This window comes from Paramormyrops kingsleyae, chromosome 2 (genome assembly GCF_048594095.1).
Source record: "Paramormyrops kingsleyae isolate MSU_618 chromosome 2, PKINGS_0.4, whole genome shotgun sequence".
Taxonomy (NCBI): domain Eukaryota; kingdom Metazoa; phylum Chordata; class Actinopteri; order Osteoglossiformes; family Mormyridae; genus Paramormyrops; species Paramormyrops kingsleyae.
The window spans coordinates 18,043,012-18,157,716 of NC_132798.1; the positions used below are offsets into that span (position 1 = coordinate 18,043,012).

General features: G+C 47.3%; 2 protein-coding genes and 1 long non-coding RNA gene across 5 annotated transcripts; 1 reads left to right on the plus strand and 2 right to left on the minus strand.

The window, feature by feature from the left end:
- Nucleotides 1–8,762: 8,762 nt before the first annotated feature.
- LOC111858655 (uncharacterized) lies at nucleotides 8,763–18,546 on the minus strand. 3 transcript variants are annotated; one of them, XM_072707187.1, is made up of 5 exons: nucleotides 18,239–18,546; nucleotides 17,312–17,701; nucleotides 12,776–12,833; nucleotides 10,060–10,119; nucleotides 8,763–9,478 (listed from the first exon to the last, which is right to left on the minus strand). In XM_072707187.1, the coding sequence occupies exons 2-5, from the start codon at nucleotides 17,495–17,497 to the stop codon at nucleotides 9,036–9,038; spliced, it is 747 nt and encodes a 248-aa protein (XP_072563288.1). In that variant the 5' UTR covers nucleotides 17,498–17,701; nucleotides 18,239–18,546; the 3' UTR covers nucleotides 8,763–9,035. The 3 variants fall into 3 exon arrangements, with proteins under 3 accessions (XP_072563288.1, XP_072563290.1, XP_072563282.1); XM_072707189.1 differs by having other exon boundaries at nucleotides 17,312–17,460; nucleotides 17,537–18,546; XM_072707181.1 differs by having other exon boundaries at nucleotides 17,312–18,546.
- Nucleotides 18,547–21,971: 3,425 nt separating this feature from the next.
- Nucleotides 21,972–31,387, plus strand: LOC111858656 (uncharacterized). The gene is made up of 4 exons (XR_002841643.2): nucleotides 21,972–22,115; nucleotides 22,411–22,512; nucleotides 22,726–22,783; nucleotides 23,389–31,387. It is a non-coding gene; the product is annotated as an uncharacterized lncRNA (long non-coding RNA).
- Nucleotides 31,388–36,999: 5,612 nt separating this feature from the next.
- Nucleotides 37,000–113,020, minus strand: LOC111858742 (multiple epidermal growth factor-like domains protein 9). Its single transcript, XM_023840767.2, has 6 exons — nucleotides 112,318–113,020; nucleotides 86,228–86,426; nucleotides 62,308–62,447; nucleotides 52,164–52,313; nucleotides 43,019–43,288; nucleotides 37,000–39,462 (listed from the first exon to the last, which is right to left on the minus strand). Exons 1-6 carry the CDS (start codon nucleotides 112,865–112,867, stop codon nucleotides 38,978–38,980), a joined length of 1,794 nt encoding a protein of 597 aa, XP_023696535.2. The 5' UTR covers nucleotides 112,868–113,020; the 3' UTR covers nucleotides 37,000–38,977.
- Between the last annotated feature and the right edge of the window lie 1,685 nt (nucleotides 113,021–114,705).

Below are 114,705 nucleotides of genomic sequence, written 5' to 3' on the forward strand. Positions count from 1 at the left end.
CTTATGCTCATTTACATTTTTACTTATGTGAAGTATACAAAAAGAAAGTGCTTTAAAAAAATAAAGTCAAAATACACTGCATATTTATTATTCTTAATTGCAGTAATTAGTAATTTTAGCACATTATTAATATACAATTTTTTTACAAGGGTTGTTTTGGATTGAAATGTCACCCTCCAAGTTGTGCCTGAGGTATCAACCGCCTTTATTCGATACTAACGAACAGGAGACAGATGCTCCTGCAGTGGACATACTTGTTTGCCCTGCTAGCAGAGTGTTCCTGCCTCAGATATGTTTGTTTACCCCTGCCAGCAGAGCGTTCCTGCTGTGGATATGTTTGTTTGCCCTTGCCAGCAGAGCGTTCCTGCTGTGTGAGCTGAATGTGAACCTTTTCCAGTGCTCAGCCACTGTTCCTGAGCCACTCCTATGTTGCAGTTACATGTCTGACCTCCATCTCCCATGGAAATAGGAGCCTAGGATGTAGTGCAATGGGGTAAGACACACATATATGTGAAATAGGGAGTGCATACTCTAGATTGGAGGAACATGACGCTTTCCAAAGACACTTTCCATATGACACATCTCTTGGTTTAACCAATCATGTGGCTGTTAATTTGTGGATAGCATCTGGACGAGGTCACAGAAGGCTCTCCATTCGTGACTTGTGGTTCTTGATCTTATAGTATTCTGAGGAACCTAAAAATGTGATCACATATTCCATAAGTTGCAAGGCATTAGGCAGACTTGGAATTGGTATAAAGTGGCAAATTTATCACCAGCAACCACAATCATAATGAATTCATTTTAGGGGAGTAGATCTGTTATAAAATCCACTGCTATATGTCACCTGGGTCTGTGTGGATTAGGTAATATGCCTGAAGTGAGTAGGGTGTCATCGACTGGGCACAGGACAGGACAAAATCTACATAACCAACAACCACAAGAATCAACATAACCAACAACCTCCAGAATCAAAACTGAAACATAAATTGTACCCCCCCCACACACACAAACTGTAAATAGCCTTTATTTATTAAACTTTATTTATTATATACTGCACATTCTTTGTCCTGCTGCTGCTATTGTTTGCACACTACTGCTGTGAGAATACAATACATGTCACAATGCTGTATTTATTCAAACTAGTACTGTTGCTGCTTGTGTCGACTGCACTGTATGTTGTCTTGCCCTGTAATATTGTATTGTTGCTCTTGTGCTTCTTGCGCTCTCTTTGATCTCCTTGCACTCTGTATAGTTCTGTCCTACCTGCGTTTGTGTTTGTATTGTTTCTGTTTTTGTTCTTTGTGTTGCACCATAGTCCTCGAGGAGCAATGTTTCATTTCACTGTGTACTGTGTATGACAATAAACCTACTTGACTTGACTTGACATGACCAGAATGGGCCAATAGCTTGGAGATACAAGTTATCCCTGGATGAGCAGCACTTGAGGATGCATGCACCCATAGGACTGTGAAAGGCTGATGTTGAATGTTGTCTGCTATGTAAGTCTTGTTTCTGAGGGATGCCTCTATTCAAGAGGTAGGCAGGGGGGTTTCAGGGACAGCCGGACTGGCAGGGTGTTCAAACTGGTGAGAAAGAGCCTCACTTAAGGTATTCCTGTTTGTAACCTATGATCATTAAATTGCATTTAGTGAAGAACAGGACTAAGCTTGCTGAGGTTCCGTTTTTTGGCTTCTTGAATAGATTAGAGATTCCAGAGATCTGTCAGAACTACGAAAGGATGATTTGCTCCCTCCGGTGAAGGCCTTCATTCTTCAATAACCAACTTACTATCAAGCAGTGCCCTGTTTTCTGTATCATCGATATTTCATGAATGAATGGATGCAACACAGAGGGGCATTCATGAGCCCATACAGCATAACTAAGTACTCACAGTGCCCCCTGGTGGAGATGAGCACAGTTTTCAATTTCTTCTACAAATACGGATATGATTATTTGCAGTGTAGGGGTCTAAATTGGTGAAGATAAAGGGTAATCCACTGGGGAGTTTCTCGCTACTGAAAGGACCAGGGGCTAAGTCAAGTTAACTTGGGGCTTGACTTTTTTTTTTGAAGGAAGATTGGCATTGGGGCTAAAATACTCGGGGCTAACGACGCTCATGATAATCCGAACCTGTACCAAAGCCACAGGGAATAGGGGAAGAAGGTAACAGAACTTAACTGTTATGTAGATCCTGATAACTGATGAATGGCCTCTGACTCTGTATAGACAACAGATAAACCCAACCCCATGGTGGAGAGGTCCCAGGGAGCTGAGACACGTAGGACAGCTCGAACCCAGTATGGCAGAAGGGCAGATGCCTTGGTCTTGCTAAAAAAATCCTTTGGCAGTAGGTACTCTGGGGAACCTGGTCTGTTGACTTAGCATTAGGTATTAAATGTACATCAAACACTGCGCAGGAAAACCTTGGCACTTAATAGAAATCCCATCATACCTGATGGGTAGCAGAGGGTATTACGCCAAAAGGAGCAACCAGAACCCCAGGGCCAGAGGAGACAGAGATGTTCACTGGAGCCCAGAGGGTGTGTCTGGGGTTTGCAGACTGGCATGTATAATCATTGGATCATCTCTTTCAGTTCCTCCTTTTGCTGGCTTTGTTGTGCCTTGAGCTAAGTGTTTATTGTGATCTTCAGCCATATGATACATATGTCATACACTGTGATGAAATTTCCCGAAACCCTCCTGTCCCTCCTTCATGTGGCCCTGATCAGCCATACCTGTGGCTTGTTGCCCCTCCTTCGTCTTTGTATATAAGTCCCTGTTTGTCTCATCATCATCTCCAGTCCGGTCATTAATGTTGTTCCTCTTCATCTGCCCGTGCCCCTACAGTGCCCCTACAGTTAATTCAGTTGAAAACCATTAATAGAAAATACATTACTCTGCAAAAGGTGCTCAAAACATTACTCTCCAATTCACACAGAAGCAGGAGGAAACCAGTATGAAAATCCCACGTGAACACAGGAAGAACTCACAAGCTTCACACACACAGTGGGCCTGGGATTCAGGTCTTGTTTCTGTAGTAGTTACAATTTATTCATGAATGAAGGTGTCAGCTAAATGCATGTTTCACGTTCCATTGATGACAGAATTGATATGGAGGCGTGTGACTGCAGTAGAGTTATAAAATGTGTAAGTGTGAAAAGATATGGCGTAAGCACTGCGCATTCATTGCGGGAAGCCTAAAGCTTTGGGAGGAAAAACTGTCAAATTCAATTAGTCTGCATTTCTATGATTCCACTTGTGTTTAATTTGTTATATACCCCCCTGTCTAGGTCAGGTGACATAGACATGTGAGTCGGAGGGACCTGCAACTGAGTCAAACACAACCGGAAAATGTTTTGTTTTATTGCTTAAAGAACTATGTACAGTGAAGAATGCAAAATTTTATAAAGAGTTTCTGTGTTCGCCAAGATGAGTAGTTTTCCACTAAGGAAAGGAGCATGGGAGGTGTTGAAAAAATAAATGAATAAACTGTTTCCCAAGTCCCCTTGAACTAAATGACCACCGAGTGGATGGCACTAACCCTAACCCTACCCTAAAATATTAAGAAAAAATATAACGCATAACATGCAAGTACAAAACATATTTAATAATGTGCTTAATGTGATTTATAATCTTAAAAAGACACCTAAATTCTGCTTTACATATTAACAGTTCATTTTAAAATGCAAAAATCTACTAGCCTACTAAATGTATATACCAATGCTTATGAGGAATCAATTGTAACGTAGGTTACTAAATATTTTGGCCACATTTATTTTACTGCTCCTATATTTGCCCAGGTGTACATGGTCCAGTTCTGTTAAGGGACTAACATGCGCGAGTTTAGATGGTGCTAGTTAGTGCCCAGGTTCCGTATTCATGTCGTCCCAGGGAAATTATTTTGCCACATAGTCACCAGATGAGAAATGTTTCATCCCCAAATAAAACTATAATTATGGATTAAATGTTGGTATGTTAAAAGATGAGCAGGGGTTTATTGAATGAGGGGAGGATAATGTATTAAATAGTTTATAATAAAATAAAAGGGGTATCCATAGGTTAGATAACAAAAGCTTGTGACCTGTCAAATATAGTGGATTTGAAAATAGAAGATAAGGGCAGCTTTGAAATAAATACACTTATAAGATGACTGTCATTTGTGTTTTATACATTGACACACATCTTTACAATATGATGTTAAGGACAATTTTGACTGACAGTTTTTATATATGTGTGTGTGTGTGTATATATATACACCTTGGGTCCCTCTCTGTAAATGTACACTCTCATGTTAAAAATCTTGGCATCAGCTTTGATTTTTCAGTTTTTTGCTAAACAAATAGGTGCAGTTGTTAGGGGTAACCATCTCCTCCCACCGTATGCAGGCCTGTCAGGCTTCCTGATCTCACGTCCTGCCTGGTTGAAATGCCGCTGCTTGGCCTTTGACAGGCGGCAGGGAAGAGGGATCATATCTCCTCTCTTCTGGCCCCACTGCACTGGATACCTGTTACATTTACTGGCAACCTGTTACGCTGGTTCTGTTACACTGGCTAGGTGTCACGTTTACAGTTTTAAGGTTTCATTATTTCTAAAAGAGACCCCAGTAACACTCTCAGCCATCCTCACCAGACCGGGTGTGGTTCAATAAAAAACAGAACCACAGCCCTTTAAGAAACACTGATGTTTAAAAATAGCTGTGAAATGGTTATGAAATAAATGGTTTGGGGTATTACTACAATCACAGGACCTCTTCTACACACACACCTGCAACCTTATACTAACATGAATCTCTGAGATCATAAAACATCCCAGGGCATCTTTCAAAAGAGTAGGTGTGGTACCCTGATGTCCTGGCTAAATTCGCCCACCGTGGCCCTAATAAATCTGGCCTCCTAATCGCTCCTTATATCTAACTGGTGAATTCTCTCCTGCCCCTTCACCACCTTAGCTGCTGTGTGGTGAGCGTACTGGTGCAGAATGGCTGCCGTCGGGTTATCCTAGTGGGTGCTGCACAGTGGTGGTAGTTGAAGTGTCTCCCCATTGCCTCTGTAAAGTGCTTTGGGTGTTGTGAAAAAGTGCTATATAAATGTAACATTCATTCATTCTTCTTGTCCAGTCACTGTGCAGTGGTGTGGTGTATGAAACATATGGACTCATCAATGTGTAAATGTTAGTACTTCATAATAAACTGGTTAGTAAATACACAAATGCTTCCTCTCAGATGTGTACATGTATATTGATTGGCTGACAGTAAAGATTACTTGAATCATGAATACTAGGCTTGTTTAGGCTCCTTTTCCTTTCCACTACTGCTGCCAAATAAGGGTGGTAATGCAATAAAACACGAGGCTATGGCCAAAAATTCCAGGAATGCTAGACCTTGTCCAATTTTTCTGCAAAGGGAGCATGTTGATGTCAGTGTGTGACTCACTGCACTGCTCCAGGGACTGTCTGACTCTGTTGTCTCAGTTGCATGTTGCTTTGGATAGAAGCTCTGTTAAATAAGTGTACAGTAAGTGTATTACCATAAATAGTCCCAGACTGCTCTCCATAAGACACACATGGGGTTGGGGACTGAGGGCCCACAAACATGTGACTCATCCCTGGAACAGAAGCTGCGATGCCGAGTCACACACATCAGGCGTGAAATCATGCTGAAGGACATTCAGACAAGGGCGTAACTTTGGCTGGAACATTGGGGGGGTCGAGGTCTCCACCCATTACAGGGGAAACATGATTATTGGGGGGGTTATATTGGCTGGATCTGATTATTGAGGGGGTCATGACCCCCCTAACCCCCCTGGAAATTACGCCCGTGCATTCAGAGACACATATTTCACCTTCACCTTCATTCCTCAGAGATGCCCATCATTCCTGTGGCATCGTGGGACTTTCTCCAGCCCAGGTAACATTGTACTCTCTGTTTCTCCTCCTTAATGGATTTGGTTGCTTCGCTTACGATACCAGTCAAATATTTGGACACACCTGCCCATAGAAAGGTTTATTTTTACTATTCTTTACATTTAAGAATAATTATAAAGATATCAAACTATAAAAATAACACATATGGAAATATGCTACAACCGAAAAACTATTAAAGAAAAAAATTAATTTTTTGGGTGCGGCAGCTCTGCAGGTTGACTCAGAAGGTTGAAATCCCTGGATTGGCAGAGTGATCCCACCATTGGGCCCTTGAGTAAGACCCTTAGCCCCAACTGTTCCAGGGGCTGGTTGACCCTACTGTCTCCTCTACGTCAGTTTCATGAGGGACATCCTGGGATACTTTTCTAGTTGTCCTGAAGGAGGTGCCACACATATGCTGAGCTCTCATTGGCCACTTTTCCTTCACCTTTCTGTCAAACTCCTCCAAAACCATTTCTGCTGTGTTTAGGTCAGGTGGCCAGGTCATGTGATACAACACTATTGCTCTCCTTTTTTAGGCAGCTTAGAGTATCCAAACTTTTGTCTGGTGCTGAAGATCAAGATTTATGTTCAGAATAATAAAGAAAAAAAAATGTTGTGGATAGTAACATTAATTTATTTTCATCTTATTTGCTTTTACTTGAAGAGGGCCAGCTGATTTTAATGAACAGGCTACCAGATGCAGCAGCACAGAGCCTGATGGATGCCTAGTGTGTCCAGAGTTTTTGCCACTAACTAGTTCAACCTAATGAATTCTTGCTCCTCTCTCCAGTTAACTTGTGGAGTTTCCTGTCTTACAAAGTGTTGTGTATGACTGAAGCACTCTGAGGCAGCTATGCCCTAAATTGTGCTTTATAAAGATCAGTTGAATGGAATTATTCTTCCTAAATTTTTAGCAGTGGGGAAAATAGAAACAAAAATATTTTATAAATACTCCAAACTATGCCATGACTTTTGCTATACTGTCTGTTTTTGCTTTGTCGAAACAGAAAACTTTGTTGATGTATTATTGGATGTTTTATTAAACTAATTACCACACGTTTAATCAGCTAATGTTTAAAACAAAGAAAAATACAGCAATCCTTCTATAAGGACGATAAAAGTCTTAAATTGGCTATTGTTTCCATTAAAACACTTTCTAATTGAGAGCAGACACACTTGAAAAGCAGGCGTTGGACACTTTAAATGTTGACAGTATTTATTGTATTTATGTAAACACTCTTCACAAACAAGCAATAAAAACCAATAAGCAAAATGGGGAACATTTTTAAATTAGAAATGAAAAATACACAGCAACGTTTCACCATTATTAAGTGCTACAGGTTAGGAAATGGGCTAAGGTTTGTCTGCAGGTACAGTGCTGATTCATATCACCCTACAGGTCAGACTTATGGCTGCTGTAGTTGCTGTACGTGGCCTCATGGTCTGTAGGTACATTTACCTACAGCTATCGGGTACAATTAGCAGATCCTTCAGAGTACAGCTCAAGTGACAAGCAAAGGTACAAATTGGTACCCTTTTTTCTGAGAGTGCAGCGACTAATGCAGACCTGTATGACCTGATGAGCTTCGATATTGACTATGGTCTCTACACATTACGTTTATAAAAGCAAAATCATTTTCTTTGTTATCCTTGGGCCCCCAGAGGTATTTTTTCATCTTAATATAGAGTTTTTGGTTCCTCTCCTCCATTGTCTTTGCCTTTTTACCTTTTCTCTGTATCACGCACAATTGTAAAGCATCCATAAACTAATAATATATTGCCATAAACTCTTAAATTAAAATAAATTAAATTGAACTGAACTTCTCTGGTATCAAGCTTTGAATTGTTTAACAAAGGTTGTTCAGTGTCAGCTTTTCATTTTTAAATTATCGTCATTCATTGTGATTCCATATCCATGAATTTCGTCAAGCTTGTGTGGAAAAACAAGCAGTGACGCTGACCTCGGCAATGTGTCTGCTCCTCAACCACAGTGCTCCGGCAGTCATGGAACTCTGCTTACATTCGTGGCTCAAACACACCCGGGCCTTTCCAATGATACGGCAACCAAATTCATTTTGAAGTGGCAGCAGCAGAAATGCACAAACTCTCAGATGACAGCCTATGAATGTTGGCTGAAAGCTGATTCATGCTGCCAGAAGTGACCAGACCAGTGTGATACACAGGACAGAATTCTATGTGCATGTCAGCGGGTTTTCAGAAGGGGGGCTGGGACGCCTATCCCTAACCCTAACCCTAACCCTATCCCTAACCCTAACCACAGGTCCACCAGCAGTGCTACAGATGGACTGGACTCCTGTTTAAGCTGTTTGACATGCATGTGTCAGGGGCAGCTTTTGTGCGGGGGTTAAATGGTTGCAAGTTAAGCTTCCTGAAAAAATCCATAATTGAGGTTTTCTCAGAAGTTCTAGATGATGTGGGAATACTGAATCAGGCTACCTGAAGGGAAGAGTGGGACATCCAGGGGTTGAATTTAAGAATTTCTGCTACTAAGCCTCTGTGCCTCTGACTGGAAGGTCGCCAGTTTGAACCCAGTCTCGGCAGAATTGTCACGTCTGTGGGCCCTTGAGCAAGGCCTTTAACCCCCAGCTTCATGGGCACTGCTATGGGTGGCTGACTTTGCCACCAAGCTCGTCTTCCCCTACATGTCTGTCTAGGAGAGCAAGTTGGGACTTTTTTATTAGCTAGTGTCCAATTTTTTATTCTTGCTGTTAATCTAATTACTCACAAGCTTAATTTCCTGGGTACCTGGCACCACAGCCTCATGGGTGGAGATTGGGGGGGGCACACTGCACACAACATAACAAACACCCCCCAGAATGCCTGACTGCCCCCCCCCCCCCCCCCCCGCAGTTGTCTCAGTCGAAATTACAATTAATTGCCAAGACCATCCCTGTTATGTTGAATGCTGACGGTTTGTTGGTACCCTATGGGTGCGTGAGGGGGTGTTAGGCATTCTGGGGGGTGTTTGTTACTGTATGTTGTGTGTTAATGTTTGTTCATGTTCTCCTTGCAAAAAAAACTGGTTTTCATTGGATGAGATGCAAAATATGACAATGAAACTTCAAACAGAAATTTCATTCCCATCTCCTTTTCCGGCACAGGATTGGCTAATCTGAGTACTTAACGAGCATGAGGAATGTCGGGGTTGGGCGGTACTCAAAATCCACAGACTCTCTGTCGCTGACTGTGACTGTCAGTTTGTCCTGTGACTGCATCCAGAGCAAGGTAGGCTTACTGAGGACTACGTCTACGCTCCTCTCCGGGTGACCTTTCTGGTGACAGCCCTCACAAGTCCCACAGTGTGTCTTGTAGACCGCAGAGTAGCACTGTTCACCCTCTTTGTAAAAATGGTTGACAGTCAGCATGAGGTCAAGACAGTTTGTGGCTCTGTGGCAGTTGATTTTGTAGGTCACCTGCACAAACAGCAGGTAGAAGCCGGCTGTCTCGGCGATGACGTCCGTGCCGTTCTGACTCAAGGAGACGTTTCTCATATAGTGGTGCCTCTTCTCCCACTGTAGCACTCCACTTCCACTCTCCCCGTTGGGACGTGCTACAACAGGGCAACGAATCACAAATATAAAAGCATGGAACTAGTTGGAATCAAATCATTGACATTTTATCTATTTAGTAGACACTTTTATCCAGAGCAACATTTGTTCTTCAGAAAGCAAGGTCAAAGTGTCCAGGGCAAAAGGCCTTCTTCGAGGGGCTAACAATGAAATAACTTTACCTACCCCGGAATTTAAACCACTGACTTTTCACTCAGACACTGCACCATAAACCACTGAGCCGGACACCAACCCTAGTTAATGGTGCCGTTGTTCATCAGTAGTATGTTTCAACCCATACAAAGTCTTTCATAACATGTGATGGTTGACCTATGATTACTTTACATTTACAGATAATTCCAAGGCTTCCAGGGAAAGATGTGAAGGACCAAAAACTGCAGAGGAAAATCTTAGGGGGAACAAAAAAAAAAACCCAGGGCATTTTTCAGTTCAGCAACATTAAAATAAAATGTTGTTTTCATGTTTGTTTGATTGCAGGTAAAATACCACAAAGCAAAACAGAAAATAACATAGAAGGTTAGCAGAGTCAGAAAGTCCTATTTCCAAATGGGTTTCCTCTTACCAGCAAGGAACACGCAAGCTTTGGATGACAACGTTTGAAACAAGCTGCTTAATGAGGTCTCTGCAAGAGAAAAAGCAGAATGAAACAAAATGAGTGCCATTTTCAGCCGCTTCTGTTTTTTTGTCATCCGAATTATGTAACGCTGCAATACTCAGGTCTGAGGGAGCTGAGACAGCGCCCCAAGCCAGGCAATTAAATCGGAAAGAAAGTAAACTGCGAAAATTAACTATGTAGAACCCAATGTGCTCTGATGAGCCTGGAAAGGCAGTTTGAACCCACGGACACCTTTACACCGGTATAACAGCATCATTTATTTAACAGCTACAGTTTTGTTTACGTTGCAAAGGGCTTCATGTCAGTCATCCTTTAGTTTATTTATAGAACTCTGTCTTTCCTGGAACTTCAAACTCAAACTGAAAGTCAAACCCACAGCACCAGATTGACGCAGAGAACAAAGTAACGCAGACAAACCTCTGCAATACCGGGAAATGCTGATACAAAAATATGACGTGTAGTTTAGTCACAAGATAGCTACATAATCCAGGAGAATGTGGCCCGCCCCACATTCATCCCTCGCCACTCCTATTCTCCTTCAATTTCCACCCCTTCAGCTTCCTCCTGACTTGAATCTTGAGACTGATCCAGTGAAATCGTCCTGTGACCATTGTCCCTGAATGTACAGGAAGCAGGGAAGGCCAGGGATAAATGTTGAATTTTTTTCAACTTCATTTTCATAAAATGTGGAAAAATGTCACAAAAGAAAACATCTTTTCCTTTCAAAGTAAAGTTGCACTAGTGCGTTTAACATCAGCGGTGTTTGAGGTAATCAAAATAACGCAGCGAGATCACCGTGTCCCTTCAAACAGCTGACCCTGTTCAACATCTGTCCTTGGTCTCCCCTACACAACAAAAACCGAAAATCGAAAAACAGAAAGAACTGGGGACGTAACAAGAGAGAAAACAAACAAAAGAAATGTGTCATGTAGCCAGAGCTGTGGGAGCTTTGTGTGTCACTCTCGTTCTCTAGGGCACCATACTGAAGTCTGGAAAAGTGCTGCCTCAGAAGAGCCGTCCCTCAGAGCCTGGGGGTTACAGTCAGGTAACTTTCCCCATGTTTACAGTTTTGAGTGATTCATTTAAGTCAGAAAAGGACACATTCAGCGAATCCCCCATCTTTCCAGTGAAAACATGGGCCCTCTGAGTGGTGACACAGTGGCTCTGTACATACCACTGTTTGTGTGTGTGAATGTTGAATGTTCTCTTGAAGCTGTATGGAATTCCAGTGGGTATTTCAGTTTCATCTCTTGAAAAAAATGTAGGCGGTGAAATGGTATCTCTATACTATGTGTGTTGTGTCTGGCCTGCAGTGGACGGCTGTCCCATCCAGGCTGGTCCTCTGCTTCCTGGAACAGACTTACTTGAAGCTGAAGTTGTTTAGACAAATGTACTAATGAGTATTGTAAGCTAGGGAAGAAAACAACAAAATAAAGGCACCAGAAACTGAATACAAGTCCGTTGTCTAAATGAATGTACTACAACAGTCAGCCAACACAATGACTGGCTTATAGCTGGTGTCACATTCTCTCTGAACCTTCTCTGGCAGCCTGGGAAAGCTCTGCTGGTTATAATGGGCACTGTGTCCAACTTTGCAATGTAACAAATACAGTGCTATAACGATTGACAAAGATTAAGTGGGTCTCCTTCATTTCTTACATGACAACATCTAGAGACAAACCTCAACAGGATTTCCCAACATGACCCTCACCATTGTGAAATACCTAAGTTCTTACCAAATGTAAAAGTTATTTATATATCGGAGTATGTGTACATTTCTAATATATCTTCAATGAACAGCAAGATCCCATGTAAAGTACAGGCACAAATAATAAATAAGGCTGTTCTATGCTCCCTGGAATCTATGAATTGCGTGACATTTATGGAAAATAAGTCGCAACAGAAGAAAAATACCTATATTAGTCATGTGGCAAGCAGCATGGCATTGCTTTGAAAATATTGCTTTGAAAAAATGGTTTGAAATTAATAACAGTGATAGTTGTCATGCTGACTTTTTTCCTCTGTCTGTACCCTGAAGATAGATGAACAGATTTCTTTCGGCGTATTTAAAGAGGAAAATACACGCATTTACGAAGTAAGGCACTTTACCTGTTTCAGTTTGTAAGAATTAATACTCTTTCAGTATTAAAATGTGTTTGAGATAGTGACAATAGATGTCTTTACTATTTGAAGATATAGCCTATTTACTATTTATTATCTAATACAGTTACCGTAGATAAAAATTGCCTGGCACTGACAATAAAAGTCGGAGGGTTCCGCGTGTTTCACTTTCACCAGCCCGATTTCAGATTAGAGGAATTAATAGATTAATCTGTTGATAATATGTGAAGGAAAGTGCCAACATATTTGCACGTGCCTTACCTAAGTCCTTTCAAAGCTGCACATCGTATTTGCATCTGTCAGCTTTAGCTCGAGGCGCGTTGGACGCTGAAGGCGCTTCATTATAACTAAATAAAATTCCTATATAAATATTCAGAGTTGCGGTTTACTGGTACTAGATATATAACCTCGTCAGAAGACATATTTTCTAAAAGAAATGGCTTGCATTTGTCAATATATGCCACGAGTAAATTCCAGTCATGCTTAATGCATTGTACCTGTTATTAAGAGTTTTTTTAAGAAAAGTTAAACGTAGGCCTACCGTTGATATCCTTGATCGCGGGAGGACTCTTGGCGTGGTTGTTTGATTGATTTCCTAGCTGGAAAAATAATGGAAAGGTGAGTGGGAAGTGGGCTTTTCGTTAGGCTTAAAACGGCTAAATAACTTTACAGAAAGATTTATACAGCATTAGACGATGAACTAACAACTATGGGACATTTGGAAATATTTCCTTGGTAAGTCCTAAATGTTTGCATGGAAATCATTCGCTGCAGATTATGCCTGTTAGCCAGGAGCGTTTCTGGCATCCGGCAGCCCAGTGATTCTTCTGCTGTCAGCAGACATGTCAACGTTGCCAACTAATTTAATTAAGACATTTTGGTCTACTTATTTTGTTATCTGTAAATCTATTTTGAAAATTAATTAATGTGAATGTAAAGCAAATGCGACCTAATGACCAGGGACGTGAGGGGGTGGGGCGACAGTGATAAAACGTGACCCCGATCGACAAACCGTGTCCCCTTCTCGTGAAGTTGGTCTGAGCCGCTCTTATACAGTAGCTGTCTGTCTCTTATTGCCGTTGTCAGCTCTTACCACTAGCGGCCCCCACTGTTCGGACCGCACGCCGCTGAAATGAGTAATATGCTGTTAGCATAATGTGCTGTAATTATTCAACTTTTGTGAGGGGGATGGGGTGCGATTTATATTTTAAAAGCGCGGATTCATAATAAAAGATAATTAAGGCGTTTTTTTATTATGCATTTTTTATTGAGAAGGAAGAGGGGTTCTGCCGATATTGGAATGTACGTGTTTCCTCTATTTCTAACGCCTCTGGAATGCACACACTTCTCTAATACGCCAAAGTCACCGTTGGCTTAAATCAACCCACCCTCCCCACCCAAAAAAAAAAAACAGTAACGCAATTTTTCTTTCTGCTATTGTGCCATTTCTTGTCCTAATATCAATGACATACACAATTATTAGTGCACGCAGGCGTTTTACAGAAGAAATTTTAAAAAATGGATTCTCCCCGGTTCTGATTAATGCAGTATTTTGATGCATTCCTGCAGTGTTATATTTATAAAGAACTCCACTTTCTTTCGTGCTACAGTCAAGCACTTGCTACATGGAGGGGAATAATCGATTCTCGAGACATAGATGTCAACCAATCTGGTGTCCCGGCGCCTAGTTCCGTCGCACTTGAGGAGCTGTCTCTTAAGCAACATCTTAAGGGATCGTTCGGAGAATAGTGCACAACTTGAGTAAGCTATTCCATTTAAGTCTCCCTAACACGTTAGGAGACACCGTTATCGGAGAACTCATCAGCCCTGTGCTATTGAGGCGGAAGGATGACGCAGTGGGTAGCGAATGCAAGAACCTCACACCTCCAGGGTCAAACCCCAACCTAGATCTCGGTTTGACAGGTTTGCTTGTTTCACTGTTTCCCTTATGCATTTAAACTTCTTTGGGAGGGCTGTGCTGTGACGGGGGGGGGGGGGGGGGGGGGGGTGGCTAAGTGTTTAGGCACCCTGAGGCCCCTGCACGTGCCAGATTTTCTTTGTCGCTGAGCTTAATAGAATCGATAGTGACCATATTCGATTACATTTTGCAGTGTCAAAAAATCTTAATGTAAAATTTAGGTCTATTTTACATGCAGAATATATCGCAGAATTCCATTACTACATGAATAATAAATATTTTAAATAATCTGCGAATATTTTCCTTCCTGGCGTCAAAACAAATATGAATAATAGTTGCAGCACGGGTGGTGGAGTAGTTAGTACTGTCGCCTCACACCTCTGGGACCTGCGTTCGCGTTTCCGCCAGGGTTCTGTGTGTGTAGATGTTCTCCCTGCGTCGTCGTGGGGCTTCCTCCGGTTACTCTGGTTTCCCCACCCACCCCCAAAACATACTGAGGCTGAGTTACCTAATTGCCCCTAGGTGCGCCTGTTTGCGTGCGCCCTGTGATGGATTGGCGGGCCATCCTGAATTGTTCCATGCCTTGCGCCCGTAGAAAGCGGGACTGGCTTCGGACCCCCCGCGACCCTGACCGGGATAACCGGTTTCAGAAAATGGATGGATAGAGAGTTGCAACGTCAGTTATGAATCAAATAACGGAAATTTATCATAAATTTATCTTCTATCGCGGAAGATGCGTTCCAGACCCATAATCGATAGGTGAAAATCCGCGATATAGAAAGACCATAATTTTTTTTTTATAGTTTAAGCCTTAAAGTACTCCTCCCACGCGCTTTAAACACATGTAAACTTATTAAAACAACACATATCATATGTGGATGTTAGGCTAAGGATATGAGTAACAACAACAACAATAATAATAATAATAATAATAATAATAATAATAATAATAATAATAATAATAATAATATGTAATGTAACGCTTTCCTTCCCGAAGCATATCCAGGCCTTAGGCTCACTACTATCAGAAGGCTAGAAGATGCAGCTTGGGAGCCATTGTAGGGCTTAAAACAAAACGAAAACAATCGGACCGCAAGCAAGGTACTGGATACACAGAGAACTGTGACGCGTCGGGGAAAAATCCGCGAAATAGCCGGGGCGCGATAGCTGAACCGCGATATAGCGGGGGATCACTGTACAAGTTTATTATTTTGGCAATTCATTATTTTCACATTTAAACGTAAGCTTAAGCAAATACGGATTTGTTGGAGCATGGATGACGAACATTTTTTTAACTTTAATTTAGTCTTAGGCCTAATTTTAAAAGCTCACCACTGTCATGGAAAATGCATCAACAATAATTAGAACACGTGTTAGATTTGAGCAGTCCAATGCTGTGGAATGATCTTCCTCCGTCTATGCGTTTTGCAGACTCAGTTAAAAGTCTTAAAGGGCGTCTTAACACTTGCCCTTTTTCCTCAAGCTTTCGGGGAAATGTGATATTGTGAAATCGTGTTTTGTCATGTATTGTTGTCTACTTTCACTTGTGTATCTTCGCGTTGTTGTTTGGTTTTGTATGTTTCTCTGCATCTTAGTTTTGTACAGCGCTTTGTGACTTATTTGTCTTTGGAAGGCGCTTAATAAATAAACTTTACTTATTTGTTATATAACAAAAACTGAGGATTCAGATACTTACTGATCCCCCGTTTTATTCAGAAGCAGCGCACGAAATAAAAACCTAGGCTTTCTACAGTGAGTGAAAGGGTAAGTGTAAATTCTGGATATAATATAATATAATAGTAAAGTAGTAATAGTTGAATTATAACACAAAGCATGAAACTAATAATATACTTTTATTATAAGAATAATTTTATTATAATTTCTAAAACGAGTTACCTGTAAATCGTCCTTTGGGTGCGCTCGAAAACTGAAAGATGATTTTACTACAGATGCAAGAAACAGACAGTGCTGATTTAATCGGGGTATATATGCGCCATGCGGATTTTGACTATATAAAACCAGAACTGAGATGAGGTCACTTGCTTTCCCGCTAATCGTTTTATCAGGGCAATTAAGAGTTGGCTCATGTAGAAAACGTATAGCCAGGGGCGACTCTAGGATTTGACCCTTAGGGGGGCTCAGCCCACAATAAAATTTGCCGAGCCGGGAGGAGGATCTGTAAAATTTGGATGAAAAGTGTAGACAAATTCGGGACAAATCGCTAAATGGTTTTAGAAAAATAATCCTTCAGCAGACTCAGGCAAAATTAAGATCACTGAAGCCCCCAATATGGTCTAATAGGGTCGCCTTTGCTACGAGCCCAGTCTGGATAATGCAAGAACCTATTGACAAACCGTGTCATCGATTCTATAGATAAGGCAAGGACACTCAGATTGACTTTGATTATTAAACTACAACTATAACATAAATTATAATATAAATTAAAGATGTAAAAATTCAGTAACAACCGGTTCTACAACGCAGTTTACCTATGGGCGAAATTGCCTATACTTTATATGAAGCGCTAGGGAACAGTTTAACACATTAAATGGAAACTCACAACTGAACTATGCAATAAGAAAGTACTATTAATGTGCAACTGCAGATCTTCTAATTCAGAAGGTTATGATGGATTTAAATGTCGCCATCGGCAGGGTTATTTTAAAATGAGTAAAACGCGTGTGAAAAAGTTGAGGTGTCACACCGGAAAAAAAAAAGTTTTACGGATTTCACATTTCATTTTTGTTTATAGAGTAATTAACTGATAAGTACGGTCATACTGTACATTGACACAATGGAATTAGGCTAAAGAGACAAAATGGATTCAGTGTTAAATGGAACAATTTATAAGGTGGACATGAACAATTAAACACTAGGCGGTCTAATCGGATTTTCCTGCTTTTTATTTTAAATTGAACCTGCATCATACAATAAACTTATTTTAATAATCGCCCTAGTCGTGTTGTTCTAGCCGATTCTCAGTATTAAACGTCAATTAATTTGCATTATACTTTACGGCAATTTGTTTTATGAATGAGAAACAGGATCGCGGCACGCCGCGTCGAACGAAATCTGTTGAACTCTGGAAATTAATTAATGCAGAGACAAACATTATTTGAATAGATGAAACATTTTATAATGGTCTTAAATGTGACTTACCTGTATTGAGAACGTTATCGTGAACGTAATGAGCACAAAGGACAGCATCCCGGCCATGACCCAGAGAGTCTTACTGCCCCAGTTCACCATGCTCTGCACTAGTCTTGTTCCCTGACACGCGTCTTGAAGTCTTCGCGTTCTGTGATCAACTTCAGATTCATCACATGTATATGTTATCTGTATCATTTCAGCGCACAATACCGGCTACTTTCTTTTCACACGTACCATGTCTTTAACGCCTATTTCGGTCTTTCCCCTTGTTGGTTATAAGCCGTCAGCCTGGAAACTTTTACAGTGATTGATCTGTCTGAGGAAGACTTAATGGAGGAAGAATGCATGTAAGGCGATCAGCCTTTGATGAGGCACGTCGCGGTTTCCGGCTACTGTCGACTGTAATGAGACATATAAAACCAAAATGTGAATATCTGGAATGCGTTTTATCTCGTACGATCTTTCAAGCTACAGAATGCACCTCATATAAAACACCGGCTACAAACATCGTTAAATAATTAGAAACTTAGAAAAAGAATCATTTCACTGTAATAAAAACCAAACCAAAATATTTTAAAGTATTTACTTAACGTTCATGAGAACAAAAGACAAATCATAAATTGTCATAAACGTGATAGAAATACTTCACAAACATAACATAAATAAAGCACTCTTTCGAATCCTTTTTTATTTCCCTCCTTTTGTGTACCTACTATACCCCATCGGTTAAAAAGACTTGGAACTAGGATCCACATCTGCTGAGAACCATGATTCCTTTTTGTTTGGAGGTGTTAAATAAAATCAAAAATAGCACAAAATTTTGATTGAGGTGGATTTTTTTTTTTTGGCCGCATAGCCGAAAGAAAAACGAGAAAGGATTAAAAACGATGTAGCCAGTGAACCGCTAATCAGCGGGGTGTTAACGAAAATACTTACGACCAGGGGCGAGGGGGGTGGTGGTGACAATGTCAGCGGATCGATCGGACAGCGTTATTCTAGGGTGGCAACAAGGGTGGCCCCCTATTTAATATTAATCCCCGGCCACTTGATCAGCTCCTGCTCCTGGAGGCTCTAGACACTCCGTGATCCTATGCTGACTGCATGAACAACACCCACTGCCCTTTCCTTCTGCATTAAGTAGTTCTTGTATCATAAGTAATTTTAGGCCTACAAATTATCTTGCCACTGATATTTTTTGTAAAACTGGGCATAGGCGATTTACACTCTATTTAAGGGGGCTTCAACCACTCTACATCTCGCCCCCCCCCCCCATGAAAAAATATATTTTTCTAAATCCATTTAGAGGTCTGTCTAGTATTTTTGTACATGTTCTAACGAGCACGACGACGTTGCTGGCCACGTGACGCGTGGGCGCGGCGCGAGGGGACTGTGGGAAAAAGAGATTGTATGGAGAGGGTACGGAAAATGGCTATGTAAGCCTATGTGCTGATCCCAGGGAGTGAAATCAGCTAGTGTCCACCTCCCAATCCGCAAGAGTGTGTCTGCCGTCTTTTATGTAAAGTGCAGATGCACTTGTCGACGAGCCTGGCCGACTGGGAAGCAGGTAAGGTAGACGCGGTTACCGTCCCTGCTAGATGTGTCCCCGTCCCAGGCCGTCCCCGAGATGAAGCGTTGGAACCCCCACCCAGGTTCATACTGGGGCTGAGGCTAAAGGTCAAATTCTGCAATCGCTCCTGCAATTGGGTTTCCTGGGATTGCCATGTATTTTAAATAAGTCAGATTTACACTCTTAAACAATAAATATTAAATAAGAAAAAGTTTAGTGGGACAACAGTCTGCTAAGAACAGTACGTATTTCATGTATTTTCGAATGACTCACCAGCGTGATTCAGAAAAACTGTTGAAAAACTGAGGCAAGATCTCCGTCGTTGTTATTGTTCTTGGCTGATGGTTCTGAGGGATTAAATATTTGAATGACAAGGTCATTCTTGAAAAGAAACCTTTATCAAGGGTGCCGTTTTCCATGACGGTAATCATTATTAACGAATGCCACCTGTTTTAACACCCATACTTGAAATATATACAGTACAGTGAACTGGTTAGCCCACAAACTTTTTCTTTCCAGTTGTTCTTATTCTCAGAATAACTCAGCGCATTTCACTTTCCAGTAATCAGACTGTTCAGACATGTTTAAAAATCATTAGAAAAGGAATATAAATTCACTCCAGGAATTAAGAGAATTTGTAACTTGCCTAGTGCTTGCCAGCAATTTTACCAGGAACCCTTTTTTGTTGCTTTTTTAAGAAAATGATGAAATGCTTTTGCATAACAGACTGTTGCCGTTTCGGCCCGCAGACGTGATCCGTTTTGTTTTGTTTATTATTAGTAACTTTATTCATTCCACTTCATTATGCATTGCTGCTGATTTATTAGCCAACTTATTGTGTAAATATTTAAAACCAAAGCAGGACTGGCCATCTAAGGTACTGGATATTTTCCTGGCAGACCGATAGACATGTGTGCGGACACAGTTTATAACTTGGTAATAGTTATTACGGGAACCCCTCCTCCGCTCGGCAAAATTTACCAAATCAGACACCAAGTTTTCCCGATGACGGTGACTCTTAGCATCTTACGAGGAATCCGGTTGTATCTTAAAGTATTTGTTTTCCTACGTATGTTTCCTGAATAATCTCTTAAGAGAGAGCTTTTTAAGAGCGACCTTAATAGGTGCCGAAACACCTGATATCGATGGCTCAAGAATTGATTATTCCCACCATGTGACAACTAGGATGGGGTTTGACCCTGGAGGTGTGAGGTTTTTACATTCGCTACCCACTGCGTCATCCTTCCGCCTCAATAGCACCGGGGGGTGAGTTTCGATAACGGTGTCTCCTGACATGTTAGGGAGACTTGAATGGAATAGCTTACTCAAGTTGTGGACTGTTCTACGTCTGTTCTCCGAACGATCCTTTAAGATGTTGCTTAAGAGACAGCTCCTGAAGTGCGATGTAACTAGGCGCCGGGACACCTAATTGGTTGACATCTATGGCTCGAGAATCGATTATTCCCTCCATGCAGCAACTGCTTGTCTGCGATGAGAGAAAGTGGTGTTCTTCATAAATATAACACTGCAGGAATGCATCAAAATACTGCATTAATTAGAAATGGCGAGAAAAAATAAAATACAAAATTAACTAATTGTAATTATGATTTTCGCCGACTGGGTGCATTGACCCACCTCCCCAGATTGTAGTAGGTATGTCACAAAAAATTTCAAAGTTGTTGGATTTTTACAAAAATAGGACCAGAAGAAAGGGCTTGATAAGACCTTTCCAATGATACCAAGAAGTTCTTTCTGTGATGAATGGCAAGAAAGTTATAGGATATTTTGTAACGCCAATTAAGGCTTATTAACGTCCGCTTATTAACAGATAAAACAGTAGAGAACCATACTTGACTTTGTGACCTGTTTATGGTGTTCAGAAAAATGAGCATAACTCTGTTATTGTTTATCAGATTTTAATAAACTAGGTATCATTAGAAAGCTTATTCCTTGCCTAACAGTCTCAGATACAATGAAAATAAAACAAATAATTATTTAATTTATTTGTCTGTCAATTAATACTCACCGGAGAATGTATGTACTGTAGTGAATAATACACCACAAAACAACATGGCCGGCTCTCGCGGCAGATCCAAAAAAGTGAACTGCTGATCGATAAATTTTGCTCAAAATACGCCTAAATACAATAAACTAACTAAGAAATATAATTATCATAGTTTGAAGAATAATTCTGCTTACCTTTATTGTCCCAACGAAGGTTTTAATGAGTGAAATTTTCAGTAAGATCGGGAGGAAATTTCGAAGTTATCAGAAAGTCAGATGACCGTGTTTTGAATGGAAATCCCTGGATGAAGGTGTGTTTTACGTTATCAGAACGGGTTACCCTAATAGACACAAAAATAACTCAACAAAAAGTAAAAACTATTGGGATACCCTTGTGCTCTGGGGAATGGCGACCAAATTGAAAACGAGGCTGCCTGCCAAAGCCCCTATGGCGTAGAACTGGTGATAGTGACATACCTAATTGTAGTATCACCATTTTATTTTTATTTGCTCTATATACTTGTTACGTGCCGATCGTGCCGCTTACGGACCGGGCCAGCGGGGCTGCTGCCCAGGGGCCCTCGGGGTGCAGGGGGCCCGTGGGGCCCCTAGCCCAAAACAATTTGCAACGCTTATCAACAATGTATTTTCGTTTGTCTATTTTAGAGGGCCTACATTCTTTGATCCTCTGCCTACAAGGGCCCCTGACCCTATAGGGCCTCTGATGGAAACATGGAGGGAGGGCGTTTGGCTGCCAAGGGCCCTTGAATTGTGGTGGTTGTGGTGGTGGTGCTGGTGGTGGTGGTGGTGCTGGTGGTGGTGGTGGTGGTGGTGGGGGGGGGGCCCTCGTGAACGTTTTGCCCAGGGGCCCACACAACCCATAATCCGTCCCTGCCTGTGGCAGACTGGTTTCTGTAAATCTACAATGTTATATCAGTCAGTTGAAAGTGGATGTGTGGGCTGCCCTTTACCCAGCCCCTTGCTTGACCCGTATATTTATTTTCCTCAAGCATTTCTCTCTGTGTCTATGTCCAAATGGTCTTTCATTAACATTCCTCCCATGCTGCCTCCCCCCCCCCCTCCCAAGGCACACGTCCATGCCCACCTCTCCAATGCTTGGAGCAGCATGCATGCATAGGAACTGTGAAACCACAGTCTGTCTGTCTGTCCGTCCATCCATCCATCCATCCATCCCTTCGCTAACCTGGTGAAGGAGTGAGGAGAGGCAGCACATGACACAAGGTGGGGGAAAATTGTGAATGGGGCACAAGACCGCAGAAAAAATGATTAATAGAAACACAATTATAGATGTATTACAGTAAATATTATATATTCCTAATAAAGTGAAGTACCATGTGATACTTGTCTTTTGTGATTTTCCTTTATTGGAAAAGTGTTTCACATGGTACCTGTTCACAGGAATAATTACCACGAGGAAAGGCAGAGTTCAGCTTAGTGTGCAAGTTCTCTGCCACCCTTTCACTCAGTAACACAGTGTCAGAACACCTCCTGAGTCTCTGTGGGCTTCCTCCTACAGCCCAAAGCCATCCATGGTGTTCTGCTGCTACCTGGGATTGGCTATTGGAGAAGAAATTTGAAGATGCATAGACAAATCTGGATTGTTTTATTTATGAAGGGGGTAAGATTGAAGTTAGCTGACATGCCGGTCCTCTCACCAACGGAATAATGATATAAAACTGTGGTTCTTCTTTTTGGGTGAGAGTGAACATTCACCCCTTGCTTTCTGTATTGCTACACTCTGTCAAAGCTGAAGCAGCTGTCTTGGCTGTTTGCTCTGCTCTTCCGATTTGTCAAATTGCAATTCTGAAAAACGGCCTGCTTTGCACTGCAGTCCAGGAGCAGATGTCAGGAAGATCCTGGGCTGGCGAAGCCGCAGGACAATGTCGCAGGTGAGTCATTTGGCCACATCAATGCGAGTGCCGCATGCACACATGCAGACTGAGGCAGTCACTTTCATGTCCGTGCGGCACATCAGCATGGTACAAGAAACTGAAACCTGGTAGCGGTTGACTGATGTTCAGTGACATTCAGAGAAGTGGGAATGAGAAGGTGGTACTTCTTGACAATGGCTTGTAAGCCCCCATTTTCTGAAGGTGTCCCTTACAGACTGATGAATCACCAAGACTGAAGACTGAAGACTGCAATATACAATAATACTCAAGCTGTTGTTTTTTCTCTTGTTTACACATATTAATTTCTGTAAAAATAATTAGAGTACTTTAAGAAGAATACATATAAAGAGAAACTTATCAACAAAGAAATAGTGACCGAGGGCGATGAATTTATATAGATTCTGCATCATCTGAATGGATGGTGTTTTGTAGGAGGTTTGTGTAAGTAGGTCAAAATGTTTTCAGTTTCACCTACTGTTTTTAGTTTTTGATTGCAAGTGATAGAAATCTCACTGGATTCTAAACTTACAGCTACTCATCTGTATCTCAGATGAATATGAGGCCACTCCAATGAAGTAACTTCAGGTTCTAATGTTTTTAAGGGGGAAGAGTGACTCCAGCACACAACAGCCACATATGTGTGAAGATTATATCTATAATGATGACCCAAACCAGTAAGATGTCCTGTGTGTGTGTGTGTGTGTGTGTGTGTGTGTGTGTATACAGTATCTCACAAAAATGAGTACACCCCTTACATATTTGTAAATATTTTATTATATCTTTTCATGGGACAACACTGAAGACATCGCACTTTGATACAATGTAAAGTAGTCAGTGTACAGCGTGTAAATTTGCTGTCCCCTCAAAATAACTAAACACACAACCATTGATGTCTAAAATGCTGGTAACAAAAGTGAGTAGACCCCTAAGTGAAAATTGTGCCCAAAGTGTCAATACTTTGTGTGGCCACCATTATTTTCCAGCACTGCCTTAACTGTCTTGGGCTTGGAGTTCACTAGAGATTCAGAGGTTGCCACTGGAATCCTCTTCAACTCCTCCATGACGACATCACGAAGCTGGTGGATGTTAGAGACCTTGCGCTCCTCCACCTTCCGTTTGAGGCCCCACAGATGCCCAATAGGGTTTAGGTCCGGAGACATGCTTGGCCAGTCCAGCACCTTTACCCTCAGTTTCTTTAGCACGGCAGTGGTCGTCTTGCAGGTGTGTTTGGGGTCGCTATCATGTTGGAATACTGCCCTGCGGCCCAGTTTCCAAAGGGAGGGGATGATGCTCTGCTTCAGTATATCACAGTACATGTTGACATTCATGTTTCCCTCAATGAACTGTAGCTCCAAAACATGATTTCATTTCATAATGTCCATGAAATATGCAGACGGTTGCGCTGAGTACACCAAATATCAGATGAAGTGAGGGAGGAGGAGTTTTTATCCACTTTTAACTTTAATATTTGGTATGTCCACCTTTTGCAGCAATAATAGCATCACATCGATCTGGCATAGTGTCAATACATTTCCTGAGAACTTCAGCACTAATGTTATCCCATGCCTTCTGCCAAAGAGTTTCCTTTCAATCTACAATACATCTGTCCAGTTTATTTTCCAATCCGCCCCAAATGTGCTTGATGGGGTTGAGGTCCAGACTTAATGGGGCCAGTCCATTCCTTCAGTTGCAGGTAGTTCCTGCAATAGTTAGTGGAATGTTTAGGATCATTGTCCTCTTGACCGTGTTTTGAATGGAAATCCCTGGATGAAGGTGTGTTTTACCGCTGGCCCGGTCCCAATAAGACGACTCTCAGATGGTACTCTGTGCCTCACCAGAATGTTGCGGTATACTTTCTTATCCATCATGCCATCAATTTTCTCTGTCACCTGTTCCTGAGACTGAAATGGCACCCCACACCATAATACTACCCCCTCCGTATTTCACTGTTGGCAAGAGACACTCCTTTTTATAGCTCTCCCCCTCCCTCCATCCAGTCCTGCTCTTCGCGTCTTACCAAACTTCAAACTTGGTCTCATCAGTCCAAAACACTTTATACCAATCTTCCTTTGTCCATTTCTTGTATTCTTTTGCAAATTTCAGGCGTTTCGCTCTATTTTTCTCTCTCAGTAATGGTTTATTTGCTGCTATTCTGGCAGCAAGTCCTTCTTCCAGTCTCTGATGCATAGTTCTTGAAGACACTGTTTCACCATTAGTCACTGTGGTGTTGATCTCATCACACAGTCTTTCTACAGTCCTTATGACTGAGAATTTTGAGATGCTTCACTTGTCTGTCTGAAAGTTTCTTTTTCCTACCTAACCCCTTTCAGTTCTGACATGAATTGGTGGCATCATGGTGGTCTAAAGTGTATTTTACAGTCCTTGGACCGCATCTCAGGTCCTTGGCTATGCGGCGGTAACTCCAGCCAGCATCCAAAATGGCCTTTATTCGAACCTGTTGCTCACACGTTAGCTCTTTCTTCACTTTAGCCATGTTCAAAGAAGAGCAATACAGTATGTGCTTCAGGACTACTTCTAGAGGCTTTGAATTTATACCAATTGGTGGTGTGGCCTCAATGACAAAACCCTGATGTTTCCAATCACTTAATGAGCAGGATAGACCTTGTACATTCAAATTATCAAACAGCTGTGCCCTAAGACTCTTGCTTCACAATCAGGTTAACCATGATCACACCTGACAGTGATTACACAAGTAATTTGGCTTCTTCTGTGAAGGAACATGATTGTGTGACATTGACAGTGAAATAGGCCAAGCTTGTTTTTTGTAAGGAACATAACCTAAATCTCCTTCTGATGGCTTATAGAGCACGATGATGATTTTGTAGAGATTTCATTAGTTTTATGGGTATTTTAATGGCCAATTCAACAAAAAAAACTGAAACGTCTTAAATATGGCAAGTGTTCTAATAATTTTGGCCACTACTTTATATGTATGTGTGACGATTTTTACTCGTATAATGATGACCCAAACCAGTAAGATTTTCTCTCTCTATATATATATATGTATATGAAGGCTCTCCATATATAACACTATATTGCCAAAAGTATTGGGACACTTGCCTTTACACACACATGAACTTTAATGACATCCCATTCTTAATACATAGGCTTTAATATGGAGCTGGCCCACCCTTTCCAGCTGTAACAGCTTCAGCTCTTCTGGGTAGGCTGTCCACGAGGTTTATGGGAATTTTTGCCCATCCTTCCAGGAGAGCATTTGTGAGGTCAGGCACTGGTGTTGGAGAACAGGTAGTCACTGTTAAAACTGTTCAAGCTTGGGTGAGCTTATTTAAGTTGGTTTAAGAACATTTAAGCAATTACAGCTGTTCTGGCTTGAGCTACAGCATATATAAATGATCAAACATTATTCAATTTGATAGGTACTGGCATTTAGGCTTTGCTCTCACAACAGTTCAACAGTTTTAACAGGATGTATGAGTCATAGCATGGCAGGTACTTTGTTATAATACCACTAACAGTTGACCATGGAATATTTAGCAGCGAGGAAATTTCATGAATGGACTCATTGCACAGGTGGCATCCTATCACGGTACCACACTGAGCTCCTGAGAGCGACCCATTCTTTCGCAAATGTTTGTAGAAGCAGTCTGCATGCCTAGGTGCTTGATTTTATATACCTGTGGCTACAGAAGTGATTGGAACACCTGAATTCACAGTAATTCACAGAGATCAATTTTATCTAAAACCAGCTCATATTACCTGTACATAATAGGTGTTGCTATGTCTCCCCTCTATTCCTTCATCAGGTGTACAAGGTAAATCTGCTAATCTCTACCCTTGTTAGGGTGACGTCCTGCATAGGTCACAGGGCCCATTTCCCTCAGAATGGTGTAGGGTCCCTGCTGCTTGCCAATGGCAGGAGTAGGACCGACTGGCCAGGCTGGTAAACCCACTTCCTGGGATTTGGGTCATACCAGTGCTTCTGGGCCTGCTGTTTCTATAGCAGGTTTCGCTAGGTTTTCTTCAGGTATTTCTCCAACCGGTCATCTCATCGGCCACACATACTTGTTATACCCTTGTTGGATGCCTTTGGGGCCACTCAACTTCCAGGTCCAGTGGACCTTGGACAGACCAGCCATAGACCAGTTCAAAGCGGGAGAAACCAGTGGATGCCTGAGGCATCTCTCTATAGGCAAATAGCATTTATCCCAAGCTTTACTTGTCACTTACAGACTTACTCAACATATTCTTGAGGATTTGATTAAACTCCCTACCGACCCCTCAGTTTGGGAGTGGTAGGGATTCGTCTGGATCCCCTCAATCCCTTGCTGGTGGTGTAGTGGTCTCATCAGTCATAAGGTAAAATTAGTGCTTTGGTCAGTCAAAATCTCTTCAGGGATGCTGACCAGGGAGAATATCTGCAGCAACGTGCTGATTATCTTCAGTGTGGCAATGGGCCATTGTGAGACCTACTGTTGGGAACCACGTGGCATACTTGCGGAGTACTGGGATGCATTTGCAGGCGGTACTACTTCTCTCGAAAAGACCAACGATATCCATCCCATTGTACCAGACAGGTTGGAAGAAGGCAGGCAGAAAGGTGTAGAGATGCTCTGGTGGACCTGCTCACACAAATAGTTTTCTGACAGATCGGACATGAGGTGAAGTAACTTCCATCAGCTGGCTGCAGTGAGATGTTCAATTTGGGACAAGTCTGCTCACACATGCACAGGTATTTGCATGTTTGTAACAGGTTAATTACCTAGTCAATAGTTTGTAGGGTTTGTAAACTAGCCCACCGATAATGATGTAGCTAATTTTAGGTTTATAATGGAATAAATTTGCTGTAAAATCGATTTGCTGTAAGACTTCATTGCTTGAGCGAGAGAGTCTGAAAGCGTGAGTGTCATGTCAGATGCATGAGAGTTGGCAACCCTGATAGAAGGTTGGCCAGAGAAAACATGAACTGAGGAACTTAGGTGTATGTACGTTTTGTGGTTTGCAAAGTGACCTGAAACCAGCTCAAATAACAGGAATTGTTTGATGAGACAGATGAGTAGCGGCAATGTGTGTATTTGTGTGTTTGTGTTTGAGACCACGCTAGGCACCTGAATGTTTCAGCACCACAAAGCAATGCGCACTGTTCAAGCTTGGGTGAGCTTATTTAAGTTGGTTTAAGAACATTTAAGCAATTACAGCTGTTCTGGCTTGAGCTACAGCATATATAAATGATCAAACATTATTCAATTTGATAGGTACTGGCATTTAGGCTTTGCTCTCACAACAGTTCAACAGTTTTAACAGGATGTATGAGTCATAGCATTGAGACCCTCATGAAACCTCCGTTTCTTTAAAGTCAGCTGACATTTACAGCAGCATCTGGGGGGGGAGCATTTTCATTTTTGGTAACATTTAAGATGCCTTCACCGATATTGGAGGCGTCAAAAGCAACAGCATTGCTGTGACTCTCCTTTAAGCTTTAAGCAGCAGGCAACAGCACTATCAGACGTGCATCTGAAGGATGCAAGATGCAAGTGAACTTTCAAGATACACACAGGTAGCGAGTATCATTTCCAGAGAAATCAGAATATAAACTGGAACACAGCATCAGAGAGTTTCATAAAAAAAAAAAAACACACAATTTGTTTTGCATTAGATGCATGGTAAACGACATATTAAAATAACTTGTTAGCTGGGTAAAGTCCTCCCCTTTTCCACATTTTCCGAAAGGCATTATATTACATATATAGCTTATTTCTATTTCATAACCTTATTTTTCTTGCATCATTAGCAGGTTTCTAAAAGTCCCTGAAAGTTTCTGATTCGGTCCTCTCATTCTGGAGAATGGCTTGTGAATTCCTTAAATATTAATCTATACCTTGTGTACACACACACAATGTTCACCTGCCTGGGGGAAAGCTTACAACAGGGGAATATCGGATCAGAATTCACTTCACATTTATACATATAGTATCAGGATCAGAATTTACTTCACAGTTGTACACGTTATGTACTTGTAATATTACTTCCACACGGAGGTTGCAAATTTTCATACATATGTATTTAGTGAGGTGAGCCGGCAGATCATTTGTCAGTTTCACAAGTTCAACCATTTCCTATTATTAGACGTGATTAGAATGCAGTCATGTAAGGGGTTGTAAAAATGTATATAAAGTTTTGTTTCGGGAATTAACAAAAAAAAAACCCAGCTTCGTTGACCTGGTGGAACTCTTGCTGGCGGCTAGAGAACCCCTGTTTTAGAACCACAGCCACCATTTTCATCTTAAAGGGGGCCTATGCTATCTGTTGTTCATTTTACACCTTGAGCAGGTGAGACTGGACTCATCACACCGTTGTTATCTGCCGGCACCGAACACGAGCCGGAAAGCTCAGTGTGAGGTGGGCTGCTGGTCGGGGTTCTTGGGCTTCAACAAGAGCACTTCATTTTTAACCTTTATTCACAGTGCACTTTTCAGAATATGATGCGTGATGTGGGATCGTGGGTTGACCTTCTCCCATCTCCCGGGGAGTTGAGTCCGCTTTCGGAAAAGCGTAGGCTCCTGGCTGCGGGGAGGCCCGTGGCCAGACAGAACACACTGGTGAATCATGATGGGGAGGCCCCGATTCACGGCTCCATCCTGTCTGCTGTAGCACACATACCGGGAGCGGTGTGACTGTTTACTCTGCAGTGAATGCTGAGAGTTACTGAAACGCTCCCCCCCCCCCCCCCAAAAAAAAAGCTCAGACAGGAAACACCTGCACTGCAGGCAAAAGCCAGCTGCCACCTGTGACTTTCACTGGAGACACCTGAAACCATGAGGGGCTGAAGATACACCCTCTGCTGCCGACTGTGACGATACACCCTGCTGCCGACTGTGACGATACACCCTGCTGCCGACTGTGACGATACACCCTGCTGCCGACTGTGACGATACACCCTGCTGCCGACTGTGACGATACACCCTGCTGCCGACTGTGACACTCACTACATGTGTGATGCAGACCATCACTGTTGGCTCACTGGATTCGAATGCTGTGCAAGTAATCAGAAGGCTGCGGTTTGAATCCCACAGTCAACATTGATTTTTATCACTCTGCCCTTAACGCCCATTTGCTCCAGGAACCATCTGACCCTGTTTTTGCAGAAATGTACATTGCTTTGGAAAAAGTGTCTGGTACATAAATAAAATATTAATTCACAGACCTGACATCAGGAGAGACGGGGATATGACACCACAGAGCGTGTGTGATAAACTGGAATGAACTGTAGTGGGCAGCTGTGTACAAATCAACCTCAGGTTGCTCTCCAAGCTTTTTCCTCTTCAAAGTCCAGTCTCCCGGCTTTGAAGGCTCCTGCAGGGAAACAGAAATGGGGGCAGAAGCAGGGGCGCATGTGAGAAGCAAAAACTACCTCATTTATAAAAACGTTGCGTAGAAACCATCCTACATTTGATCTAAGATCGTTTTTGAACAGTGTGTAATTGTCATTCACAGAAAATGGACAAATGCACAAAAAAAAAAAAACATGCATATGCCACTCTTCTGGATGTGCAATCAATTAATCGCAAATGATAAACCTCAACCTTAGAAACACCCCCTATGTAATATCATTAGCATATAAATGAGCTGGAATCAAAGCCCAAATTGTCTACTTCATAATGGTGAGCTACAAAAGAAGAATGTGTTAGTATGGAATATTATTTAGCACTATACAACGTAGAATATAGTCCTTATGATATTATTAAAAAGCATGCCAAATACCCATGATGTAATCATTACAATGTAATCAACACAATGTAATCAACTAAGTATGTATTTGCACCTTGTGTTAGCCTCAAGGGAGTCCCATCTTCCGTGGGCAGGACCGGCTGTAGTTGCTGACGTCAGAAATGGGTGTGACCGGATGGGTGTGTCACGGTATGTGCAGCACGGATAGGGAAAGCAGGTGAACGGAAGCCAGGGATCGGGGAATACGGAGTTTATGCCAAAACACAGAGTACGCAACAAAACAACATCAATGACCGAACTGGGGATACAAACGGAAACGGACTAAATACACTGAACTAATGACAACAATCCGAAACAGCTGTAAAACACGGATTCCACATGAGGTTAACGAGGGGGCGTGGCACACATTAGGATCGGACGGAGCGGGGTGTGACAGAACCCCCCCCAAAAACACACACACCGGGTGCGCCCGAGAGGAGGCGACAGACGAGACGAGACCGGGGAACAGGACCTGAAAGACAAAAACCAAAAAACATCAACGAGAAACAGGAAACAAGACAGAGACACAGAACAGGAACAAGGACAGGAACCAAGACAAAACCCGACAAAGGACAGGGAATGCAGACAGACAGACAAAGAAGGGAGACACAGGGCACAGAAGGAACACCGAACGGCGACACAAAGGGGCCAGGAGTGAACATAGGAACCACAGGAGGAACAGAGGGACAAGGAGCAAACACAGGCGGGACGAGGGAAAGGGAGGAGGAGCCAGGGGAGCCCGAGAGAGCCCAGGCGGGCGACGGGCAGCGGCCGGAGGGACCGCAGGCGACAGGGAGGAGGGAGCAGGAGGGAACCACACAGGGGCCGAGGGAACGGGACGAGGGAGAGACGGAGGGGATACGGAGGGAGCAGGAGGGAACACCAGCGGAGGCAGGTAGGAGGGGGAAGCCGGAGCAGGAGGAGGGGAAGCCGGCGAAGGCGCTGTCCGACGCCCCGCCGGAGTAGGGGGGCCCGGAGGCGGCTGACACGGAGCCGGAGGCGACGCCGAGGACCGGCACCGAGGCACCGGGGGGGGCCCGGAGGGGACCGCCAACCCAGAGCCGGAGGACCCGCAGGCAGCCACCGAGCGACCGCCAGGGGGCAAACGGGCGAGCCAGGGGGCAGGGTGGGCGGGACCCGGGCCCGACGCCGGTGTCCCCGCCCTTTCCGGGAGACTGAGAGGCGGGGACCTGGCCGGGGTCTGTCACACTGGGGTGACGGCGGAGGAGTCACGGGGGAAGCCACGGGGGCAGTCACAGGGGAAGCCACGGGGGCAGTCACAGGGGAAGCCACGGGGGCAGTCAAGGCAATCCCCGAGGGGTCCCACTCAAGCTCCTCCTCCAAGTCCACTACGGAGGGAGGAGCATCAGTGCAGCAGTCAGGGACCTCCTTGGGGACAGGGGCCTTGGGAGGCTGAGCTGGGAGCTCAGGAGTCACGGGCAGAGCGGCGCCATCAGGCGTGCGGCCAGCAGGGGGCGCCTCAGCAGGCGTGCGGCCAGCAGGGGGCGCTGCGGAAGGCACTGGAGTCACGGGGAGCTGAGCAGGGGCCGTGGGCGCCATAGCAGCAGCAGCAGGGGCCGGAGCTGGGAGCTCAGGCACTGGAGTCACGGGGAGCACTGGAGTCTTGGGGGGCGCTGCCGGCGCCACAGGAACCTCGGGGGGCGCTGCCGGCGCCACAGGAACCTCGGGGGGCGCTGCCGGCGCCGCCGACTCCGGGCCAACAGGGGGTGCTGCAGACAGAACAGGCGGTGCCACGGGCAGCGCGGCGGCAGTAGCAGCAGTCGCTGCTGGCAGGTCCGGCACGACGGGCAGATCTGGAACGGGCGCCAGGAGGAACGTCGAGCGAGCTGATGCTGCCCCTTTAAGGGCACTAGAGACCCGGGGTATAGCGTCTCTTACTGCGACGTTCGGTCATTCTGTCACGGTACGTGCAGCACGGATAGGGAAAGCAGGCAAACGGAAGCCAGGGATCGGGGAATACGGAGTTTAATGCCAAAACACAGAGTACGCAACAAAACAACATCAATGACCGAACTGGGGATACAAACGGAAACGCGGACTAAATACACTGAACTAATGACAACAATCCGAAACAGCTGTAAAACACTGGGATTCCACATGAGGTTAACGAGGGGGCGTGGCACACATTAGGATCGGACGGAGCGGGGTGTGACAGTGTGACAATACCTTATCACTATGTCGAAGGACAAATATAATATCAATCCTCTAATTAGACAATGTGCAACAGGCTGAAGCTGCATTTTTAAAAAACCAAGTGGAGATGGTCGCGCCACAATTATGTTCAGTCGAGGGACCAAACAGTAAAAGAAATCATGGACAAACTTACCACCTAGGGGTGTGTATCAAGGGAAAAAACAATGATTGTGAATGGTTGAAGGAATGATGATGGTCAAGTGACGAGATATTGTAAAATGATAAGTACTTGTATAAAAATTGGTGTAAAACAGTATTGGACACACTTGTAAGTGTCCGGCCTTGGTTGTAACTTCATTGTTGCAATAAAGACTGAATTTGGATCTAAACAAGCAGCTTCTGACTTCTGATTTGGTGGGGAAGGAAAAACCACATTAGCAAGGTTGAAATCAAGGTCCTGTTGGCGGAGGTGCCAGCATGCATGCAAAGATGTGTGCAGGGATGCAGTTTGATGCAGCTTTGGTGTTAATGGTGTTAATATTAGGGATGTCACGACACCAGAAATGTAGTAGTCCATGAAATTGACTACTAACTGAAATTTATAAACTATTGAAATTCCACAATTCTTGTTGTGGTGGGGCATGACAAAAGAGGGAAGATCCACATAGTGGCTCTTTAGACAAACTGGGTTTTATTAAATAAAATAAGACAAAGGTAGAACTGGGAAACAAAGGGACCACAAGGGGTCAGAATGACACCATTCACTCACACAAAAAACAGGACTAACTAAACTATAACTAATATAACACCAAAAGACAACTGGGAAGACACCTAGGAATCAAGCAAGGAACGGCACACAGCAACAGAGGAGCAAACACAGGACCTAACACTCGAACGCAATGCAACACCCACAATGACTGTTGTGCTTTTTGCTTCTCCGCCAAATCAGAAGTCAGAAGCCGCTGGTGTAGATCCAAATTCAGTCTTTATTGCAACAATGAAGTTACAATCAAGGCTGGATACTTAAAGTGTATCCAATACTGTTTTACACCAATTTTTATACATTTTCTCATTGTGTAACAATACATCGCCACTTAAGCATCATCATTCCCTCAACCATTCACCGTCGTTGTTTTCTCCCTTAATCCACACCCCTACATGATAAGTTTGTCAATCATCTTTTTTACCGTTTGGTGCCTCGGCTGAACATAAGGGTGACGTGACCATCTCCACTCAGTTTTTTTAAATGCCCAGCCGTGATTGGTGAACTCAGGCGAATCCCTTCCTTCAGTAGCAAACCTTGGCAGCTTCTGCTTGTTGCAGATTGTCTGGCTAGAGGCTTAATAAGGTATTTGTCCTTCAACATAGTGATAAGCTGCAGCACTAATACAGTACATATTCATACACTAAAGGCTAACAAAACAGATACAGAAACTTCTAAGCCAACACAAGGTGCTCATTCATACTTGTTTCTTATCACATTGTGCACAGCAGTAATTAGTCTGCATTCTCTGAAGGTTACAAAGTCACTCTCTACACAGTTTGCATCAGCTTCTTAATAGAGTCCTAATGATTACATTCTCTAGATTAGATTAGATTAGATTAGATTAGATTAGACTTTATTAATCCCACAATGGGGAAATTCTTTGAGAATGCGTTATGATATGCGTTATGATATGCTAAATAATATTCCATATGACCAATTGAGGAAAGGGCAAGGACAGGCACATATATACATGGAAAACAAGGGCTAACAAGACCAGACTCAAATTCATACCAATAAAATGGATGTGTGAACAGCAGCTGCCTGCTCAGCACCTTAAGCCACACAATGGCGAGGTGAACAGGAGAACACACTAGGAGCCAAAGACACTGGGATGACCAGCGATACCTGCTGGCCAAACAGGAGAACACACTAGGAGCCAAAGACACTGGGATGACCAGCGATACCTGCTGGCCAATCAGGAGAACACACTAGGAGCCAAAGACACTGGGATGACCAGCTGGCCATTAGAGGAACTGACATAACTGGGGCAGGTCAGGGGCTGATCCTGACAAGATCAATTGACCCAATTCTGTCTGAAAGGGACGGCCGGGCACTAACCCGGATTGTATCGAAAAACAGTAAAACCACAACTGCCCAACTCACTGCAGAATTAAATACACACCTCATCTCTCCTGTTTCCACCTGTCAGCAACTTCACAGTGTCAACATTCACGGTCAGGCTGTTATAGCCAAACCTTTGGCCAAACGTCAGTTTCAGTGGTGCCAGCACTGCAAATTGAGGGCCGAGGACAATGTGAAACAAGTATTGTTCTCATGAACCTTCACTGACTGTGGCACATCCAGGAGAGTTAAAGGGTGGAGAAGCCCCAAAGAGACTTACCACTCGGAGTGTGTATATCCAGAGTGCAGCACAGGGGTGGATCAGTGATGGTTTGGGCTGCAAAATCATGGCATTCCCTAGGCCCACTAATGTTCTACATGGGCACCTCACTGCCCAGGACTACTGAACCATTCAGGAAGACCATGTTCACCCAATGGTGCAAATATTATACCTTGAAGGTGGTGCTGTGTTTCAGGATGATAATGCACCAATACACATGACAAGACTGGAGACAGAGTGGTTTGATGAACATGAATGTGAAATTGAACATCTCCCATGGCCTGCACAGACTCCCGCTCTGAATATTACTGAGCCACTTTGGGGTGTTTTGGAGGAGCGAGTCAGGAAATGTTTTTCTGCACCAGCATCACATTGTGACCTGGCCACAGTTCTGCAAGAGGAATGGCTCAGAATCTCACTGGTCGCTATGCAGGACTTAGTTCGGGAGTGCGGGCGGGCTTTTTAACTTCTCGAGGACCGACGTTATCGGTTCAGTGGAGCCTTCGAAATTTAGTGTGCTGACTAGAAAAAATTAATTAACAAAAAATTATACATATGGCCAATGTAGAAATTCTCTTGTGTGAAATAAAGTCATTTTATTTATCTTGTGCGTCATTTCCTGTATACTGGCGGGAGAGCGATAAGTCAGTATGACCTCTTGTAGAGGTTCGGACAGCGCAAGAACATCATAATTTAAACAAGAACTTTCAAAATGCGCTTCAACTCTTAGCTCACAAGCAGGCAAAAGTGGTATGTTGTATTTTGTGTTTTATCGTCGTACGTATGTATGTTATTGTTAGCGAACGTGTAATTGATGTATTTTCTTAATTCTGTATTTGTTCTGTCTATTTAGTTCTACTTTATTTACGGCGGTGCTTAGTGTACTGTAACAAGCATCTATACTTAATAACTTGGAACCTCGCGTTGTGAACTAAGAGCCGCATAACTAGTAATATTACAAAAAAAATACACACAAGGATGGCTCGGTACACGTTCTTGGAGATACTTTCTAAAAATAGGATATGAAGCCAGAAATGGAAAGCAGAGGAAAAAAAACACCATTAAACACAGGTAAGGAATTTTTTTTTATTATTATTTTCATGATTTCTAAAAAAAGACGTGTGTGTGGAGTTTGCATGTCCTCCCCATGTCGTCGTGGGGTTTCCTGTGGGTACTCTGGTTTCCCTTCACAGTCCTAAGACATGCTGAGGCTAATTGGACATACTAAATTGCATGTGTGAGTGAATGGCGTGTGAGTGAATGGTGTGTGTGAGAATGGTGTGTGTGTGCCCTATGATGGACTGTTCCCCGGCTCATGCCCGTAGCTTCTGGAATAGGCTCTGGACCCCCAGCGCCCCAGAAGGAAAAGCGGTTTGGAAAATGGATGGATGGATTTCTAAAAAAGGTCAGTGTGTAATTTAGGTCAGTAACTTTGAAAAAAAAACTTTATAATAAGAGCACATATAGCCTCAACAATGTGTTCAATTTGGCAATACAGCTACAGTATCTACTGCTTCTACTACTACTATAATAATAATTAGCGTTTTTATTTAATCTAACGTAATAATATTAATAATAATCATTATTGATATCATAATGCAGAATGTATTTAACTGAATGCACATTCTAAGATCAAATCGTTGCGTAAGAATGTTTTAGAGATGAGGCCCCAGGCTCCTGTGGGGGTGGTGTGCGGCTTGGCAGAGTACACCACTGTACTTCTGACTGGAAGGCCACTGGTTTGAAGTTTGTACTTGACAGACTCGTCCATTCATCCCTCAAACAATAGGCCGTTATCCAACTGAAATACTCCAGGGGTACAAAATAACCCTCTCAGCCTGCGCTCAGACCCCAAGCTACATGCTCACCTATGTATGTCTCAAAGGAGAGCAAAATGGGACGCAGAAAAAGACGAGTCCAGTGTGCATGTGTGAATAAAGCATAATTTATTTTCTTTAAGGGGGTGGGGGGTAGAGACAGGAAGATGAGCAGAAACAAAAAAGATGATCAAAAACAAGACTGATGGGAACAGAGACACGAGGCTACGGCAAAATCGACGAAACCTCTTTTATTATTAAATACAGCTTATGCAACATTAGCCTGTCATATTTACACCTTGTTATTCACTAAAAACAGAAGGTTGTAGGTACTGTATCATCGCAAAGTCCGTCTGACCCAAGCTGGCCAGAGGTACGGTACGGTTTCTTAGAATGTTAACTCTGTTTTTTTTTTTTGGGGGGGGGGGGGCTGCTTTATGATAAGCTCTTAATTACATCCATCTGTACAGCATGGTGTCTTTATTTACCCCTACAAGCACCCCAGAGGGTGGAGATATTCAGCTGGAAGGAAGGACCCCCACCCCGGGTGGCTACGTTGTCATGGCGAAATGTGGAGTCCACAGCTGGTTCATTCCCACGTGCTCAAAGGAGATCCACTGGGGGGGGCAGGGACATCACACATCTCTGGGCCTACCCCGGGCACATTGGGGTGTATGTGAACATCTAAATATCATGATGTGGACATATGTGCATGTGCTTCTGCTACATTTAAATACATCTCATCTCTTTAAAATGCCCTGTGTTCAAAAAAATGTTACCGCTCAGTTCAATAAGCATCTTATGGCAAGAACGTGCAAACACATACTGTAACCTTCCAGGAACTGAGTCACAGCTTGAGCGTGCAAACTGGGTTACCATTACGACATCAGACATCATTAGAAAATGCTGGCTCAGCCAATGGGGCCTTGAAGAGCCCTGGAAAGTTCTGGAGAATTATAAAAGGGGTCAGCCTCCAGATTAGCATGAAACAACCTGCCGTTTTCCGGAGTCACACCCACAGTCCAACCAAACCTGCTGGGCTAAGGGCACTAGTAGAGGGTACATAAATGCCCAATCAGCCGAAATCTAAACCAGCCAGAAGGGGCGGGCCTAGAGGGCAAGAAGCAGAATGAGCTACACGCTTCGATCCAATGTGATGCTGCCCTCCCATTGTTGTCTTTTCTCCTTGTAGGAAAAAAGGAGTAAAAATGAATGAAAACTTCAGGATGAAAAACAGAAACACTATTAACTGCTCCTGTTATATCGAGATCATCACCCTAAACGGCACATCTCTTCTGAATGAAGATGACATTCAAGCAGCACGAGACTAAGTACTATAAAGCCTGACAGCAGAGCACACTGAGGCGCTAACCCTGGCTAAGTCTTTACCACACTTCCCCCTACAGCCAAAACTCTGGTACTACACCTTCTGGTGGTGGGATGAACTTCCCTTCAGTCTTCAATACTTGGAAGATCCTACGAACATGCTGCTCTGTAGTTCTGCATCGGAACGCTGTCAGCATCTAGTTACTTTCATAAATTAAATAAACGAGTTGTCTGTTTTTTATCGCCATTTTCTTGGTGCTGTGCATAATTGGGGTCTGTTACAGAACCCTGTCTGAAAAATTAGAAATGGGACACCAGTAAATACAGCAGTGCCCCCTACTGGTGAGTTCTCCCTCTAAAGTGTCCAGGTGCACAGCAGTCCTTGTGCTGTAGTGGCTGAGATGCCCATCCCCTTGTACTGGGCCCTCGTTTATTCCCCAGAGCTGACCCCGTCCCTGCTGTAGATACCCCTCTGTGTCAGTGTCAAGGTATGGCTTTTCAATTTTTTCCCCTCACATGTTTTCCACTTGCCGAAAGTGCTGCTTTGATTCCTGTGCAACCTTGCATTTTGCTGTAAACTAGATTCCCTAGCGAGTTCTCTCAATGTGACAAGGCACAGAGAAGCAGGGAACCCCACTGTACAGCCACAAACCCCATTCCTGGGATGCTATCCCCTCATACCCGGCCCATTGTTCCCGGTCTGCTCCCCGAGCCCCCAGACAGTTTGTGGGCGGGCTTGGTCTGGTCCCGGCCAGGGGCTAGGCCTTGTAGACGCTCATGGGGCCCGTGATGGCCAGTTGGCCGTTGGGTACCGCATCAGCGACCTCGTCCTCCAGCAAACCGGACACGTCAGCGGTGGGCAGGCTGTCATGGTAGCTGCTGAAGCTGATGTTATCCTCTTTCAGCTCAATGGTCCAGAAGGGTGCGTTCAGTTTGCGGTTCTGGTACTCGCGGTAGGTGTAGACCCCGCCCACAAAGCCTGTAAGCAGCACCACAACCACGATGATGACGGCCAGTACCACGATGTTGAACTGGGTCCAGGACACTTCAGCTAGGGTGGAATTGTCGACTGGACTGCCCAGGCTGGTCAGCAGGGCTTGGGTCGTGGCCACGGTGGGCAGGCTGGTACCATTGGCTCCAGACGACATGCCTCTGTCGGCAGACGGACCGCTGGGGCGGAACACCACAGCCCGGTTCGCTATCTGGGTTGGCTGGAGGTCTGGAGTAGGGATAGCCTGCTCAACTGAGGAGAAAAACAGAAGAACGATGCCGTCAGCTGCAGTAGAAGGAGGTGAAGGTGGTGGATCTGTCACAGGAAATGCTGAATGGTTATCATGGCGGATAAAGACAAGCGACACAGAGCAGCGTAGGGCACTGGAGAGCAACTTCACCACCCACCACTAGTCTGACAACACAGACTGTCAATGGCTGTGATCTGCCTGATATCCAGAACATCTACACAAGCCAGGTCTGCCCTCGAATGGTGCTTTTCCATTGGCATACAGGAACCAGTTCCCACCGTGAAGAGACTACAACGTGGTTCCAGCTTGCTTCGGTTTTCCACTGCAGAAGGGTCAGCTCAGTTAAGGCGTTGCCGGGTTAGGAGAATGACAGTGACGTAAAACTGAAGAGACGCTTATTTACCGTTCACACGGTGTACATCATGATTTACTGTGTGCTACTTTAATGTCTGTGAGAATTGCCATCTTATGCCAACATCAAACACTAGCGGAATTATCATTTGCATTTTGAATCAATTCCATTCAGCTGTTCTTTAGAACTTTAAGTAAGAGACTGGAAATGTTTTGAGTTAAGGGGAATGCATCAATACATCGTAATGTGCGATACTACTAATAATGAATAATATATAGAATGTGCCTTTTTTTTCCTTCAAATAATCCATGCATATCAACGCAGATCATCGGTGTAACCCTGTATTTTGACCAATCAGGTGGTGGTGACACAGCCAGCTCGGTTTGGTTGGCTTTCAGCCCTACTAAACAGGGCCATGTCAGCGCAGATACAACTCTCATAAATTACAATGAAAAACCGTCTCCTTGTGGTAACAGCTTCTACCTTCAGGCAGTTGGCTGCTCGTTAGCCAATCAGGCCACAAGTATTAGCACATTTGTATTTTCTATTTTTTACAATTTTATTTATTTTTAGAAATATCGTATTGCTTTACTATAGGGAGCTATCGGGGAAATTCATTCATTAGCTTCTTCTGTGGCTATATTGTTGTGCATTTGATAAATGAACTTTCATTTGTTCGAGAAAAGCATCCTGAATTGAACCCATAGACTGTGCACATTTTAGCTGTTGTATAACTCCTGCGGTGAAGCTGGGTGGTTCCTTACAGTAACACCAGAGCAAAGCAGGGCCTCCTATTACACAGTCAGAACTACCCCCTCCCGCCTGGCTTGTAACTAAGCTCACTGACTCATTACATTTATGTTTTATGTATTTAGCAGATACTTTTATCCACAGTACATTTTTGTGTAAACAGGGTCACACAGTCCAGGGAGCAGTTGGCGGTTAAGGGCCTCGCTCAGGGGCCCAGTGGTGACGTCATTCTGCCATCCCTGGGATTTGAACCAGCGACCTTCCAGCCCTCGGCACATCATCCTGACCCGTGGGGCTAAACACTATGTTAAATGATGATTCAGTTTCTAAAACCATTTCTAACTGGGAACAAAGAGCTAGGTTTTGAATTTGGACAGGGTTACTGGGACAGGGTGGTTGGTAGGATTCGTGCTTCATCATCTTGTGTGAGACTCTCCCTGATTCAGTTTAAGGTGGTACATCGAGTGCACCTGTCCAGATGCAAATTATCTAAAATTTACCTCAACATTTCCGACGTGTGATAAGTGTAACTCGTCCCCCTGCGATTTAATCCATGTGTTTTTCCGCTGCCCTAAATGCCAGCCATATTGGACCTCTGGCATTATCTCCCAGGTTCTGGGAATTAGACTATAACCTTGTCTGCTGGTTGCTATCATTGGTGTTCCCAGTAACCCTAACATTTCTCTCATTAATCAACTGGCTGATGCGATCACTTTTACTTCACTGATAGCATGACGTAACTTACTGTTATACTGGAAGGCTTCTCATCCCCCATCTGTATTGCTACAGTATTGGCCGAAGGATCTTATGTCCTTAAAACTTGAAAAAATAAAGTGTAGCTTGAGAGGGAAGGTAGTTCTTCAAAATATGGCAGCCCTTTATTACTTATTTAAGTTCTTGAAGACCATGAGCCCGACTGAGCCCCTGGTCTTGTCCTGGGTGCATAGTCTACCTTTTTCAGTCTATTTTTTTAGCTGGGTCAGGGGAGGAGGGTTGGGTATCTGATACTGTATGTTTGTTGCTATTTCAGGCTGTACCTGATATTGATATTTTGATATATTTGTAAATACCTCTATGATGCTTCCCTGTGCAGTTTTCTGTATGTTTAATGTTTCTGGCTGTTTAATAATAAAATGATTGATGAAAAAAAACACCATTTTATAGTGGGAAGTGTTTTTGGGTACCAGTCCCAGGAGGGGTACATCCTCTCTCCAAGAACTAAACTCATCCCCCGCACTTTTGGATTTGACAGCTCACTGCTGGAACTCCAGCAAGCTGGAAGGCTGTTTTCGGTTTCTGGTTCCCGCAGTGAGCAGATGCGTGATTCACACCCCGGTCTGTGTGGCAGGAAGCGTTCCTGGCGCAGTGTCAGGCTTCCTCATGGTGTGTGAGGGGACACACCTACACACCGTCCCCTATCTCTGGGACTTCAAGCGGGGCCAAGCTCGGTGGACTGTAGCGAATCGGGCCGCAGGGTGCGGCTGTCGTCGACTAATTAACCGCTAACCTGCCCTCAGCCTGTGTCCTTTCTTTTCCGTGACCTGGGCCATGAGTGACTTCTGCACCTGTCTGGTGGACACTAAGCCAGGAATTCTATACAACACACCCTGGTGGACAGAATAAGGAGACATGCTAGTAGAAGCCTCAGTACATGGTAGCAACTCATTTCCAAACGCAGTGGGATGGATTTCCAGATAGCTGCACCACCGCTGTCTGCACAGCAGGGTCTGTCCACAGCTGGTAACTTCAATTCCCTTCTATCACCTGTGCTTCCCAAACATAAACTGAGACACCTGGCAAGAGGGGAAATGCCCCATCAAGGGAGGGGAGGGGCAAACATCCATTTGAGTGAACTAGAGAAAACCTCTGGAGGTCCCAGGTCAGCTGGTTACCTACCCATCCCACTAAGCATGCTAACCATTTCCAGTTCAATGAGACATACAAACGTGAGCAGGGCAGTAGATAATGTTCAGCTGGTCGCTGTTCAGGTCCAGTGTGATCTGCCAGTTCGTTACAGCTCAGCTCCTGACCAACTGCGCTGCAGTGGATGCATCAGCCCTGCTCTGATGTGGATCCAATTGGATCACTCAAGAATCCTCCCCATTAAACTTTGGCAAACGTCCTGACCAGCCATGGGCACTGGGGATGCTCAGGCATGGTGACCATCTCCAGCTCTGGGTCTCTGCATCCAAAAATCTCAAAACCAAAAGAAATGTGGTATCCATTTTGGAAGGGGGGGGGGCAGGGGGTTGATGTCCAGAAGAACCAATCAGATTCTCTCCAATACAAATCCATCCATCTGTCCATGCATTGATGCATCAATGACCAGGCCATGATCAGGCAGTACAAACCCAGCTCTGTAAATGAGACCTTAAGTTCCCCAGACTGAAAGGTTTGTCTGACACACTGGACCATGTGACCACCAGTGAATCATGAAAATGTGGGCGGGATTTTACCTATCAGGGTGCAGTTTTGGGCGAGGGCATCGCCGACGTAGCCTGGGGCACAGCGCTCACAGTGGGGGCCGGCTGTGTGGTTGGTGCAGTTCAGACAGCGGCCTGTGTCGGGGTCACAGAGGCGGGGCGCATATCGGGGGTCGCCATTACCGCTGCAGTCACATGGCAGGCAGATGCTGTCCGAGTTGTAGAATCCATCACGGCACCGGTCGCAGTTGGGGCCCTCGTACTCTGGCTGGCACTGGTCACACACTGGTTGCCCACTGGAGTCTGCGGTGGAGGAACGAGCACGGCAGAGTCAAGAACCATAAAATTCACCAAGTAGAGAAGTGTCAATTCCACCACTAGAGGGCACTAAGACATCACAATTTGGTGGCAAAGTGCAGCCTTGACTTTGAGCTGGTCATCAAGAGAGAAAAATTAAAGGCAGCACTTTGCAATATCACTAACACAACAAAAGTAATTATACCATCAATGAGAGCAGTAAACAGACAGCTGGAGTGGCATAAGTTTCAGCCACTAGGGGGTGCTATCCTGTGTTTACATACCTGTAAGCATAATTCTCAGAATCATGGGCAGTAGGGGGTATGAGAGTTCGCAGTCAGAAGGGTAATTACACTCATACCTTGGAGCAGAAAATAATCGGCCATCAGTAAATACCCACAAGCCAGAAGCTATGAAATGCACCCCCTCCCCAAGAAAAAACATAACCCCTGAGGGTCTGAGGATGGGCTGCAGAGGCAGATTCTTCCTGACGGTGAAGCTCAGCGTGACGATCCCTGAGAAGAAGTTGGTGTGCCGCACCCCTGAGACACGTTACGCAGTCTCACGAAACACGCTAGGAGAACCAGCCCCACAAGGCCACCCTGAAGCCGGGGCAGAGGGGAATCCTCTGGGAAGCCATCGAAGCAAACACCCTGCAGTGCCTATATCAGGAGCTATACAAGTCTATTCAGCTTCATTCAAGAAGAGAGCAGACAAAGTACGTCTGCTTTTAAAGGCTGCTATCATGCAAATTTTTTGTTGCATACTGGCTACAAAACCCTGTGAGATTTTTGTATAATGTACACCCTGATTGATTTAGCAGACGGCACGGACGCTGGGAAAAGAACAAGAGCAGACGAAGCTGGCGAATGACAAAGGTTGTTGGAGGTTCCGTCTTTTATCACAATTTAACTGAATATGTTCAGAAGGAATGTGCAGGTGTATTTCGGAAGTCTAACTGTTTAGGTATTTTAGTGTTAAACATGAAACATGACTAAAACTTCTTGATTTTAACAGTGTAGGGTTCCCCGATTCTGGTCCTGGACATCCAATCTGTAACACGGTTTGCAGATTTCCCTGCTCAGACACATCGTAATCAGATAATTACCCAGTTTAGTAGATGTGTTTGAGCATAGAAATCTGTAAACTGGGGAAGCCTGGAATAGCGGCACAGTCTGGTGGGTCGGCCGCCAGTGAAGACAAGTCGCCCCCCCCCCCCTGCCCTGCCTTTCCGGGTGGCTGGAAATAAACTCCTTCACTGAACGGTGACCCTCTCAAAGGAGCAACATGGTCCATGTAAGCTGTGAGAATACAGTGTACACACAAGTGCGCACACACACACACACACACACACACATTCAAGAGTCTCACTTGCATGTGTGGTTGTGTTATGAGCGTGTTTGGAAACTCGGTTCTGCTGACTCATCCTTTTCCACCCACCATGAACACCAGATAATCACCCTGCCTGAACTCACCCAAGCGAGACGCTCATCGCCTCCATAAGAGCGGTGATTCCACACAGCTCCCACCTGGTGGCCGAGGTGCTGCGGTTTGATGCTCTGTGGCCTGGCAGGGTTTAGCGGCTGGCCTTGGAAAGCGCAGCGTAAGCCGTGTGCTGGAGAGAGCGCTTCCGTGGCACCCGGGCTGGGTCCTGTCAATCATCTACCAGTCACTGGCCTCCAGGTTAACGTGAGCCAAGATTAATCCGTGCGTTATGGCAGCCGGCACGCTGCAGATGTGTGGACTCGTAGCGGAAAGTCGCGAGCGTCTGTCACGCCGTCACTACAGGGGGAAGGACAAAGGCGTAGCTGTACAGGGAAAGTTAGCGAGAGCGGCAGCGAGGGAGGGAAGTCCGCCTTGCGCCAGACACAAGGTGTGCGTTCATGAACCGCTTAAGGAACTGGACCACCACCAGAAAGCTGCGGGGTAAGTGACTATTGCTGCAGGATCAGTACATCTTCAAAGCACCGCTTCAAAGGATAAGCAACTTTAGAAAACGGAAAAGAGTCTCATCTTTTTTTTTTTTTTTACTGATAATCATCTAAGTAAAAGGATAAAGTACTTTATATGTCCACATCAGCACAATTGCCTGGCCAGCTCTGAGTGCAGTTCATTGGTCCCAACTTTTCCCAAAACTTTTCTTTAGCAGATGTTTTTATTAAAAGCAAGGTCAGTCCCTGGAGGCCTTGCTCAGAGGCACAACGGTGACATCAGTCAGCTGATGCTAGGTTTTGAACAGGTGACCTTTCGACCAATAGCAGAGCACCCTGACTCGCGGAGCCACACACTACTACACACACGTAACCCAGATGTCATCCTCAAACTTTCTTTGCCCCAGCAGCTGATTTGGTTTACAATGAAATGAAATCTTGGTTGTGTGAGGCGTTGACAGCCACTGCACAGCTCACTGGAGGCTTGAGAACTTCTGGAATCTGCAGGAAGAGCAATGCCAGCCTGGAGCCTGGATCCATCACCATTACAGCAGCCGGTCAGCAGCCACAAAACTGCCCAAAACCAAGCAGCCAAAAGGATACGGTAAATACATTCCCATCATGCTGCTCGGGTCACCGCTGCATAAATGACATAAATACAAAGACAAGCTTCTGTAGAAGGAAACATGTCTGGCAGTAAGAGCAGCTCTCTCTGTAAGACAGATCCTGATACAGCCATTTCTGCTTAAATGTACATCCAGATGTTCGAGAACCCTTCCAATATTCCGGGAGCCTGGGATGCTGTAGTGATGACATCTGTGTGCGTGTCGGAGCACTCCGAAGGCCAGGAAACATCCAGCCACAGCTGGGAATGCAGCTCATACGGGAAGCGGGAATCTCACTTAGCAGGGCAACACTCAGTCAAAGCCACTGAAATGAAAAGGTCCAGCCGGCCAGTGGTGTGCAGTTTGGTTTCTTGGAGTTTTCCTGTTATATAATCCTGCCAGAATGTTTTCATTCCAACCCAACCTTAATCAGGCTCCCATGGTCTTTACTAGGCTAATAATGAATGTGGCAGGTTCAAAGCAGTGTGGTTTGGAATGAAAACATTCTGGTGGGGGGGGGGGGGGGGGGGGTGGACACGCCAGGAACAGGATTTCCATTATACCAGTATTCCAGTATTAGGTGACATGACACTATGGGATGTCTTCTGGCTCCTCAGTCAGACACACATGATGTGGGACCCAGTCAGCCACGGGGGCCATCCTCTCTGATCAGCTCCATCAGAACCACATTCTCCATGGCAACAGACAGGGCTTCCACGGCGCGATGTCACAAAGACACACTAACTGCACAGGGTCACTGCCTGCCGCACGTCCCCTTCCATCCCCGACGGCTGGCCTGTATACACGCCGAGACCCAAAGTCTGTTTGTGACCGGGCAAGTCCAGAACATTCTTCTGCAGAAAGGGCAGCAGCCTGTGATGCTGTTTCCATGTCGAGACCAACAGAAATACGTTTCGGTAGAATATTCCTGTCGGCTTGACTTTGCCTTCCAGCTCAGCAATGCGCATTTACGTAAAATGACACAAAGTAAATGAATGAAACGGAAAAATCACAGCATTAACCCCTCAGCCTCGTCGTGGCATGGGACCAGGTTGAATGCATAAAGATCAATTGGCAGCTTGTCACATCTGAAATTCTGAGTGATGTCTGGAACAAGACCTTGAGGCGGTCTCCTGCCCGCCGGCTGCGTGCCAGAGAAATGCAGCGGGAATCGAAGAGGATAGAGGAAGCGCCTGGTGACAGAGAGGCATGTCGATGCCCTGGAAATGGCGCCATTGGTTATGGTGCGCGTGTTTACCGAAGGAGAAAACCAATCAGCTCATGCCGAGAGGTGCGGGGGTCAGAGTGGGACCGACTCGACAGTCATTTCCACTACAACTGGGGGAAGGTTGGGGAGAGTAACATACACCCCCAATCCCCACTGCAGTCAGCCTGGATTTCCCCCCCTCAGCGATACGCAAAAATCACCCCAGTCGCTCTGACTTTAATTTTGCACACCGGCGAGTCGTAAAAGTAAGAAAGTCAGACAGGGCTGAATAACAGAAAGTCATTACAACCTCCCGCCCCCCCACTGCGGCCCCCCACACATTTCACAGTGCAATTAGCACAGCATCTGCATAATGGAATAAGAGATCCTCAAGGAAAAGTCGAGTGCGGCCCGTGGTCAGGAAATTACAGGCGCTGCGCAAAGCCAGATTCCTGAGTCCCGTCCACTAGAGGGCAGCACCTGTGTGACATGCTTAGATGCCTCATTGTCATGACCATTTAAATAAACAATTTCATACACAGCACACTGGTAAACTGCTAATATAAGTGGTCCAGGTAGACAAGCTAGGCACAGATCCACACCCTAATAGCACCAGCATGGAACCTTGTAGAGTATGAGGTCAGCGTTCCCTGCCCCAACACGCATGGCTGCTCGTGTGCCCACCATGGGTATAATGCTCATTGGCACCATTCAGCCCACACAGGAAACGTCAGCAGCATCAGCACCAGCTCGCTGGCACCGGCGTCGTGCCTCTTCTCCTTCCACCACACTCCTTCATCCACGCTCACCCAGATTTTGAAGATTAATACTTACTAGGCTCAGTGGTTCAGAAAACAAAGGGGTTTTGCTGGCTCTGTAGCCCAGGGCCACGGATCACAGGCATCACTCAAGTGACAGCGCGTTGGTGTCTGACGGAGCTGCGTTTAAGGAGAGTCACTTTCCCTTGAGTTGGCAGCTGACGGTGCCCAGAATGTCCAGTCGCTTCCTCCTTCACTCCGTCAAAGGCTCAATGGGAGTATCTCAGTTCATTAATCACACTCTTGTTAATCACCTTTGTGTTCTTTTCACATAAAAAAGACCTTGTACCGGCGCCCTCCGAAAAAACATCTGACACACAGCATGTATTAGCAAATTCCAGCCCAGATGTCTGACCTTATGCTGCCGTAACAAAAACCAGAGCATCCCAGGACCACAGCTAGCCAAGCATGCTAGCTGGTGTGGCAGGCAGGGGTCGGCTGAGTGAGGTAACGTAACGGCAATTCCTTTGGTTAACTGATGTTCACTTCTTTTCATCCTTAGGGCTTGGGACCCTCCAGCAGATACACACAGAATACCGCAGAACCCAGGATAACCATCAGGTATGGACCCGCGGGACGGCCTGCGAACGGGCCAGCGTGCTCCGCCAGTCCTGGGTCTGCGCACATTCCTCCCGCATGACATGGAAGATGGCAGGAACGTCGCCTCTTTAATTCAGGCCTCTGCTATATCATATGCCTTATGGGTTTCAGGTCATTTAGATTATATCAAGTAATAGAACAACTTCAGACAAAGAACCAGCTCAGGAAAACAAGCAGTTATCTTTCTTCTGCAAATGCTCAGGGCGGGTGGAAGAGCTGCTTCAGAACCAGTGAAGGTTAAACACAGACAGAGCGGAGTGACTCTCTGCTGACACAGGTAGCCAGACAGCCACGCACACGCACACAGAGACCCACACACACAGACACATGCACATACACAGAGACACGCACACACAGGCAGACACACACAGAGAAACACACGCACACAGGTACACACGCATAGACACCCACAGACACAAACCTGAAACAATAAATGAGTGATTGGATTAATACAAAGCAGTGACAGTGAATAATGAACAGCGTAAAAATGATTTTAAATAAGTCGCGTTCCGTGCTTCATGCTCGTCTTAATAACCTGAAGCGCTATAATCCATAGCTGGGCTGCTGAGCAGTTTACCACCTCCGCTGAGGAGGAAATGGAGTTATGAAAGCATAAATCTCCTTGGGTGGGTTACCTGGACACAGAATAACTGAGCAGGAGAGGCTCTGGGCGGGGATGGGGACACATACACAAATCATCACACAAAGCCATTCTTATTCGGTGCCATTGGCAATGTGCCATCTGAACTACATTACCCACAATCCCAGAGCTCCAGCCCTCTGTCACATGACCGGCCTCGGGTGGGAGCCCTTTCTAGAACAATTTTGTTCCCCCCTTCTGGTGCTGAATTAAGACAGCAGACAGGAGGTCATTTGCACAGATGGGATGGTCACATCTTATTTATTAATTTATTTACTTAACAGACACGTCCATCCATAATTCAGATAATTCCTTCTCAGAAAGCCAGGTCAGCCAGTCCCTGGGGCAACTGGGGGTTAAGAGCCTTACTCACCGGCCCAGCGGTGACATCACTCTGCCGAACATGGGATTTGAACCAGCAACTCTCTGAGCCACACATTGCCTATATAGAAAGAGTCCTCACCTGCAGCAGAGACAGTATAGGAGCAGACTGGGCAGTTTAGGGGGACCTTGAAGCAGGGTTGACACTGAGGACCGCTATTCAGAAGCCTGTGGGAGGGTGGGCAGAGGTGGCGGGGGGGCCGCATTTTTGGCATCTGTTACGGACCTGGTAAGCAGGAAGCTGCCGTCCTTCAGTAAATGAAAAGAAAGACGTGTAAAGTGGCTCGCAGATCCCCGTGGTGACGGCTGTCACATGCGGCAGGAGCTGCTGGTCACACCGCCCCTTGTGGGCTGCCGGCCGGCGCTTCCATTTGGGGTGTGAATAACGAATCGCACCCCCCCCCGGCGCTTTGTCATATCACATAACTCTCCATGATTTAACAAGCTGCTGCACCTGTGGGAATCACACTGTACTACATTCATCACACTTTTCAGTTTACATTCGTGCACATGTAGTGCCTTCAGTTTCAGAGCTGATAGTGAGAACATGCGGGGGGGGGGGGGCTCACATTCAGCCCCCGGAGTCATCGGTAACCCGCTCTCTGTTATTTGTTTTAGTCATTATTGTCCAAGTAGCCCCCCCTGGCCTGACAAATGGCAATTTGACTCAGCAGTATTTACAGATACAATGGCAATTTAGTGCCAGGACCACAGCTAGCCAGGCATCCATCTCATGTAGTAATACAATGAGGGGGAGGGGGGGGGGGGGGGCACAGCGCCCCTAGTGGAGCAGGGCAAAGATGGCGGGACTGCTTTGCCCAGCTACCAGGAGAGTCCGGCTCAACACAAGGTAATTAACAAGATGTTAATTATTACCTTCATTATTACCGACTACTCAGATACTCCAGTTCACCCAGTGAACCCTGTTCTCCACTCCACCTTAAAACTAACTAACCCACCTTTACCTTTAATTTTTTGATTGCAGTCACAGATTTTTACAAAATTAAATTTCCCCCTGTGGAGACTGAAAAAATGGTCCCCACAATGTCAATTTTTATTTTTCAAATAAAAAAATCTTGCCCAATATCAATGGGAAAATGCCTAAGCACAACATAGCCCGACAGCATTGCTCAAAAAGTTGTCATCCTTAGACCCTCCCCACTCCCTGTGTATAGTTGCCCTATGTATAGTCATCCTTAGACCCTCCCCACTCCCTGTGTATAGTTGCCCTGTGTATAGTCATCCTTAGACCCTCCCCACTCCCTGTGTATAGTTGCCCTGTGTATAGTCATCCTTAGACCCTCCCCACTCCCTGTGTATAGTTGCCCTGTGTATAGTCATCCTTAGACCCTCCCCACTCCCTGTGTATAGTTGCCCTATGTATAGTCATCCTTAGACCCTCCCCACTCCCTGTGTATAGTTGCCCTATGTATACTCATCCTTAGACCCTCCCCACTCCCTGTGTATAGTTGCCCTATGTATAGTCATCCTTAGACCCTCCCCACTCCCTGTGTATAGTTGCCCTATGTATAGTCATCCTTAGACCCTCCCCACTCCCTGTGTATAATTGCCCTATGTATAGTCATCCTTAGACCCTCCCCACTCCCTGTGTATAGTTGCCCTATGTATAGTCATCCTTAGATTCTCCCCACTCCCTGTGTATAGTTGCCCTGTGTATAGTCATCCTTAGACCCTCCCCACTCCCTGTGTATAGTTGCCCTATGTATAGTCATCCTTAGATTCTCCCCACTCCCTGTGTATAGTTGCCCTGTGTATAGTCATCCTTAGACCCTCCCCACTCCCTGTGTATAGTTCCCCTGTGTATAGTCATCCTTAGACCCTCCCCACTCCCTGTGTATAGTTCCCCTGTGTATAGTCATCCTTAGACCTTCCCCACTCCCTGTGTATAGCTGCCCTATGTATAGACCCTCCCCACTCCCTGTGTATTTGTGTATTGTTGCCCTGTGTATAATCATCCTTAGACCCTCCCCACTCCCTGTGTATAGTTGCACACAGACCTCTGATGGCACCAGCTTTCGTTACACAAAGGTAGTAGAACACGCTTACTTAATGTATTAATTAACCAGAAACTAAATGTTAGTTACTGGTACTGCTCCTATGCTCATTCATCATTAATTAATCATAATGGTTCATGTATTTCGTGCAGTTACTATATTTGTTCATGATTTGTACTTGAGTAGTCACTGAGTCACTTGTGCCCCTCAAGTAATGTGTTACCCCAGCATTTCCAGTTAAATATGGGTACGGGGAGGGGCTGTTTCCTGTAACGATATTCTTCAGTAAATCCACAGGGGGAGCTGTTCATTTCCCCTAACAGCACAGGGTATCTTGTACCTTATCATAGGCTGTGCCCTCAAGCACATACACCTTTGCAGACATGCATGCAAACACAGGCCCCCCCATGCTCCGTAGCACCTGATCTCATTATTATCTCCTGCAATACCAAATATCCTGACGTCAGCAGTCACGTCCTGTGAAAAACGGCCTAGCGCCCCCCTCAGGCGGAGGATGGGAACAATGCAGCGGTCACAGCAAGGAGAGGAGATAGAGGCAGGCATTTGGAGATTCTCACTGTCAACAGAAGAAGCTGATGGCGTGACCATGAAATCACCCTGGCTGAACCGCCACCCGGTGAGCTCGACTCCCCCCAACCCCCCCCCCCACCCCCCAGGACTCACCAATGTGGCAGCTGCCAGTGGACGTGACGATGGAGCACGGGCAGGGGATGCAGACGTCTGACAGGGCGGCACCTGGCCTTCTGTAGAAATTGTACTTGCATTCCTCACAGCCGGGTCCTTTCGTGTTGTCTTGGCAGTTCAGACAGATGCCTGAATAAAAAGGGCAACACACAGACACACACACACATGGTCTTAAGGTGGAGGGAAGGGAGTGAACAGATGAAAAGACGGAGGAGTTATAGTGAGTCCGAAATGGCATGGGTGCAGAGAGCAAAGCTGTCTTTACTTTTTAAAGAAGGTAATCACGCCGGACCCACACACTGGACCCACACACCCAGTGGCGGCCCCAAAGACCCCCATCTTTCACTGCTGCCTGTTTTTCCTCCCAGTTTTTTGGAGGGGGAGGTAAAGCCTTAAACACAAAGTAGTTTGTCATTCTCCCATAAAGGCTGCTTTGCCTTCCACGGGTTGATGTGTGATCAGGGAGGATCTCAGTAGTAAAATGGCTGCTCTGCTCCAGACGAACTGACAGCAGAGCTGACCAGGCAGATTAATACAGCTGCTTAAGGGCCCCAAATTCACATGTAAATCGGCCCGCAGGGTGCGCTGCACCTGTCCACTTAGAGGAAGACTGGCGATGGTGCCTGGTGGGACACCTTAGTTTGAGGGCCCCCGCTAAATGTGGGCAGGGGCCGGAGGCAGGATACACACATGCACAGTCCAGGTATTCATATCATTGTGTGGACTCTCCATTCATTTCTATTCATGACCTTTATCCCAGCCCCTTTTACCCACAAGGTGAAGTTACAGGATTTATCACATTGTGGGGAAATCACAATGTAATAATTAGAAAAAGGCACGCAGGCACACACACACGAGCAGACACACACACACGAGCAGGCACACACACATGCACACGCAGGCACACACACACGTGCAGACACACACACAAGCAGGCACACACACACGCGCAGGCACACACACACGAGCAGACACATACACACGTTCAGGCACACACACACGCTCAGGCACACACACACGCGCAGGCACACACACACGAGCAGACACATACACACGTTCAGGCACACACACACGCGCAGGCACACACACACGTTCAGGCACACACACACGAGCAGACACATACACACGTTCAGGCACACACACACGAGCAGACACATACACACGTTCAGGCACACACACACACATGCAGGCACACACACACGTTCAGGCACACACACACGAGCAGACACATACACACGTTCAGGCACACACACACGTTCAGGCACACACACACGAGCAGACACATACACACGTTCAGGCACACACACACGCAGGCACACACACACATGCAGGCACACACACACGTTCAGGCACACACACACGCGCAGGCACACACACACGCGCAGGCACACACACACGAGCAAGCACACACACACGTTCAGGCACACACACACGAGCAGACACATACACATGCACATGCAGGCACACACACACGTTCAGGCACACGCAGATGCAGGCACACACATGCAGGCACACATGCACACGCAGACACACACACATGCAGGCACACACACACAAAAACGCAGGCACACGCACACAGCACATAACATCATCTAGCTCTCTCTCTGTTTTTCCATTCTGTAGCCCACATAATCTCTCTCTTTCTGCCCCACCGAGCAATTCTAGGATTTTCTAAGGTGGGAGGGTGTAAGAAGGGCTATAGTTTAAACAGGGGGGGTCCACCCGCTTATTAGCCAATGATATCTTTTGAATTGCCGAGTGACATTGGCGGGGGCACTCTGTGGGCCAATTAATCAGCTGGGGCCAGTGCCCCTGTGGTCCCACACCTCCATCCTGCTATTCAAGGGCCCCCTGATGTTCAGAGACTCTCTGCATTAGGGGTTCTGTTGTGCAGATGAATTCAAGTTGTGATTTTTGCTTTTCGCATTGATTAGAGTATGCCATGCGCTCCCCCCACACACAATGGCAGTGGATTAAGCTACATCTGTTGGCGCGCGTGTCTATGCGTGTTCGTATGGCCCGATGACTGTGTACTCCCCCGAAGACGTGTACATCTATACAGGGACAGGTTTGTCGTTTCTGGGGCACCACATGAAAAGCACCCCCCCCCCCATCTCCTGATGTTTCAGAAACTAAATAAATAGTTAATGTGTAGTGTCAGAAGATTGTAGCTAGCTAGCTGGATAGCAGCACACGCTGCTACACCATCTCTTAAATATGGAACGTGTTTATTTAATATTTAGTGTAGTTACTGTTTGTGGCCAATAGGGGGCCCCTGTAATGCGTGATTTGAGGGGAGGTAAACACTGCCGTCACATCTATGTACAGTAAATGGCATAAATATACAGTAACCCTGTCTGTGGGTCTCCCACAAGAAAGGAGCACCTGGTCTGGGCTGCGGGTACGAGCCGAATCTGCGGGGAGAGCTGTGGGCCGTCGGGCAGGAGAGAGACTCCAGCCGTGTCCGTCTGCCAGGCTCACCGCATGGAGCCTCTATCTCCGGCACCACGGCTCATCCCCTCCCCCACACTACCTGCAGATCAATGCTGAAATAACCCCTTCCACCCCTCCCTCAGCTGCATCCATCTGATGACGTCAGCTCAGGACCAGGACTGAGGTCCACGGAACAGGTCCACCGAGAGCACTGATCCGGGAAGGGCAGGAGAGCAGAGAGAGGACAAGCCCTGAGGCTGTCGGGTCAGATCATGTGAGGTTAAGGCCAATTCATACTTCACTTTTCAGCGTGCGCTTTCAGTTACAGACGAGGGGATGTGATGTAAATATCGTCATCAGCTGGCTGTGGACGGCTGTGGTTGGTGCGCGTGAAGCATGGATTTTTATGTCTGGTGCGCGTCGACTGCGCATATGCAAGATAATTAACTAGGCATATATAGTAGGTAGCAGGTATGTAAACTTTGTCCATTCATTTTGTTCAGCTCAAAACAATATCAATAATGCTGGAAACCGGTTTCATCTTTATTTGTTCAAGATTAAATATATGTACAGTATATAAGAGGTCAGGGTGGGAGAATATTTTTTGAAATAGTTATGTTCCCACACAATACTTCTGCGATCCCTCAAAATAGTTTTCCGTTACTAATAATAACAACTGTACTGTGTCTGTTTTAAGTACGAAACATAGAATTAATTGACTAATAAGTATTAACGTAAATGATACAGACACGTCCAGTTAAGTCTGCATTACACATCAAACTATGGGGGACAATGTACATCATGTAACTTTCATATATATTTTCATATATGCTTTTTTATACGTATTAATAATGGTACAATGTCACTGTGTCAATTCAGCAACAGTAACTGTAAACAAGACAGTTGGGCTATTGAACGCGAAGTGCACACACAAACATTATTTAGGTTTGTCCTTGTCTTCACATTGCAGCAAATAACAAGTGGGCAAGTGTAGTGGGATCGATTGCGATACAGGGTGTCGGGGACTTAGCTGAGCGTTACAGGGCGTCGGGGACTAAGCTGAGCGCTACAGAGCGTCAGGGACTTAGCTGAGCGTTACAGGGCGTCGGGGACGTAGCTGAGCGTTACAGGGCGTCGGGGACTTAGCTGAGCGTTACAGGGCGTCGGGGACTTAGCTGAGCGTTACAGGGCGTCGGGGACGTAGCTGAGCGTTACAGGGCGTCGGGGACTTAGCTGAGCGTTACAGGGCGTCGGGGACGTAGCTGAGCGTTACAGGGTGTCAGGGACTTAGCTGAGCGTTACAGGGCGTCGGGGACTTAGCTGAGCGTTACAGGGTGTCGGGGACTTAGCTGAGCGTTACAGGGCGTCGGGGACTAAGCTGAGCGTTACAGGGCGTCAGGGACTTAGCTGAGCGTTACAGGGCGTCGGGGACGTAGCTGAGCGTTACAGGGCGTCGGGGACTTAGCTGAGCGTTACAGGGCGTCGGGGACGTAGCTGAGCGTTACAGGGCGTCGGGGACTTAGCTGAGCGTTACAGGGCGTCGGGGACGTAGCTGAGCGTTACAGGGCGTCGGGGACTAAGCTGAGCGCTACAGAGCGTCAGGGACTTAGCTGAGCGTTACAGGGTGTCGGGGACTTAGCTGAGCATTACAGGGTGTCAGGGACTTAGCTGAGCGTTACAGGGCGTCGGGGACTAAGCTGAGCGCTACAGAGCGTCAGGGACTTAGCTGAGCGTTACAGGGTGTCGGGGACTTAGCTGAGCATTACAGGGCGTCGGGGACTAAGCTGAGCGCTACAGAGCGTCAGGGACTTAGCTGAGCGTTACAGGGCGTCGGGGACTTAGCTGAGCGTTACAGGGCGTCGGGGACGTAGCTGAGCGTTACAGGGCGTCGGGGACTTAGCTGAGCGTTACAGGGCGTCGGGGACTAAGCTGAGCGCTACAGAGCGTCAGGGATTTAGCTGAGCGTTACAGGGCGTCGGGGACGTAGCTGAGCGTTACAGGGCGTCAGGGACTTAGCTGAGCGTTACAGGGCGTCGGGGACGTAGCTGAGCATTACAGGGTGTCAGGGACTTAGCTGAGCGTTACAGGGCGTCGGGGACTAAGCTGAGCGCTACAGAGCGTCAGGGACTTAGCTGAGCGTTACAGGGTGTCGGGGACTTAGCTGAGCATTACAGGGTGTCAGGGACTTAGCTGAGCGTTACAGGGCGTCGGGGACTAAGCTGAGCGCTACAGAGCGTCAGGGACTTAGCTGAGCGTTACAGGGTGTCGGGGACTTAGCTGAGCATTACAGGGCGTCGGGGACTAAGCTGAGCGCTACAGAGCGTCAGGGACTTAGCTGAGCGTTACAGGGCGTCGGGGACTTAGCTGAGCGTTACAGGGCGTCGGGGACTAAGCTGAGCGCTACAGGGCGTCGGGGACTTAGCTGAGCGTTACAGGGCGTCGGGGACTTAGCTGAGCGTTACAGGGTGTCGGGGACTTAGCTGAGCGTTACAGGGCGTCGGGGACTTAGCTGAGCGTTACAGGGCGTCGGGGACTTCTGACACAGCAGAGATGACATAAATAAATAATTTATGATGAAGCCTCTGACAAGCTGGCTCTGACTCTGACAGCCGAAGACTGATGGTGAGAGGGGGACGTCTTCACCTTCACCGGCAGTGATGGGGAGCCTGAGACCTGGAAGCGACTGTGTACAGCCCCCGTACATTTGGGGGGCTGGCCCAGCCTGTATGTGTGGTGCAAGTGCTGTCATTAAGCTCTTTATATTTAAAGCGCTTTATATCATTGTTGAGAAGACACCACCAGACGGGGCAAGGAATGTCTGCTGTTTTGATCCCAAATGCCAAATTTCTTTGGCAGAGAAAAGAGATGATTTGACCAAAGTGGGATAGGGTGGGGGCAGGGACATTAGGGCAAACACCAGATCCATGTGCCTGCAGTGGGGATGCTCCACAGACAGCAGGGCTGGGCAGGGCACCCATGTAGCGCCCCTACCTGCTGATGCGGGGGCTTTGCAAGCTCATCTTTCTGGGTGTAGGTGGGTGGGTAGCCCTTTCCTGTGAGACTGGGTAGCCCTTTCCTGTGAGACTGGGTAGCCCATTGTTTGTTGTACTGTCATGTACAGTAGAGCTTCAAATTGCCTATTGCTGTACCCCAGCCTTGTGCCCCGAGCTTCCTGGGATAGACTCCAGCCCCCCCTGTGACCCCGACCAGGACACACAGCTGGAAGACAGGCGGTTCATCCAAAAGTGATCTACCACATCAGGAGCTTTGGTCAGTACAACTTTACCTTCAGATGATCTTCTGCGTGTGCAAAGGTAACTCATATCCTATGCACCTTTTCAGGATGCAGTGCCATCAGGAGAAGTTTGTATCTCAACATAAATCTTGGAAATTGGAGACTAAACGAGATACACAATGTAAGCTTCCAGTATTTCCCTGATGCCGATGCCGACACCCACTAAGTGTATTCTGACGCAGGGGACCCGCCAGAAGGGAGCAGAAACAGGGACCGTCAGGGCGTCAGGTCCGGGTTGTTAGAGGATTTAAGCACAGAGAAAATACATTTCTTTGGGCCGTTGGAGGAGCACAAACAGCCAGGGTTGGGAGTGTTGGGGGGGGGCACCATGTTAATCCTTTTATATGAAATATTTCAAGATGCTAGTAATTAAAAACTAAACTCCATTTGTTATATTGTATGCATTAGACAATAACTGATATTCTGCACATGTTAGATGGAAGAAGTTTCTCCTCTATCAAAGAGAAAAGGAGGGAGAGGGAGGGAGAGAGAGAGCGAGGGAGGAGATGCTTTAGGTGGCTGTGAAAGTGGCATCATCTTTCCTATCTGTCACAGAGTGAGCTACTGTCAAGCACCGTGTGGAGAGAAATGAGGACACTCCCTCTGCTGTTTAACGGGGGCCTGGCCTCACCCCCACCCTCACCCTCACCCTCACCCTCACCCCTAACCCTGTCTCAGGATGCCACATGCACGTCATGTATTTGCATCCCGGTTTAATGCCTCATTTGCATGAAAAGTTTTTCCATTTCAGATTTGAATCCAGAAGCAGAGGCCAGGGTGAAAAGGCCAATTTCAATGGGGGGTGGTGGGTCGCTGTCTCACTGACAGCGGGAGGGGACACCTGCTGAAGGCCTCTCATACTGCCCCCTAGAGGGGGGTAGCAGACTTCCAAGACAGAGCAGGAAGTGGTGTCAGGTTTAAAAGCGGTGAAATGAAGGGCTGCAGATTAAGGGCTCAGGAGCATTAGTGCTGGTGACCGTGGACCAGGCCCGAGAAGCCTGACCACCAGTGCCACCACGTGGTCTATGTGGCCAATGCCAGCTTTACTTCTAAAACACCCTGGCTGATTATGGCCATGATGCTGAGAGAGAGGCCACCATGAACAGGCGTGACCCATCTACACGCTGCACACGCGGCACGCCAGCGTCCACAAGGCCCGGCACCAATCTGGAACAAGGTGTCCGTTTGCAGCCATGCTCACCTGATCACAGAACCTTCCGGTAACCAGAAGCCCACGGTTTCTGTATCAGGTGCTTCTTAATTTAGACCCAAATGTTCCACCATCTTATCTTGGAAGGGAACATATATCTGGCTCATGGTGTGATCTGGGTACATTTGGCGTTAAAAGCATATTAAAAACCGAATAAATAAAACTTAAATGACATTGCATGTATTTCATACACAATTCATTTTTACCACGACTGTGAACTTTCCCGTTATTTTCATTCAGGTTTCAGTATCTTTCCTTGGGCGGCTTTTTCAGTGAAGTGCCAGCTGCTTTGCTAGTCTTGCTGTGGATGGTAAACCTCAGTCGAACGGCATATAAGCTGCAACACTCAGCTTGTTCAATTCTGATATTACAGAATGACGCAGAGAAGGTCCAGACTACGGGAATCAACAGGATACAGTAATTACCGTGTTTAGGTTCCCTGGGCCTGCTGGACTCCCCCTTGAGGCCGGTTGTGTGAGATGTTAAGTGGAACACTAATGTCTGTTACTAATCACTTTAAGGATCTCCGCTTGACTTGTCACCACGGCAAGAAGGGTGTTTGCTGGCGGATGTCGCTCAAGCAGACGTGGTACAATGCTCACCGCGGCCTGGCACAGTCTGGCGCTGCCCGTATCCTCACAGTTTAGGCCTTGCACCCGGATGCAGGTCCAGCTGTTAAATTTACATTGTAGTTGCTAAGGTGACATTTTTACCCACAGAGATATTCGTTCTTTTTAACCTCTTAAAAATGCATGCAGTGATATGCGGCTATTAATGGAATATGGGTCATATGCAATAGGGCATCCCATCCAGGGTGTCCCCTGCCTCTTAAACCCATCTGCCCCAAGCTTTCTAGGCCGGGATTCAGGCTCACCATCACCCTGTACCAGATAAGGGGCATGGAAGACGAATGCGTGGGAAATATGAGAAAAACCAAACCAAAACATATTTCAATGAATAAACATGAATTCAGGCTGAATGGTGGCTTGAGATCCCCACAGCCGCAGCAAATGCGTCGTGCTGGAAAGAACCGATGCCGCAATCCATGCGCAAATTGACCCTAACGAGACCTGCATCGAACTCGGAGTCCATCTATAAACCAGCAGCCTGGCGATGTAACACAAGTCACAGGCTAGAGTGTAGGGACGACCTCCGCGCCATCTGTTATTAATGAGCGTCGAACTGGCTGAGAACCCCTGAGACCCCCCCAGTCAGCTCGCCGGCACTGATATTACTTGGGGGGGGGGGGGCACTGATTGAGTTATGCAGACCTTCCTGATTCAAACACAATTAACAGCTTCTAATTCCAGGGGCCAAATGACAGTGATTAGAACACGGCAGGGTTCTGGAGGCGGAACGTCAATTAGAATAATGAAGACGGCAGGCAGCCGGTCCAAAGGGAGGGGGGGCACAGTGTCACGGTGGGGGCTAAAGGGGAACAAATGGACTCATCTGCAGTCCTGCACCGGGGAGGGAAGAGGGGGGGTCACTCCAGATGAGAACCATTCATTATGCTGAGCGATGGGAACGCGGCATTTTCACTCGGCGGATTTACATGGTGAGAGCAAGCGTGACCCTCTGTGCTTCCTACAGCAAATGTCAGAAGCAAGTGGCCCATTCATCCCGACGGAGGCCAATCAATCCCCTGCCGCATTCAAGACGATTAGTTTGTCTTGTTCGGCACTGAGAACAAAGACCCAGTGTAGTGCGTCTAACAGGGAATGTGAACTCGGGGGGGGGGGGTGCAGGTGTGACAATAAATATAGCCATGTGACCTGAGAAACATGCACCTGACCGCCATTTTCTCTCTTCAATACCATTCGATAATTTCTTGAATGCCACAGCCTATCTGAATATTGTTGCCACCATGTTCATTCTTTCATAGTCATGATTTACTCATCTCCTAATGGCTAATTTCAGTATGATAATGCACCACGTCACAAAGCAAAAGTTGTCTCAAACTGATTTCATGAACATGACACTGTTCAGTGTTCTTCAGTGGCCTTCACAGTCTCCAGATCTGAATCCAGTAGAAAGCCTCTGGGAACAGGAGAGTCACAGCATGGATGTGAGGCTGACAAATTTGCAGGAACTGCATGATGTGATCATGTCAGGATGGACCTGAAACTTAGAGGGATGTTTCCAACATCTTGTGGAATCCATGCCGCCACCCAGTATTAGTTTAGGGCCCCTAATAAAGAGCTCAGTGAGTGTATATACCTGACGGAACAGCACTGCAGCACATGGGCCCAAACCAACAAGCTTTCACTGGATCCATTAGATGGCTGATCTCAGGTCAGTAAACCCACTGACTGCATATTATACAGGCTTGAAAACTGTTGTAAACTCAGAAAACCATAAACAAGGTAAAACAAAAAATAGTAATAATGGATGTGTTGAAAAATTAAGAGATCCAAGCTTTAATTTCGAACTGGTTGGAAGAAGAGATAGATCAGGATGACATGACAAGAATTAAACAAGTATTTTGTATGATATACTAGCACAGTATGGTATTGGAAAATTTCCAATTCAAATCACACTGTGATTTTGAACACATGCAACGCTCATGCAAAAACAGAGGAGGTAAACTATAAACTGATTTTTTTAAAACATATATTAGATCATCTTGAAAAAGGAATAGCCTCTAAAATTGTAAAAATGTTTTTGCAAAACTGCCTCCTGCACTATGGTAAGGTAAGAAAAAGCCTGATCTTAATCTAGCTGACTAGCTATGGAAGAATTGGATGTGCATAACATGTGATGCTAGTATTAATATCGCACATCACCAAACCCTATGATATATTATAGCTATTTTTCTAATTCAGTACAAAATACCCTGCCTCGCGTTGTTATGTGTGATTCAACTGGGTTTTGCTAACTAATGGATTAGGGTTCTTGTGGGGGTTAGTAAACCACAGCTACTGTGCTGTGACTCCCCTGTAACACACTCAGAATGCATCAGTGTTCATTTACACCCAGTGGGCTGCAGGGCGACACCATCTGAGCTGCTGCAGGGAACATCCAGTGCAGGAGATGTAGGCAGAGTGTCCTTTTTTGGATGAGAGTGAATATGGGGAAAGTAATGGGTTTGGCAAGGGGGGGGGGGCACAGGAAGTGGGACTCCAGGCTCACCCGCATGGCGTTTCCTGGCCAACTGCAGGCGGGCCATGGTGCAGTTCACTCACCGGACTGCGGGTGGCAGTGGCTGGAGTGGTTGTGGCACCGGCAGGATTCACACCCAGCGTCACTGAAGCGGAAGAAGCCCGGCTGGCAGTCGTCGCACTTGGACCCAGACACCCCTGGCTTGCAGGCGCACGTCCCAGAGCTGAAAAACAGCGTGTCCATGGTGAAAAGCTGGAGGGGCACTTGGCAGCAGCACCCCCTAGTGACTCACACAATGAACACACAGCCAGGCTAGCTCTTCTTTGCATTGTTTTCTACTGTGTTAATTTACATACGCCATAAGTACCATGCCGACACTTCCACTGTGGGTTTTTATGCTGTTCTGTGCTTTACGTCTTGCAGCCCACCCCCGCAGAATCCCGCATTCTCACCCCACGCTGGTCTAAACCAGAATTCCTCCAGCCTTCCTGTCTGACAATAAGACTGGATCCTGGTCCCAGCTGGGAAAGCAGGTCATTCTTTGTGCTCCTGCCGGACAGACGGACTGTGTGCAGCACGTTAAACAGCGATACTCTCCCCGCACCTCCTGCCCCTGACTCACCCACCTCCTCACTACGCCACCCCCTCCCCCATGGAAAACTGGCCTCATTCTTCCAGAATGCAAAACGAGAAGTGAGCCCCCATAGTTCACCCCACCCCAGCATGTGATATAGTCCTGAGTGATTCTATTTAAGCCCTGAATGCTGATGTGGATGGTTCCAGACCTCCAGTGTGCTGGGTTAGGGCTAATGCCCTGTGACACCGTCCTTTAGCATAGTCACAGTTAGGGACACCCCCCCTTCACCATGAATGCCAGATTCTGGGGATCGTTCATCACTACATTCCTCTTTTGCCAGTGACTAGGTTATGGTATTCAAGGATGTGCCCCTACCTCTCGGGACATGCGGCCAGGACAAAGCGCAAGGGAGCGAGCCCCACACCTGGGAAAAAAAGCCCCACACCTAGGTAACTGAGCCCCACTCATGGCTAACTGAGCCCCGCACATGGATAACTGAGCCCCGTACATGGCTAACTGAGCCTCGCACATGGCTAACTGAGCCCCGCACATGGCTAACTGAGCCCCGCACATGGCTAACTGAGCCCTGCACATGGCTAACTGAGCCTCGCACATGGCTAACTGAGCCCCGCACATGGCTAACTGAGCCCCGCACATGGATAACTGAGCCTCTAACATGGATAACTGAGCCCCGCACATGGATAACTGAGCCCCGTACATGGCTAACTGAGCCTCGCACATCTCTAACTGAGCCTCGCACATGGCTAACTGAGCCCCGCACATGGATAACTGAGCCCCGTACATGGCTAACTGAGCCTCGCACATGGATAACTGAGCCCCGTACATGGCTAACTGAGCCTCGCACATGGATAACTGAGCCCCGCACCTGGATAACTGAGCCCCAAACATAGGTAACTGAGCCCCACACATGGGAAAAAGAGCCTCACACATGCGTAACTGAGCTCCACACCTTCACCTGGACCACCCGGACATGGGTAACTGATCCCAACCATGGGTCACTGAGCAGCACACCTTTGGAGAAAGAGCCCCACCCCTAAGGAGAAAGAGCCCCACACATTGGTCACTGAGCCCCGCACATGGTTAAAAGAGGCCAATGCAGTTCAGTTCATACTGTCCAAACTGTCGGTATATTTCTCAGGTCTCTTTTGTCCATTGCACTTATATTGCACAGCACAAACACTTGTACCTTATCACTTATGTACAGGTCATGTACAGCTGAACGTATTTCATATATTTTTTATTTTATATTGTTATTTTTATATATTTTATTATTCTCTTGCACATCATGCACAGCTGCTCAGAGTGATCAGGGTTACATTTCACTACATGTTGTATGTGTACAACTGTGTACGTGATGAATAAACCTCTTGAGTCTTGAATCAAAATCAAAAAATTTTGAAAAAAAAAATTCACGCCTCTATTTTTGAAAAAAGGTCTAAACATGAGCACAAGGGTGATTTGCTGGCTTGCAGTAGGACCAGCGGGAAATCGCATGTGATGGCGTGGTGCTGGCAGAATGCCGCTCCCATTATTGGTATTGATTTTCATCTCCTGAGCTGCGAGGTGAAATGTGAAATGCTACTATTTGTATGATATGCCATGGATGAAATCGATCCTTGTGGAACCACAAGGCCCATTTTGGTGGTTCTGTGGCGGATCTGTTAAGTCAATCTATGGGGAACCAGGAGGCGCATTTTGATGGTTCTGTGCAGTATCTGTTATATCGATCCATGGGGAATCGAGAGGCCTGTTTCGATGGTTCTGTGTGGTTTCTGGTAAATCAATCCACAGGGAACCGGGAGACCTCTTTTGATGGGTCTAGACCAGAGGTCACTAACAGAAGCTGCCCCATATGGACCCGGTCCGATAGCCAAAACAGAAAGTTATGATTTAAAACCTGACGGGACGCTTCTATTTAACCTGGCGCAGCGTTTGTAGTCTTTTCGGTAACGGTTTAGCACTATAACCGGCATTTCCCACGCCAATGAACGTCAAACGCCTTTGACCGCCAAGCAAGACATAGTTCAGCTTTGTTTGCGCTAATGTGCCATTAGTGTTAAGAGCAGCAGCAAAGCTAACATCTGCAACCAAAAAGCCGTAATGTTCCTAACAGAGTGGCTGCTCTGTCCTGAAATCCTACAGCTGAAAAGTTTTCAAACACAGTATGTATTATATAACATGTCGGATAAATAGATGTAGTTTATTGGTGATTTCATGTTCGTTGAAGTTTCCAATTGTAAACAACCGTTTAAAGTAATGTTATTTGTTATATAAATCTCTGGTGAAACAAAAAAATATACGTTTTCAGGGTTGCCAAATCTCAAGCATCTGGCATGACACTCACGCTGTCAGACTCACGCAGGGAATCTTACAGAAAATCTGTATTACGTCAAAAGTGTATTTACACGGTTAAATACAAAAGCAGACTATTTACCAGGTAAGAACTGTTACATGTGTGTGCAGACATCTCGAATTGAAAATCTCACTCCAGCCAGCTGGCCGAAGTTCTCTGTCACGTGACAAAAAATATTGTCAAAACGTTTTTGAATTATACTGAATTAATTTCATTTGACAGTCAAGTACTGATTACATTCAATGTTGATACAACTAATAAGCTACTTAAATATACATCACACTAAATAGCTAGACATTATGATCTTCCAGACCTTTGCTTCAAGAAATTTTCTCTAACTGGACCTCTTTAAATTTTAGTTGAATACCCCTGGTCTATACCGTATCTGTTAAAAGCACAAATGTGATATGTCAAACACTGAGAGAAGACAAAAACACAGCATCACAGTCACACTGTTTCCCCTGCAAACACGCCAGCGTGTGGCCTGGCCATGGGCCAGTGGCATGCTGGGAAGACAGCGCCCCTGAACACACGCCCCCCTCCCACACACACCTCCTTAATGAGGGGGGCTGCAGTAAGGCTGTACTCCACAGTACAGTACAGTATAGAACAGTACAGAACAGTACAGCGTAGAACAGTATAATATACTTCTACACAGCAGAATACAGTACCATATGGCACAGTACAGTGCAGTACAGCATAGAACAGTATAGTGCAGTACTACTCAGCACAATACAGTACAGTACAGCATAATACATTACAGTACAATATAGTAAACTTGAATTCGGGTCTCCCAGCCCAAACAAAGCAAATCACCCTAATTAGTAACAGGCTTTTGGGATCACAACACAGTTTACAGTGTGTCCTTAAAACATCACATGTATATTTGTGCATGCACATTAAACCCACACATTACGGCATGTGCCCATACTGTATATTTACTCACAGCGGCCTGGTAACTGAGATCCCTGACAGAACCTCAGTTTGTTACATATAAAGGCAGGTGTTTCTTCCACAGGGACCTCAGGCATGGCAGCTGATCTGTGGTCAGGGGGTGGGGGCATTCAGGGCATTAAACCTTTATATTCACACATACACACACACACACACACACACACACACACACCGAGAGAAACATCCGGATGGAAGGCAAGTAGGCCAGCACCATCCCACGCCTCGCATTTACAGCCTAATGCAAACATATCAGGCACATTTGAGTCATGTGACTTCATCCGTTTACTTCCCAAGCTGTGAAATACCTAGAGGTGGCTGGGCCCCGCTTCGCCCCTCCCGGCCCCGCCCCGCCCGGCCCCACCCCCCTGACCTGGCAGGGTGTCATACACTGTCACATTCAGCATTCCTGATGATCCCGCTGAAGCTGAGCTGGCGGCTGTGTGCTCTGTGAGTAATGGAGCTGGCCGGGATAATGATAGGGCAGGGGACAGCTTGATTTAAGAGGAGCTGTCATCGTCCCCAGGGGGAACTCACACTGCAGGTACACGCCACGCCAAATGGCAGCGGATCAGCATCTTTTTGGGCTCGGGTTTCCCCTCCCATCTTCCCATGGATACCACACTAACACCAACCTGATCAGAGCCCAGGCTTCAGCCCAGGTTAAAGCAGTGTGTGGGTGCCCATGATGGGAAGGTTACCAGTTCAAGTCCCAGGGCCAGCAGAGTCATGTCACCATTGGGCCCTTGACCCAACCTCCTAATTGTTCCAGGGACTGTCTGCTGGGCCCTCTCAGCTGTACAGTGTGTCTGTTAAATGCGGGGGTCAATTCACCAATTCAAAACACATCATTGGCTAAAGATACGGTTGGCTCCCCTGCATGAATAATGACCCTTCTTATGCTCCCCACCCTAAAATATTAGTCTAGCCCCTGGCTGCTCATATTGAATATGTGATGCATTTACTGCTGGCGAGTACAAGCAACGGTGCAAAGGAAATAATGACTTTATGAGTTAAGCTCATAACGGACAGACAGGCTAATGTACCACTAGCATATACCACTAGCCTATAGAGCTGTAATATACTGCTAGCATATACCGCTAGGACACAAAATGTAAGTGCTCAATTAACAGGTAGATGGTGAATTATTTGTGTGAAGGCATAAAGAAAGTGAAAAGTCACCTCGGGACAGTGGTACATGTTGTTTACCGGCCACGCCATCTGTGGCGTCGTAACGCAAGGACAGCGGACCTGCTGGGTGGAGGCCAGTCACCTGATCAGTCTGGCACCCCTGCCGTCCGAAACGAATGATCGTATGTGGAGTTATGCATGCAGCTGGCAGGACGAGAGTGACCCTCGCGTGAACCCAGACACATGTCATGCCTGCCCGTGACTGTAGAGGGTGCCAGAATGGGTTCCCATCCTGGCGTTCCAAACACCCACCCCTGAACAGTGAAAGATCAGCGCAGCCTCTGATTCCCTTCATCAAAAACGGAGATGGTGACTGCGGAGCAGGCCAGATGATCACTGGCGTGCTGAGTTATATACAGCGCGATTAAACATGCGACGCACTGTAATACGGCATGTCATGAGAAATAGACAAACTTAAAAAAGGATGCAAATAATGTATATAATCATCCATCCACTGACTTTCTATACCCGCTTGTCCTGTGCAGGATCGCAGGGGTCCAGAGCCGGAAGCTATGGTTGTAAGGCAGAGGATAACCCAGGATGGGGCGCCAAGCCATCGTGGGGCTATAACCGATATAGTGAACTTCTTCAACAGACCCTGACAGCCACTCCTCCTTGTTCAGACATGTCAGAAGTTAACGGTTCTAATATGTGAGAGGAAATTAACACCGATGGATTTCCATCAGACACACACACACACACACGCCACTCATACCTACAGGCAATCTGGCAGCTCCAATTCACCTTCACATGTTTTTGGGCTGTAGGGGAAAACTGGTCTCAACAGCAAATAACCGAAGATATTTTGGAAAATTTAGAACAAAATAAAATTATTTTGAATTTTATATCAAACACTTAAACCTTTTCATGATATTATCTTAGTGTACATGAAGCCTGTGTAAGTGAATCTCCCGTTTCCTGCTGTGCCCCAGCAGTCCACTGCAGCAGCGATCAGTGACGAGCAAATGGTCTCACACACACACACATGTAGGGTAAACATATCCTTATGGGGACCGCTCATTCATTTCAATGGGGAAAATGGTAACGCTAACTATGACAACCTTAACCCCCACCCTGACCTAACCATAACCATAACCATAGTTTTTTCATAGCAGTCACCGGTTTCCTGGTCCCCATAAGGGAAAACTCTATTTTATAAAAATAGAAAAAAAAAAAACGGATATTTATCACGTTATGGGGACATTATGTCCCCATAAGGATAGGTAAACCCGCTCGCACACACACGTGCATGCACACACACACACACGCACACACACACGCTCGCACGCACACACACACACACGTGCACGCACACACACACGCACGCACACACGCACACATGTCAGATAATGTAAGTCTCTGTCTTCATAGAGGCCCTAAGGAAAAAGCTTGAATTAGCAATTCCTTGACAGACAGGGAGGGGTTTTGACCACCTGGGAAGCACCTGAGTTCCCGAGGGGGTGATACCTCCGGAAAGCAGGGACTGCCCCCACCGCCCCCCACCTTCCCCATTGAGATGCTTCGCTGAGCACGCTCAAGCCAGAAGATATATTCATCTGGAACGGGACAAACGAGGCAGATCGAGCCAGGAGCCAGAAGCGGGAGGCCCAGGGAAACCACAGAGTAATTTCAGGGGTACAGAGCAGAGGGACACGCAGACGCTAGAGAGGGACCGGGAAGGGGTGGGGGGCAGTGACGAGGAATGGGGTGGGAGGAGAGTGACGGGAGCCTGGGGGGGCCAATGAGGGGAACCAGGGACCGGGGGGTTGGCGGTGCACTGACAAGGACCGGGGGAGAGGAGACTGGAGGGGGATGGGGGGGGGGCAGTACTGATGTGGACGGAGGAGGGCTACTGAGGGGAATCAAGGGGGGGGGGGCGTTAACATGACATCTGAAACTGAAGGGCAAATTTCAAAAACTCATTCAGTCCACAGGATACGTTTTCAAGATTCCTGCAGACTTGGTGTGTTTCGGGAATTTAACAAAAGTTTTTCGTTGGATTCCATGATTGCTCAGTGAGTTTCGGGTTCCAGTACTGTCACATGATAAGGAAGCCTGACTTTAGGTCATCTCATCTCAAATAAAAAACAGACTGAGTGGAATTTTGGAAATTCGCTCTTCAATTATTAAAGCCAGCAACACAACAGACAGAACCGGCCATATTGAGAAGGTGAGGAAAGGGGGATGATTTGGCTAACTGGTCAACTAGGGAAACACAGGCTCTGAAATCTGACCAGAGTTAGTGGGAGAGACACAAACAGCTGGAGAGGTGATGGACCTGGCCTGCAGGAACAGGGTCTCTGTGTGGACGGTTTACCAAATGGTACAAAAAAATAGTTCACCAGTGCCAAGAGAAGAAGAAAAACAAAGGAAGGTTTAAAATAAGCGTCTGACGGGCTCCTTGGTGGTAAGCGGCAGGCCGCGGGAATGGGGGCCGGGTAAGGGTTACTCATCAGCTGCCTGAGACCTCAGGGAGATCCTGCCTTCCATATCTGCTCAATGATGACTGTGGGGGCCAATGATGAGGGTGGGGCAAGCGTGACTCCTCACTTGGAACCACTGGACCAGAGGCATTACAGGAACACTGCGTTTCGGGTATAAATGACAGCGCCGACTGTTAATGGCTGTTACCCAAAAGCCCTCTTCACGAAGGAGGGACATTAAATGGCCCCTGAGATGGCAGCATCCAGCACCTTCATTAGCCTGCTCTGACACGAGCTCTCAGATCCCTCAGGAAGGGAGGGGCTCGTTGCATAATCAGCGTGAAGCTCTGAACGCAGTCAAACTCTGAGCAGAGAGCTTAATCCAAATCTTATGCACATTTTCTTATATTTTAGACGACCATTCCGGAGCTAATTATCAGTTTCCTGGCACAATCCTAAGCAGCAACATAATTACACCCCCAGCCCACCCCCACTTCAGGCCAAAACAAGGGGAAACTGCACAAACCCCCAAAGACAGAGACAGAGAAAGAGAGAGAGAGAACAATTGAGAAAGCAAGAGAATGATGGAGAGTGAGAGAATGATGGAGAGTGAGAGAATGATGGAGAGTGAAAGTGAGAGAACAAAGAATTGAGATTCATGCTAAGGTACAAAAAACGAATGACAGGTGCAAGAAAGGATCCGGCCGGACAGAAGGACACATGGGGGGTCTGGGGGATGCCCAAGAGGGCAGGGTGCCCCCCCCCCCCCTCCCCAGCCAGGGAACACACCGACACAGAGCTACAGCCCTGTAAGAACGTGTTGGAAAGCAGAAATGAAAAAGCAGAGGCTTGTTCAGATCCTGCCCCCCCCCCCAAAAGAAGAGGGAGTAGAACCGGCAGGGCTTTTCCCCCCCTCACTGTGCAGGACCGGGCGAGCAGCAGTTTTTAGTCCGACACGTCAGGGACCCGAGCACAAGGGGGGGTGAGATGTACTGTACCCTGCCTGGCAGGAGAGGCAGAACTCATAGGTGAAGCCCATAGGCTCTGCCCCTGAGTCGCCTGAAAAACCCACATCGGGGACGGAAATGGGTGATTTTGCAGAGCTTGGGGGGGGGGGGGTGAGCTGGCGTACGAAAAGGCCACTTCTCTCAGCCTCGATGGTCACCTTCATGGCAAGGCTACAGTGCTACCATGGGAAAAGGAGGAGAGGAGGAGAATCATAACGAGGGAATATTCCACAGAGACACCTGCTGCTAAAGCTCATCATGACCAGCATCATCATCATCAAAACTGTCACCATCATCATCACCACCATCACCATTATCATCAGTGATGTGCACAGAATTGTCAAGGGACAGGTGCTTGAAGGGGGAGGTGTGGCCAACCGGGACTTTTTTGTGCCCTCAACCCAAATTCCCTTCAAAGGTCCGTAAACAGGCATCATGTCCAGCTCCATGATGGATTGACTGAATGATTCCTTCTGAGTCTCATGACCATTATCATACCAACTACCCCCCCCAGCTGCCAGTCACCAAAACGAAACAGCCAAACGCCTGGCACAAGGTCTGAGTACCAGACCACTGAGTGAGACCTGGCCTCCTGGCCCTCTGTGCCCCCCCCCTCCCCCCGGGTGATGTTAACGCACGTTCATCTTCCCATAGGACTACGAAGGCTGTTTTGGCTTCTCCTGTCTCTGTGGAGCTTCGTGAGCTAGTGAGGCAGTCAGATCTCCTTCATCCTTCATTCCTTCCGGTCCTTGAACGGCCCTTCGGAAAACACCAGAAGCTCAGCGAGGCTGTCACACTGATGCCTGAAGCTCCGGCGGATCGTGCTCCTCTGCCTTGATCTGCCACGGCAGACGTCGGCTCTGTTCGCCAGCGTAATGCGAGCTGCAGCCAGCCAGCCACAGGCCTTCCACACGGTGCACATACATGCTGAATAATGAAAAACCCCGAACCATTACACACGGCTTGGTGTGAAACATTCAGGAGACAGAGCCCACGGAGAAGCATTCAACCCCCCCGGCGAGACGCAGGACAGGGCCTTCTCCCTCCCTTCGGCCACCCTGGGTCAGCACCGCCCCCCAGAGGGAAAATTTAAGTTTACACCTTTGAGTTGCGCTGATCATAAGGGGATCTTCTGGGCGTGTTTGACTGACAGAGATGATGCTGAGAGCCGATTATTGGGAGCTGATTTGCAGCACTGGGGGGGCTGGAGGTAAGTGAGACACATGGGTGTTATTCCCACCTCCACCTCCAGGGGGCACTCTGCACTAAAGTGTGCACTGAAATAATTCCTCTTCTTCTTCGTGTGTGTTTTTCATTCATATTCTTAATATTACTTGAGTTATTATTTCCTCATTGGTGCACTCAGTCTTTTTTGTGCAGGAATGCTCTCTCACTGACTCGTGTGCAGTTTTAGCCCATTGTATATCGGCAGGATGACTAATTGCATTCCGCTGCTCTCTGCTCCTCTGGGGAGTCAGAAGGCCAGTTCTGGAGCCGCCCACCCACCCTTTGGGCCGGTCCGATTCTGCTGCGAGGGGGAGGGAGATCGGCAGCTTCAGGCCGGGGCTTGATTAACGGCGTGACGTCTCAGAAGCTCTTAAAAGGACCCCCCCACCCAAGGCAAGAAATAAGGAGGGGACACCAACACAGACATGACCTGGCATTTCTCCTTGAAAAGCTGAAAAAAGCAGCAAGAGAACAAAGTCAGGTTACAATGGCAGGGCTGTCAGCACGGGAACAGCAGAAAGCCCCCCCCAAGTGGGGGCACCTCAAAGGCCCAGGATGACATCATGCCTGATGCGAGGGGGCTTCAGAGGCAGGCTGCTGTGCTCAAAGTGGCCATTTGTTCGGAGGAGGAGACCTCAGGGCATCCGGAGGTCTAAGTGAACGCGCCTGTCTGTTCTGAAGGAGCCGAGGGGGGGGGGGGGAGCAGTGAAGTGAGACGGGTACACTCCAGCTTCAGCATTTTTATTTTTAAACTGCCTGCGACACACCTGGCAAGTGCAGAAAATTCATCATGGGCCCTTGGTATAGTCGGCAGAACACCGGGGCTCCCAGGGACAAAGCAAGACCCTCGACTCAGGATCCTGGAGCTCAAAGATTATCGCTGGGTCCCAAGACCCCAGAGAGTGTTACGGAAAATCTTAGTTGGGTCTCGTCTTGGTGACGTGCTCTTCAGTGTCCTGAGACTGATACATTATATGTTTCCTCCGGCTGAAAATAAACACAACTGGCCACCAGTCAGACCCCAATGGAGGACCTGGTTGATAGATTAATCTATGTTCTACTAGACTAGGTAAAGATGGTGATCTGGACAGACTAACAAGGTCTGTTACCCACACATGTGGCTCATTAGGGGCCTAAGCAGCCAGACTGTGTGCTCAGGGGATGTCAGCATTACAGTTCATCCATGTGTCATGTGGGAACGTGTCAAGCTATGAGAGAAAAGACGATGCGGGGAGCTTAACACGGGCAATGCACCCCACTGGCTGCTGCTGGGGGGGGGTGGGGGGGGCACTGCCAGAGGTAGTGGGTAGGGGGTGCAATAAGCAATGGTGGTACTTACAATTACTCAAAGCACATGTTTACGTGAGGCTTCCTCTTGACCACAAACAGTCACTACACTAAATATTAAATAAACACATTTCTTATTTAGGAGATACTGAATTAGTGTGTTCTGCTAACAAGCTAGCTATTTATTTAGTTTTTGAAACATCCAAGGGGGGGCAGGGGCCCCTGAAGTGATTTTTTTTGAGTGGGGCCCCAAAGAGTGGGGCCCTTTGTTGCTGATAAGACCAGAAGTGATCGGCTTACGGCAGATGCTGCATACAATCCTGCACCAGCTAATTCAGACAGAAAATTCTCCAAGGACAGTATAACAGCTATGTTCTATTAGAAAAAAGCATGTTTCATTTGCATGTTTGCTGTATCAGCGCTCGATACAGTCACCCCCCCCCCCCCCACACACACACACACACTTGGCTCCCTGCCAACTGCAGCAATTTAAAATAATAAAGAAATAAACATTTCGCTTGAACACTAAGCCCTTTCTGGATGGAGCTGGCTGAGCCGCCGCTAATTGAGAGGCCGTCCTTGAAGGTGACACAGGTGTCTGAGAAGATAACTCCCGCTGAGGAGATGTCCCTCTGTATCTGCGAGCCAGGGCCGGTGGGGGAGTGGTGACACCTTCCCAGGGACTGTCCGTCCTCCAGCCCGCGGAGATAATGGCACAGTAACGAGCCTCTCAGCTCGTTAAGGAGGGCCCTCGTTAAGACCTGCCCCGTGACGCTCCACGTAGACCTTTCTCAAAGAATGGTAGGTGACAGGGTGGATTGTGCCTGAGCAGAATGACATTTCCTGACCCCCCCGGGTCTCAGTCCTCAGCACAGTACTGATAAGTCTGCCTGGGCTGGAGGGGGTGGTAGGGGGCAGGAACAAACCTATTTGTACAACTGCAGTGCTGCATAATAAGCAATGAGCAAAGCAACAGAGCGACAGGCACACTCATGCTGTTCACAGTGGTGGCCAATCGCACCAGCCAATCGCACGCGGGTACAAAGAAAGGGGCCGGGACACAGAACTTCGATTGGCCGGGATCTCACCTCAGGCCGCGCACATTCAGTCGGAGAGACGAAGATGCCGAGGATGAAAACTCCTCAGACGTCACTCCTGGAAGCTGAACACAGGAAGGCCGACAGCCTCCGGAGAAACAACAGCCAGTGGCAAGAAAAGAGGGAGAGACTAAAGGAAGGGAAGGCAGAGGCCCATGGCCACGCCACTCGCTATTCAAATCAGCGGCTGCACAGGGCACGTCACATTAACCCTCTGCCTCCACGCTCCGCACTCACCTGGCTGGGGAGCCATTTTAATGATTATTGTATGACTGCTGGATGTTTATTTGTGTCATTTATGCCATACTGAACATCGCAAGCAACCATCTTCACAGACACATGACTCACCTCTCTACTTAGGTCGGTAATATTTTCAGACGTAGCCGATGTCACTACAGGGAGACCCAACCCTATCGACCCCATCAGTAATGGTGTTTACCAGCACTCAAACCATGCTGTGGGGGCCTTTGAGACTCTGACTGGTGCCCCCTGTTGGCCACAAGCAGTCACTACAGTAAATATTAAATAAACTGCTAATTCCTAATTTGGGAGATACTGAATCAGCATGTTCTACCAGCTAGCTAACGAAGATTTTTTAACGCTACTCAGTAGCTATTTATTTAGTTTTTCAAATAACTGAGGAGGGTGGGGGTCCCTGAAGTGCCATTTTGAATGTTTCCCCTCACCCCCAAAAGCACTTTACCTCAGCACCCCGGTGTTCCCTCCACGGCCTTTCGGGTCTGTCCCCCGTAAGCTGGCTGTCCGCTAAGCTTCGCGCCCGTTTTCAGCACCATGCGCCGGGGCCCAGCCGCGGTCCTGAGCCCGGAGCTGCGTTTGACGGTGACCTGAGAGCTGCTTCCTAAGCTGGGCGTACACTGACCGGGCTCCCTGCTTCGTTGGACTTCTTCTTTGTTCCGGTGAAGGACGTTAATAATAGATGGGCGGCCTGGTGCTCGGTGACGTCACCGCGAGAAGGTGGGTGGCGGCCATTTGCAACAAAGGTGGAAATACAGCCCCCGGGCGCGGATTAAACGGCGACGCGGCAAAGAGGGAGTGTCCGCCACGAGCCCCCGGGCCTCTCAGGTGTGTCGCGGACCGCGGCGCTGAGCCATGGTTGCCGTCCTGTTCCGCCTCAGCGCTCAGGTGAAGGAGACACGGGAACCGGAGACCGCAGAGCGTCCCACCAGCTCCGGCTTCCGGGCGGCTCTGAACCGGGACGCCGGGGGATCATGTGACATGGCCGCTACACAGCCAGGAAGCGAAGAACAGCAAAGCGGTACATGTCTGAAGGTCATGCGGAAACAGTAACTGGTGTGTGTGTCTGTGTGTGTGTACCACAGGGAACCAGATGTCCCCACAATGTGATAAAAGCCTGTTTTGACGTTATGGGGACCATTTTTTTCAGTTCCTGAAAGGTTAAACTCAAAAATCTGTGACTACAATCAAAAAACTAAAACTGCCAAAGGTTAAGGTTAGGGCTGGGTAGGGGTTAAGGGCTGGGTAGTCCAAGCTAACATACTATTTTTATCACTTTACTGAATGTGACACAGTACCAAACTTCTTTAGAGCTCCTTGATGGGCTGGAGACAAGCAGCTTACAATTCATCCATTCATTCACTGACTGACTGACACTCAGTCACAGCACAGGGAGTATGGCTGGGGACAGACACACTAACAGCACCCTAACTCTCTAATGGGAGTTCAGAGGCTCCAGGTAGCCTAATCATAGAAAACCAGAGAACCCAGAGGAAACCCACACGTCACGGGGAGAACATGCAAATTCCACACACACTTGGGATTCGAACCACCAACCCTGGACGTATGAGGCAACAGCGCTACCCCCCAAACATTCACCCCACAGCTAATATTAAGGGAACTTCAGTTAAATAATATCCCACCAGCAGACGGAAGACTACAGTCTGCTTTTATGCAGCCCTTTGAGTCAGAATAAATGGACAAGCACTCCACACGAGGACATCATAGAAGCCCAAAGTTTCCCCCCCTACATACAGTGAGGAGCCCTGAGTCCCCCCCACTCCTCCAGAGTAGCCCCCCCCCCCCCACAATAAGGTAACCCCCCCCGAGGAAAGGAGCCCCACACTTCCTGCCTCAGCAAAGCACCTGGAACACATTTTCTTCTAGGCGGCCAGGAATATTGACACAGAAGTAATTCTGTAACGGCTCCCCTGCCCCCCCCAAGCACCCATCAGGCTCAGCACGCAGCTCCGCTCTCAGCGATCAAAGTGTTCGCTACTGAAAATTACTGAGGTGGGACTGAGAGTGACTGAAATGTCTTCTACAGGCCCAACACTCAACGAGGCTATACATGGCTCTTTCTGTCTCAAATGTTCACAGTACGAGGGGCTTTAATGCCTCACAGTGAAAGAGCTCCCCACCTCAGCCCTGCCCGCCCCACCCACACTTATCTTCCCCCAGCAGAGGGTGGGCTGGGCTTACAAAGACCCCCATTCAGTGTGTAGCCCTGAGGCCCTGAGGGGCCAGCAGTCAAGGCGGGCTCTGCGCTGGGTTAGCTTAGCCATGTTAGATTAGCTACATTAGGATAGCCACGTTAGCTTAGCCGCGTTAGCAGGGCTGTAGGACGGAAGCCCAGCTCCCACATGAGTGCGGCGGGGATCCACGGCGGCCGACTAAGGTGCAAGAGACATACAACGCATACACATACAGGCTGGTATTAAAGATCAGCGGGACAGTGCACCACATGGGTGGGGGGAGGTTCCTTTATGCAGGCCTGTTAGTGTTCACTGAACATGAAGGTAGTGTAACTGCACAGAGAAGAAATGGCAAAAAGAAAGTGCTTTTGGCTTACACTCTTGTACACACACACACACAGATTTGTACATCTTTGTGGGGACTCTCCATTCATTTCTATGGGGAAAACTCATATCCCAACATGATGACCTTAACCCCTACTCAGCCTTAACCTTAACCATAAGTAACCAAACAAAATACGAAACTTTTAAGTGCATTCGCTGATCTTTGTGGGACCCTGAAAAATGGTCCCCACAATGTCAAAATAACGGTTGGTTTTTATCACATTGTGGGGGACATTTGGTGTAATATAAACCTAATCCACACACGTGCACATACAGTTGGAGAACATCAAACTGTCACCCTAAACATGGGGCACACTTTACCCTTTCGTCCCCCATCACTCTTCTCCGGGACACCATACTGGCTCAGACCAGGAGCAGGAGGGGTTATGATCATGGTTCTCTGGGAATAACGTGGAGGGGTCACGGAGGGGGGGAAGGGAAGGCCGCGCAGAGGCGGAGTGTAAACACAGAGCTCTCCTGCGATTTCTGACACAGGAGCTGAGGGACCCTGCCCCCCCCCCACCACACACACACTACCCCACCCTTGGAACGGAGAATGACATTTTTCCACATCCACCCCCACCAGTTACCTTCCTGACAGTGGTCATGTCAACATCACATGGTGGGGGCAGGGGCACTAGACGTGAAGGGCGTCTGTGTGTGTGTGTGTGTGTGTGCGCGGTAGCAGGGGGCTCATCCATCATAGTGCGTGTGGGGGTGGTGCGGCCCAGAGGGATGGACTTGCACTGGTGCATTGTGGGACATGGGCAATGCAGACCAGCAGTCATAGCTGGGTGAGCCACTGATAACCCCCCTCCTTCCCCAAGAGAAAATGACATCATTCTCATCAGCTGAAGGCAGTGATCCAAAGGCTGTTCGCTGGTGTTGACAGGCAGGCCACCCCCCAAGACCATCAGCAGGTCAGACCCCCCCGGCTGAGGTGTCAGGAAGTAATCAGGTCACAACCCACCTCGACAAAGACACCCGGTCAGTAGCCTGTTCCAGTCTGATGAGCCTCAAACTCTTCAAAGGTATCCTTTCAGGTTTAGAGACATATTTTTGCTGTTTTTAATCAGAAGTACTTTATATGTCACAGAGACGCTGTATGTCTATGGTGTACAGTGTGGTTTTGGTTCCTGTCTGGGAGCTTGTGTTTACATTTACATGAATCGATTTAGCAGATGCTTTCACCCAAAGTGACGTACAGGTGAGGAAAGCTTGGGTCATGTGTTTCAAACCCACAACCTTTTGGTCATGAGTACATTTTCATAACCTACTGAGCTACATACCACCACGGAGCTTCACGTTGTGTTTTTGGCCATAATCGCACTTGGCCCAGTTGCCTCGTACCATGCTGGAGCATGACTGCCCCCCCTCCCCACTCCCCTGCTGGTCTGCACTCACATTGCACTTAACATTCCGGGCCTGAGCACACTTTCATCATCACTGTGCAACTTTTTGTGTTGAAGGAAAGGGCTATCATACAGCACAATGGAGCTCATGACTAATGTCCTCATTTTCTGGACATCTGGAGTCATTTTGGGCGCAATGACACACAGCTCTCATCGATATATCAAGTACGCAACGCAGTCATTTTAATTGTGCTGCATATATAAGACGATGGTCCCATGTTTTAGTCGTTGTGTGTTGCATCCAGTTGTTCCTGGAGACTCCCGTCAGCCCAAATTTCTGTCAAACCCTGCACCTCTGCCGCAGGACCGCCATGTTTGCTAAATATTTGTCGCTACCCGATCCGTACAGCCCACCTGATCCATTGCTTCCGGCTCCAGTTCATATACAGAGTACATGTATGTGCTTGAGCGTCTGCCAGTCACATGACTGATGCTGTGTCTGTGTTCCATGCTCAGATCACACCAGATGAGCCATGTCGGGGCTGACCTCCTCAAGTGGGCCCAGGCATGATTCAGTGTACGATACGGAGCGATAAAAGACCATAATCCACAAAAGATCATAATCCATTCCCATCTGCCCCCCCCCCCGCCTCCCTGTTACTGTACTACTACCCCTCTGAGGGATCTCACTCACAGATGGCTCCACACCGTCTCTTGGTGTGTCTCCGAGCGCCGTCTCTTAGCAACAGTCTCGTCCGAAGGGCTGAGTTTTGTTAAAATTTATTGTGCAGCGTTTAGTGAATTCAGCACCTCGGAAACGCCTTGGCAGACTGAGGCAGAACGCCCCGCTCTGACACTGTCGCTGTGCGATGCGAACACCGTGCTGAAGGCTACCTGCGTAAATTCACCGTGTTGTTTTCCTCTGGCCGCGTGCCGAGGTCACGCCGCCGCGTCCTGATTTATGAATGCTGCGGAAGACAGAACCATGGCTTCTCTGAGAATCACTGAGTCCGTAAAGCATGTCGTGCACATTTTCCAGAAGATCCACAATGACAGGCCCCCAAACGTGCAGGCAGTGTGATAGACACCTACGTCTATTCAAACAGGGTTGCCCTTTTACACGATGAGAACGAATCTCCCTGCACTCCCTGCATGACACACCAACGTCTGCTTAGACCGTTTGTGCTCGGCCAGATTTTTTTGTCCTAGCCAAGCACTTAAGCACTTAAGCTTGCACTAATTACCTCCGTAATTTGATTAGGTTCTGTTCTCTCCCTTAGCAGCCAGCTAACGGACCACAACACAAACGTTAAGCAGAACAAACTGGAAAGCAGAGTCACTCATTCAGACCTGACTACAGATGCCTGGACATTACTGAGCCGTCTACAAACATTGCCACTAGGTGACAGAACCCAGGTTCTCCTCTTGACGACAGAGGTATAAAAAAAAAAACAGAAGGACATGCAAATATTGTATTAAATCACCGAGCAGACAGCTCTGACGTGAATGCCCAGTGTCTCACATAAACCAAGTCCTTGGCTTTCTCTGGCACATAGCACCTTTCCTATTGTACCGCTCCATACACAAGGCCGTGGCGAAGGGAAAGACAAGAAGCCCCTCACCCTGCACCAGCTGCTAGGCTCCTGCTGGCGCTGCCCGGTGGCAAGAGGCCGGTCATGAAACGCACCAGTGAAAGAAGGGGGGGGGACGGCTGAAAATAAGAGATGGAATGTGATTTTCCTGTGGATGTTTTTACTCTGACTGAAAGAGGCAGCCTCACACGCGAGTGGCTAGAGCGGGAGGCGGCCAGCACCGGCTCAGGATCACGGCCCAAAATGGCGACTTTCTGATGAAAGCCACTCCGGGTTACTCACGGGGTCACTTTCAGCTGGACACATTATTAATTTCTGACTTGGCTGGAGGAGGACCTCGGGGTCTAAGCAGAGTCAAAGACACCCAGGGAGGCTGGACCTGGGGGCACCCGCTGGTGTCCTCACGATGGAGGCCCAAGCAGCACGATGTGGCGAAGTGGCGAGGAACCCGAATGGGACCGGACTGAGATCTGTCACTTTGAAGGTCGTGGGGGAAGAGGGTCACACGGTGAAGGATAAACATAAACGCACACAGAAATCACACCAGAGCTGGGGGGGGGGGGGGGCTGTGCGTGGAGAGGGAGGGGTCTAAGGACAGAACAGCATGATAGGGTGGGGGTGTGGGGTGGTGAAGGAGGAAGTGGTGAGGTCAAAGAAAGTTCTGGTAAAAAGATACTTTGCATTTGCTAATCGCTGCGACTGTCCACTGATGTCTGATCATTGATACTCTCATCAGCCTTGCTAAGTTCAGGGGTGGGGGGTGGCTGAGGGTTTCTAGCTTGACTGTAATCAATGGCACACATGCCGTTGCCTCATGATAAACTCCCCAGGGAAAGGAATCAGAGAAAGAGGCGATCACACGTGCAAAGCAGAACCACGCAAAAAATTTTCACCCATATTAGCAATAATAAACAAATCAATGCTCCACGGAAGGGTGTCCTGCCCTTAGGGGGCACAATTGCAGGGTGCTGATTGAAAACTGGATGGCACTGGGGCTCAGTGGGCAGGACCCATGCCTCACACCTCCCCTCTGCTGTGTGGGTTTCCTCCAGCAGCCAAGCAGTCAGGCGAAATTATGTCTCTAAATTACCTCTGGCGTGAGTGAGTGAGTGTGTGTGTGTGTCCTGTCCAGGGTGTCCCCCAGCCCTGTGTCCTTTGATGGACTGGCATCCTGTCCAGGGTGTCCCCCAGCCCTGTGTCCAATGATGGACTGACATCCTGTCCAGGGTGTCCCCCAGCCCTGTGCCCAGTGATGGACCGGCATCCTGTCCAGGGTGTCCCCCAGCCCTGTGCCCAGTGATGGACCGACATCCTGTCCAGGGTGTCCCCCAGCCCTGTGCCCAGTGATGGACCGACATCCTGTCCAGGGTGTCCCCCAGCCCTGTGTCCAATGATGGACCGGCATCCTGTCCAGGGTGTCCCCCAGCCCTGTGTCCAATGGTGGACCGACATCCTGTCCAGGGTGTCCCCCAGCCCTGTGTCCAATGATGGACCGGCATCCTGTCCAGGGTGTCCCCCAGCCCTGTGTCCTATGATGGACCAACATCCTGTCCAGGGTGTCCCCCAGCCCTGTGTCCAATGATGGACCGACATCCTGTCCAGGGTGTCCCCCAGCCCTGTGCCCTATGATGGACTGACAACCTGTCCAGGGTGTCCCCCAGCCCTGTGTCCAATGATGGACCGACATCCTGTCCAGGGTGTCCCCCAGCCCTGTGCCCTATGATGGACTGACAACCTGTCCAGGGTATCCCTCAGCCCTGTGCCCAGTGATGGACTGACATCCTGTCCAGGGTGTCCCCCAGCCCTGTGTCCTATGATGGACTGACATCCTGTCCAGGGTATCCCCCAGCCCTGTGCCCTATGATGGACTGACATCCTGTCCAGGGTGTCTCCAAGCCTTGTGGTGCCCAGGATGGGCTCCTAGCCCCCCTGACCCTGTGAGAGTAAGCAGTTAGAAGATGAATGAATGAGTGGATGGTTCCAAACTCACTTCTTCACTGTGGTAGTAGCCACCTCCTTCTTCTCCTCCCTCACACGTCACCACGGTGGAAGGACAATAAAGCATCTTTTCTTTGGCTTTGCTGAGCAGGAAATAGCACTCGTTCCTGGCAGTGAGCTGTGCCTGCTAGTCCCCACCCCCCCCAGCCGCCCCAGGCACTACAGCGAGGACCCACAGAGGTGTGTAAGCGCCAACTGTCAGCTAGCTGGAAGGGTGTGGCTCTGTGCCCTTGAACAGAAGGTCGCTGGTTTAAATCCAGTGACTGACACAGTGATGTCACTGTTGGGCCCTTGAGCGAGACCCTTAGCCCCAGTCGCTCCAGGGCCTGTCTGACCCTGATTGTAAAGACGGGAGTTTCCGACACACGGAGGCAGGATGTCAGCTGACTGCTTCACCTCTGAGCAGGTAAGGAGATGTTATGAAGAGATGAGAACATAACATCACCTGGGGGTGTTTATAGTGGTGACAGAAGCAGGAAATGATGTTAGAAGTTAAACATCCTCGAGTTTTGTGTTTCACGGTATATGTACTGTACATCTGGCCAGCAGGAGGTGCTGTAACTACCTGCTCAGCCCATAAACTGGTTCGAACTCGGCACAAATCGAAGGCTGGATTTGCACAGATGAGCTGAACAACCTGACCTCTTAGCTGGGGGAGCCTCTGTCAGACCAGGCGGCGGTAAACTGCGAAACAGGTGTGTGAGCGGCGAAATCAGTGACGACTCAGCACCGAAAGGCATCGTCCATTAAACTGACAATTTAATGTTATATTTGTGAAAACAACTCAAAACTAGATGCCAGATTCAGAACCCAGATTTAATCCTCCCCTGGCTGTCACACCTCACCGCACCCCACATCCCCAGTACGGTGGGGGGGGGAACCTGACAGTCTGGCACACAGCCAGGCCCCACTGCTGGATACCCCTCCCTCCCGCCACAGCCTCAGGCTCACCCTGCCGCGCTGGCTCCTGTACAGGCACAGCAAAGGCGGCAGTTATCATCTGCTGGAGGGGTGTGGCCCGGAGCAGGGAATTGTGGGTATCTGGGGGATTGGCTCAGGCGGCGATGCATGGCGATGCCACCTGTGCCTAGACCTCCTCCCAGGTCTTGGGGAATCAGCCCGTCCCCCTCCACCCTGCGTTTGCATAGGAACACACCACCCTTGGACAAATGTCGGGTAAGTAGACGAACCCATGTTCATGGAGGCTGAGCCGATGCAGCTGAGAGGGGCGAGGGTCTCTGCGACGTCCAGGCTTGCATTTACATTTTCTTTATTTAGCAGATGCTTTTATCCAAAGCAACATGATTTTTTTGTTGTTGAGAAAACAGGGTCAAACAGTCCCTGTGGCGACTGGGGCAACTGGGGCTAAGGGCCTTGACCTGGGATTACAACCAGTCAGCATCCAGATGCAGGCAAAGCGTGCCAACCTGCGGAGGCACCACACTTAAGGAGACCTTTTGTTTGTTTGTTTTTTGTTAATTACTTTTATTACATTAAGAGCTTTGGGGCATCCGCTTCACAGGGGAAAAAAAATAATAAAAAAAATTTAAAAATACCAAACTGAATTCCAATCTGATAGCAGGAAACTTCACCCGACGAACGAGAATCGCCAAAGGGTTTAAATGTCACTCCCACAATGTTTTGCAGCAATGTTGTTCTCTCTGCTACATATAAAGAAGTGATCTCTGGTGATGTCTGCACACTTTCCCCGCATCTGGAATTCTGCACAGGCATTTAGGATCATGGTTTTCCCTGGAAAACGCCAAGCTGTTTCAGATACATCAGCTCCCAACATTCAAAAACAAAAAAGTGCATCTGTTCACTTTCTGTAACCCACAAATGGCCAAAAAGGGCAGCTTAGTAAAATTCACAAACCAACGGGTTCACCCACAGCCAGAGAACATATAAAAATTCCTGGGAAGCTGGCAGTGACATCAGCAGTTTTCCAAGGAATGAAAAGGAGTCGTGTCCTGGTGCAGCAGTTCGAAGATCACGTCACCATACTCAGTAGCCAAAGGAGTGCTTGTGGGCCCGAATCGCATGTTAACATTTCAAACAAGAAGCAATTGTTGGGAAAAACACAAAGAGAGGCAGTCAAAATCATGGTATGAAGAAGAAGACCCCCAGCCCCCCAAGGGCCTGAATAATTAATCATAATTCAGCAAACATTACATGCGTTTAGGAAATTAACTCATTTGTGGCACTAAACTTTGCAGAAGGCTGGAATCGCTGGAACAGACCAGCGCAGGTGTCCTGTATGACCTGGTTCCCAGCCTGGAGGGGAGGGCATCACCGCGCCCTCCCTACAGACACGGCGGCAGCAGATTGAAATGCCTACGGCGGAAATTAACACAGCGGGTTCCCGAAGGCACCAACACGCCTGGAAGGAGATAAATGCGATGGGCAAGAAGGGGTAATACATCCAGCAGGTGCCCCCATGTGGCGCTCCAGAGCAGAGCGGAGGGGGCACGCGACGGGTGGGGTTAGCGTGTCCGCCATCGTCGGTCAGTTTCCAGCAGAAATGCGGCACGGCACTGAGTTGCGAAAGTGCAGGTGAGCGCCTGAATGATATTTCACTTCACCAGACAAAGCCGCACACCCCTAATAACACATCCTACTAGCCAGAACCCTAATTACTTCCAGAGACTTCTGTCTGGCGTTTAGCGTATGCGCCTGTCTTCGTCACGCTACTGCACAAACCGACGGATAGGTTATGGCTTCATTTTCCACAGGCGTGACACATTTTAGTTGGCTGGCGTAGAACAACACCGCCTATTTACAAAGACCCCCCTCGCCGAAGGAAAAATAGGGCTGGGAAAAAAAAGAAATTGAGCTGCCCCTTCATCGATTCCCCGTTCCAGAGAAGGCTCACACTCTGCCACGATTACTGCAGAGATTTTCTTCTTTTAATCTCAAGCTCCCAGAATTAAATTCCACAAGACGACACTAAACATCTCATTAGCTAATAGGTAATAGGAATGTTTCATTAACTTGATGGCTTTTTCCAGTTGCTCTAAAGTTCTGATAACCACAGAAAACGCTTCAGTGTTGATGGAAATGTCAGCCTCATCACTCCAGCAGTCTACTCACAATACCCCAGACATCCGGCACACCCACCGGTACCCCAGACATCCATCATACCCACTGATACCCCAAACATCCGTCATACCCACCGATACCCCACACATCTGTCATACCCACCGATACCCCAGACATCCATCATACCCACTGATACCCCAAACATCTGTCATACCCACCGATACCCCACACATCTGTCATACCCACCGATACCCGAGACATCCATCATACCCACTGATACCCCAAACATCTGTCATACCCACCGATACCCCACACATTCGTCATACCCACCGATACCCCAGACATCCGTCATACCCACCGATACCCCACACATGCGTCATACCCACCGATACCCCACACATTCGTCATACCCACCGATACCCCACATATCCGTCATACCCACCGATACCCCACACATCCGTCACACCCACGATACCCCACACATCTGTCATACCCACCGATACCCCACACATTCTGCATTTAGCATGCCAACTGATTTCCAACACATGTGAAACATACCCAGTGATACACTACACACTTCACGCTCCGCTCCCTTCCTTCCTGGGGAAGCACCCCCACATTCAGCCCCACAGTGAACAGCTGTTCTGCCCTGTATTTACGCTCAGTCACATGACAGAACCTCCCCTGCGGGACCCCAGCCTGGTGTTTCTACCCAAAATAGCCCTGACGTAGCAACACGGGGGCATAAAAGGACAGAGGTACAAAGGGGGTGAACACAGGTAAAAAGGTAATGGGGGGGGTGACCAGCTGATGTCCAGCACAGCCAAGCCGCTTTATCTCAGTGACGGACGGCGGCTGAGATAAACCGACACGCGGTCGATACGGATATCAGGCATTTCCCAAGCAGACAGGCTGTCACGAAGAGCAGGAGGAAAGGCGCCCATCCATCAAGCCTCAGCTGTGTAAAAGCGGAAGCCTTTAATTAAGAGTAAGAAGGAGGCAGGAGATGTCAGCACATCCCAGGGGGTCCTGAGGGGGTGAGGGGGGAGCTCACCTGTCACAGAACAGGCTGACAGAGCCCACAGAGTCGCAGTCGCAGGGCAGGCAGCCGGTGGAGCCGTTGGTGAAGTAGCCGCCATCGCAGGCCTCGCACCGGGGGCCCACGTAGCCGACCTGACAGCGGCACTGGCCTGTGACTCCATCGCAGCCCCCGGGCTCCAGGACACCTTCTCCGCTGCAGTTACATGCAGGCCCTGTGGGCACCCAGGGGAGAAGAAACGCAGGTAAGGACCACGGCATGCGGGAGGAAGAACGCAAGGCTTCACGAGGTCTGGACCTGTCCGGCTCGGCTGTGAGCGCCCCCCAGTGGAAAGAACATGATTACAAGGGAACTGCATGTGGGAACTGGAAGGAAGAGGCACCATCTGTTATCACATTGCTTATCTGGTACAGGTTTGTACTCATATCCTTGTGGGGACCGTCCATTCACTTATATGGGCATAACCCTAATCCCAACTATGACAACCTTAACCCCTACCCAACCCTAACCTTAACTATAAGAAACCAAACAAAATACAAGATCTTTGGCATTTTCAGTTTTTGATCACATTCGCTGATTTTTATGAAACTGACTTTTCCCATGTGAGGAAAGAAAAAGTGGTCCCACAACGTCAAAATAACAGGTTTTTATCACATGGTGGGGACATTTGGTCCCCACATCATAATATATAGATAACTCACATGACCATACATACGCAAACACACAATCACGCACACACTCACTCTCATACACACATACTGTCAGGTAGAGTGGAAATTCAGGGTCTTGGGACAGGAGTTGATACTGGATATGCAGATGTACAGATGAAGAATTACACCCCCCCCCACTCCGGACCTTCGATTCTGTTTCTGTTGTGATAACAGGAAACTGTGGAGGAGGAGGAAAATATAGCTTTGCACAAAGTGACATGTTATAAGCCAAAGACCATGCCCAGAAGCAGTCATCATACAGAATCTGGATCAGTGTCTGGTCTCAATCTGGATTAGTGCCAATTCTCAATCCAGATCAGTGCCAGTTCTTAGTCTGGATCAGCGCCTGGTCTGAATCTCAATCAGCATGTGGTCTGAATCTGGATCAATGCCCATAAACCAGCTCATTAACAAAACAGTCTCAGGAACTAGTTTGAGTGAAGAGGAGAGTGGTCAAAATTGTAATCTGACACGTATCAAGGAACGCTAAATTCAAGCCTTGGAGTAAGGGGGGGGGGCATGATTTGTGGATGGGCGCTCTCAAAGGTCAGCGCCAGCCCAGGGAACAAACTCGCCATGACCCATCTGCGTATGGGGATTAGGCCTCACACAGCAGCTTCCCATCCAGAGAGATACCTCGCAAGCTAATCTGCCGCTTTGAGGAGCTGCCAGGAAGAGCAGAGTTAAATACCCAAACGGCTTTATTTAATGAAATTAGGAAGTGAAGGCTCACTCTTATTACCATGGTGACACTGGCCCATGCTGGCCCCGCCCCAGCTCAATTATGCATTGGATACACGGCTATGGGAATTGGATTGATGGACAATGATCAGGAAGCTCAGTGCAACTTCTGACGCAGCAGCACTCACTATGACTATGGGGGAGGGGGGCAATATATGTATTTTTTTATTTTATTGTTCTTATTCCCCAAAAGGTCCAACAACCTGCCAGCCCCAGAAAGTAATAATGGATATCATTACTTTTTCAGGACTTTATCCTAGATAAGACATTAAGGAAAACAAAGGAGACGGATCTAAGGAGAGACTCACAGCTCAGCTCCACTGATTCCAGTGAATATTTCAGTCAGGGGCTACAGCTGTAAACCCCCTTTGCCTCGCAACCCAATTTAATAACACAACTGGTATCCGCAGACACACACACACACATACACACACACACACACACACACACACGCTTGCATGCACACATACAGACACATGCACACACAAAAAGACACACATATCAACATATCCTTGCCAAGAGGCACATCAAACAGTAATGTGGGAAAAAAAAATCAATAGGCGAGCTTTTCATGAACAGAGCAATGGCTGATATTTCAAAACGCACTCCTGGGGTGGGGGGGGGGGGACTCAGACTGTAACAGCTGCTCCACAGCCTGATCACCTCTGCTTGCAGACTGAGACACAGAGTGAGAGCAGTACATGGACGCAGAGAGGGTGCCTGAACGGCTCATAGAAGCTCTTCCAGAAGATTCCCACATGGGTGGGGATGGCTGTTTGCAATCAAATATATTCACATTTTAGCTATTTAGCAGATTCATTTATCCAAAGTGACATACATTTTTGAAAAAGCAGGGCAGGCCAGTCCATGTAGCAAGCGAGGGGTTAAGCGCCTTACTCAGGGCACAGTAACTAAACCACGCTGCTGAGCCTGTGGTTTGGACCAGCGACCTTCCATCCACAGGCACAGTAACTAAACCACGCTGCTGAGCCTGTGGGTTGGACGAGCGACCTTCCATCCACAGGCACAGTAACTAAACCACGCTGCTGAGCCTGTGATTTGGACCAGCGACCTTCCATCCACAGGCACAGTAACTAAACCACGCTGCTGAGCCTGTGGTTTGGACCAGCGACCTTCCATCCACAGGCAAAGTAACTAAACCACGCTGCTGAGCCTGTGGTTTGGACCAGCGACCTTCCATCCACAGGCAAAGTAACTAAACCACGCTGCTGAGCCTGTGGTTTGGACCAGCGACCTTCCATCCACAGGCACAGTAACTAAACCACGCTGCTGAGCCTGTGGTTTGGACCAGCGACCTTCCATCCACAGGCACAGTAACTAAACCACGCTGCTGAGCCTGTGGTTTGGACCAGCGACCTTCCATCCACAGGCACAGTAACTAAACCACGCTGCTGAGCCTGTGGTTTGGACCAGCGACCTTCCATCCACAGGCACAGTAACTAAACCACGCTGCTGAGCCTGTGGTTTGGACCAGCGACCTTCCATCCACAGGCACAGTACCTTAACCCACTGAGCCACACACCATCCCTCATAAAAAATACCAGAACAACCCCTTGGATGTCCACCCAGAGTCCCCTGAAGCAGAAATGCAGCTAACAGACCCCCCCGCGAGACCCCAGAAGCATCGCCTCGGTCTCGCCTCACATGAGCGGCTCCCCCCCTCAACCGGTCCTCTTGAAAACCACCAGTCCACTGCGAGGCACAGAGGGCAGTCACACACGCTGCACCTTCACCACTCCCACAATAGGTGAGATTTACGTTTGTTCATAAAACTCCAAACCTGTTCTTACTTTGCCTCATGGGGGTGCTGTTCCACCCTCCTCACAAACAGGTGCAAGACAGGCCTAATAAAACTCATCTTCTTTCCAATTATCTCTCCAATGGAGGGGGCCCACAGGATGCTCCCACAGAACATGTCCCATCAGCCCCCACTCCTCGCTTCCAGAAGCACCCACTGAAATTATGAGCGGTACTAGAGTCAGAGAAACAGGACGTGGTGGATATTTTTAGCATCATATGGACAGAATTGTTTCAGTAATTGATGAGAGAGGGATGGGGAAAATAAAACAGAGGTCAGCCCATTATTGGTTTGATTAGACAACAGCCCCCCACCCCACAGAGTTACATAACTGCTGGACAGAGGCAGTTTAGAGAAACTGGGGTGCAGACAGACAGAGAGAACCAAGGAGCTTGAGAGAGAGATACAGAGAGAGACAGAGAGCTCCCCCCCCCCCCCCCACACACACACATCGTCACATGACAAAACTGCAGTGTCAGCGCATCCCAGTCCAAAGCAGATTTGTCTCTTAGAGCATCGCTGTCATTTTCCAATAGGGGTGCTTACAGAGAAGCTCTTTATCCCCCCCCATACCGATCAATAATCTTCAGAGACCTCTGACTCATCTGGTGAACTTTGTCCTTTAAATGTAAAGATCAGTCTGGCACTGTAGTGTTCATTGCTTTTAAGATAAAAAGGGCACCTCCACCTGGACAATCCAGAGCACATCACCGTCTGTAGCCCACGGTTTGCAGACTAAGTCCCAAGTAAATAACAACCTTCGAGCTCCCGAGTCATGCTGGGGTCCCTCCTGTCACATGAGAGAAAGGGGCTGACGGTGACCTTCACTGAGGCTAAACCCTTAGCAGTACAGAGAAGAACAATCCAACAATAACTGCAATACTGTGTGGAAGTTCTCTTTTCACTTACATTAGCTTGATCTCCATGAGACATGTAGGTGAAAGTGAGTTTGGGAGTGAAAGGCAGCCACCTGTAGGAGCGCCACAGGGGCCAGGCTTAAGGGCCTCGCTCAAGGGGCCACAGACATGTGACTATTCTGCTGAGACTGGGCTCAAACCAGTGACGTTCCAATCACAGGCACAGAGGCTTCGCCCACAGAGCCACAGATTGCCCCGCTTTCTTGTCCACTTCCTTATCGATCCTGCTCAACAGTCGATCGCCCAGTTCCATCCCCTAAAGGACTGACCCCAATCACCACTGGTACCAGGGCAAGGCTATGAGGCCTCACCTAGTCATGTGATTTTCATAGTGCAAAATGTACACATCATACCGCCCAGGGTGACCCAGACCTTGCGCCCTACACTCCTGGAGAACGGCCCCAGTCTTACTGTGACCCCACGTCACATAAGCCATAGAGATGCAGGATATATCGGTCAACGCATGGGTCCAGCATGTTATTGCGTGTGATTGCCATTATTAACAATTATATTCAAATCAAGTGAATATTCAAAGCACCAGAGCTAAAGACATAACTACTAAAATAATGGAGATGACTGCACTGGACAATCAGTCATTTTACATAGTGGATGAGGGATATTGTTGGCTCATTCACCACTTAAGGAGGTCTCAAAGCACCGGCCCATGTGACGGTTTTACACGGCCTGCGACACGGCCTTGATTAAATTGATCCATTATTAAATTTGGCCTGCAGATCAGTCTTTCGTTTTCCACAGAGACTAAAAACAGTGTAACGACCCTCTGCTAATCAGCGCCATCAAGCTTGAGGCAGACCATAATACATCCGTTATCAGGGATTCACCCTCACATTTGGTTCCACATCGGCACGCCACTACAGGCATTTATGGAAATCAATGGACAGATTTTTGGGTCCACGGGGAGGCCTCGAACCCATCATCCTGACACACTGATCGGCACCCAGTGTCTCGAGGCCGTAGGGCTGGGCGATATGACTGAAAACTGTATCACGATATGAGTGTTTCATATCGGTCGATATCGATAATTATTGACATTTTTTATGACCCATTTAAAATAAAGACCAGGAGAAAAATATATTACATTTAAACATTTTTATTTTAAACATGTCAACAACCATGGAAAATAAAGTGTTTTTAAAATATGTGCAGTGTTTTGTAAACATAAATAAAACTGACATCTGTAATATAAAAAAACAAACCTGATACAGTACAGTAACATTGTTTGAAATATAAAACCTGCAGAAATATGAAAAAGTAACTCTTCAAGTTATTCTTACTCTAATCATACTTGAAGTTGAACTATTCAAGTATATTTTCAGTCCAGGTTTTGTGCTAGGAAAAGACACACATGCAAACACTAACGAGGAAGACGCGATACGTAGGGAGCCGGAACCCGGAAGTGCGCCGTAAACACAGAGAGGAAACAGAGAAGGGGAAACAAAAGACACGGCAGACTCGAAACGAAACACGGGATACGCGAAAAACCGGACAACATGACACATACAAACCGAAAGGATACAGACCTATAACTTAATATTCAGAAGACGGGGGGCGAGCGGCGTTAGGGAAGGGCGAGGCGACCGTCACAGTGATTCACAAAAAACCGGCAGAACTTCCATAAAGCAGTTGTTTTGCTGTGCTACGACCATTTATGACAGCTGCGTTTCCGGTGTTCCGGGCAATTCAGTTTCCCTATGTTTCCCCTGTCGCGCGCTGATTTGTACACGGTTTCGCTGTTGTTTTCATGTCTTTTTACGAAGCTCTTGAGGTAAACAAGCCACATATTTTAAAACATCACATGTTTTTTGTTTTTACTGATAATAAATGAAAGTATTTAATTCGCTGGATAGAGATATTTCTTGATGAAAACGGTATAGTATTGCTTATAAGACTATATTATGCGTGACGAACTAGTACTGTATTCGCATGTAATAATGTACCTGAGTGATTTTCAGACATCCCACATACATATTTGCCTAAATATTAGGAGAAACATTCTTTCCTGACATTCAGGATATTTGGTTCCCCCCTGTTAAAACAGGTATACAGCAACTCTGGGCCTCGGTACTAATAACAATACAGTATTCACATGTAATAATGTACTTGAGTGATTTTCAGACATTTCACATACCTCTTTGCTTTAATATTAGGGGAAACATTATTTCCCGATAGACAGGGGAAACATAGGGAAACCGAATTGCCCGGAACACCTGTACGGATCCAAACTAGCTTCGCAACCTCTGTTTTCTTCCGACGAAGAATAAAAAATATCGAACGTTTTATCGAACACATTTTTTATTGATATCGATCACGTGTCTATCGCGATACATATCGTAATCGTTTTATCGCCCAGCCCTACGAGGCCGTCACGGGCTCGGATCAGGGCATTTAGCTGATTCATGCAAGTAGAATCGTCTAGGAATTGGCGGGGCTGGTGTGTTCCGATCATCCTTCCAAACATCCAGACAGAAGCAGGAAGGCATCGTGACTGGGTGTGTGTGTGTGTGTGTGTGTGTGTCGTCGCCCCTTTCTAAACGAATGTAATGTTCACAGACATACAGTAGTGTTCCGATTCACCATCACAGCATTTTAGCTGTCTGACGGGAGCGGCGAGTCCCAGGTGACGGCGGATTGTGGCGACCCCCCCTCGGCCTCCCTCTCTGCTGAGTCCGGTTTCTGGGCCGACGCCTGTCTTCTCAGCATGCTGCCCGCACTCAGTCAGACTCAGTCAGCATTATACTGAGCAGCAGACACATTGTTTGGCGTGGGGGGGGGGGCACACTTCAAAATAAAAAATGAAAGGAGTTTGACAAAGCTCGATTTGGCCTACTGGGCCGTCATCCTCCACAATCCACGGAACCGACCCCCCCACCTCCACAATGGGAACAGGAGCCCCATCTGGGCTCAGTCATCAATGGTGGGCGTGTGACGTCCAGAACATCGATCTCCCACTTCCGCCTCTCCGGCTGCTATCAGCACGCCGTCACCCTGCACCACCCCCCCCCCCCCCCACACACCAAACCTCCGGGGGGACAGTGGACCGCTGTTCCGCAGTCAGGTGGCATTGTGCGTCAGTGACACCCCCATCGCCCCTGCCCCCACCCCAACACCGGCGGGGCAGCTCCACGCATGGCTGGATGGGAGCGCCGAGGGCCAGAATGTCAGGCTAATGTACTGCTACACAAACAGGAGCTACTCTCTCAGGCGGAAACATTCAACGCAGATCACTTTTAAAGGGATCTGTAAACGTTGCATTACAATGGGGAGGGGGTGGGGGTGGCCCCCATCCTCCCTGCAACCCATCCCTCATTGCCTGACTGTGTGCGGAGTCGCCTGCCTGGTGGTACAGGGTGGGGATTCACGCCGGGCCAGGTTCGAGCCAGCCATAGCTGCTCCAGGTCCAACGGCACTGCAGTGTAGATAAGGCAGGAGGACCTGGGGCCTGTAGGAGGGGTTACTGTGGGAGGGGTTACTGTGGGAGGGGTTTCTATTTTCTCAGAAAGGGGTGTGACTTTTGAGGTTAACAGTGTCAACATGGAGACCATGGCTGACAACACTGCAGAGAGGTCACCTGAGTTGACACCACCAGCATGCAGTCCCGCCCTCTTCCTGGTACAATCAGGGCTGGTTTGGTGGGCTGACGCTTATGCTGCATCACATTCCCTCTCGCTCTGTCAGACGTCTCCTTTTACGAAGGCAAACACTGGCTCTCCCAGTCAGTCTGGAAACAGGAATATTTCCTGCTTTCCACTGGCTTCTACCTTTTTACTTGGGCTTCCGTGTCTCCTGAAGGGTGACCAACCCCCCCCCCACCCCCCCGGCCACCAATCAGTCTCCCCAGGAACACGCCCATGAACGAAAGTGACTCTCTTGGGCCTGCTGGGGGGGGGGGTATGGCACAATGATAATGAAGCACCCTCCTCCCGACACCACCCACAGTCTTTCTGCCCCGGAGGAGAAACACGACTCATCACCGACATCAAGGAGGCCTAAAGAATCTTCCGGGAAGAACAATCCATTCATAGGCCATTTAATATTCAACAAATACAGACATAACCGACATTACACAAGAATGTGGCCTGCCAGTTTGCAGCAATAAGTCTTCATTTGCTACAAAAGAGAAAATATAAAAACATTTATTCATCTTTCTTTTCCTCCTCCCTCACCACTCACTCGAGCAGTCTCTGAAAATGTTTATAGCTGAAACGCCATGGATATGGAGCCCTAGACACCAGGCCCAATGTCCCTGCCCTAGCACCCCCACCCCCACACAGCCAGGGCATTCGAACCCTAATGGCACCACCAGCACACTGCCCTCAAAGCGCCGCGGCGGGGGGGAGCATCACGGGAAAAGGACTGCCAACCTTCCAACATTTCGAGCACCCAAGGGAGGACTGAGCTGAAATTCCTGAGGCTCCCCCTTTGCCCACGAGAAGCCGAGGGCCTGTCACCCGCTCCCATCCGTCTGCCACAATTAGGTTTTCCATCCAGCCTAAATTAAATGCCTTCTGCCGACGGAGCCGAACTCTGCGGCTGTTCTTCAAGTTGGTCCAAATATGAGGAGATTCACGACACAAACACCGACAAATTTCTGTCTTCTGTCTACCAAGAATGTCCATCAGGACACAGGTTTCTGGGATATTCCTAGATATCAAAATCTATCATCTAACAACAGCCAGTAAGTCATCTCTTTGGTACATGATAAATCCTTCACCTGACATCTTCACAGTTACACAGGAATTCTCTTCCCCTCCCCCATCTTGCTCTCCACAGCTTGAGGGTAACAGTGCAGGGTCAGTCAGTCAGCGTGTGGCGTCCCTGCAGCTGGGGGTTAAGGGCCTCGCTCAAGGGCCCAGAGACATGCGACTGTTCTGTTCAGGCTGGGGCTCAAACTTCTAATCACAGGCACAGAGACTTCGCCCGCTGAGCCACTCAGCAACCCAAACAGCACACAGGTGGCCTCTAGCCTCGAACCCATGATGGAGGATTTGCTGGGTTCACAGCAATCGTCATGTTCTAAATACAAAACCAACAACAGAGTATGATAAACACATTCCACAGTTTTCTTTAGACTGGGGACGTGAACCTGTTCCATGGACGGCCAGTGTGGGTGCAGGTTTTTGAGATGGCCTCTCAATCAGCCAATAACAGTGGGTCCCCAGGACAACCACTGATTTCTTACTGGCTGATGGAGCAGTCATCCCAAAAACCTGCTCACACACCCTCCATGGAACAGGCTCCCCAACCCTTGCTTTAGACCAGGGCTATTCAACTCACGGTCCTCAAGGGCCGAGCCCTGCTGATTTTCCAGCCTTCCTTCACCTGTGAGCCAGGTGTGAAGCCTCTGACCAATCAGAATCAGTAATTATTAAACTAACTACCTGGGAGAACTGAAAACAAGGCCTGGATTTGGAATCGAGGGCCTGAGTTGAATAGCCCTGCTTTAGACCTTACATCAGGGGTGGGCAATCTTATCCAGAAAGGACCATGCAGGTTTTTAATACAACTCCCTAATGAGATTACTAATTAGAGGACTGATTGTCTGAATAGTCCTCACACCTGTGTTTGAACAGCTGACGTAAAGATTATCCCAAAAACCTGCACACTGATTGCACCCATTGCAGATAAGATTGGCCACCCCTGCTTTACATAATGTATCATTGAAGATGTCTCCACAGAGAGTTCCACCACTTTAAACATTGCAGTGGATGCTTTTCTCTCTCCAACTTTTAAAAAATGTTTTTAGTTGATTAGCAGCAGACCGGCTGCAAATAGTGACCTTACTTCTATCAAAGGACTGTGTGACATCACTGAAAACCACAGAATCCTTTCACACTGAACAATTACAGAACTATTTCAAATCCGCCCTTCACAGCCAAGGTTATTCATCGTCATCAATCAGCTGAGCACCTTTTTGAACATGAATGGTTATCTTGGCGAATTTTACTCTAGCTTTCGACCATTAAGCTACTGAATGACACCTTCCTGAATACTGATGCAGGTCAAAGAAGAGCCCTGCCATCATTGGACCACTGGCAGCCTTTGATGCCGTCATCTAGGGTTGGGCGATATGACCTAAAATTATTATCACGGTATTTTTCACTTTGGATGGTGATGGTATTATATCAGTATTACTTTTTCCAAGTATTGGGAGGAGTAGCATGTACTCTCCCTTTACATAGCTAAATTTTAAAAATATATTTTACATGTTCACTTTAATAGCTATTACAGTTGGGTATGGGTAGTCTTTGAAAAGATGTAAAAAGGGACATAAGTAATGTTTTCTCATATTCATTTCATAATTGTCGGAGTAACAACACAAAGTGAACGACAAGCAGTTTCAGCCAAAAACAGCACATTTTACAGTTCATTTCAAATAAAACGCAGGGTTGCTAACTTTGGTCAGCTGGCTGGAGTGAGATTTTCAACTCAGGACTGGACACAGACGCACACACATTTTCATGTATGTCACGGTTTCATTACCTTGTAAATTGTCTGCAGGGTTTGCAAACTACCCCAGTGCTTTTGATGTCGCTAATTTTAGGTTTATAATGGAATAATATAGAGTTGCCGTAAGATTTCTTGCATGAACGTGAGAGTCTGAAAGCGTGAGTGTCACGCCAGATGCGTGAGAGTCTGAAAGCGTGAGTGTCACGCCAGATGCGTGAGAGTTGGAAACCCTGAAAACATATGTTTTTCACCTGAATTGATTTGTATAAAAAATAAGATATATTTATACACTTTTTATACACTTTTATACACTTATTCATACAATATGTTTTACTTTTTAATTTGCTACTATACATATATGTATTCAGGTTATTATTGTTTAATGTGTATAATTACACAAAATTTGTTTGAAATCTGTTTTTGAACTTGTTAATGTGCTATCAGGTTGCAGCTTCAGAGTATATTTAACAGAAAACTCACACAATGCAGATAAACCGGTCACTTATACTATATAAGAACAAATAATCAGATTATAAGCTTGGAAGAAAATAAAATGCTTTATTTTTATTAATAAGCTGATGTATAATTGGGCTGTTGACTTCTCACGGTGTTAACGGTATAGTGCAGGCGCACACTCGTGCACACACACACACACACACACACACACACACAATTGGGCAACTCCAATTCACCTAAGTATGTTTTTGCAGTGTAAGGGGAAACCAGAGAACCCAGAGGAAACCCACTTTGACGCGGGGAAAACTCCACAGTCCACACAGATGGCACCAGGGTGGGAACTCAAAAGCTGGTCCCAGAAATGTGAGGTAGTATTGCAAACCATGCCACCATGCCCCCCACCCCCCCTTAGACTACATTAAATAAAGATAATACTTCTATATTCCTAAAGTAAATTGATAACTTTGATCACTTAGGTTACATTTTCACTACTAGTAACTGGCTCAGATTCCTAATTGACTTGGCAGACGGAGTACCGCAGGGATCAATTCCTGGCCCCCTCTCTTATTCAAACTTTATGTGCTCCTGCTTGGCCGAATTCCACAAGACAGCGATGTTGTCTGCCATAGTCATAATCCTCAAACTTATTTAGGTGTTTCACCTAATGACTATAGTCCTATAAATTCACCGTATTAATGCCTAGAGAAAATAAAAAACTGACAGAAACAAAACTTCCTTCAACTCAACAAAGACGATTGAGTGATTATCATTTTTGTTAAGTGAGGGGGCAGGTTTTGGTTCTGCGCATACCTTGTCTACAAGGTTGTAAAGACAATGACCTAGGTCAGAAATCTTCATGTATTTCTTAGATGGCATTTTGCATTCACCAACCATACTAAAGCTACAACCGAATCATCTGAAAAATGTAGATAAATTCAGTAGTTTCAGGTCCAAGCCAGACTCACTCATGCCTTTATTCCCAGTAAGATGGATTATTGCAAAGCGCCCCTGACTGGCCTTCATAATAACATCATTAGACAGCAGCAACTCATTCAAAATGCTGCTGCTAGAATTTTAACAAATATCATGGGAAAAAAGCCCATCTTACGTATTTTATTACAGCTATTTTAAAAACCACTGCACTGGCTCCCAGTCATTGTTACTATTGATTTTATTAGTTTACAAAGCTGCAAATACCTCAGACCCAAAATAAATCACGAATATGTTTAAGAATACAAACCTCATAGGTCTCTATGACCCCAGGAGCTGGTCAGGCCCCAGGAGCTGGTCAGACCCCAGGAGCTGGTCGGGCCCCAGGAGCTGGTCGGGCCCCAGGAGCTGGTCAGACCCCAGGAGCTGGTCAGACCCCTTATTCTCTCAGTTCTTTAATTTGATTTCAAATATGCTTGCATTTATTTTATATTCTTTTATGGCATTTAATTTTACATTTTTTACTTGAACTACTTTACTCTCCATTGCTTCATTTCTTACTTTATGTCACTGAGTGTTTTATGTAAAGCACTTTGAATCATTTCATGTATGAAAATGAGCTCTATAAATACACTTGCCTTGCATAAAACTTGCTTTTGTGAAGCTCGCCCAGAAAACTGCATCTACGTCTCAATGAAAGGGATTACATTTGCATTTAAAAGGAGAATATAAAGCCCATCTATCTAATGCTGAATGCCTACTGAACCATACTGTACATAATGACAGACACACAGAGGAGATACCCACCAGTCTAGCTATTAAAAATCAATCTTACGAATTTTTTACCCTTTGCAGGGGCCATTGTGGTTTTGCAACAGATAAACACCCCTTACCAGGTCTCCCCACCTCTGGACAGAGAATCTTTTTGGAACTCGGTCTAATTAACCTCCAATTAAGCCGCCTTTTCTCAGCTGAATGATACTCTGGGCTAATTTCCCAAGAGCGGCTTGCTGCCTGTGGAATCCATTAGCGACTCAAAGCGCCTTAAATCAAAACATTAAAAAGAGAAAGCAAGCAAGACGTTACAGCAGGAGTAATTATAGTCTTAGGGAGATTTATGACAGCTGTCCTACCCAGACAGCTAGCTAGTTAAAAGCTTCACGAGAACCAGTAACCAGGAAAGTTATGTGCAGGACATGAGGGAGCTTTGAAAATGCCTTAATCCATCTATCCTGAGTGAGTGAGTGAGTGAGTCATTCTGAAATGGATCATTTTAACATTTAAACAAAGCCAGGTGGCACTAAATGACCAGATGGGAAGATGGTGGAGAGAGGAATTCTGGACCTTGAACTGCGGCTTACTGTGAAATCTGTCAAATGTGCAGCTTTACTAACTCTGAACAGGAGAAGAGGACAGAAGCACAAGGTGGAGGCAAGTGGGGCGTGTGGGGTATCTGCCGGGGACAGATTCCATAATTCATTATTAATACAAGAGTATAGTGATACTTGGTTCATCCCCATGGGGAAATTGTGTGTTCTGCATCCCATCGTGCTCTCCATGAGACACACAGACACATACACAAATTTGGGGGTCAAAGTAAGGGTTGGCCAGGGTCTGACACCCCTTGAGCAGCTGGGGGTTAAGGGTCTTGCTGAAGAACCCAGCAGCAGAATCATCCCGCTGACCTTAGGATTTGAACCCATGACCATCCGATTGCAGGGACAGAATGCTAACGGACAATCATAATTCAACCCTGCATTCACTGACCTGGTCAGCAAGCCTAAACTGACCAAACTACAGTGGCTGATGGGACACGACCCGGTGCAGGGTTACTGACCGGGCGAGGGACTGCACACTGCCCTAGCCGTGACCGCGGGACACCCAGCAGCACCAGGCAAAGCAGGGATGAGAATTTGTGTCGGATGACTGGGGGGGCTAGCAGGGGAAATACTCCCCAGGCCGAATGTGGGACAAGTCGTAAATGGGGGGGCGGGGGGGCAAGAGGGTGACCACATTCCACAGGGCTTTGCACCAGCAAAATACACTCCTCATACCAACCTTTCTGTTCAGCAGTACTGATGTAATTTATATTCATTTATTGCAATGTACGTTTTTTTCTGTTTGAGTCCCTGGAGTAGTCAGGGGTCACATAAAGGTACATGGTGCAGAGGGGCCGTCTTCACCAGGGGCAGGTCCTGACATTGCAGCGGACAGTCCAATGTCCGGGAAGGCGTCTCAGATGGTGTCCACGGTGGTGGTGGGTTCCGGTCCCCACATGGCGGAATCAGCGCTACCTGGTGGGTTGATATTCTGCTCTTCTCTGATCTGAATCTCCTAATGAAGGCCATTAAAAAAGACACCTGACCACCCTCCGTCCGGACACCCCACCCCCCAGCAAGGTGACGCAGAACATGGTGGGCTATTGTTACACAGGTATTCACACACACACACGGCCGGTTTGGGGCAGGGTCACGCAACAACGTAACTGGACCCGCTGCCTGGCTGACAAACCCATGCCAAGAGCACACCTGCCCCAGAGCCAGGGAGTGGGGATCATTAAAACAGAAAGGGCATATGTTCAGAGCCCAGCCCCACTCCCACCCCAACCCCCCAGCATGTTCTGGAGTGCGGCCACATCCCAAAACAGCCCTCACTCAAAAGTCAGGTCATGCCCGACACCCCACAGATAAACGTGCTTGAACACAAACAGCCCTCCCACCCCAAGGGTACCCCACTAATCGGGGACTCTATTCCTGTCACACGGAGAAAGCGATCTCTCTGGAGGACGTCAGGGTGGGTGGGGGGGGGGGGGTTGACTGGTGACAGCGGTTCCGGCGTTTATGACTTCCCAGCCGGTGCGTGCGGTTTAAAGCTGACCGTCTGAATAGAATCCCGTCACTGACGGGAAGGACCGTCCTCCCTCTCAGCATGGACAGCACGCAGTTCTGTGGACCGACCCGGTCAAAGTCCACCAAGGGAACCGAGGACGGTCCAGCACAGATTAAAGCTGCAGAAATCTGTAAATCAGGTCCAAACAAACTCACACCCGGAGACCTTACACATGTTCCTCAGAAACACTAACCAGCACCTGCAATCTGGTTCCTACATGTTAGTCATTCCATTGCACAGTGAATTCATGTGCTAAACTCATGATTTACTAACTCCCCTTCCAATACAGGGACCATAATACTGCATTGGTTTTAAAAGATCAGAGCCGTAAGCTGCGTAAGTAGCTTTTGACTATTTAAAGCTGGATTTTCCCAGATGAGTGCAGGAGCGAGATGAGCAGCATTAATGTGCTCACAGCAAATTCCAAAATTACTCCCCGTACCCGAACTGGACCCCACACACAGTTTATGTGGCCACTAAAAGGAGTTATGTCTAGGTGGGAGGGTTATAAAAAAATGAGAGACTTCTTTAACTACCTGCCTTTAAGTCTGCAGTACAGTATTTAGATTCTCTCACACTTTAAAAAAGCTACAGCTTTGGGGAGGTCTGGGGGGTATTAGCAAACCAGCCAATCAGATTGCTGCGGAATCTTCTGGAAGGAGTCCAAGCCTGAGGCCAGGGAGAATGCAGGCTGCACTTTCAAACCATGGTAACGCAACGCCAAATCCAACCAGAGTGCTGTATCGCAGAGGTGGGAGTCCCACAAAGCCACAGTGGGGGGAAAGAATCAAGAAATATATGGCAACTAAATACTGGAGACAGTAAAAGGTTCCACACGAGCCCAAGGCCGCTGGGAAGCAAAACAGCGCTTCCTGTACAGGCGATTACCGTCTGGTAACACGCTCCCACTGCCTTAGACCTGGGTGGCATACCACCCTAAAGCACAGGGTGACTGGCGGCTCAGCGTGGGAGTGGAAATCCAGCCAGGCCAGGCTTCGCGAAGAGCAGGACGGGGAGATGAGGAGACAGGGAAGGGAGCGAGAGTGTGAGCGACGCACGACTGTGGCCATGAGGCCAGAAGATGCTGATCGCCAGGGGAGGGCAGGTCTTTTACCCTTGAAGGGGGGACAGAGGTCAGATCTGAATTACCCACCATGGGTAGCTTGTCAGGTACAGCAGCTCATGAACACAGTCAGACTGCCCCCCCAAAGAAAGAATCACACGGCCGCATCTTAGCCCATACTGCGCGCCGACATGGTGCAGTTCCTGTGTGACTCTGCCCCAGAACGACAGACATGCCTGATCGAAGGGACTTTGTACACAGGGACTCCAGCGTCCCAGAAACAGCCACGATGTCAGGATCTTCACACACTATAGTGTCCAGCGTTTACTGAGGAAAACCATCCAGTCAGGGGACCTTCTGAGGGTGAAAACACCTTAATAAGCTGATAGGAGGCCACACGAGGAATAGCAGCCCATAAGTGCAGCTTGCCAGCACTCAAAGTGCCTCTGGACCAGCTGGGTGTACCTAACACACAACAGTGGTAACTTCATATCAAGGCAGGAAAACACAAGGCAGAATGGAGGGGTAGTCTATTTTCATATCTCACGTTAAAATGCTAAATTCATCAAAATAACTCCGCTAACCCATCACCTCCATTAACCTTCTCTCACTAATTTCCCCTCCCAATCTTTGGCTCCTTGCCAGTGTTGTTAACATGAACACCAAAGCCCAAGAGTGTTATACCCAACATGGAATGCGCACATGTGGCATTCACTAGGGCAACGAGACGGGTGGGTCCTGTTTAACAAATACTGCAGAGAAACAGGGGCAATCCCAAGATGAACCCCCCCCCCCCCCGCCCAAACCTTGAGAAGAGACACGCGACAAAATGTAAGTACATCACTGAAGTACATCAGCATTCAGAAAAGCCACCTGCTTATGTATATTAACACATATCTCAAATTTTACATTAAATGTGAAAAAAGATGTTATGAATCAAAACCGTTCAAGCATAGATGAATGGACTGAATACCCCAAATGGGGGTTTTACCCCAGGGCACGACAGTAGAGATATTTAATCTAATGTTTCATTTTTGCTGGGATATACTGCCATTCGTGGAATATAATATACTCTCTTGAAATATTTAGTGAGTCATAGCATAAGACCACATTTTTGGATTTGCCATTTCCAGCTTTAATTTATTAAGATGTTGAGTCACTGCTGGCTTATTCTTAATAACTTTATCAAAATAGCTTTTTTTTTGTTAGCAAACTATTTAAAGAAAATGGAATGAAGCTTAGGCTCATTGTCATGGTCTGAATTTTCACACCAAGCGGGCCATTTTCAGACCAGTGCTGCACCGTGGAGGATACTGGATACTGTGGATCTGTGAAGTGCCTCTTGTAGATTGTGCTGACAAAGTGAATCCGTGATTTTTAAGGACAATGAAGATATTAAGCTGAGCCAATGAAAGACATCAGTCCTTAATGAATGAATTTGTAGCTATTCTCTGTGTGTGCAAACATGCATGGTGGAGCGCAGCATTTCAGTGGTCAAGAGTTTCAGCTCGTCCGGTTACGGGCCAGTCTGGAGCAGGCTGGCAGCGTCAGTGCGCGGCTGACAGCCCCTCCCACCGCGGTCACCCAGGGGGAACACGGGACTCGTGTGTTCTCCTTAAGCAGCTTTCTGTGTCTGAGTGCATAGCAGGTGTCAAATTCACTTTGGATCTGATGTTGGGGGACACACTGTGCCAGGAACAGTGACCAACAAATTATAACAGCAGCAGAAGTGGTCTGGAACTCTTATTGTTGTCTCCAATTAGTTTAAGTACTTAAAAATGAAGGCACGGATAGCACTTGGCATTCCTGCAAGAGAGTGGATCCTTTTCATGGTGCAACCGCCCCCCCACCCCCCCATGTTTTCTGCCTACCCAAAGCCAGCTGCATTTTCCCATTTCATATATCCCTACAATCACATTCCCAGCCATTTCACCCCACAAAGCACATCACCCCCCCCCCCCATTTCTTGATAGTCACCAGGTGCAGCTCGTTCCATGCGGAAGTTGAAGAGGTAACAAAACGTCTATTTTTAGAAGGACTCTGGTTTCAATAACGCACCCAGGAAAAATGCCTCCATTTGTGATGCATTTTTGGCTGGTAGTTTCCTCATTGGAAGGATGATGGCTCTTGTATGACGTTTAATTACCTGACATTTTACTTATCTATTTAGCAAACACTCATCCAAAGTAATGTACATTTGAGAAGGCTGGGTGAGACAGTGTGCACAGTGACTGCGGGGTAAGGGCCTTGCTCCCGGGCCTGAGGGTGACATCACTCTGCCGACCCTGGGATTTGAACCAGCGACCTTGTAATCACAGGCACAGGGTCCTAACCTGCTGAGCTGGACACCACCCACCGTAATCACCCCACGTCTGTGGAAATCCAGGGCTGCAGGTGAAAGGGTCACAGCTTCCGGGGGGGTCCTGGGAGTCAGACCCCCCCCCCAACACCTGGCAGTTCACCAAGACTATGCAGTCACCGCAGCATGGGGGTGCAGTCTCCACCATGGCCTGGTGGGTGGGGGCCGAAGTCAGCTCCTCAAGAGCGACTGAAAGGCTTCTCCATGAGACAGAGAGGCCTCTGTAGACAATGGACAAGGGACACGTGTCTCTCAGGACGCCGGGCCCCACGGGATCGGGCTCCTGCTCGTGAAGCTGCCTCTGAGAAGCCTACGGGAAGGTCCTCTTTGTTTCATGGGACAAGAGGCCACTTCATGGAGGCGTCAGATCCAAAGCATGTCACTCATGCCCCCGTGAGGGTCAGGCCAGGTGCCTGGTCTAGTCTGGTACTCGGTTTCCACTCCAGAACCTCTCAGATCTTGGTCCAAGCCCTCCCCTTCCTGGCAGCACTGAGCCATGCTGACCCCGACCAGAGAGGGTTTGGCATGATGATCAGGCAAGACAGAGTGTGGTGGGGCTCGATCTGCTGGGGGTGAAGGGGTGTTAGGAATGCAGCAGTCCTGGAAGGTTCCCCCAGAAGGGGAGTCATGACCCCCCCCCCACCACCACCACCACCTCTCCAATGCTCTGCACAGCACTGTGCAGACCTGCAGTTAGACAGCAGTTCGAGGCAGCGAGCGAGATAAGCATCACGATTCCAAAGCACAGTACAGGGAGGATGAAGGCGGAGCTCAGACCGAAAGAGCAAATAACAATAATAATAGTTCAAAATAAATCAGTTGCTAAGCGATCTAAAACAAAACTCGAACCCCCCCCCCCGAACAGGCTCTTGCTATCGCACGGATCCCGGTGGAAGGAGCCGATTTGTGTCACGGGCTCAATGGACCCCCGAGACAGCAGTAACTATAACACCAGAAGTCAACTCATAAATCAGTGGAGGGGCGGAGCTCAGAGACAGGCGGGGGAACCCTTGTGAGGCCTTGGCTGACATTATTATGGTTATTTACTGCAGGTCCCTGCCCCCGAGGCCACAGCAGCCCAGTGCGATAATACAGGAAGTTATTCAATGAGCACAGGAAGCAGTGTCACCAGCCGCCTGTCGAAACTGACACCGCACCCCAGTGTTCATCCTGCTTAACTGAGAGCCTGGGGTAACAAAGTGATTATAAAGGGAGGGGGATCTCTCACAGGGTTGGTTAAATGGCCGTTTTAATTAAGCGACATCACAGAAGAGAAGTGATTGTCAAACTGTTAAGTGATGCACGAGGAATCAGTGAATACAGAGAGATTAAAATGACATCTCAAAATAACCAATAAGACTGCAAGTTCTAGTCAGGTATTTAATAAGCGTCCAATGAAATAGGAAAATTCAAAGCAAAGTTTACTCACTTTTAACTTCCAAATAAAGTGCTTAAAACCATTTAGGAGGATTATTAGGTTAAGCTTACCTTCAACAATCATTTTAATTGGTCTTTAATTGTGGCCTGGAGCTACTGGGCAAGTTTAAAAAAAACCCATCTGATAGCCAACAGGAGGCCGCTGGGGTCAAAGGTTAGACACAGAACAATAACGTAGCCGAGTGAGCAAAACACTGAACACACTTTGTAGGACTGACCTCAAAACCTCTTGCACTCATTTTTGTAAAAACAGCAAGCATCTTTTTAAGGATGCAGGAAGCTTAGGAGCAGCTAATAAATGTTTTGAATTATGTCCTGCGGGCAAATGTTTGAAGAGGAAATCCATACAAATGGAAGCAGGCCACCTTCATGGAGAGTTCAGGGGAAAAGCAAACCGACAAAGAAAACTCCGGAACAGGACAGTAACGTGAGAAGGTGAGAACCGCACTTTGCAGGCTGAGATTTTAAATATATCTCCACGAAAGTGCCAAGCGAGCATTTACAAAAATGCATTAGTGCAGCTCTACCCCCAGCACTCTGTGCGTGCGTGCGTGTGTGTGTGTGTGTGTGCGTGTGTGTATAAGTGTGTTTGTGCGTGTGAGTGTCCTGTGGTGGACTGGAATCCCATCCAGACTGCCCAGTATACTATACTGCCTGAGAGGTGCTTTAGCCCCCTCCACACACACACACACACACACACACACACACACACACAGGACAAATCCAGAAGCCTCGGCCAAAGGGGAGGTTTCACTTTCTGTGTTCTCCCCCAATGGAAGTTTCAAAGGAACACGGGGGGGGGGGCAAGCTCAGGGGGGCCTGACAGCACCACGTTCCACGCCATCTCTCCAGAGGCGTCTCAAGGGAGCAGCATTTACGAACGGCCCCCTGGGGACTTCGAAATATGTCAGAGCGGACGAGCAGGAGAGGGGTCATTATCGACCGCTGAGAGCAAAGCCCAATCAGGAGGGAAAAGTGAAGGGGTAAACAAACCGAGAAGATAAAGGGTTTAAAGGAGCCTTCTCATGCTGCCCCAGAACACAATACATCCTTACGAAGAGCAGCCAAAACACTGACTGTTTTTCTGAAAAACCTTGTCGATTAAAAGACACTTAAACCTGGACACGTTCACTTATTCTGGGGAAAGTATTAATGTACGTTTGGTCAAAGCCCAAGCAGAGATGAAGCGATGAAAGGGAGGGGCTCATTAAGAAAGCATCAATGCGTCGCTCAGTGGGGCAGCACAGGAGGGATGGGCCAGCCGCTACCCAGGGCCTCGCCTTCTTACATGGTGAAAATGGCCCAAATAACCAGGCCCCTGAGGGCCAGTGTCTTCAGGGTCCTGCCTCCCCTTCCCCCCCACCCCCGAAAATGTAACAATTCCATGACCCACCCTGCATATCCCTGTTTACAAGACCAAACCCAGCTAAACCCCAAACCTCATATTGCATCCAAAAAAAGGTCATCAAACTAACAAGAAAACTGACCAATTCTGAGGACTACCCCCCCCCCCTTTGAGTAAACAAAACAAATTAAAGTCATCATTCTCTCTGGTTATCACGCTCCCGATGGTAATGCACCAAAACAAAAACCTTCATCTCACAGCACCTCCTGATTGCAGCGGATCTGCTAGTACCTGGGTATTGAGTCAAAATGGAAATAATATTGGTGGAAATAATGCAGAGCTCTGCATGCTCGAAATGAAGAAAAGTACAGTGGGAAACCCTACAGAGGTAAAAAGACGAAACCAAACACAGAAATGAAAATTACAAAATCAACAAAGATCCACACGGCTCTGTTCAGGGAACCTCGCAAATCTCGGTCACCAATTGCCGGCTTTTTTAAGAGCTCAAATTCAAATAGCAGCTCCCACAGGCAGATCCTACAAAGTTTGACGGCTCTTTCATTTATTTTTATATAATAGTGACATCATTACAGTTGTTGTCGAGTGACAAAAAGCAGTTTACCTGCAAAACTGTGCAGGTCGTGGCTGAAACCAGCACCACATCAGCCATACAAACCCCACTGCAGACTTCTCTCAACGCCTCAGGGTAACCGAGCTCCCTGGTGTATAATTAATGAAATCTCTCCTAATCCTAACCTCCCCCCTGTACAACAGCAGGCTGGGGCACCAGGCAACCCGTACAGTGGCCAAAAGCAGCCCATGGTGCTGCACCACAGAAGGAACAAGCGCCCGTGTCCCTGTATGAGACACTGTGGTATTTAAAGAGCGTCTGCCTTCCTGGCAGCCTGAAACTGTCATAACAGAGTGGTGGAAATAATGCAGAGCTCTGCATGCTCGAAATGAAGAAAAGTACAGTGGGAAAGTATTTTAAAGGTCAGCTCGGAATTCCCAGCTTCCGTACCAGCGAAGCCTATCAGCTGCACCCTGGCTTTTGCACCCTGATATGTCATTCTGTCATTCACACTGCTCTGTAAGCCAATTTGATTAAATTATTCCATTCCTGTCTCACAACTAAATATCCGTTCATCGATCTTTCATGTTGCTTATTCAGAATAAGGGTGCAGTGAGCCGGGGAAAGGTTCCCTTGGATATATCAAGCCAAAATCAAGCCCAGTGCCATAAATAACCAGGAAAACCTGGCTGGGAGAGACACATTATTCACGTGTGACACAACTAAGGGGTAAACCGGATGGATGCCGAGAAGGCTGGCAGGCCACATGCAGAGGAACAGTTCCTCTGAGTGAGTAAATTAAAAGTCCAAGTTACACAATAGTCTGGGGCTCCCGAAGTTTGAGGGCCCCCTGTTGGCCACAAACAGCCATTACACTAGCAGGGGCCCCAGAAAGAACAAACCTGTCCCTGCAGGACAGCCCTGGCTTTTGAGGCGTGAGCCCCTTCTACATCAATACGCCCTAATGTGAACGCATCACGGTTGCCCCCCAAGGACCCCCCAGAGGGGGTGCGGGGGGGTCAGGAGGGGGTCTTCACAGCTGAAACACAATGACTCAATGAGCCGCCTACGAACCGGAATCTGCGCCGAGAACGAACCCGTGCAGAATGGCTGGCTTAGCCACCCGCAAGGGAGTGAGAGTTAACTGATATGCGCGTGACTATTTCAGGTGGCCGGCGAGGCACCAGTTTTACACGGAAGATCGACGGCAGAATCCAGGTCAAGTGTAAACAAAGCGCACACCTCCCTGCGCCAAGGCAAAATTGTTAACAAGCTATTTGTGGAAACAGACTGCATCAGAAATGTCTTTCACGGCAATAATACAGACGCAAAGTCCACAAACGGACATGCAGAACTAGTCAAGACGAACGCTGTCCTGGATCTCACACTGCGCATGAATTACTGACCTAGACCTGGGGGCCACGGGCTCCTCAAGCAAGGAACAAATATGAAAATGCATAAATCCAGCATTCAGACGCAGCTGTAAATGAAGGAGAATCAAATCCCCCCCCCCTCCCCCCCAGACCCAGATGTGCAAGAGAGACCCTGGTCATATGGCAGTTCAGATCTGAGGAAGCAGTCATCTAAGGGAGACCCACTCCATAAGGGGGGTGAATAGACACCCACCACTCAAGTGTGGCTCCCTACTTCAAGTTAATCACAGGTTATACCCTGTAGGTGACTGCATTACAAATAAGATGAAGCGAAATCATGCATCTGGAATAAGCAAGAGCGGCACACAGCAAAGAGAATTCCTCAGGTTCACTGCATGCATTTTGATTGTATCAATCGCGACGTTTGGTATTTCTGTCCAAGAAGGCGAGCACCGTCAGCGCAGCAGTACAGCGTAGGTGCTGCTTTTAGAGGAGGGGTCCGTCTACCGAAACACGACCTGCTGTCAAAAGGCATTTCAACTAACAGGATGTACGATAAGAAAGAAAAGTTAAATGAATATACAGAGAGAGAAAGAGAGAGAGAGAAACTCAGAGTGAGAGAGAGAGAGAGAGAGAGATAGAAAGAGAGAGACTAAGAGAAAGAGTCACCACAACCGACCTGCTGAACCAGGAAGAAGAAAGACAGGTCTACCAGCAGATAAGCCCTGTGTTATCACATAGCAGAAATGAAGACTCATGTGAACTTCCATCTACACTCCACCAAATTCTCTATTACAAGGAGGACTTACAAATATCCAGACATCTGAAAGATGGGACTAGGGACACTGCCAACCTGGCAGCCCAACTGGAGCAGACAGAGAAGCCTTACATAACCAGTCATTAAATATGTACGCACACCGGCCCTATTAATATTCATGCTGTAATTATTCTTTCACATTCACATTCAATGTGTATTCATTCTCCATAGCCACTCAGGCTAAGAAGCATAGCCCAGAGCCAGAAGCCTATCCTAGGAAGCAGGGGGACACCCTGAGCGCGGTGCCAGTCCACGGGAGGACACACGCCTACTCAAACACAGAAAACTCCACTCACACAGAGCCCAGGATCAAAGCCACGGTACTGGACGCAAAGCCACAAGGCTGCCCACTGAGCCTCCGTGCTGCCCTAACAGCAAAAGCTTGTTTGTGAAACTGATTTATGTTTATTGTTTTGGTCGAACTCATTGCCTTGCTTTGGCAATAACTCAAATACTGCTACCGCTGTTAAGTGACTTCCGAGCAGAGGGACTGACAGACAGACGGACGGACAAAATAAGCAAACAAGTCATCCGAAAAGATGTTAAAGTGGTTTGTAAAGTCTGGGAGCCCTAACCGCAACGCTGTTTTTGCAGATAGAATGCACACTGTATAATCGGGGCTTACTTAACGAGACCAGCAAAGAGCCGGAGCGGTCGGTGGATCGGCGCTGCCAGGCATGGCATTGAGTGCAACAGAGCACCGGCGATCTCTCCTCAACCTTCGCCAAGTACATTATTCAATGTTACACTTAGTTCCCTTTTTTCATTGTGGAAGAAAACAAACTGACAAGTAAACAGTGATGGGGGACCACCTCATCATTATATAACTATAGGCAGCAGAAGTTCATTTACTGACAAGACCGCAAAGTGCCCAGATCAAAACTCTGGCCGGTAGCCAAACATCACCGCGTTTGTTATACAAACTTGACTGCCAGCTTTGTAAATATTACCCTGCCCTTAAACACTCTGAATACTACAAGTCTCAATATAAAACTTGATAAATACTGACTGTTTGACCTCAGCCCTGGTTACTTTTTTTTTTTTACAATGTTGTACCAGAAGACTAAGATACCAAATAAAAGCTGTATAGAGGAGCAGAGCCCCAGCCACCCTGATGCACCTGGTACCTGAATAAGGGCGCCGTTAGGTCCGATCACTCGGGACTCTAAGTATTTTAAGCCTAGCCTCAAGTATTCTAGCCCTATGCCTATCTTCCTTCAAAAAAAAAAGACGTCAAGCCCCAGGTAAACTTGACTTAGCCGCTGATCCTTTCAATAGCCAGAAACTCCTCTGACCTGAACCCACACAAGTTCAACCCTCAGCAAGGACCAGCTCCATCTGACAGCCACCCATGAATGCATGGAGAGCCATTTTCCGTGAGGACTGCCATACCCATCCGTATGCTGTAAAAGCAATCGATCGCTAGGGATTACTTGCGGGGGGGGGGGGGGGGGGGTTACAGAAATGAGCATCACAGGTGCTGCTTAGCGCGGTAAGCGAATAATCCTGGCCAGGGGCGGATTAACGCACAGGCTAGATATGGCTTAAGCCTAGGGGCCCCACGTGTGACAGCCTGCAAGGGGGTCCCCATTGGCGCGGAGGGGGGTGGGGTTGGGGGCCCCACAGACTACTGTAGCCTAGGGGCCTCTGTACACCTTAATCCGCCCCTGATCCTGGCACAATGTTCCGGCGACTAATATTATCAGAAGCCTAGGGAGCATGTGAGGACGTATACATGCTTGCGGGAGATTACAGGAACACGTGTTTCCCAAATAAATTAATTTGACAAGAAGACAATGGCTAAGAACTGGGGTATTAAATCCCTCGCTCGTCAGAATGTCAGAATAACGAGAATTTTTCTGAAACTTAATTTCACTTAATTTTCTGAACTTATTCGCATTTCCGCGAGATCTAGTCGACCGCGTCGCGGTGTTAGTTAACCAAGGTCAAACACGCAAGTAACTCAGCCTGTCTGTAGCCTATGCTGTTCATGAAAACAAAAAGTGAAAGGCAGACGCAAACTTAACGCAAAACTTCTCTTTACGTCATAATTACAATACAAGCAATTTCTGGGAAGACGGAAAGAATCTGTATGACGGGAAGAGATAATTAAATAAATTACATAATACGAAGTGACTTCAGAGTGTGCTTGGTTTTGTTAACAAGACATATCGGGTTCTGCCTTCTTCGGGTTTGAAACTCTCCCTCACCTTGTCTGTCAGTCATGGGGGTAAGTTGGGGGTCGTCGCTCTCCTGAACCCATGCTTTGGTGGTCTTTTCGGGGACCAGCGACACTGTGTCCCTCGGTGTCGTATGGGCAGTAGTTAAGATCTTAGGGGACGCCGCTGCAGTGAGTGATGGTACGGGAACGGCTTCGCCCGTATGTTTTATCGCAGTTTGTGTAGCGTTTCTAGCTTCAGCGGCAGGTTTAGTGCCCGATGGGGTTACAGTGACGGTGCTTCGTGCAGTGGTAAGAGCATGCCGCACTCTATTTCCAAAAGTCCCAGTGGAAACGGTGGTTGGAGCCGGTGTCAGCGCAAAAAAAGTGGCCGCTCCGATCCTGTCCTCCGGGAGGTGGTTGGGCATAGTGGTGGAGTTGGTTGGTCTCACGGTGGACCCGGGGAATGAAACGGACCCCTTTCCAACAGACGGCACATCGCTTCTGCTGACGCGCGGTGCAGCCTCGTATAACCCAATGCATACAATTAAAATGAAATACAAACTCGGCTTCACGAACATAATTAGGAATGTGCACTTCATGGTATTCCTAACTCTCCATGCAGTTGCCGGAAAATGCCACCTTCTTATAGTTCTTGCCGATCTCCAGCTTCTCCCACTCAGCTCCTGATAAGGACAACTTGTTTTTCAAGTAGGACGTCCGCCCCGGCAGCGCGCGCCACCCGCTCTAACGGTTACTCCTACGCCGAATGACAGGCTCACTACTCTACTATGCTCCCACAGGAGCCCCGCCCCCTCACGTGCTCAGCCGATAATGGACACTCAGATGGACCAATGAAAATTGCGAGGGGCGTGGTCGACAGTATCAATGGCTTGAAGGGCGGAGTCCTGTTCACTTCCATCTCCGCGAAGAGCCTTCGGCCAGTTGCATAAATACAGAAACATTCCTAACCAGGAACTGGAGTGACGTGTGCTAAATATACCAACCTGTTTAGAATCAGCGATATCTGGAAAACTTACACAAGAACAGTGCGAATTGGTAGATTCCTGTCAATCAAGGTCATTCATTATTTGCCGAGATAATTCAGACAGTCTGATTGAACCTGCCTGCCTGCTGAGGTTAGTTTTAAGGTAAATTATCAAAACCATAAGTAACACATTACGTTTTCTTAGTTTATTTCGTACAGCTTTAGATTTGCCTAGTATTCGAAAAGTTTTATAATTAATTTTAGATACTAATAAGAAAATACATGCTTTAAGGGAAATCGGGCGAAAGTGTAACAGATAACTTTAGTCAAATGGGGCACGACTCAGGTGTTTTCATAATTCAAGTCTATATTGTAATGGTGTAATTATGCCATTCGCAATATTCATTGGAGGTTCCCTATTTACGTAATGTAAAACTGAAAAAAACATTTATGTATCGTCCCATTAAATGAGACAGGCCTATAACTTCGGCCAAAGCTTCTGTACAGATAATGTTCATACCCTGAGAATCTACTGCTGTACGGATTATTACAGCACAGGACAGGCCCGAGAATCTCAGCGACCCAAAAGCGCCATCTTCTGGTACGACATTTCGTGTGAGTAGCAGATATCGAGTACTTCATTATTCATTGGCAGGCTTCCATAAATAAATAAAAACATATAGCGCAATAAAGCACAGCGAGTAAAGACTTTTTGATACAACGTTTATCCACTACGTGTATCTAAAGAAATATGAAATTCTAACAATTCACAGAACCAAGGGCATAACTTTCGGTTGAGCGTTAGGGAGGGGGGGAGGGGGGCGGCTTGGGGGTTGTACTGGCTGGTTTTGATTATTGGGGGGGGGGGGGAGGTGTTACAACCCGCCCACCCCCCTTCCATAATTTATGCCCATGCACAGAACCCAAAGTCTGCTCGGTTCAGGTCCCAAGAGTACTGCTGTACTGCCGTAGTACTCTTGTAACCTCCTGAACTTTAAATAGCTTCAGTTATTCTGCAAATCGTTATGACAATAATAACATCAGGAGAAAACATGAATATAGACTTGTTTCTTCGTCAGCGGCCAAGTCACAGGGGATGCATTCTTTACGATGCACGCAATTCTAGGTGTCTGAATGAATTAACGCATATCATCCATCCTGTCGGATAGCTTGGAACCCATTCAGGGAGCACAGGAAACAAGGCGGGGTACCTATCCATCCAAGGGCCCACCAGAGGTGGATAGTTCAGGTCCAGAAAGTGAAAATCCAGACCGAGATATTGTTTCAACCAACCAGTTATTCCATACTCTGTGACTGTGAGTCTTTATACTTAGCTGCTTGGTTGAAATAAAATCCTGGTGTGGATTTTTACTTTCTGGGCCTGAACTAGCCACCTCTCGGACACACACAAACGCATCAGGCAATTTTGAGCCACCAATTCACCCTAACCCA

Coding starts and splice junctions, on each gene's coding strand:
- LOC111858655 (XM_072707187.1), bottom strand. CDS start 17,497: ATGATACAGATAACATATACATGTGATGAATCTGAAGTTGATCACAGA. Junction 12,834..17,311: donor CGATAACGTTCTCAATACAG/GTAAGTCACATT, acceptor TTATTTTTCCAG/CTAGGAAATCAATCAAACAA. Junction 10,120..12,775: donor CGCGATCAAGGATATCAACG/GTAGGCCTACGT, acceptor TTTCTCTTGCAG/AGACCTCATTAAGCAGCTTG.
- LOC111858742 (XM_023840767.2), bottom strand. CDS start 112,867: ATGAAGTGCACATTCCTAATTATGTTCGTGAAGCCGAGTTTGTATTTC. Junction 86,427..112,317: donor CCCCATGACTGACAGACAAG/GTGAGGGAGAGT, acceptor GGGTGCCCACAG/GGCCTGCATGTAACTGCAGC. Junction 39,463..43,018: donor CCAAAACTGCACCCTGATAG/GTAAAATCCCGC, acceptor TTTTCTCCTCAG/TTGAGCAGGCTATCCCTACT.